The sequence below is a fragment of the Somniosus microcephalus genome, chromosome 1, assembly GCF_052327205.1.
Source record: "Somniosus microcephalus isolate GS21.2 chromosome 1, FLI_Smic_1.0, whole genome shotgun sequence".
NCBI classification, from domain to species: domain Eukaryota; kingdom Metazoa; phylum Chordata; class Chondrichthyes; order Squaliformes; family Somniosidae; genus Somniosus; species Somniosus microcephalus.
The window spans coordinates 396,787,269-396,931,447 of NC_140987.1; positions in this window are offsets into that span (position 1 = coordinate 396,787,269).

Sequence of the window (144,179 nt, forward strand, 5' to 3'; positions counted from 1 at the left end):
GTCGATCAGGCAACTGGTGGCGCGGCCGTTTACCGCGATATCCATCATGGAGCTGGATAGATGGTGAGGGTGGCCTTGATCCAGCGTCACGGAGGCCAGTATGTGGCTTAGTGAGTCACTATAGTCATCCGCCGAGACGGTGGTCGGTTCCGGTGACAAAATGGCGGTTGAGTGCGTTGGATACGATGGCGGCGGATGCCATGCGGCCGGGGGTACACAAAATGGCGGATAAGATGGCTGCTCCCACGGCCCGCACGCTGCGCTGCTGGCTGGCTTCCCCTTGCAGGCGTTAGCGTAATGGCCTTTCTTCCCGCAGCCCGAGCAGGTAGCTGTCTTAGCTGGGCAGTGCGCTCTGGGATGTTTTAACTGGCCACAGAAATAGCATTTTTGGGCCTGGTTACTGGGCATCGAAGCAGTTCTTACCGGAGGCTGCTGTCTCGGTTGGGTCGCTGCAGCGGTTGGTGCCGGGGGCGGCGGTCCCGTGTCCCACGGTTTCGATTGCCATGTCTCGGCGCCGTTACGGGGGTATGCCTCGAGCTTTCGGTGGGCCTCCTCTAACGAGAGCGCAAGGGCAATGGCCGTCTTCAGGTCGGGTTCCTTGCTTTCTAGCAGTCTCTGCCGGGTGTGGTCTGACTGGAGGCCCCTGACGAAGGCATCACAGGCGAGTCCCTGCGCGTGCTCCACAGCCGTTACCGCTTTACAATCGCAGTCTCTGCAGAGTGCCAGTAGCGCCCGTGCAAATGCCCCTACCGATTCTCCCGGTTGCTGCCTGCGGGATCCCAAGAGGTGTCGGGCGTAAATTGTGTTCACTGGGCGCGTATATTGCCCTTTTAGTAGCTCGAGGGCCGCCACGTACGTATTAGAGTCCCGGATTAGCATATATACTTGATGGCTCACCTGGGCGGTCAAAATTTTCAGTTTGTGATCCTCCTCTGTAACCTGTGAGATTGCGAGGAAGGATTCAAAGCAGCTCAGCCAGTGTTCAAACTTGGCTGATGCACCCACATCTTGAGGGTCGAGGTCCAGGCGTGGTGGTCTGAGGGCTCTCAGCAATGTCTGCTGTATCCGTTGCTGTTGTTGCTCCTCAGGTGTCGCCATTTAACTTTTAGCTAATAAAATTGATACGCTTATCAATTACTTCATAAAAGGTGATGAGTCGAAGAAGAGATGATGAGTCGAAAGAAGAGATGAATAAGGCTTTTATTAGCTAAGAAGAGACCATGCTTCTTCGTGAGTGACTGAACAAGTCTGAACGAAACCCACACAGTGGTGGGTGGAGTCAGCTGAGGCATGCCTCCATACACAGCGCCACCCAGAGGTGGCAATATACAATACAGTGGTTTACCACACCTCCATTGCCATCCATTTACCTCTCCCTTCATTGCCATCAATTTCTCCTTCCCGCTACCCATCATTTCCTTCTTCCCTCTCCTGTTCATTGCCATCCACTCCCCCATCTTTCATTGTTATCATTTCCCCTTCATCTCCCCGTCCAATTTTCCTCTCCTCCCCCCATTCATTCCCCCTTTGTCATGCCCGTTCCCATGCAGTCTCCTCCCTCCTCTTGGCATCTATTTCCCTCCACCCGCTCCTGCAATATGGACTTGTGCTTGGCCTTTTTAGTGACAAAGCCATTATGACATTTATAATTCATACATTAATTGAATATAAGCTGTATATTGTGCACTGTTATGATAAGACCCAGGCAAGAAATAAAAGGACAGGATCAACTCTTACTCCCCTGTTAATGCTGGCACTTTCTCCCCAGTCCCTTTCAGTTAAGTCTGGCATTCTCCTTCCTTCTTCACTTCAAAGCTGTGATCCCAGATTCTGTCCCTTCCCTCTCCCCTTCCCTCTCCTTTTCAATGCCTCTTTCTCTCTCCCCTTCTTACCATGTGTTCTTTTCTTCTTCATTGCCATTCATTTGCCCTTCAAATACCATCCCCCTCCCCCTTTCATTGCCATCCATTTTCCTTTTCAATTGCCATCAATTTGAACCCTTTAACTGCTATCCATTCCCTCCCCCCATTCCTGTTGCTACCCAAGTCCGGCTACTAAAGTACCACCCACATTCCTCCCTTCCCTCGGCACCACTACTAGCACGAGGGCAGGGATTGCTGGATATCTGTATACCATATGCAGGAACCGCTGTTCTCATGAGAGTTCTGCCTATGCTGTACAAAGACTCGGCAACTCCTTCGCTAGCACTAGCAGTGGTATGGCGAGGAGAGGGGAGAGTGACTAGGTCCAGTACATTAACAGCCAGGCTAGGGTATGAGCAGCAATGGGGGGAAAGATGTCAGTCTGCACTGATTTATGTCAGCAAATGCTGACGCACTGACTAGGTCCCCAAAATACTGGTGTCAAGTGTGAGATTCTGATGCTTGGCATATATGTCTTAAAGGCCATTTTATTAAAATATAAGTCAACTTGCCCACTCTATCAACATATAGCATGAGGGCAGTTTGGTGGTGCTGCAAGTTTGGATACATACATGTTAAAATTATATGGGGGAAAAAAATCTTACATTGATCTCTTATGACCCTCCGTTCCCTTCCCCTCCCACCCAACCCCCTCCCGAAATGTAACCGTCTGTACAGAGAGATCACCAAGTTTAGAACATCCCTGCTTCTCAGGGTTGACTTCTCAAGGCAGACAGTTCCAGCTTTTCCAAGAACTGTGCCCCACCATCACCGCCTGCATCCATGCACATAAAGTGCCATTTCCTTTTTAATAACAATCCTGCCTCTTACAAGGTAACCGTGGAGCCGCGTGGATGAGTGTCGCCTAGCAACCTCATCTGCCCATGCAGTTCTTTGCAGGACAACAGCTCACAAAGCTCAGAATAGTACTTTCCTCAATTTGACTGATTTATAAAGAACACTATTAAGCCGAATGACGTACAGTCAATACAAGTGAAGTGTGCAGAACTGAATGACCTTTTCTATTCAGGGTTATAGTACTATCTTGAAGTATAATCAAACTCATTGGAATAGTTAGAACACAAGCAGTGTTTGAATTCACTCATTATGTAACAGAACTGAACTACTTTCCTGTTATGCTAAGGAATTAAATCACCATTTATCACAAAAGGAACAATGGAGGACAGTTTATAGATCAATGAAATCAGCATCTCCAGTCATTCGAATCTAACCCACTATCTCTGTGCAGCCCAATTTCTTAACTGCAGAATTTGAAAAAACTTTCATTCCAGTTCAACTGCAAGAAATCTCCTTTGAAACAAAATGCGGTAGAAACTGGACCTATTTGTCCCCAATTTAAATGGCCACAACGAGGGCCAATTTTGGGGACCAATGCACCGTGCCCAAAGTACTCCTGAAAGATGCCTGATCCAACATTGGGTCTGGCCATAAGCAGGGTTTAGGCCCCTTACATATGTAAATGAGGGACCTAATGCTTGTTTTAGGCTCCCTCTGGGAAACTGGATAACGATGAGTGGAGCAAGAGCCAGGCCTGCTCTGGATTTGTCAGTGGACAGAAAGTTTTAAAAATAAATTAAAATTTGTTCCCGTGGAGTCAGGAGGAGCAGGAGTGCTATCCCAACACCATAGTGTTCCTGATAGCCTCCCACCACTCTCAGTTTACCACTCCACCCCTCTCCCGGGAGTTGCCTCCAGGCCACTGCAGGCGCGGCAAGTGGTCTGACATTCATCTTTTTACAATGGGTGAGCATGACAGATGTTGGCAGCTCACCCAAATAATAATAATGAGGCTCAAGGCCCAATTTCAGGCTGGCCCCAGGCTGTGTGCTTGGCACCCATTCCAGGCCCAAGAGTAATTGCCACTCCAATTTTTTTAATTAGAGAATGAAGAGTTGCCAACTCTGGTTGGATGTATTCCTGGAAGATTCATCACAAGGCAGCGGAACAGGTAGATAAGGTGGTTAAAAAGGCATATGGGATACTTGCCTTCATTAGCCGAGGCATAGAATATAAGAGCAGGGAGGTTATGATGGAGCTGTACAAAACGCTGGTGAGGCCACAGCTGGAGTACTGTGTGCAGTTCTGGTCGCCTCACTATAGGAAGGATGTGATTGCTTTGGAGAGGGTGCAGAGAAGATTCACCAGGATGTTACCTGGGATGGAGTGCCTCAGCTATGAAGAGAGGCTGGACAGGCTGGGGTTGTTTTCCTTGGAGCAAAGAAGGCTGAGGGGGGACCTGATTGAGGTGTACAAAATGATGAGGGGCATAGATAGGGTAGACAAAGAGGAACTTTTCCCCTTAGTAGGGGGGTCAATAACAAGGGGGCATAGATTCAGGGTAAGGGGCAGGAGATTTAGAGGGGATTTGAGGAGGAACTTTTTCACCCAGAGGGTGGTTGGAATGTGGAACTCAATGCCTGAAAGGGTGGTAGAGGCAGGAACCCTCACAACATTCAAGAAGCATTTGGATGAGCACTTGAAATGCCATTGCATACAAGGCTATGGACCAAATGCTGGAAAATGGGATTAGACTGGACAGGGATGGATGGGCGGCGCAGACACGATGGGCTGAAGGGCCTCTTTCTGTGCTGTAAAACTCTATGACTCTATGACTCTATGACATGACAGCCCACCTCCAACCGCCCCGCCCAGCCAAATGAGAAATACACAGCATTTTTTCCTCCTGGGTTGCTCGCAGCAGTGTACAGAAGATGAATCTTTAATTCCTGGAGACTCCATGACAACTGTGTAGGAATGGCAACTCTAAAAATATGTAGTCAGTTTCAGGATGGACTTACCGTCCTGGATTTTCCTTCACTCCAAATCGAGTGGTGTAGCAGTGGGAAATGTGGTGGGACGGCCCGATCTTCATACCTCAGTACAACACACATAGAACTATATCAAAAGCATAGCACACATGGAAACATACCCCAGCACAGTACTTAGAACCATACCCCAGTATGACACCGATAGAACCCTATTCCAGCACAGCACCCATAGAACTATATCCCAGCACAGCACCCATAGAACCATGTCCCAGCACAGCACCCATAGAACCATATCCCAGCACAGAACCCATAGAACCATACCCCAGCACGCCACCCATGGAAACATATCCCAGCACAGCACCCATGGAACCATACCCCAGTATGACACCCATAGAACCATATCCCAGCACAGCACCCATAGAACTATACCCCAGCACAGCACCCATGGAACCATACCGCAGCACAGCACCCATAGAACCATATCCCAGCACAGCACCCATAGAACCATACCCCAGCACAGCACCCATGGAACCATACCCCAGTATGACACCCATAGAACCCTATTCCAGCACAGCACCCATAGAACCATATCCCAGCACAGCACCCATAGAACCATATCCCAGCACACCACTCATGGAACCATATCCCAGCACAGCACCCATGGAACCATATCTCAGCACAGCACCCATGGAACCATATCCCAGCACAGCACCCATAGAACCATACCCCAGCACACAACACATAGAACAATACCCCAGCACACCACCCATGGAACCATATCCCACCACACCACCCATGGAACCATATCCCAGCACAGCACCCATAGAACCATAGCCCAGCACACCACCCATAGAACCATACCCCAGCACACCACCCATGGAACCATACCCTAGCACAACACCCATAGAACCATACCCCAGCACACAACACATAGAACCATACCCTAGCACACCACCCATAGAACCATACCCCAGCACACCACCCATAGAACCATACCCCAGCACACCACCCATAGAAACATACCCCAGCACACCACCCATAGAAACATACCCCAGTACACCATCCATAGAACCATAGCCCAGCACACCACCCATAGAACCATACTCCAGCACACCGCCCATAGAACCAAACCCCAGTACACCACCATGGAACCATACCCCAGTACACCACCCATGGAATCATATCCCAGCACAGCACCCATAGAATCATAGCCCAGCACAACACCCAAAGAACAATACTTCAGCACACCACTCATAGAACAATACCCCAGCTGCAGCTACTGACAGACCGCATTGCGGCAATGGACCTGCGATTGGATGCATACTGGAGCGTTCGCGATGCTCGGGACATCGTGAATAGCACGTTTATGGAGTTGGACACACCGCAGGTAGAGGTTGGACAGGCAGAAAGGGAACGGGTGACCAACAGGCAGAGTACGAGGCGCTGGCAGGTAGTGCAGGGGTCCCCTGTGGACAACCCCCTCTCAAACAGATACACCACTTTGAGTGCTGTTGGGGGGGATGGTTTATCAGAGGAAAGCAGCAGCAGCCAACTTCCTGGCACCAGGGGTGGCTCTGCTGCACAGGATGGGAGGAAAAAGAGGGGTAGAGCTATAGTAATAGGGGATTCTATTGTAAGGGGAATAGATAGGCATTTCTGCGGCCGCATACGAGTCTCTAGGATGGTGTGTTGCCTCCCTGGTGCAAGGGTCAAGGATGTCTCAGAGCAGCTGCAGAACATCTTGGAAGGGGATGGTGAACAGCCAGTTGTCATGGTGCATATAGGCACCAACGATATAGGTAGAAAGCGGGATGAGGTCCTAAAAGCAGAATATAGGGAGTTAGGAGGTAAATTTAAAAATAGGACCTCAAAGGTAGTAATCTCAGGATTGCTACCAGTGCCACGTGCTAGTCAGAGTAGAAATAGAAGGATATTTCAGATGAATACATGGCTAGAGGAATGGTGCAACGGGGAGGGATTCAAGTTCCTGGGAAATTGGAACCGGTTCTGGGGGAGGTGGGACCAGTTCAAACCGGACGGTTTGCACCTGGGCAGGGCTGGAACCGATGTCCTAGGGGGAGTGTTTGGGTAGAATTGAAAAATACTAAGGGGCAGAAAACGTAGGTGGGAGTGGTATACAGACCTCCAAACAGTAAGGCGGAGGTTGGGGATGGCATTAAAAGGGAAATTAAAGAAGCGTGCAATAAGGGCACAGCAGTCATCATGGGTGACTTTAATCTACATATAGATTGGGCTAACCAAATTAGTAACAATACTGTGGAGGAGGAATACCTGGAGTGTTTATGGGATGGTTTCCTGGACCAATATGTCGAGGAACCAACCAGCGATCAGGCCATCTTAGACTGGGTATTATGTAACGAGAAAGGATTAATTAGCAATCTTGTTGTACGAGGCCCCTTGGGTCGGAGCGATCATAATATGATAGAATTCTTCATTAAGATGGAGAATGAACTAGTTGACTCAGAGACTAGGGTCCTAAATTTAAATAAAGGAAACTACGATGGTCTGAGGCGCGAGTTGGGTAGGATTGATTGGGGAATGTCACTCAAAGGGTTGACGGTGGATAGGCAATGGCAAACATTCAAAGACCGAATGGATGAACTACAGAATTTGTTCATCCCAGTTTGGCATAAAAATAAAACAAAAAAGGTGACTCAACTGTGGCGAACAAGGGAAATTAGGGGTAGCATAATGTAGTGTATGTGCCTTTAAGAGCCCCAGGTGTGCTGTAATGCCGGTAATGACCACTCGGGCTATATAAGCCTGTGTATTGTGTATATCCGTTAGAACCCCCCCAGACTTTGCTTAGTAAACACCTATGAACCAACTCCTGTCTTCAGTGTCTTTATCAACACACGGACACTACAGTGGCGACGAAGTGGAAACGGACTTACCTGCAATTCGGCAGCACCTCCAGGACATCGATTCCTCGGGCATCCAGAAGACTCAAGAAAGTGAGAGAAGCTGTGGTTTCACCAGCTGGCCAAGCTGGTGGCAGGTACTGCGCTAATCCTTCCTGGGCGTCAGGCTGGGGCTCCAGTGGCTGGCTCTACAGCTGAGACAGGCAGCGAAATCAGAGGCAAGCAATAACGGACGGAGAGGGAGCACTCGGGAGACGGCCGGCACGGCAAGCAGGTCAGCGTTCAGACCTGCAGAGAAAGTCCGGCGGGAACGAGTCTCCAACTGTAAACAAATAAAAAAAAAAGAACGGAAACCGCGGGAAACAGCGTTGTCATCGGCAGCAGCGGCGGGAAAGCGCGGGAAGTGCCATATCTTTTCTGAAATGCCTAAGTCTGGCAATATTGATGCTTTTGATAGCGAAATAGAGGATTGGACCACATACGTGGAAAGAGTAAAGGTATATTGCACTGCAAATGGAATAGAAGATGAAAAAAAAGCTTCAGTACTGCTGAACCTAATGGGCGCAAAGGCATACGGGCTGTTACAAAATGCAATCACTCCAAGCAAACCAAAGGCCAAGAATTTTAAAGAAATTGTTGATACCCTGCAGGAGCACTTAAACCCAACACCGCTGCTGATAGCGGAACGATTCAAATTCTTCAAGAGAAATCAACACAAGAATGAAAGTAACGCTGATTACCTAACCGAATTAAGAAAGCTATCAAAGTACTGCCAATTCGGGGCAGGACTAGCAGGTTATCTTCGAGACAAATTCGTTTGCGGTCTCTTAAGTGAAGGAACACAAAAAAGGCTGCTTTCTGAAAAAGATTTAACATTGGACAAAGCTTTCAGTATGGCTGTATCATACGAAGCAGCAGCAAGAGGAGCTGCAGAGATACAACAAAAGACACAGGACTTCGGCACACATGAAATGACACAGGGTTTCGAAAGATGTTATCGCTGCGGCAGATCCACCCATAACCAGGAGGACTGCTGGTTCAAGGACAAAGCATGCAGGCAATGCGGAAAGATTGGACACATTGCACGGGTATGCCGATCTGGACAAAATAAATCCAGAGACAGAAAAAAAAAAATTAATAAAGGAAAGTACAGGAAGGTACAAATGATAACGGACAGTAGTTCCGAAGACCAGAAGAGTGATAGCAACTCCGAAAACAAGAGACTAAGCTGTCTCAAATTACATAATGTACTTGCCAAAGATGATTAGCAAACCATTTGGGTTACCCTCACGATAGCAGGGTCCCCTGTTAAAATGGAGCTAGATACAGGATCAGCTATAACCGTAATAAATCGACGGGATTACGAGAGGCTATTTTCGCATATACCTCTAAAAGACACATCCATTATCTTAAAAACATATACGGGGCAGAAAGTATACCCCAAAGGAAAAATAAGGGTGCCTGTTGTATACAACGGCAAAGAAATACAAAAGTTGTATTTATACATTCTACAAGATGGTGGTCCACTGTTGTTGGGACGTGAATGGATCAGAAAGATGCGTTTAGACTGGCACTCCATTTAGGCACTGACGGTGACCAGTAAGAAAATAAACAATGATGACATCATACCTGAACGATTAAAAGACATCTTGGCCAACGCCAAAGAAGTGTTTCAAGAGAAACTAGGAACCTTGAAAGGCATCACTGCCTCAATAAAAGTGGAAGATGCAGCAATTCCCAAATTTTTTAAGGCAAGACCGGTGCCATACGCAATTCGTCCAGCAGTCCAGGCAGAGCTGGAGAATTTGGAAAAGGCAGGCGTATTATCCAAAATAGATTGGAGCGAGTGGGCAACACCCATCGTTCCAGTCATGAAAAAAGCATTGAATAATGATAAATCTGAAGAACAGAGAAAAATTCGCATCTGTGGAGACTTCAAGGTGACTGTAAACCCGGTCCTTCACACAGTGCAGTATCCTCTTCCGAGGATAGAAGATATTTTCGCCTCACTATCCGGAGGGAAACGTTTCACCAAAATTGACTTGGCACAGGCATATCTACAGATGGAGGTTGAGGACGCCTCTAAAAAGTATCTCACGATAAACACACACAAAGGCCTGTACCAGTACAATCGACTGGTTTTTGGCGTAGCATCAGCTCCAGCTATCTGGCAAAGAGCTATGGAGCAAGTCCTGCAAGGGATTCCGGGGACTCAATGCTACCTAGACGACATCCTTGTAACAGGAGAAAACGACAACGAGCACCTTGCCAATTTGGAGCAGGTGCTCACTAGGCTGAAAGAATGGGGCCTACGAGCAAATCGCCCCAAGTGCGAATTTTTCCAAAATCAGTTGTCATATTGTGGCCACATAATTAATAAGGAAGGGTTGCATAAGTCACCTGAAAAAATTGAAGCGGTCATAAAAGCCCCAGCACCTGAAAATGTTTCACAATTAAGGTCGTTCCTGGGATTAATAAATTACGATCATAAATTTTTACCGAACTTATCAACTCTTCTACACCCTCTTAATGAACTTCTACAAACAGGAGTGATTTGGAAATGGAACGAAGACTGTAAACGTGCCTTCCATAAATGCAAAGACTTAATCACATCCGAAGAAGTTTTGGCTCATTACAACCCATCACTGCCAATCAGACTGGCGTGCGATGCATCCCCTTACGGCATAGGAGAAGTATTATCCCATAAATTCCCTGATGGCTCAAAACGGCCGATAGCTTTTGCGTCACGCTCATTAAACTCAGCTGAGCGTAACTATGCCCAAATCGGCAGGGAAGCACTCAGCCTGGTATGGGGAGTGAAGAAATTCAACCATTACCTACACGGACAAAAATTTACCTTGTTGACTGACCATCAACCCCTCATCTCCATATTCAACCCTAAAAAGGGTGTTCCCATTATGACAGCGCAAAGACGACAGAGGTGGTCCCTTTTTCTAGGGGCACACCAATACAACATAGAATACAAAGGATCAAAACAGCATGGGAATGCTGACGGTTTATCGCGCCTACCGTTGCCAACGGTAGAAGAGGCACCTACAGTAGACCCAGTAGAAATGTTCCACTCTACCATAGTGGAATGTCTACCAGTAACAAATTCTGCCATTGAAAGGGAGACGAGAAATGACCCTACTCTCTCACGGGTCTACGATTTAACAGTGAAGGGATGGCCAGCACATGGCGAACCACTGTTGCCAGCATTCTCACAAAGAAGAGAACAGCTGTCAGTGTGCCGAGGAACCTTGATGTGTGGATCCAGAGTGGTGATTCCACCCAAACTCCAGGATAAAGTGCTAAAGGAGTTTCACGAGGGGCATCTGGGTGGAGTGAAAATGAAGAACCTAGCTAGGGCGTTTGTATGGTGGCCAGGTATCGATGGAGACATCGAAGAAATGACCAAGAGCTGCCTAGGATGCCAGAAGGTCCAAAACGCTCCACCACAAGCCCCTCTACATCCATGGGAGTGGCCCTCATCTCCCTGGCAAAGGGTGCACATCGACTTTGCTGGTCCATTTATGGACTCAATGTTCTTAATCGCGGTTGATGCACACTCCAAGTGGCCGGAGGTAATAAAGATGTCCTCCACCACCACGGAAAAAACCATCACAGTATTAAGGACCATATTTGCCAGGAATGGGCTGCCGGAACAGATATGTTCTGATAATGGACCGCAATTTGTGTCCGAAGAATTCAGAGAGTTCTTAAGAAACAATGGGGTTAAGCACTACACGTCCGCCCCATACCATCCCGCCACCAATGGATTGGCTGAAAGGTTTGTCCAGACCTTCAAGAAGGCCATAAAGGCCATGGGTAATGAAGACATAAAACTTCAGTGCAAGGTGGATAACTTCTTATTCGCATACAGGAATGCAACACATATGGTTACCAACCAAACACCCGCCATGATGTTCTTCAATAGAAACCTAAGATGCCGGCTGGATTTGGTCAAGCCCAACATCAGAAGGGACGTGGAGAACCGGCAGTTTCAAGGCATGAATGAAAGGCCAACTAGAACCTTCCAGATAGGTCAACAAGTTTTGGCCCGGGACTACCGTACCGAGAAATGGCAGCCTGGAACTATCTGCACACGACTAGGACCACTGATGTATGCCGTGGACATCGGAGTAAGCATAATAAGGCGCCATGCTGACCAAATCATAAAGTCATCCGAAAAGGGACAACCTACACCACAACTCTATACGTCTAACGATGAAGTAGAGATACCCATATTTACCTCCGATCTGGTGATACTGGAACCCGATGAACCCAACACTGGCATTCAAGCCGAATCAGCCTTGCCAAAAGAACCTACTACACCACCAGAAACTACTACACCCCTGAGGCGTTATCCTGACCGAGTCAGGAAGCCTCCTGAGAGACTGACTTATAATTAATTAACTACAGCAATGTGTATATTATTTTTCTTATAACATGTAATTAATAATTACTTAAAATATGATGTACTGGTTAGCTAAAAGGGGAGGAATTGTAGTGTATGTGCCTTTAAGAGCCCCAGGTGTGCTGTAATGCCGGTAATGACCACTCGGGCTATATAAGCCTGTGTATTGTGTATATCCGTTAGAACCCCCCCAGACTTTCCTTAGTAAACACCTAGGAACCAACTCCTGTCTTCAGTGTCTTTATCAACACACGGACACTACACATAAGATCCAAGGAGACGACATATAAATTGGCCAGAAAAAGCAATAATCCTGAGGATTGGGAGCAGTTTAGGATTCAACAAAGGAGGACAAAGGAATTAATTAAGAAAGGGAAAATAGAATATAAGAGTAAGCTTGCAGAGAACATAAAAACTGACTGTAAAAGCTTTTATAGATATGTGAAGAGAAAAAGATTGGTGAAGTCAAGCGTAGGTCCCTTGCAGTCAGAAACAGGGGAATTTATAATGGGGAACAAAGAAATGGCAGGCCAAATAAATACATATTTTGGTTCTGTCTTCACAAAGGAGGACACAAATAACCTCCCAGAGATGCCGGGGAACATAGGGTCTGATGAAAGGGTGGAACTGAAAGAAATCAGTATTTGCAGGGAAATGGTGTTAGGAAAATTGATGGGACTGAAGGCCGATAAATCCCCAGGGCCTGATAATCTACATCCTAGGGTACTTAAGGAACTGGCCCTAGAAATAGTAGATGCATTGCTGGTCATCTTCCAGAACTCGATAGACTCTGGAACAGTACCCATGGATTGGAGGGTAGCTAATGTTACCCTACTATTCAAAAAAGGTGGTAGAGAAAAAGCGGGGAATTATAGCCTGACATCGGTAGTGGGGAAAATGCTAGCGTCCATTATAAAAGATGTAATAGCAGAGCACTTGGAAAGTAGTGACAGGATCGGACAATGTCAACATGGATTTACAAAAGGTGAATCGTGCTTGACTAATCTACTGGAATTTTTTGAGCATGTAACTGGTAAAATAGATAAGGGAGAACCAGTGGATGTGGTGTATTTGGACTTTCAGAAGGCTTTCAATAAGGTCCCGCATAAGAGATTAGCGTGCAAAATTAAGGCACATGGGATTGGGGGCAATGTATTGACTTGGATAGAGAACTGGTTGGTGGATAGAAAGCAAAGAGTTGGAATAAACGGGTCGGTTTCCGAGTGGCAGGCAGTGACTAGTGGGGTACCGCAAGGATCGGTCCTAGGACCCCAGCTGTTCACAATATATATTAATGATGATCTGGATGAGGGAATTGGATGTAATGTCTCCAAATTTGCAGACGACACAAAGCTGGGTGGGAGGGTATGCTATGAGGAGGATGTCGTGAAACTCCAGTACGATTTGGACAGGTTGGGTGATTGGGCAGAAACATGGCAAATGCACTATAATGTGGATAAATGTGAGGTTATCCACTTTGGTGGCAAAAACAGGAAGGCAGATTATTATTTGAATGGCAATAGATTGGGAGAAGGGGAAGTGCAAAGAGACCTGGGTGTTCTTGTGCACCAGTCGCTGAAGGTAAGCATGCAGGTGCAGCAGGCGGTTAAGAAGGCAAATGGTATGTTGGCCTTCGTAGCAATTGGGTTCGTGTACAAGAACAAGGATGTCTTGCTGCAATTGTACAGGGCCTTGGTGAGACTGCACCTTGAGTATTGTGTGCAGTTTTGGTCACCTTATCTGAGGAAGGACGTTCTTGCCATGGAGGGAGTGCAGCAAAGATTCACCAGACTGATACCTGGGATGGCAGGAATGACGTATGAGGAGAGATTGTGTCGATTGGGCTTATACTCAATGGAGTTTAGAAGATTGAGAGGGGATCTCATCGAAACCTATAAAATTCTGTCAGGCCTGGACAGACTAGATGCAGGAAGGATGTTTCCGATGGCCGGGGAGTCCAGAACCAGGGGTCATAGTCTAAGGATAAGGGGTAAGCCATTTAGGACTGAGATGAGGAGGAATTTCTTCACCCAGAGAGTGGTGAACCTGTGGAATTGTCTGCCACAAAGGGCGGTGGAGGCCAGTTCATTAAATATATTCAAGAAGGAGTTGGATATATTTCTTAAGGCTAAAGGGATCAAGGGATATGGGGAGAAGGCAGGGACAGGGTACTGAATTTGGATGATCAGCCATGATCTCATTGAATGGCGGAGCAGGCTCGAGGGGCCGAATGGCCTACTCCCGCTCCTATCTTCTATGTTTCTATGTTTCTACAACACCCATGGAACCATACTCCAGCACAGCACACAATGAACAATACCCCAGCACAGCACCCATAGAACCATATCCCAGGACAGCACACAATGAACAATACCCCAGCACAGCACCCATGGAATTATATCCCAGCACAGCACCCAAAGAACAACACCTCAGCACACCACCCATAGATGCATACCCCAGCACAACAGCCAAAGAACAATACCCCAGCACAGCGCCCATTGAACCATACCCCAGCACACCACCCATGGAACCATACCCCAGCACACCACCCATAGAACCGTACCCCAGCACAACACCCATGGAACCATACCCCAGCACACCACCCATAGAACCATACCCCAGCACAGCACCCATAGAACCGTACCCCAGCACAACACCCAATGAACCATACCCCAGCACAGCACCCATAGAACCGTACCCCAGCACAACACCCAATGAACCATACCCCAGCACACCACCCATGGAACCATACCCCAGCACAACACCCATAGAACCGTACCCCAGCACAACACCCAATGAACCATACCCCAGCACACCACCCATGGAACCATACCCCAGCACACCACCCATAGAACCGTACCCCAGCACAACACCCAATGAACAATACCCCAGCACAGCACCCATGGAACAATACCCCAGCACAGCATTCATGGAACCATACCCCAGCACAGCACCCATTGAACAATACCCCCCACAGCACCCATGGAACCATACACCAGCACAGCACCCATGGAACCATACCCCAGCACAGCACCCAATGAACAATACCCCAGCACAGCACCCATGGAACCATACCCCAGCACAGCACCCATGGAACCATACTCCAGCACAGCACCCATGGAACTGTACCCCAGCACAACACCCATAGAACCATACCCCAGCACAGCACCCATAGAACCATACCCCAGCACAACACCCATGGAACCATACACCAGTACGACACCCATGGAACCATACCCCAGCAAAGCACCCATAGAACCATACCCCAGCACACCACCCATGGAACCATACACCAGTACGACACCCATAGAAGCATAACCCAGCACAACATCCATGGAACCATACCCCAGCACAGCACCCATGTAACCATACCCCACCACAGCACCCATAGAACCATACCCCAGCACACCACCCGTGGAACCATACCCCAGCACACCACCCATGGAACCATAACCCAGCACAGCACCCACAGAACCATACCCCAGCACAGCACCCACAGAACCATATCCCAGCACAGCACCCATAGAACCATAGCCCAGCACAGCACCCATAGAACCATATCCCAGCACAGCACCCATGGAACCAAAGCCCAGCACAGCACCCATGGAACCATAGCCCAGCACAGCACCCATTGGACCATAGCCCAGCACAGCACCCATGGAACCATACCCCAGCACATCACCCATGGAACCATACCCCAGCACACCACCCATAGAACCGTACCCCAGCACAACACCCATGGAACCAAAGCCCAGCACAGCACCCATGGAACAATACCCCAGCACAGCACCCATAGAACCATACCCCAGCACAGCACCCAATGAACAATACCCCAGCACAGCACCCATGGAACCATACCCCAGCACAGCACCCATGGAACCAAAGCCCAGCACAGCACCCATGGAACCATAGCCCAGCACAGCACCCATTGGACCATAGCCCAGCACAGCACCCATGGAACCATACCCCAGCACATCACCCATGGAACCATACCCCAGCATCCCCCAAAATGTACAATCCCAGTCATTCTGTCTTACATTTAGCAACTTACGAAGGATGTTCTGAATGACATAACAACTGTGATATACATACAGCAGCATAGCAGTACGGTGCACAAACACCACTGAACATGAAATAAACTCAGAACAAAATGTAAAAGTTATTGTGAAATATTCATTTTACCAGCATTGGCCAAATCATCTGACTCAAGGGATTACTAGAAGTCATGTCTGATTGACTCGTCGTAATTCCAGTTGACGTGTTTTTTAAACTTGCCTACTTCTTCCATCTGTTTCATTACAATTAATTTATATCAAATATAAATTCAAAGATTGTTCAGTCATTTATATTCCTCAGAATCTAACTGTATCCAGCTGAGTGCAGTGTGCAAACCTTCCAGCATTTTAACACACAGAGGATGCAGAGTGTGTTTTGCCTTGCTTTCTCTGTACCCTGCTCTAGGCTGTACCTTGCACTGGAATAGGGTCTACGGCCTCAATTTTAACCACCCTTGCCCAGCGAGAATAGTGCACGGGAGGGGTTAAGTTTACATCGAGTCGACATACCGCCCTACGCAATTTCACCTTTGCCAACTTTCAAGTCAGTCGAGGACCCTGCTACAGGCAGGCAGGCGCCTACTTCCAATTCAAACCTCACAGCCTGATGACAACATCGGGCCATGACGTGAAATAGAGAAGTCTGCGGGAGTCCCGCAGTGTCTGGAGGCCGACAGCAGAACCACAGCGAGAGGCACCAACTGGCCAGAAGAGGCCATGGTAAGTTTTCAAAAATTACTTTTCTCAGAACTCCTTGTGGTCCAGGAGGAGCAGGAATGCACCCCCTCCCGATCGTCTCCAGACCCCTCCTCTCACTGACTGCCGTTCCCAAATTCCCGCTCACACCTGCTGGCCAGGTACCAGCTCTGGCCAGGATCAGGCGGGACTCTGGGAGTAATTCTGTAAATGAGGCTCTGCCATTAGGATGGGCCAGGTCTCCATGTCCCCAGATGCTCCTGGTGAGCCACCGGTTTTGGGGCTTGGGCGCACAGATCCCGCCCCTCCACCCCCTTTAAAAACGGGCCTATGATTCAAATGTATAGGAGTGATTGTAATGTATTATCACATGGTTTGTCACATGGTTTAGTATGAGCATGCTCAGCTCATGACACATAAACTGAATTGTTGTGATGTTTTACTGTTAGTGCTGATGCAGAATCATCCGTGTTTCGCCTTCGCGTGTATGTATACACAACAGCGCCGTTGATTCTCACAGGTACACAGATAGCGTGCTGAGTCACTGTTCGACGGGATTGGGACAATCATGGCTGCGCCTATGGGCTTCATCGGAAGCCTCAGCATGTATGACCGAGGTTGTGAACCATTCAGTTCTTACATTAAGTGGATTGAGATGTTTTTTAAGACCAATAACATTATTGAGACCGAAGGTTCAGATGAAAATGTTCAAGCTCAAAATAAAGTAATTCGTGAACGTAAAAAAGCAATTTTTCTAACGGTGATCGGGCCAGATGTCTACGGAACATTGGCAAACCTACTCGCGCCAGGGAAAGTGAAGAATATGTCGTTTGAAGACACTGTTGAGAAACTCGAGGACCATTTTGACCCAAAGCCATTAGAAATAGCAGAGAGCTATAAGTTTGGTACCAGAAACCAAAAACAAAGTGAACCCATCAGTGACTACATTGTAGTTCTTAAGAACCTGTCTTTGCATTGTAACTTCGGCACATTTTTGCATCATGCGCTACGAGATAAGTTTGTGTGGACTGGTGGATGAGTGCACACAGTCCAAGTTACTGAACACTCCGAACCGAACATAGGTACAGCGTGCAAAATTGCCCTATCTATGGAGATGCCATCTAAGAATGCTAGGGAGCTCCGTCCAACTCATGTGACTAGTGCAGCTGAGGTCTGCAGTCACAAAGCCACCGCTGAACCTAAAGGTGTGAAACCAAGTCAAAAGCATGTCGGTGAGAGCAGTTCAGTGAATTGTTATTGCTGCAATGGAAATCACTCACAACAGTCCTGCCAATATAGAAATGCGAAGTGTTTTCACTGCCAGAAGCATAGCCCTATTTCAACAGCTTGCAGGGCTAGATCTAAAGCAGGAAGTAAGAACCATTCTAATGGCAATGCAAAGCAGCGACTACAAAAGGGAGGAATTCACAATATTGAAGTGAACACACCTGATGTTGAACATCTAGGCATCTATGGTATCTATGCCACCAGCGGCAATGCTAGTATTCGTGAGGATGACTTCCGTACAAAACATTTGATCAATGACCAATATATTGATATGTGTATCAACACGGCGGCGGACTGCTCTATCATGAGTAAGGACACATATGAGAGTAAGTTTAATCAAATACCACTTACAAAGAGTACCATAGAGTTAAAAACCTACTCCAAATCCTAGAGACATGTGGACAAATGGAATGTATATTTCAACACAATGGCCAGTCAGTAAAGCTGCCAATCATTATAGCGAGCTACAACAACAGGCCAACCCTCATAGAAACATAGAAGATAGGAGCAGGAGTAGGCCATTCGGCCCCTCGAGCCTGTTCCGCCATTTAATGAGATCATGGCTGATCATCCAAATTCAGTACCTTGTCCCTGCTTTCTCCCCATATCCCTTTAGCCTTAAGAAATATATCCAACTCCTTCTTGAATATATTTAATGAATTGGCCTCAACTGCCTTCTGTGGTAGAGAATTCCACAGGTTCACCACTCTCTGGGTGAAGAAATTCCTCCTCATCTCAGTGCTAAATGGCTTACCCCTTATCCTTAGACTGTGACCCCTGGTCCTGGACTCCCCGGCCATCGGGAACATCCTTCCTGCATCTAGTCTGTCTAGTCCTGTTAAAATGTTATAAGTTTCAATGAGATCCCCTCTCATTCTTCTAAACTCTAGCGAATATAAGCCTAATTGACCCAATCTCTCTTCATACATCATTCCTGCCATCCCAGGTATCAGTCTGGTGAATCTTCGCTGCACTCCCTCCATGGCAAGAACATCCTTCCTCAGATAAGGCGACCAAAACTGCACACAATACTCAAGGTGCGGTCTCACCAAGGCCCTGTACAATTGCAGCAAGACATCCTTGCTCTTGTACTCGAATCCTCTCGCTATGAAGGCCAACGTACCATTTGCCTTCTTAACCGCCTGCTGCACCTGCATGCTTACCTTCAGCGACTGGTGCACAAGGACACCCAGGTCTCGTTGCACTTCCCCTTTTCCCAATCTATTGCCGTGGGCAAAGACTGGTTGAGAAAGTTAAAACTAGACTGGAAAAACGTCTTTGGTGTAGATGCTTCAAAGAAGCGACTCAACATAATGATCAACAAGTAAGAAAGCATGTTCTCAGAAAGTTATGAGGGCATCACTGGGTATGATGTGCATATCTACATCAAGTCCAACATGAAGCCTGTCTATTGTAAGGTAAGGCCGGTCCCCTATGCGTTGAAAAGTCAGGTGGAAGAAGAGCTAGTGAAGCTCAGAGAGAATGGACTGCTAGTAAAAACTGACAAAAGTGAATGGGCTACCCCGATTGTGGTTGTGCCCAAAGCAGACAAAACTGTACGCTTGTGCGGTGACTACAAAGTTACTATCAACCAAGCAGTTGACAATGTGCAGTACTCGTTACCTACATTGCAAGATTTGTATGCAGCACTCTCTAGGTCAATGGTTTTCTCCAAGCTTGACCTGTCGCATGCTTACACTCAGCTGAATATTGACAAAGAGAGTCAACAGTATCTCACTATCAACACACACAAGGGACTGTACTCATACACCAAGCTGCCGTATGGTGTAAAGTCCTTTCTCAAAATCTTCCAGGCTACGATGGATAAGATTTTGCAAGAAGTTCTAAATTGCTTGTGCAATCAAGATGATGTGCTGATTACAACAGGCAGCAAGGAAGAAAATCTAGAAGTATTAGATATAGTGCTTCAAAGGTTGAATTCCCACAACGTCAAATTGAAAAGGAGCAAATGCGCTTTTGTGCAGCCTGGGGTTGTGTACCTTGGCCTGAAAGTTGATGCAAATGGCTTGCAACCAGTTAAGGAACAGGTTAATGCTGTCATCAATGCTCCAAAGCCACAGAACATATCTGAGTTAAGATCTTTCCTTGGAATGGTCCAGTATTATGCACGTTTCTTACCTGAGTTAGTGACCAAGTTAGCTCCATTGCACAAGCTCCTCAAGAAGGATGTCCAGTGGAAGTGGACAAAAGCGTAACAGGAAGCTTATGATGCTTGTAAGAGAAGTCTCTCTAGCGATGCTCTACTTGTGCACTATGGCACAGAGCGTGAGCTTAAGTTGGCGTGTGATGCTTCCAGCTACAGTATGGGAGCTGTCATAAGCCACGTAATGGATGACAGCCAAGGGAAACCAATCACGTTTGCATCACAAACCCTCACAAAGAGCGAAAGAAACTATGCGCAAATTGAAAAGGAAGCAATCGCCATAGTGTTTCGAATCAAGAAATTAAAACAGTTCCTGATCGGCAGAAAGTTTACCCTAATAACCGATCACAAACCGCTCCTAGCAATATTGGGGCCCAAATCTGCCATCCCTGCAATGGCCGCATCAAGAATGCAACATTGGGCAGTGTTGTTGTCACAATATGACTATACGATTGAATATCGCACTTCAAAGCAAAACGCAATCGCAGATGCTTTGTCCAGGTTGCCACATGAGGACTCGTGTTGGGAGTGAAGGTGAGATTTTCAAGCTAGGTGCAGTTGACAAAGAATTTCCCATGAATGCAACTGAGATTGCAGATGAGACTCAAAAGGACTCAGTACTGAAAAGAGTGTATGAAAACCCCTTGAATGGATGGACTGATCAGTGTATGGACACAGAATTGAAACCATTCCATAACTTTCGTAACGAATTGTCTTGTGAGCAAGGTTGTATCAAGTAGGGAAACAGAAATGTGGAACCATAGTTTTGTTGTATTTGAGAGTGGAATACATACATTTTTTTAAGGGGAAAACAGGGTAATGTATTATCACATGGTTTAGTATGAGCATGCTCAGTTTGCTCTGGCCTAGTAAACAAGCACCTTGACGAGCAACTCATCGTGTCTCTGTCCTTCATTTGTTGTACCCACATATATTACAGTGATGAAACTTCAGAGTACAACACACAACACTCTATGCAAGATAAGGGCTCATGGGGTTGGGGTAATATATTATGGATAGAGGATTGGTTAATGGACAGAAAACAGAGAGTAGGGATAATCGGGTCATTTTCCGGTTGGCAGGCTATAACTAATGGGGTGCCGCAAGGATCAGTGTTGGGGCCTTAGCTATTCACAATCTATATCAATGACTTAGATGAAGGTGCCGAGTGCAATGTATCCAAGTTTGCTGACGATACAAAGCTAGGTGGGACAGTAAGCTGTGAGGAGGACACAAAGACCCTGCAAAGGAATATAGACAAGTTAAGTGAGTGGGCAATAAGGCAGCAGGTGGAATATAACGTGAGGTTATTCACTTTGGTAGGAAGAATAGAAAAACAGAATATTTTTTTAAATGGTGAAAAACTATTAAATATTGGTATTCAGAGAGATTTAGGTGTCCTCGTAAAAGAAACACAGAAAGTTAGCATACCGGCAAGCAATTAGGAAGGCAAATGGCATGTTGGCCTTTATTGCAAGGGGGTTGTAGTACAAGAGTCTTACTGCAATTGTACAAGGTTTCGGTGAGATCACATCTGGAGTACTGCACACAGTTTTGGTCTCCTTATCTGAGAAAGGACATACATGCCTTAGAGGCGGTGCAACGAAGGGTCACTAGATTGATTCCTGGGATGAGAGGGTTGTCCTATGAGGAGAGATTGAGTAGATTGGGCCTATACTGGCTGGAGTTTAGAAGAGTGAGAGGTGATCTCACTGAAACATATAAGATTCTGAGAGAGACTGACAGGGTAGATGCTGAGAGGTTGTTTCCCCTGGCTGGAGAGTCTAGAACTAGGGGGCATAGTCTCAGGATAAGGGGTCAGCCATTTAAGACAGAGATGAGAAGACATTTCTTCACTCAGAGGGTTGTGAATCTTTGGAATTTTCTACCCGAAAAGGCTGTGCCTCCTGAATTGTTGAGTTTATTTAAGGCTGAGATAGATAGTTTTTGGACTATAGGGGATAATGGGGATCGGGTGGGAAAGTGGAGTTGAGGTCAAAGATCAGCCATGATCTTATTGAATGGTGGAGCACGCTTGAAGGGCCAAATGGCTTACTCTTGCTCCTATTTCTTATGTTCTTATGTATTTATGTTCTTAACACACAAACCAATACTCCGACTACAAGAGACCCAAGCACCATCCCTGCAACAGGCCTCACCCCAACAAACCATCCCCTGCAATATACCTGATCGCTGCAGTGTAAGATAGTCTACAAGTATTAACCCCTTTGATTAATTTTCTTTAAGGCCGGTACATGAGATGTTTGAGTGCAGCTATACTATGTGCGGCTGTCAGCTTTATACTGGATATGGGCCATGAGCGGGGTAGGGCGGGGACTGAGATCATGGCTTAAAAAGTTAGCTTTATTATGCTATTGTTGAGAATTCATCAACAATCTTTAATAAATAATGCCTGCACAGTTCAAACACAGAAATGTCAAAAATTAGAATTAAATATCTGACTTTTGGTGGCTGAGAATAGCAATTTGGGCAGTGGAGCCCTGTGTTATTGGGCACAGAGGTTTGAGGGTCATTTTGCGCTCAATGCAGTAAGCACAGGGATAAGCAGGCGGAAGTATCTAGGGCACTAGGAACCTGCGCACCAATTCTGTACGAGGCTCATCAAGGTCCCAAACATATTGCAAATTAGGGATCCTCCCAATAATTCTATTGGAGTGACTGAGCAGTCCTCCCAATGCTAAGGACTCATTTGGAATGGACATTTCATGGGTGACCTGCATCGAAAGTATAAATTTTTCTCATGGGTGACTGCTTCTTTCATAGGTCCACCTCTTCTTGTCTCTGGGTTTTTTTTGACCTCCAATGGCCACTTCATGAAAGGGGACTCAGGTCCCCACTGCCTGAAAAAGAAAATGGCAGCATTTTATGGACAGTCAGAACCTCTCACTGATTGCTGGCAGACAACATTTCAGTTCCTATCACCTGTGGTGCTCCCAGTGCGTCATGCAATCTGCACTGGAACAACTCCAGAAATATTCAACTGAGTTAACCTTGCGTTATCGTGCAAGGTCAGCTCACTGATGCGCAGGTTTGGCCAACACAGCATCTGACCTTTGGTGTCCATTTTACCTGTCAGAACATTCCAGACTACTTGCTCAAAAAACAGACAAGCGGCAGTCCTAGCGGAAAGCATTCCCATACACAGTGTACGTATATTTACAGCACAGAATTGGTTTAAAATGTTTTTACATATGTTGTATCTCTGAGCTGTGGTGTAAAGCTTCCTGTTCTGGGTGAAAGTACAGTATGATATTTGTACAGGCTAGATTCTTGCACATGCAGCAACAGTTAATAGATGAGTTTTTTTCATCGTTGAAGTGTTAGTGATTTTAAATCACACAAAGCATGAACAGAGTTTACAGAAGAGTATGACCAGAGGCGCTCTGAAATAAAACGAGAAAATGCTGGAAATGCACAGGTCGATCAGCATCTGTCTGGGTTCACATTTGGCCACTTGAACGAGGTACCAGAAGGCAGCCAGCACATATGGAACCATATTCCATATGAGTAAATCCCTTCAGGATAGGAGGTGAGGAGGAAACAACACATTGGCCTGGAAATTCTGGGGGTCCTGCTCCAATGTAAGTGAGGTGGAGTGGAACCCCAACCTGCTCTTGCCTAAAGCTGAAGATTCCCTTCCAAATCCCAGCGATGGGGGTCATTTACATAGGTGGGGTGGACTGCTGGTGCTTGAAGAAGGAAAACTTGCATTTTTATAGTGACCATGACATTCCAAAGCGCATTATAGCCAATTAAGGAATTTTGAAGTGTAGTTACTGTGGTTAATGTGGGAAATGCAGCAGCTAATATGTGCACAGCAAGATCCCACAAACAGCAGCGAGATAAATGACCAGATAATCTGTTTCAGTGATGTTGGTTGAGGGATAATATTGACCAGGACGCCAGGAGAACTCCCCAGCTATTCTTTGAATAGTGCCACAGGGTCTTTTATTATTACCTGAGAGGGCAGACAGGGTTTTGGTTCAACATTTCATCTGAAAGGCACTTGCAAGGGCGCATCAGCGACAGCCACCTGCCTTGACTCAATTTGCCCTTCTAAGGCAGATTAATACCTTGCCATTTTATCTGAAGTCTGCCCAAGCCTCAAGTGGGCTGAATCAGATTTTTTTTTAAGTCATTAGCCCAGAAATTCGGGTCGGGAGCTTCCCGCTGGTGAAAGCCCCCGACCTGCACTTACCTAGTGCGCCGGCCGTTGAGCTGCGGGCCTGCGTGGGATTCCAATCCTGGGCCTCCTCCAACTGCTGGCGCGCAGTGCTTGTGTATCCCAGGGGCGCAGTTAGTTCGATGCGTCCCCTGGGATCACGTGGGCCATGGAGAGCCAATGGTAGCAGGGAATGCTTCATTCATAAGTTTGACAGGAAGGGCTGTCAAACCTATAAATACTATAAACCCCAAAACATCACTAAAACTTCAAATACATTTTTAAAAAACCATCACATTTTTAAAATAACTATAAATTACATGAAATAACTATTTTAAACAATAATTTAAATTTTTGAAAAAATTAATTGCATTTTCTAACGGGGCTAAAAATAAACTTACCTTTCTTTAAAGTATTTAAAAATAATGGGGCAGTAATTCCTCCCCAAACGCGTGAGTACGGAAGGGGTACTCACGCGTCTGGCCGGAGGAAATGCCGGTTTTCAGCATGCACAGCGCATGCGCTGAAAACCGGCATTTCCTCTCCTCCAACCCAAGAGTTGAAGAGGCTAGCGCGTGCGTCTTGGATTTCCTCTGTTTTGGGGGATTTGCGCATGTCTAAAGGCCTCCGGTCTTTACACTTGTAAAAAGCACACGTAAGTATTTACTTTTACAGGTAAGTGGTGTTTTAGTGTAATTTAGAATTTTTTTTCCCACAGGTTTATTATTTTAAAGAATCTACAATAAGGTAAGTTTAGTTTTAGACCCTTTTTATTAAAAATTTATTTTTTTCAAAAAAGAAAATTGTTTAAATTATTTTTTTTTACTTATTTATACTTAATTTAATGATTGGGATGTTTTTTAAATTATTATTTAAAGTTTAAATAGTGTTTTGGGCCCCCGTAGTTTTCATGAGTTTGACAGTTCTTACTCTCAAACTCATGAATGAACCTTCCCCTCCCCTGATTGGTTGTACAGTGCTCACCTGATCCCAGCCGGCACATCGCACTAACTACGCCGCTGGATCAGGTAAGCACTGCGCGCTGACATCTGAACCGGGCCTGTGACAGGAAATGCAAGCAGGCCCGGGCTTCAGATGTCAGCGCGCAGGGTGAGTGCAGATCGGGGGCTTGCACGCGCGGCAAGCCCCCGACACCAAGTTCTGGGCCATTAAACCTGTGGAAAAAATGTTTTAATTTTAATTAATTCACCACTTACCTTGTTAAAAGCAGGCCTTGCGCCTGCTTTTTAAAAGTGTAACTGCTGGAGACTTACCCTCCCGGAAAAACTTGGAAAAAAACTGTTACCCTGATTTTCGGCCTGTGTGGGCAATGGTCGGATTTCCCCGAATGTGGGGTTTCTGACACACATAAAAAAGTGTCAGCCAGCTCCATGCAATTTTCCCTCAAGTGGCCAATTAATTCCCAGCATATGGGAAGCCTTGCTAATTGTCCAATTCGAGTCAGAAATCCCCACAGTATGATGTCATCATTTGTGGTGCTTTCAAGGTCCATAGCAAGCACTGCATCCTCTGAAGGCTTCCAAATGAACCATACAGGATGGCAGAGGAACCTGCAGCAGCTGTGGCCAGTGCCAGACCCCGAGCTGCCTCCAAATTCGACGAGGCTTCACTGCAGGCATTATTGGATGGGGTTAGGGCCCACAGGGAGGTCCTCTTCCCTAGGTCAGGGAGGAAGAGGCCTTCCACTGAGACCAATGCTGTATGGATGCAGGTGTCAGCAGATGCCAACTCGCTGGAAGTCACCAGAAGAACCTTGGCATTACATCTCTATCTCCTTCCTTTACTCCCCCACAGTACCATCCAGAGCCCCCGTCCTCACAGTGGAGGAGGAAGAGGCTGTGCAGCCAGACTCCTCAGAGGAAGCGCCAACCTCTGAGGGCGCAGCGTCAGCAGAAGTAAGCGTACCCAGCACCAGCGCAGACACTCACACCTCGGGGGGACCTTCGGGACATAGAGTAGTGTTGTTACCTGGTGTTTCACAGCTCACAAGTGAGCCTCAGCAGATTCTGGAGACAGGGACAGCAGTGGAGAGTCCTCGTCGGAGGGCGCAGGACTCTGCCAGCTCAGCTCAGCTGTGCTGCATGTCGACCCTCTGCCTCTGGGTCCATCCGCAAGAGAAGAGGTGATGGATCTCCATGCACAGATGCAGGAGTCTCTGGCAGGTTTTGTCTCCAGGGTCGCTGCGAGTGTGGAGCGAATGGAGGAGTCCATAGCGACCATGAGCAGAGCCTTTGTGGAGTCATTGGTGCATGAACGCATCACCATGGAAAGGTTGGCAACCTCCATGCAGGAGATAACTCGCCAGGGTACGGAAAACATGGTGAGTGCTCATAAGAGAATGACATCTCTTGAGGAGCGTTGGCCATCTGTTGAACAGAGAAACCAGATCTTCATGGAAGTCCTTCTGAGTAGGACTGCCAGTGCAGAAACGGGTCCCACTGGCCCCCTAAAGCGCAGCAAGGTGCTCTCAAGCCACTTCCAAGTGCTGGCCCCTTCTGGCCTGTGCAGCTTCAGGTGAGTGAGCAGCAGCCGCCTGGTGCTCCTGGTAATCATCCTGCTGTTCCTGGTTCTGCTGCTGCCGCCTCTGCTGTTGGAGATCCTCTAATGCCAGGAAGGGAAGGTACCAAAGGCCTCCCATGCTTCTGGCAGATGCCTCCGTTGAGGAGGTGCTGAGTTAGAGCGGTGAAAGGGGCTTCCCAGGAGCTCACACTGGAGAAATATGTGAGGCTCCAACTTTCTACAGCTGCTCCTAAGGCTTCAAAAAGTTCCCCCAAGCCTTGATCAACAAGATCCTGCAGCCTGCAAATGCTGCCTATTTAAATCTCTTCAGCCTTCAGCGACCTGCTGCTGCAAGCAAGCAAGCCAGCCAGCTATTTTCATGCCAGCTCTCATCGGCGGGGTTCCCCGCAGGCGTGTTTCATGTGGGGAAAGCCCCAAAGTCGCAACGGCCCCAGAAAATCTTCCTTAACAAGGTGATCATTGGTGATTAGTGCTCCGACGAGCAGTCCCGCCAGCGGCGGCTGGGACTGAGCGGGTGACGGAGAAACGGCGGTCCGAAAGTCGGACGGGGCGGGGAATCAGGCGGGGGGGGGTCCCGACCCGGGGGGGGTCCCGACCCGCTTTTTCCGTGATTTTCGGACCCCGGCCGCATGAAAAGCCGCCCAATGGCTGCCAGAAAATCGGGGCCTGTATGTTCGATGCGCACGCGCTGCTTCTCCAGCGCACGCGTTCCACCTGTCAACCACTTCTTTCAGGGGAACGGAAGTGCCGGTTTCCCGCGCATGCGCAGTGCATGCACAAAACCGGCACTTTCGTTGAGCCTACGCGTGAGTACCCAGTGTGTACTCACGCGTTGGGACCTGAATTTCTGGGCCTTTGTTTCTCACGGGTGCCATTCCCAGAGGGCATTGACTATTGTATTCTAGTTTGGAATCGTAAAGGGACTCATGGCAGATCTCAACTAGTGTGAGTTCTGCTGATGCCTTTCAAAGGCATAAACAGTGGTATTTCCCAGGAAAACCCGTGAACTCCCCGACATGCCAGCTTGATGTGGTCGGTGGTGGGCGGAAGTAAAATGTCAGAACTAAACAAGGTGGAATCTTGGCAGAGCCAGACTCTGGCCCATTTTCTGCTCCCTCTCTCACAGGCGAAAATGGAATTTCTGCCCTCTCCTAACCCAGGAACATAGGAACAGGAGTAGGCCATTCAGCCCCTCGAGCCTGTTCCACCATTCAATGAGATCATTGCTGATCTTTTTTTAATTAATTCCTGGGATGTGGGCGTCGCTGGCAAGGCCAGCATTTATTGCCCATCACTAATTGCCCTTGAGAAGGTGGTGGTGAGCCGCTGCCTTCTTAAACCGCTGCAGGCCGTGTGCTGATGGTACTCCCACAGTGCTGTTAAGGAGGGAGGTCCAGGATTTTGACCCAGCGACGATGAAGGAACGGTGATATATTTCCAAGTCAGGATGGTGTGTAACTTGGAGGGGAACTTGCAGATGATGGTGTTCCCAAGCACCTGCTGCCTTTGTCCTTCTAGGTGGTAGAGGTCGCGGGTTTGGAAGGTGCTGCCGAAGAAGCCTTGGCGAGTTGCTGCTGTGCATCTTGTAGATGGTACACACTGCAGCCACAGTACGCCGGTGGTGCAGGGAGTGAATGTTTAAGGTGGTGGATGGGGTGTCAATCAAACGGGCTGCTTTGTCCTGGATGGTGTCGAGCTTCTTGAGTGTTGTCGGAGTTGCACTCATCCAGGCAAGTGGCGAGTATTCCATCACACTCCTGACTTGTGCTTTGTAGATGGTGGAAAGGCTTTGGGGAGTCAGGAGGTGAGACACTTGCCACAGAATACCCAGCCTCTGACCTGCTCTTGTAGCCACAGTATTTATGTGGCTGGTCCAGTTAAGTTTCTGGTCACTGGTGACCCCCCAGGATGTTGATGGTGGGGGATTCGGCGATGGTAATGTTGTTGAATGTCAAGGGGTGGTGGTTAGACTCTCGCTTGTTGGAGATAGTCATTGCCTGGCACTTATGTGCCGCAAATGTTACTTGCCACTTATCAGCCCAAGCCTGAACGTCATCCAGGTCTTGCTGCATTCAGGCATGGACTGCTTCATTATCTGAGGAGTTGCGAATGGCACTGAACACTGTGCAGTTGTCAGCAAACATCCCCACTTCGGACCTTATGATGGAGGGAAGGTTATTGATGAAGCAGCTGAAGATGATTGGGCCTAGGACACTATCCTGAGGAACTCCTGCAGCGATGTCCTGGGGCTGAGATGATTGACCTCCAACAACTGCAACCATCTTCCTTTGTGCTAGGTATGACTTCAGCCAGTAGAGTTTCCCCCGATTCCCATTGACTTCAATTTTTCTAGGGCTCCTTGATGCCACACTTGGTCAAATGCTGCCGGGATGTCAAGGGCAGTCACTCTCACCTCACCTCTGGAATTCAGCTCCTTTGTCCATGTTTGGACCACGGCTGTAATGAGGTCTAGAGCTGAGTGGTCCTGGCGGGACCCAAACTGAGCATCGGTCAGCAGGTTATTGGTGAGTAAGTGTCGCTTGATAGCACTGTCGACGACACCTTCCATCACTTTGCTGATGATTGAGAGTATCCTAACGCCAGCTCCGCCTTGGTTCTGTACCCCTTAATACCCTCGGCTAGCAAAAATCTATCGGTTTCAGATTCAAAATCATTAAGTGAGCTAGCATCTACTGCTTCTTGTGGGAGAGAGTTCCCCACTTCTACCACCCTTTGCGGGAAGAAGTGTTACCTAACTTCTCTCCTGAATGGCCTGGCTCTGATTTTAAGGTTATGTCCCATTGTCCTAGACTCTGCCGCCGGCAGAAAAAGTTTCTCTCTTTCTACCCTAACAGTTCCATTCAAAATCCGAACATTTTCAGGGCTATGCATTATGGGGATAATTTTAACTGAACTGGCCTGGCGGGAAACTGACAGGATCGGGTCGAACACCGGTTTTACACCCCGCTGGATTTTACTTTACATTGGAGAATAAAATCAGGTGACACAAAAAGGAGAATAGGCTGAGAGGAGATCGAGAGGAATCAGAAAGGGCCATTCAGCCCATCATATACAGGATCCTTCCACTCCCTGTTGCAACCTGTTTCCATATTGAAAGCTGTGATTAAATATCTGTTGTCAGTCTGAAGTCCTTGGGCGCGAAATTGTAACCGAGTTAAGGCCGGACATTTAGCGCCCGGCGCAGAAGTGCCGCCCAGGAAGTGGAGCGCAATGCCGGGCTGCGCGATGGCGTCCAGAACCACGCCACACCACGGAGCACCTCCCCTTTAAATACCGGCCTGCGGGCGGAGGTGGACTCGGTTTGTGACCCGCGAGGCTGGCGCTGACATCGCCAGCGGCAGTCTCGCCGGGTGCAGCCGAATTTCTGTCGCGGGGCAGTAATGGGCCATGGCGGGGCGCGAAGGGGTCGTGGCGCACAGCGCTGATGTCATCACCGGAGGCGCAGCGGCCCATGGCGTTACCAGCAGGGTGCGGCTCTATCAGATAGCGCCTCAGCAACGCACAGCCGAATTTCTCAGGAGGCGCATTTTTCACCCCCCCCCCCCCGACGATAAGCCCTTTGCGGCCCGTTAGCGCCCCCTACAGGCGCTAACGGCAGGCGCAAAGGAGCCAAATTTCTAGCCCCTTATCTTTCCACCATTACCCTGCATATCCCCTAGCTTTAGTTTTCAACAGATTTTTAAATTTTAAAGAACTAAAAGTGGAGCGAATAATAAGATTATAGCAAAAACAAATCCCACACCATGTACTGCGTAAACAGAACTCATGCTGGGCAGGGATACACAAAATAGACCACCACTTGCCTTGTGGCAATCATGGCTCCTTGACTACCAGGATAGTCATACCCATGGTTTCACCTCAAGTGACAAAGTGGTCACTAACTACCATATTACTGCCAAATCTCTCTTATTGGGCCAACCAGATCTACAGCTGACCAGCCTGTCTCTGAGCCGAGTTACAATATTTAGGCAGAACCCCCAAAAAAAGGTTGTAATAATCCAGTAAAGATATTGGCACATGTAAACAGGAAATAAAACCCATAATCAAGAAACACTGGATTTTAAAAATACCAAAGAGTCCCACCTGGCTAATAGCGCAAATGATTCTCCAGGTTACTGCAGCTTTAGATCAACTCACCGATTTATACTGGAGATGATTCACCAGTAACAGAAACCTCCAGGCTCCAAATGATCTCTCATCACATCCACTTCTTTCCTGATGCATTTAGCCCCAATAGCGAGTCTCCGTGATTCTTAGCACTGAGTATTCTAAAGCAAACAAGGGTAATTAAAGGACCTCAAACTTTACTGAACCTGTAACGTTCTTGGAATAAGCAAGATTAAAGCCTCCCACCCTTCCATCCTGTAGGATTTCTGACTCTGCTGCAGAAATGCAACCTGCAGACCGCTATCAGCTAAAGAATACAATTACCATGACAACCGAATAGTCTGCATCAAGTATGTAAAGTAAAAAACCATGGCAATACTGTGGTTGGAGAGAGAAATATGAGAGACAATGTATGGAGAGAAACGTACGTACAAGATGCTTTCGTACTTCCCTATTTTGAGCTGGTCTAGGGTGAACGCTCTCACTGCTCCACATGCCCATCCCCTCCCATTTATCCTGTCACATTTTTCTGGGCTACATATAGCACCATCTGATAATGGCTCAGAGGCCCACAGTGGCAACATCGCGAATTTGAAGCTGAACTGGTCCCATGTCATGATGCCGGTGAGGCAGCTGTTCTTTGGCAACATAAAAAGTCCTGAGAGAGAAAGTCTTAAACTTTTACAATGCATACATGGCATAATCTTAGGAATCCAGGTGAGCATACAGACTGGGGAAGGGTGGGGATACAATGTAAAGAGTGGATGAAGGAGGAGCCCTGCTGCACAGACATTCTTCTATTGTGAACACAGATCTGAAATACTTCTCCAGGCAGCACCACCTCTTGCGCACTATGTGCCCAACACCAGGTTCTTAGTGCAGAATCTGACATTTACAGAAGTGAAGAAAAGACAGCAATAAAAAGCAGTGATAAATTGTCAAGTTTCCACCCTGTTCCAAAAGCGAGCTTTAATCTAATGATACCGTGCACCATGCAGCACAACACGACAGTCAGTAATTCACATTTATTTTCCATCTATTTTTAAATCACAAATTCTTTCCTGGTTTGTTCAAAAGATTAAATAGCTCACCCCCAACCCCATGGGGTGTTCTATAATCAAAAAAATATCTTTGATCCATGTTAATTGTACCACAAAGGCTACCACACAGCATGTATTCAAACTGCTTTTCCATGTAGTACAGTAATGTGCTGTCATTTTAGCATCTTCAGGCTGTAATCAGTGCCGATACAGTTCCCCTGTCCCTTACATACTGACTAGATTAATTTGACTATAATTATTCATTGTTCATTTATCATGTGAAAGTAGGATAGTTAATCAGATACATCAGAAGAAGAAAAATAGAAAATTTAAACTACTGTTTTACACTCCAAATTAGTTTCTCACCTTGGATTTATTAACAATCTGAGTACCAAAAGATTTAAAATATTTATTTTCCCTGCTCTGTGTCCTAGTTGAGAAGGCAGGAAGGCAGGCAATCTGCTCTGAGGGCTGAATTTCTGATGTTCAATGTTGAATTGAAAAGTAGGGTCAACATGATCTGCCCAGTCCAAAACTGGACGAGGGTGGGGGGTGTGGGGGCGGGGGGTGGAGGGGAGCGGGGGGGGAGGGGGCGGTGAAGAGATTATGACCATGGCTTGAGTTCTGATGTTTGTTTCATTAAAGAAGAAAATTAATTGAAAACCTTCCAACATTAATGCCTCCATATCCTAAGACACAGAAGCATCGGGAAACAGAACTCTATTTAAAAAGTACTCAACTTTTGGTTGTCCAATTTACACTTTAGAAATTTCTAGACAGCTCATGCAGAACTGGATCGCTCAGCCCAAAGGCGGCCAAGTGACCATCCTAATTAAAAACCCAGCGGTATATAAAAGCCCAGGACATCTACTGCAGATTCACAAAAGATTGTTGGTTCTAGTTACGGTTGCCAACCCTCCAGGACTGCCCTGGAGTCTCCAGGAATTGAAGGTTAATCTCCTGGACACTGCGTCGAGCAACCCCGGAGAAACATCACAGGGGCATTAAAAAAAAGTGTGTTTTTCATTTTCTTTGAACACTTTCATTTATTAGTTGTAAAAATATTGGAAATGGAGGGAAAAAAAGGCTGTTTGACTGGGCGGGGCGGTTGGAAGCGGGAACTCAAATAATGAAGCCTCCAAGAATTCTGCCAACCAGAGCTGGCAACCCTAGTTATAGTCGGTGATTTCCAAAGTGATACTGCAGCCCTCAAAGGGTTAGCCCATAAAACCAGCGCAGATGTTGTTGTGTAGTGTTACTCAGTAGAAATTTCCAGCCAGGGACATCATTGTTTCCATAAGGGCGGATGTGAGATTTTGAAATTGAAAACCAATTTTGGATTCCAACGTGTAGATTATTGAAGAGCAGCTTTCTCTTATAGCACAGGATACTGCAGTGACACACTGTGGTGAGAAATAGATTCCCCACATCTCACGATTTCCTCCATAGGTTAGATTTTCAATCTGAGAAAGTACCAAGCAGAGCCCAAAGGCTTTTTCATAGAGAGAAAGGGAGAGTCAAAACAAATCAGACTGCGAGTTGCCCCTACTTGTGATTTGCTGGTAGTAGATGCAAATCACACTGCTGCCTTGTTGAGTCCTATGGAAAGGAACACTGTCCTCATGAAAACTATATGGCAAACCTGTTTTTATATGAGCAGGGAGTATTGCGGAACTCCCGATTGCGTTTTAACCCAGGCCCGAGTGGGGAAGCTGCCGCAGTTTTCCTGCCAAGTGAAAGCAACAAGCGGCAGCTACTCTGCTGTGCCCTCTGCCCACCTATTCAAGGCGGGAAGCAGACCTGTGGCATTTAAATGAAGCATGACAGTTAAAATCGCCAAAGGCCTCCTGCGACCGCTGACGGGTGGGAAATTAACTCACTGGAGCAGGTTCCTTTTAGAGACCCATTTTGAGTTAAACACTTGCGCCCCCTCACCGCGCCCCCCCCACCCCACCATGTGTGTGGGTGCGTGTGTGTAAGATAGAGACAGAAAAATGACAGCGTTCTGCTAACCATTAACTGAATATGCTGTGACCCAAAGAAAGAATCCAATTAATATTCCAGCATGGGCAAAATTGCTTAATTTTTGTCACAATATCCCATGGGCTTTCTCCCTTTCTTTCCATCATACCCAGTAAAACATGTTAGTATTCTTTCTGGGTTCTTTTTCAAAGGTTACTAAATGCTTTTTCTTTTCAGCAAACCACCTGGAAGCAAACCATTCAGTGACAATTCCAATACGCTGCTTCTCCAGCCTGATACAAATGCCTGGGATATACTGGGAATCGCCCACATCTATCACAAGGTTCCCTGTCTCTCCACTCCCTTTTTATAATCCTGATTGGGGGTATATTTTGGCCACTGTGTTTATTCAGTCTCAATCAAGTGGTTGATATTTCCTCCCCTTCTGCCTGTTGTCTGATTATTAATTGCTGTCCCTTGTCAGCTTCACGATACCTCACTGAGTTATTACTTTATTAACTGAGATCTAACTGACGGCCTTTTGTCTCGTAGTCCCGCTAAAATACATCAGGAATCATTTTGTTACGCAGAGCACCATGGGCACGATTTTCGGCCAGACACTATAAGGCTGTTCTGAAACTGTTCTCCGATTCAGTTTTGTCTTCTTTCTGTTGACTGAATTTAGCTCTTTCTGAAAAATAGGTTTCTGTGGACTACGAAATGTTTTTCTAATCAATCTCATACTGTTTCATAAATGCCCCATCATTCCTGGACAGTCATAAAGAGTATAAAATATCTTCTGCTTTCTCACCCATAATCAACCATGTTAGCCTGATTTAAATTTTTGGTTAATCAAATCAAAGTTTGTATCAATTCTCAATCTTTCAAATCATTTTGTTCACTTTGACCATTCTGCTGACTTAGTAAAATTAAATTTACCTGGTGAGTTTATGTAGAAATCAGCCATTTTTCTGCGCTGTTAAATCCTTTCTTCTACCTACTCCTAGGCATCAGGCACAATGCCAACCAGACATAGGGCAGAGTATGGGGCCAATTTTCATCCCCTTGCCAGGCAGGAAAGGATGATAATGCGCTTAAAATAGCAACGCAATACTTACTGTCCCACCGCCCCAAAAACAGGCACAGATGAATTTTTACCCCTATGTCTGCTACTTACAACTACCTCCACACTGTGTTAAAATGGTTGACTAGCTTACCATCAATGGCCTGGCAGTGCTTTCCACACCCCTGGCCTTCACCTGGAAGTGTTCCTTCACTGACATCCTTACATGCATTCATCTCACAAAAGCGTCACAGGGAACATAACTGCTTGTTGTATGCACCTGCCCTCACACCCATTATGAAGTGCATGCTTGCACCCGTCTTTTATTTCATGTCATAGAAACAAAAGCTGTTGGAACATGTGGCAACTCCAGGAACATCTGCAGTAGAGGCCCCGAGGACAGTCTGTCTTTCTTCCATGAAAGCTCAGACTGCTGCCACGGAGCCTTGGGGTACCATAGCAGATAAGGTCTATTCCTCCGGTTGCTAAACTATTGGGGGTGGTCGCTGACAATCATCACCAAGGGCTTTGCTGATCTCACTAAGCCCAATAAGTCTGTTTTCCCACAGAGCAGTGGCCATGCTGAGTTCATGCCCGGTACTAGTGGGATGACAGGGATGTCACAGATGATGGTGCAGTCTCTCAGGATGGCAGAATATGCAGGCTTGCCCATTAACCCCCCTTCAATACCTGTACATGTAGCAGAAAAGACGTAGGGTTAAGCTCCCCATATAGCAGCATAACAGGTGCAGTTTGCAGCAGGTCCATATTAGGTCTTAGCTGTTGTAAAACAAGAGCCACTTTGATTCCAGTAGACTCTTGTTGCAACAAAGTAGCCAGTCCCCCCCCCCATACAGCCCTGCCAGTGAGGTAGCACCTAGAAGGTGCATAAGGATGGAATGCAAAGCTCATATTTCACACACTGGCACCAAGGGGAGAACAACTACATTTTCCATTAAAATTATGCAGACAATGCTTTGTCAATGGTTTGGAATTAGCTTTTTTTTTTAGATGTGATGAATGGGAGCTCAGTGAGTTACTGAACACAGAGAAGTGTTTGTAGATGATGGTGTCTTAATAGTGGGAAGGAGGACTATTACTGCAGTGGGCAGATCTGAAGGTTAAGGGAAGGCTTCCTGTGCTAAGAATGGGGCAGAAATTCCTCCCCAAATGCGTGAGTACGGAAGGGGTACTCACGCGTCTGGCCGGAGGAAATGCCGGTTTTCAGCATGCACAGCGCATGCGCTGAAAACCGGCATTTCCTCTCCTCTCACCCAAGAGGTGAAGAGGCTAGCGCGTGCGCTGTAGGGGGCAGCGCGTGCGTCTTGGATTTCCTCTGTTTTGGGGGATTTGCGCATGTGTAAAGGCCTCCGGTCTTTACGCTTGTAAAAAGCACACGTAAGTATTTATTTTTACAGGTAAGTGGTGTTTTAGTGCAATTTAGAAAAGAAAATTCCACAGGTTTATTATTTTAAAGAATCTACAATAAGGTAAGTTTAGTTTTTGACCCTTTTCATTAAAAATTTATTTTTTTCAAAAAAAAAAAATTATTGTTTAAATTATTTTTTTTAACTTATTTATACTTAATTTAATGATTGGGATGTTTTTTAAAATTTTATTTAAAGTTTAAGTAGTGTTTTGGGGTGCAGTACTTTTCATGAGTTTGACAGTTCTTACTCTCAAACTTATGAATGAAGTTTCCCCTCCCCTGATTGGCTGAACAGTGCTCACCTGATCCCAGCCGGCACATCGCACTAACTACGCCGCTGGGTCAGGTTAGCACAGCGCGCCGACATCAGAACCGGGCCACTGACAGGAAATCCACTGCAGGCCAGTGTACATCGGGGGCTTGCACGCGCGGCAAGCCCCCGACACCAAGTTCTGGGCCATTGTCTCTTTAAGCTCACATTCTCTTCATCTCGCTGCTGCTGCTCCTCTTCCTGCTCTCCCTACTGCCCTTGGAGGCTCTGCTGTTCCAGGGCCTTCATGATGAGGAAAAGTTGTGCCGCATGCAGCACGCGACCATGACCCTTGAAACCCAAGCTACACTATACTGAAGGATGTCCCTCAATTGATCCAGTAATCTGAAATGCACGGGAACAGTAGCATAGTGGTAATGACACTGGGCTAGTAATCCCGAAGCCTGGACTAATGATCCAAGAGACGTGAGTTCAAGTCCCACCACGGCAGCTGGGGAATTTAAATTCAGTTAATTAAATAAGTCTGGAATAAAAAGCTAGTATCAGTAATGGTGACCATGAAACTACCAGATTGTTGTAAAAAACCCATCTGGTACACTAATGCCCTTTAGGGAAGGAAATCTGCCTTCCTTACCTGGTCTGGCCTATAATGTGACTCCAGTCCTACAGCAATGCAATTGACTCTTAACTGCCCTCTGAAATGGCTTAGCAACCTGAACAAACTGCTACGAAACACAATAATAAGCATAGCTACAGACACAGCAACGGCATACCCAGCCCAGTCGACCCTGTGCCAAAATTGGCCTACAGTCAAGCAGCAGCCTGACATAGTCATACTCACAGAATCATACCTTTCAGCCAATGTCCCATACTCCTCCACCACCGGCAGGACAGACCCACCAGGGGTGGCGGCACAGTGGTATACAGTTGGGAAGGAGTGGCCCTGGGAGTCCTCAACAGACCCCATGAAGTCTCATGGCTTCAGGTCAAGCATGGGCAAGGAAACCTCCTGCTGATTACCACCTACCACCCTCCCTCAGCTGATGAATCAGTACTCCTCCATGAAGAAGCACGGAGAGTAGCAAGGGCACAAAATGTACTCTGATTAGGGGACTTCAATGTTGTTGGCCAGCTCGGTAGCACCACTACTGACTGAGCTGGCTGAGTCCTGAAGGGCATAGTGGTGAGAACCAACACGTGGGAAAAACCTACTTGACCTCGTCCTCACCAATCTACCTGTCGGAGATGCATCTGTCTATGACAGTATTGGTAGCAGTGACCACCACACAGTCATTGTGGAGATGAAGTCTCGTCTTCACACTGAGGACACCCTCCACCGTGTTGTTTGGCATTATCACCATGTTAAATGGGATAGATTCAGAACAGATCTAGCAGCTCAAAACTGGGCATCCATGAGGCCATCAGCAGCAGCAGAATTGTATTCCACCACAATCTGTAGCCTCACGGCATATCCCTCACTCTACCATTACCATCAAGCCAGGGGACCAACCCTGGTTCAATAAGGAGTGTAGAAGAGCATGCCAGGAGCAGCACCAGGCGTACCTAAAAATGAGGTAACCACCTGGGGAAGCTGCAACACAGGACTACATGAATGCTAAAAAGCAGAAGCAGCATGCTATAGACAAGGCTAAGCGATCCCACAATCAACGGATCAGATCAAAGTTCTGCAGTCCTGCCACATGTGAATGTTGGTGGACCATTAAACAACTAACGGGAGGAGGAGGCTCCATGAATATCCCCATCCTCAATGATGGTGGAGCCCAGCACGTGAGTGCAAAAGACAAGGCTGAAGCTTTTGCAACAATCTTCCGCCACAAGTGCCGAGTGGATGATCTATATTGGCCTACTCCTGAGGTCCCCACCATCACAGAAGCCAGTCTTCAGCCAATTTCATTCACTCCACGTAATATCAAGAAGCGGCTGAGTGCACTGGATATAGCAAAGGCTATGGACCCCGACAAGATTCCGGCTATCCTGCTGAAGACTTGTGCTCCAGAACTAGCCGCGCCTCTAGCCAAGCTGTTCCAGTACAGCTACAACACTGGCATTTATCCGACAATGTGGAAAGCTGCCCAGGTATGTCCTGTCCACAAAAAGCAGGACAAATCCAATCCGGCCAATTACCGCTCCATCAGTCTACTCTCAATCATCAGCAAAGTGATGGAAGGTGTCATCGACAGTGCTATTAAGCGGCACTTACTCACCAATAACCTGCTCACTGATGCCCAGTTTAAGTTCCACCAAGACCACTCGGCTCCCGACCTCATTACAGCCTTGGTCCAAACATGGACAAAGGAGCTGAATTCCAGAGGTGAGGTGAGAGTGACTGCCCTAGACATCAAGGCAGCATTTGACCGAGTGTGGTATCAAGGAGCCCTAGTAAAACTGAAGTCAATGGGAATTGGGGGGGAAACTCTCCATTGGGTGGAGTCATACCTAGCGCAAAGGAAGATGGTTGAGGTGATTGAAGGTCAATCATCACAGCCCCAGGACATCGCTGCAGGAGTTCCTCAGGGCAGTGTCCTAGGCCCAACCATCTTCAGCTGCTTCATCAATGACCTTCCTTCCAACATAAGGTCAGAAATGTGGATGTTCGCTGACGACTGCACAGTGTTCAGTGCCATTCGCAACTCCTCAGATAATGTAGCACACAACAAGTCCTGGACAACATTCACGCTTGGGCTGATAAGTGGCAGGTAACATTCACGCATTCAACGGCATTACCATCGCCAAATCCCCCACCATCAACATCCTGGGGCTCACCATTGACCAGAAACTTAACTGGACCAGCCACATAAATACTGTGGCAACAAGAGCAGGTCAGAGGCTAGGTAATCTGCAGTGAGTGTCTCACCTCCTGACTCCCCAAAGCCTTTCCACCATCTACAAGGCACAAGTAAGGAGTGTGATGGAATACTCTCCACTTGCCTGGATGAGTGCAGCTCCAACAACACTCAAGAAGCTCGACACCATACAGGACAAAACAGCCCGCTTGATCGGCACTCCATCCACCACCTTAAACATTCACTCCCTCCACCACCGGCGTACCGTAGCTGCAGTGTGCACCATCTACACAATGCACTGCAGCAACTCACCAAGGCTTCTTCGGTAGCACCTCCCAAACCCGCGACCTCTTCCACCTAGAAGGACAAGGGCAGCAGGCGCATGGGAACACCACCACCTCCAAGTCACACACCATCCTGACTTGGAAATATATCGCCGTTCCTTCATCGTCACTGGGTGAAAATCCTGGAACTCCCTCCCTAACAGCGCTGTGGGAGTACCATCACCACATGGACTGCAGCGGTTCAAGAAGGCGGCTCACCACCACCTTCTCAAGTGCAATTAGGGATGGGCAATAAATGCTGGCCTTGCGAGCGACGCCCACATCCCATAAATGAATTTAAAAAAACCTTGGATATGCCAATAGTGTGCTCAATTATGGCTTCGTTGTAATGGTGCTCAACACGTGTCTGGGATGCGAAGAAATACACACAAAATAGGTAAGGAGGAACTGGGGGAGCAGCGGGTTAGATAGTATTTCATGGCCTCTGTGTCAGGGTTGAACTTCATCCTAGACTGATGCGATGAAAGGTTTCCCTCCCTGTTGGCTAGGCAGGTCCTACATGAGCTTGAGGCTGTCCCAATCAATCCCTCGTTAGTTTAGGACCAAAAGAAAAAACTGCTGCTAATTTAACATTTGCCGGGAATTCCCTCAGGGCTTCTCCCACTCTGCCGCCCTGAAGAGGGTTTCTGCCAAACTTCCGCAAAGTTATGACGGGAAGCTGGAGAAGACCCGAGGAAATCTTTCGGAAATATCACAAAGATGGCTGGTGTGAAAAATGAAGTGCTACATTGATAGAATAGTGACTGGAATTGAGGAACATTGTTGGGGCAGAGAAGAGAGCTGTGTACTCTACAGCTGGCTGTGCTGATCTCAAAGGATCTGGTGGTCCAGTTCCCAGTGCACAACATCCTTTGTCTAAATGAGCTCAAATTTCCATCCCAAAAAAGGTGACAATTATAATTCCAGAGTAACTTTTTTCTAGGTTCTACATCACCCCTAAGCTGCTGATTTATCCCAAAACTCAGCTCCTTATCCTGTCTTCATCATGTCCACAGGTATTTATATCACACTCAGTCAAGGGGTGATATCACCATTGAGAGAGAGGCATTGTCTCAGCGGAGATCATTTCATAATCCTTTGCTAAGCTTGATGCTTCAGTAAACCTGCCACTGGCATCATAGGCAGTGAGCTACTGCAAGATGAAATCACAGCATAGCTCCCCCCTCACCACTCCCACTCCCCATCAGCAGGATAATCCAGATGTCTAGGAAACAGACTGGGGAGCGATAAGTGGTTCTTGATAGCTCTTTGATCTATCAACTCTCAGCAGGCACACCTCTTAAAATAAATTAAATGATGTGAAATAAAAACAGAGAAGCAAATTCTTACAAAGGGTTCCATTCAAAACATTGCCCTTTTTTAATCCCAGATGCTGATTGATCTATTGCGCATTTCCAGGATTTTCTGTTTTTATTTCAGATTTCCAGCATTTATCTCTTAATCATTGATCTGATTTGCTTTTCTTGAGTTTTTAAAATTGTGTGCATTGCTCTAATTCCATTAAACACGATCAAGGCCCTCAGCCACTGATCTGCTTGTGCAAACAAATTTGCTGTCCTCACTTATTAAAGTGCGTTATGTAATCGGCCATGGCTTTGGTAAAGCCACGTAGGTATCCGTGCTTGGGTTTAAAGCACCTGTCAAATTGATCCTGAAGCCTGATTCCTTTCCCCTCTGGCCTTTACTGTGCTCTTGTTCTTGTACAGCCCCATGTAGGCCATTAACAGATTGACAGACGGTGCTCCAGGATTAAGGTACGGAGCAAATGAGTTACAAGATCAAAACTAATCCAATCTATAAACAGCAGATCCAGTTTCCATGTGAACGGTAAAGAGGAAGCACCTGGAGATCATGCTATAGCAAAGATGAATAGCTATCTAAAATGGCAATCAGGGTTAGGGGGCACTCATGGTGACTCAATACTGAGGCCCACATGGTCTTCCTTCAATATCTACATACAGTCACTTTCCAGCCGGAGTCACTGGATAGTGATCAGGAGTAGGGGCCTTGGCTGATATTTCCCTTCCTGCTCTGTGAAATAGAGGCCAATTGTAGTTCTTCACGGCGAAACTGGTTAAGATCTGTTAACTCCACACTGACCAGAGTTTGAATCTGCAGCCTCTAGTCTGAATGCCTCAGTCCCGCTCCATGTGGTCCATTACTGCCTCTACAATAGAGGTTGGTGTAGTGAGATTTCATTAAAAAATATCAAGAGAGCGGGGGAGGGGAATCGGCCTCTTTAAAAGGAGTGCAGAGCAGCGATGATGGGGTGCTGAAAACAAGATGGCCACTAACATAATTTATAAATGTCTGCACCGTTTCTAAGTTCTGATAAAGGGTCTCTACCGCAAATGTTAACGTGATTACCTTTTTCAGATGTTGATGAGCCTGTTAATTCCCTGCATTCGCATTTGTTTTCTCTTTTTATCTCTATTTTATATGGGCAGCCATTAGAAGAAATTGCAGGCTGTTGTTCTTCATGACCTACTGCTCCTTCATTTCTATCCATAATATTTCTAAACTGCAACATAGCTTGGGAACCACTTGTAAACATGGGCTAGAGTGACATAATTCCTGAAGCCAGTACCATGAGTGATGTCACTGTGTCAAAGCACACTGAAGCAAGAGCAGGGAAAGAAACTCAGCCACACGCTACCTGTCAACTGAGTGACTGCTTTGTCACAAAATGAAATCAGTCAATTCCCAGCATGTGCCAGCTTATAGAATCATGGAATCTTACAGCACAGAAGGAGACTGTTCGGCCCATCGTGCCTTTACTGGCTCTTTGAAAGAGCTATCCAATTAGTCCCACTCTTTCTCTATAGCCCTGCAAATATGTCCTGTAATATACGTATTCTTTCACCACTGATATTAGGCTAGTAAATCTGTACTGTACATTTGCCATGGCACCAAAATTCTTCCTATAATAGGGCATCCAAATCTGTACATAGTATCTGTGGCCCAATCAATTATTTATACAGATTTGCAATCACCTCCTTGATTTTGTATTCAACGCGCAGTTAGTAGCACTAACACTCAGTCAAAAGGTTCTGGGGGAAAAATTTGTGTTCGCCAGCAAAGCTGCCGGTGCCACCAGTAACTGCAGTTAATGGCCACTGGAAATGGCCGCAACGCTAACCGAGTGAAATTGGTCTGGCGGGGGGGGGGATGGAGATTGAAGGTGCAGCGCTCACCTTCCATGCAACGCCATCTTGGTGGCGTTGCTGGAGGAATCCGGGATGAAGTTTCTGTCCAGGTCTGGCGTTGCAGCTTCCCACAGCCTCTGTGGGTGAAGCTGTGGAGCTCGCAGGGAATTGTGGGCAATGAAGAGGTCTGAGAATTAAAGGGGCCATGCTCACTGAAGCAATACAAAATAAAATGCAGAGAATCAATAAATTTTTCAGCCCTTTCTGCCTTTTAAGAAATATTCAATATTTAAAAGTTCCAAATGTGAATATTCAGTTGTTAAAGCTGAATTACCTTCTTAACCTCAACAAATGGAAAAACTGCTTCAGCACTAACACAAATGGCTCAGCAAGCCAGGGAAGGGGCACCGAGGGACTTGCGAGCAGCACTCCAGCTTTGTGCAGGAGCTCATCACTACAAGAGTGGCCCTCTACCCACAGGGCCCAGGAGGCCTTCCAGAAAGAATGATGTGTGAGTACATCACTAAGGCCGTCATTGCCAGCAGTGTCGCCCCCACCACCTGGCTCCAGTGCCCAAAGAAGCTTCATGACCTAAGGTCAAGGTCAGTGAATGCATCTTCAAAAGCCGTCTCCTACCAACTGCACCACTAGCCTCACACACTGCTCAATGCACAACCACCAATCACTCACCTACCAACAATCTGCACCAATCACGAAGCACATCTCCCATTCCTAGCCTCACCTCACCCCTGTGGAGAAGATGGTGCAGGCCATTCTTGGCAATGGCATGGTTGAGCCCTTGGCCAGCGGTGGGGCTGAAAGGATACAAAATGTGGGTATCCTCTTATGTTATCCTCCTTCTGGCATGCACCTCTTGCTTTCCCGCCCTCCCATAAGCACAACTCCACCCTTGTGATTTCCTCATTTCAAACACCCAAGAAATGCAGCCTGCCCAGCCAGTGGGTCAACAAGAAGAGGCAGCCTGCCCAGCCAATGGGACTGCAGGCAGATGATTCCATCCCGGATATCCCGGCCACAAAGGGGATGTCTGGGATGCATCCTTCAGTCTGATTCCTCCTCTTCGGCTTCCTCCTCTTCTGCGTCTTCCTCTTTTGTGTCTTCCTCTTCCCTCTGCAAGCGGATGCTGTAAATGTGAAATGTGACAGCATAAAATGCTGGAAATACTCAGTCGACCTGAGACGTGAACTCTGTTTTTCTCTCCATGGATGTTGCGTGACCTGCTGAGTATTCGCAGCATGTTCTGTCTTCTCAAAGGCCTTCATTTACTATCTGAGCCCTTGCAAGCATCCAGCAGCACTCCCTACACACTTAAAAAAACTTTTCACATCTATTGCAGCAAGCCACACTTCAATCAAAAAATACCAGTCCAAACGCTTAAATTCAAACTAACCTGAATGATGTGTGTGTCCCTTTAAGAGCTGCAGACATCACCACTATCAGCCTGCTTGCACAACCTGGCATGCTTAGGACCCAGCGCAGGAGTTAAAGTTTGCATTGGCAACGTTAAGTCGGCTTTGCATGCCGATTGACGTCACCACGCCACCTTTTTTTTGCAGGGCACTGCCAGTTACTGACAGCACAAAGGGGAAGTGGAATATGACAGCCGCCACAGGAACTGCCACTAGCTGGTGAAAGAGCGGCAGCCGCCATTTTATCGCCATTTCATGGCACTATGGAGTGGCGGTGAGTACATGAATTTCTAGCCCTCTGTGTTCAAGCCCCACTCTCAGACATAAGCACAAAATCTATGCTTACACTTTAGTGCAGTAATGAAAGAGCGCTGCTCTTTCGGAGATGCCATCTTTGCGATGAAATGTTACACTAAGGCCTGCTTGGGCAAAACATAATAAAATCCAATGACCCTATTTGAAGTAGAACAGTGAACTCTCCTGGTGTTTTGCCTCAACATTTATCTCTTAACCAACACCACCAAAAACACATTAACTGGTCATTCATCTCATTTGTTGCAGTGCGCAAGTTATCTACTTCGTTTGCCTACATAATAACTGCAACTGCACTTCAAAAATTGCATTCACTTGTTATAAAGCACTTTGGGACATCCTGAGGACGTTATAAGGTGAAGTATAAATGCTAATTATTTCTTTATACATTAAAACAGAGTTAAGCCTTGTTGGCTGCATAGTGTATGAAACACTGCTGACGAGAAGATTAAACAAGGAAAAAGGGACTTATCTGGCCGAGCAAGGTGATTCATTTTTCAGAAAGTTGGCATTTCGTAACTTTTAAATAATTAAAAATATTACTGTGCAAATGCATGATGGGATAGCATAGCTGACCCGATTACAAAATGGTACGACATGTCAAGGGATGCATTTCAGCCACTTTCACTGGAACTATCCATTATCCTACTGGGCCGTTAATATGCACAATATCATTGGTGTCAGCAATGGGTGCGCCTAGACACAACTGAGCTGACCTTGTTGTCTATGCAAGATCAGCTTATTTGCATAATTATCTGAGGCTCTGGGCACATTGCTCACATTGCTCATGGCGTGCAAGGCTGCAATATTGGCTGCCAACAACCAATGAGGAGCTCCTATCTACCTGTTGTTCACTGGGCAATTATTTGGCATGATGGAGGAGCACCAGCCAAGGAACAGCGAAGCATAGGTGGCAGATCAATTTTTCTTCTTTACAATGCAGCCTCCTCTTCAGCACCCATTCCAAAGCAGCGATGTGTGGTTGGAACACTCCTTGGCTGTTCCATTTTCATTATAGGACTACTGCCTAATTTATAGGACAGTCAAGAGCGTAAAACTCCGCATTCTCCAATATACTGTATGCAAACTCTCTTCAATCTCCATTATTTTAAATGCAACTTTCCTGAATTTCCATTTCTCTATAGGGTAAATTCATTAGGAAGCCTTGTTGCAACACTCTACTGCTGATTCTGCAACCTACTCTTGTTTTGAGTGAAACTGACTGCCGGGAGCGTGGGATCACTGAATTTACCGTTATATGCAACTCTTCCCCATCTCCATTATTCTATAGTACCACTCCAAAGTCACCATTAGGCCCACATGTGGTCCCCCTGCAGTATCCATTGCATTGTGTTCAATTACTATCTGTAAAGCAGACAGACATGCCAGTACTTCAAAATGTTCCACAAGAACATGTAAATTGTACTTTAAGATACGCTGGCCAGGAGCTGCAACACATCTGCTCCCCACATGGGGCACCAGCAGATTTTCCCAACATTATTGGCCTGCCGAGATGAAGCATCCTGAGAGCATTTGTAAACAATGAAAAATGACATGTGATCAAATGTCATGTGATTAAGCATCACATGTGCGGTGTCACATGATTGAATGCCTAATGATCAAACGTCACATGAACAAAACTCCAGGAATATGTCAAAGCAGAGTTGGCAACCCTAAGCCAATGAAGAAGTAGTCTGTTTTAAAAAACAGTATTAAAAAAAGGCGAATAAAGCCAGTCATTTCCTTTTGGTTTCTTCTCACCATGACAACCTAGTCTCTCTTCAATGGGAGGAGGAGGTGGCATTTTACCATCAGCTGCCAATCTAGAGGCAAAACATAAACATTTTGAGAAAGGCAAGGCAAGGTAGGGCTTCCGTCTGCTGTCTTGCGGTGCCGGTACCAGACCCTGTCCCAAATCCCATTCGAATATTCTGGAATTAGCACCGAGCCTGTGGTGGTGCAACAAAGGTGTCTCCCCTGCTGAGGTGGAAACTGGAGCCACACCCTTTCACCATGAAAGGAGTCACCTGAAGCCCAAACGTAGGGCCAACTTACTAAAGGCAATCGATCCCTCCTATTGGGACCTTCTTAGGACCTTCAAAGGGCCACCACAATGGGACCTGTGCCTGCTGAGCAGAGGGGGAACGCGGGGGGATGGCCGGGGAGCAGAAGCAGTGTCACAACCTCGGTGGGGGTGGGGGGTGCTGGCAGACTGCCTCAGTGGTGGGAGGTGGAGTGCCCTTCCCTCCACCGGCTTTGGATTTTCATCTTGGGGAGGAGTGGGCTGGTCTCCCTCCCACATGGCTGGGGTCTCTGCTTCAGAGGCAGTAGGGGGTCCCATTCGTTCACCCAGACCTGGGTTTATCTCCCACCTCAGAGGGAGGGGAGGGGAGAGGGGAAAAGAAATGGGCCGATTCCGATGTGCTGCTCAGTGCAGGGGGTGAGGGGAAGGTCTGCAGCACCATGGCTGGATTTGCTGTTCAGAAGGGAAGGCGGTGTACACGGAATTAGCACACACGCTAGCGGGGCTGGGGTTATTTGTCTCTGGCCAGTCAGAAGCCTCTGAGCTGCTCCAGGGACCCCCTTGCGGTTTCGAAGCGCTCCCCTATTCCTGAGATCTGACCCCCGGACTTATTCGGTGGCGATGTAGACAGAAAACAACGTGACTCGTGGTTTGGGTGCAAAACAGACCAGTATTTATTGAAAACAAAAGAAAGAAAAATCAATATGGCTCTTATGCCTGGTACAGCACTTTTGCTTAAACGCAGTACACTTAGTGTCCACTAGAGGGCTCCCTGCTCAGTGCAACTCTCCTTTATTTAATACACGCAGTACACTCAGTGTCCACTAGAGCGCTCCTTGCTCAGTGCAACACTACTTTATTTTAAATACAGTACTTTAATATAGACTTTAAAAAAATAGCTACACAGCGTCCACCACAGCGCTTCAGCTTGATGCAACACCCCTTTTAATACAGTTTTACATACAGTACTTTAAAACAGCTACTCCTTTTTAATACAGTTTTAAATACCGAATTCAATGTTCACTATAGCACTTCTCTGCTAGGTGCAACACTGTCTTGCTTAAATAGGGGGGGAGAAATGGACACAATGAAGGAAATCGACTAAAATCACAATTCTAACAAAATTCCCACTTTACTCCCACCCCTATACCTATTCTAAGTTGCCTTGTGGAAGGCCAGAAAACATATGCTCACCACTGGAAATGCCTGCTCCGTGTCCTGCGAACTTAGATCTTCACTGCCCCGAAGTGAAAAACACCCCAGTGTTTTAAAAGTAAACTGCTGGTGTTTTGCTTCTACAGGCAGACTCCCACGCTGTAGAGGGACACAGAGGCAAGGCCAGAGAGAGAGAGAGATGCTTCTGGGAAGCTATCTTTTATACCCCCATTTGGGGCCCGCCCAGATCCTGATGTTTCTGGGCTAAAACAAAAGGGATCCAACTGCCCCATTGTCCAGTAATGGGTTTGAATGTGTTCTCCCATTCATTTAAACGGTTTCTCCTCAGTTTGGATGTGTCCACTTGATATACAAACAAATGCTAATAGCATTCAATTTCTTTGTAAACAAAGCATTGTCCTGTGGTCATCTGGAACCGCAATTGATTGACAGTCTTGAGTGCTTAGCAAACAAAGTTCCTTTGTTCATGCTGGCAGTTTCAAGCACCTGATCTTAGAGTCAACATTGTAGAACGTTCTGTAAACAGGCATCGATTGTCCTGCTGCAGGGCGGGGGGGAAACTTCCCTTTGATTGACAGATTTGACTGCCATTGAACCTTTCTTCACAGACACAGACACATACACACAAGCTGTTTCCAAGTCCTTTGCTTTCGGCCATGTGGTCTGACGGCCATCTTTGATCCCTGGAATCTTTTAAAGGCACATCACCCAGGGATTCTTTAATCAAAGAAATTAATCTTCGGAGCTGTAAATTATTGCGAATTCTTACAGGTGCCAGGGTCACTTTACTACTCTCTGGGGGGAGGGGGGAAAGGTGTGAATGGTATACCGGTCTAGGCTTGCTGTTTACTTGGAAGGGGGTGCTAGATGTTCCAGGTGCGGTTCGGCCACTCAATGGGTACGACAGGGTGGAATAGTCAGCAACCGGATGTTGGCGTTTAAAGGTCACATAATCAGTTGCTAAGACAAATGTGCTTGGAGGTTTTACAGAGGCAAGGTTTGCTTCTTAGAGAGCTCTGCTGTGTGACACATGCTCAGTGCACATGTTATGGCCAGACATCCTTATAAAGTGGAAGTAAGAATTGAGCCACTTCTTAATTTAAGTACCTCTCACCTCATGTTCTTAATTCCTTTTGATTACTCCTCAGTGGGGAGGAGGGGGAATCAAAAGGAATTAGGAACAGGAGGTGAGAGGTACTCACGGGATAGGCGACAATAGTTTTACAAAACCTAGCGCTCTTTCAAATGACTTCAGAATCTCCGGACTGCCTTTTCTTCTCAGCAGGTGACAATAAGCTATTATGGGGATTTGAATGAGGCATCTGGAAGTTGAACATAATGGGATCCGCAACTTGTAAAGGATATTTAACCAGTAACAGCTTCATTTCTAATCTCCAGGTTTCTATTTCCTTCTCACTAGCCTCAACGGGAGACATCAAGTTGGAGTCTGGGATGCCTGAGCATTGGGCCAGGGCTGTTGCTCAGCTTTGTTTTGTACGCTGTGGTCTACATTTTGAAGTATTGGAGCAATACTTTGCTCAAAAAAACACTGAGCAATTGTGAGAGTACATTAATGCCATCTGCATGAAAGGAACAAATATCATCAAAGGCCCGAGGTTGGAAGAATTAAAGTTTGGAAAATAATTATTTAAAAAAAAACATGTATGGGCCACGGTGACAGGGAGCAGGAAAGCTGAAGGGTTGGCTGAAACAAATACTTAAAAATAATATTTAGCTGCTGTGGATTCCGGATGGCCAGAGTCAGGAAGGCAGGCTAGTGACAAAAAAAGGACCAAGAGGCCTAGGGGGGGGGGAAAGTACAAAAAATATTGTAGAAGGATTTAATAAATTATATAAAAGACGTTATTAAGAAATTCAATAAAATTAAGTTTTTTGTAATCATATACTTTCCATTACTGCATAACACCCAACATATGACAGGAGGCAAGATTAATCTGTGACAGGCAAAGTGTGAAACTCTTAACATAGAAAACTCCCATCACAACGCCACCTACAGGCATAACTGTGTAATGGGTTTGCCTAGAGGGGCAGTTCCCATGAAAGTCTTCGATGAAACGTGCACCTCATGTACCTAATTTAGTATATAATATAATATATATGTCGAGGCCTGGAAAACAAATCTCACCACGGCAGCTGGGGAATTTAAATTCAGTTAATTAAAGCTAGTATCAGTAATGGTGACCATGAAACTATCGGATTGTCGTAAAAACCCAACTGGTTCACTAATGTCCTTTAGGAAAGGAAATCTGATGTCCTTACCTGGTCTGGCCTATACGTGACTCCAGACCCACAGCAATGTGGTTGAATCTTAACTGCCCTCTGAAATGGCCTAGCAAGCCACTCAGTTGTAACAAACCACGACGAAAAGCAATAATAAGAATAAAACCAGACGGACCACCCAGCATCGACCTCGGCACCGGCTTCGGACACGACAACGGCACACCCAGCCCAGTTGACCCTGCAAAGTCCTCCTCACCAACATCTGGGGACTTGTGCCAAAATTGGGCGAGCTGTCCTACAGACTAATCAAGCAACAGCCTGACATAGTCATACTCACAGAATCATACCTTTCAGCCAAAGTTCCAGACTCCTCTATCACCATCCCTGGGTATGTCCTGTCCATCACCAAGTGTGACTCGGTAGCACCATTACTGACCGAGCTGGCCGAGTCCTGAAGGATATAATTGCCAGTCTGGGCCTGTGGCAGGTGGAGAGAACCAACACGAGGGAAAAAACGACTTGACCTCGTCCTCACCAATCTACATGTCGCAGATGCATCTGTCCATGACAGTATTGGCAGCAGTGACCACCACACACTCATTGTGGAGACGAAGTCCCGTCTTCACACTGAGGACACCCTCCATCATGTTGTGTGGCACTACCACTGTGCTAAATGGGATAGATTCAGAACAGATCTAGCAGCTCAAAACTGGGCATCCATGAGGCACTGTGGGCTATCAGCAGCAGCAGAATTGTATTCCACACAGTCTGTAACCTCATGGCCCAGCATATTCCTCATTCTACCATTACTACCAAGCCAGGGGACCAACCCTGGTTCAATAATGAGCGCAGAAGAGCAGGCCAGGAGCAGCACCAGGCATATCTAAAAATGAGGCGCCAACCTGGGGAAGCTGCAACACAGGACTACATGCATGCTAAAAAGCAGAAGCAGCATGCTATAGACAGAGCTAAGCGATCCCACAATCAACAGATCAGATCCAAGCTCTGCAGTCCTGCAACATCCAGTCATCAATGGTGGTGGACCATTAAACAACTAATGGAAGGAGGAGGCGCCATGAATATCCCCATCATCAAAGATGGCGGAGTACAGCACGTGAGTGCAAAAGACAAGGCTGAAGCATTTGCAACCATCTTCAGCCAGAAGTGCCGAATGGATGATTCATATCGGCCTCCTCCTGAGGTCCCCACCATCACAGAAGCCAGTCTTCAGCCAATTCGATTCACTCCACGTGATATCAAGAAACGGCTGAGCGCACTGAATACAGCAAAGGCAATGGGCCCCGACAACATCCCGGCTGTCGTGCTGAAGACTTGTGCTCCAGAACTAACTGTGCATCTAGCCAAGCTGTTCCAGTACAGCTACAACACTGGCATCTACCCGACAATGTGGAAAACTGCCCAGGTATGTCCTGTCCACAAAAAGCAGGACAAATCCAATTGCTGCCCCATCAGTCTACTCTCAACATCAGCAAAGTGATGGAAGGTGTCACTGACAGTGCTATCAAGCAGCCCTTACTCACCAAAAACCTGCTCACTGATGCCCAGTTTGGGTTCCGCCAGGAGCACTCGATTCCAGACCTCAGTACAGCCTTGGTCCAAACATGGACTATGGAGCTGAATTCCAGAGGTGAGGTGAGAGTGACTGCCCTTGACATCAAGGCAGCATTTGATCAAGTGTGGCATCAAGGAGTCCTAGTAAAACTGAAGTCTGTGGGAATCAGGGAGAAAAGTCTCCACTGGCTGGAGTCATACCTAGCACAAAGGAAGATGGTTGTGATTGTTGGGGGTCAATCATCTCAGCCCCAGGACAATGCTGCAGGAGTTCCTTAGGGCACTGCCCCAGGCCCAACCATCTTCAGCTGCTTCATCAATGACCTTTCCTCCATCATAAGGTCAGAAGTGGGGATGTTTGCTGATGCTTGCACAGTGTTCAGTTCCATTCGCAACTCCTCAGATAATGAAGCAGTCCGTACCCACATGCAGCAAGACCTGGATGACATTCAGACTTGGGCTGATAAGTGGCAAGTAACATTTGCGCCACACAAGTGCCAGGCGATGAATATCTCCAACAAGCGAGAGTCTAACCACCGTCCCTTGACATTCAATGGCATCAAGGGCAGCACGGTGGCATAGTGGTTAGCACTGTTGCCTCACAGCGCCAGGGACCCGGGTTCGAATCCGGCCTCGGGTGACTGTCTGTGTGGAGTTTGCACATTCTCCCCGTGTTTGCGTGGGTTTCCTCCGGGTGCTCCGGTTTCCTCCCACAGTCCAAAAATGTGCGGGTTAGGTTGATTGGCTATGATAAATTGACCCTTAGTGTTAGGGGGATTAAATACGTGGGGTTACGGGGATAGGGTGGGATATGTGTTGGTGTAGGGGTTACAGGGATCGGGTGGGATATGTGTCGGTGCAGGCTCGATGGGCCGAAATGGCCTCTATCTGCACTGTGGGGTTTCTGTGATTCTGTGATTACCATTGCCGAATCCCCCACCATCAACATCCTGGGGGGTCACCAGTGACCAGGAACTTAACTGGACCAGTCATGTAAATACTGTGGCTACCAGAGCAGGTCAGAGGCTGGGTATTCTGCGGTGTGTGTCTTGGGTATTCTGCGGTGTGTGTCTCACCTCCTGACTCCCCATCTGCATGGCACAAGTCAGGAGTGTGATGGAATACTCTCCATTTGCCTGGATGAGTGCAGCTCCAACAACACTCAAGAAGCTCGACTCCATCCGGGACAAAGCAGCCCGCTTGATTGGCACCCTATCCACCACCTTAAACATTCACTCCCTCCACCAGCGGCGTACCGTGGCTGCAGTGTGTACCATCTACAAGATGCACTGCAGCAACTTGCCAAGACTTCTTTGGCAGCACCTCCCAAACCTGCAACCTCTACCACCTAGAAGGACAAGGACAGCAGACGCTTGGGAACACCATCACCTCCAAGTCACACACCATCCTGACTTGGAAATATATCGCCATTTCTTCATTGTCGCTGGGTCAAAATCCTGGAACTCCCTCCCTAACAGCACTGTGGGAGTACCTTCACCACACGGACTGCAGCAGTTCAAGAAGGCGGCTCACCACCACTTTCTCAAGGGCAATTAGGGATGGGCAATAAATGCTGGCCTTGCCAGCGACGCTCACATCCCAGGAACGAATAAAAATATAGGTTTCAGTTTGTAGCTCCTCAATTTTACCCTTACCTGTCACCCACTCCCAGGTATCTGTTATTCAGTGATCATCTCTCTGCATGTCACTCCCCCACATTCACTGTATTAATGTGGAGGGTTAACAGCAGAGCTTCGTGTGAAGAATCGAACCATGAATGTTTAATTTCTTTTCTTAATGCTGTAATTAGCTCCATTTCAGAAGTGCATGTGGGTACAGATCTGTTATATTCTGACAACATGGAGCCCACATGCCTGCTGATCTCAAAGTGAGACAATACGCAGTCACTTCTGAAATGCAGTTATCCAGCTGCTCCTGTGCATTGGCATATTGTTCTAGTACACACCACATAAAGGCATTGCTGGCACTTTATGGTTCATGTGCGACTCAGTTTTAGCTCATGTACTTTTACAATCCACTCTATGTAAACAAGAACATTCACTATTCGGTACAGTACGTCTTGTGTTTGTGTGTGGGTGGGTGTATGCACATGTCTTAATGTCAATTCCTATACATGTAAAGTGCACACTGGAAAAAGGTAACATCACCTCCATCTGGTACTGTAAATCTGACATTGACCACGAGCCTGATGTGAGTGGGGATGTTATTAGTTTTTTTATCCAACCAAGCACATAAGGCTGAGTGCAATGAGTGCAATTAAAAGACACGTTATAATAATCAATAAGTCAGCAAACTTATAACACAGCGCCACCTGGTGACTGTTCTTGCACACACCTGATTGCGGAACATCTGAACAAGGTAGATTCTAAACTCAGGCTCTGTGTGGTGGCTCCCTCCAGTGGCAAAACCCATGTTAACATACATGATACACACAGCAAGTGTTTAGAAAATGCTCACATGTTCCTCTTACCTTTCTCTCTCACTTGCTTATGTGGCTCCATTCCACAATGGAATTCTGCCACTAGCACTGCCAGAAACAGTGAGAGGGGTCTGAAGAATGCTCAGCTTAATGGGGGAAATAACACGAAAGTTACTTTTAAAAGTGGAAGACAAACGCAGTTAACTAAAAAAATGATTTTTACAAAGTCACACTGAGCTCTGCACCGTTCGTCACAGAGATGTCATGGAGTCAATCAGTCACATTGCAGCAGAGCTGCATAATCCAGGACTTGGGGAGTCCAGAACCAGGGGTCACAGTCTAAGGATAAGGGGTAAGCCATTTAGGACTGAGATGAGGAGGAATTTTTTCACCCAGAGAGTGGTGAACCTGTGGAATTCTCTACCACAGAAGGCAGTTGAGGCCAACTTATTAAATATATTTAAGAAGGAGTTAGATATATTTGTTAAGGCTAAAGGGATCAAGGGATATGGGGAGAAAGCAGGGACAGGGTACTGAATTTGGATGATCAGCCATGATCTCATTAAATGGCGGAACAGGCTCGAGGGGCCAAATGGCCTACTCCTGCTCCTATCTTCTATGTAATCGGGAGGTCAACAACTTTCATTTATTTCACTGTTCCACCACACTTTACAAAGGGAAAAGTAGATACCAGGCACAATGGGGGGCGGGGGGTGGTGACGGAGAGACTGGAGGCACGGTTAAAGAGAGGCAGGAACACAAAGTGGTATAGGGAGACAAGTCCAGACAGCAGCTTCTTAGTCTCCGAAAACTGGCCTTTGATGGGAGAGTGGGAAAAGAAGCAGTTCCTAGGGTCACAGGAGTGGAGGATGCAGGCAGGGACATATGGATGGAGAGGAACTGATATAGGGTGGAGTGAGACTGTGGAGTGATTTGAAAAGCAGGGTGATGATCTTGATTCTCCGATGATCAAGATGATCTGGATTCTCCGCTCCACTCCCACTCTGACCACTCCGTCCTCGGCCTCTTGCACTGTTCCAATGAAGCTCAATGTAAGCTCGAGGAACAGCACCTCATCTTTCGATTAGGCACTTTACAGCCTCCTGGACTCAACATCGAGATCAACAATTTCAGACCATAACCTCTGCCCCTAATTTATTCAGATGGCAGCTGTTGATGATTCGGCTATTCCCATTTACATAGAAGATAGGAGCAGGAGTAGGCCATTTGGCCCCTCGAGCCTGTTCCGCCATTCAATGAGATCATGTCTGATCATCCAAATTCAGTACCCTGTCTCTGCTTTCTCCCCATATCCCTTGATCCCCTTAGCCTTAAGAAATATATCCAACTCCTTCTTGAATATATTTAATAATGAATTGGCCTCAACTGTCTTCTGTGGTAGAGGATTCCACAGGTTCACCACTCTCTGAGTGAAGAAATTCCTCCTCATCTCTGTCCTAAATGGCTTACCCCTTATCCTTTTACACCTCTTCTAGACCTGTCTTTTGTTTCTTTTCTTGTCCCATTACCATCTCCTTTTGCTTTGTACAATCATACCTTTTGTCATTTAATCTCTCCTGCCTTCCATCCTATCACAGACCTTCCCTTTTGTTCTTTCCTCCCCTCCCCACTTTCCCTGCCCCAGCACTTGCTTAAGATCTGTTACACCTCTAACTTTTTCCAGTTCTGACGAAAGGTCATCGACCTGAAACGTTAACTCTGTTTCTCTCTCCACAGGTGCTGCCTGGCCTGCTGAGTATTTCCAGCATTCTCTGTTTTTATTATTGATGATCTTGAAGCTGGTTTGCTGCATCAGAGGGAGGCCGTAGAGCTTGGCAAGAACAGGAGTCACTAGGAGTGCAGGCCTTTGTGCAGGAGAGGACTCACGCTGCAGAATCCTCAATTAGTTCTAGTTTGCGGGTACAAGAGATCGCGGCGGTAGAGTTTAGCGCCGCCACAAAAACTCTGGTCAATTTTGCGAGCGGTGCAAACATTGCCGTGTCCCGGCACTAGTTGCTTTGTGCCCCATTAGCGCACTCATAGGGCACTAACGGGAGGCGCAAAGCAACCGAATTTTATTATAATATAAAACCCTCCTGAGTTTCAATGGATTAGTCAATTGACTATGACCAACAGAAGATAAGGAATATCTGTGAAGTTGATTGTTCAAGCTGCATCATAACATTTAAATAAAAGAGAGAAATATATCAGCTGATAGAATCAGGCTCATTAAACAAAATGTATTAAATTTAAACTTTTTCCATTCCAGAACTGTCACTGCCCGTGCCCTCCATCGGTGATAATCCATCACTTGATGTTACTGGGTTGGCCAACCCTTTCCCAGGGACAAGAGATGTCTAACAAGGAGCAAGAGACTAATGCAGGTGAAACAGTTACACACATTGAGTCATAGAGTCATAGAGTTTTACAGCACAGAAAGAGGCCCTTCGGCCCATCGTGTCTGCGCCGCCCATCCATCCCTGTCCAGTCCAATCCCATTTTCCAGCATTTGGTCCATAGCCTTGTATGCAATGGCATTTCAAGTGCTCATCCAAATGCTTCTTGAATGTTGTGAGGGTTCCTGCCTCTACCACCCTTTTAGGCATTGAATTCCACATTCCAACCACCCTCTGGGTGAAAAAGTTCCTCCTCAAATCCCCTCTAAATCTCCTGCCCCTTACCCTGAATCTATGCCCCCTTGTTATTGACCCCCCTACTAAGGGGAAAAGTTCCTCTTTGTCTACCCTATCTATGCCCCTCATCATTTTGTACACCTCAATCAGGTCCCCCCTCAGCCTTCTTTGCTCCAAGGAAAACAACCCCAGCCTGTCCAGCCTCTCTTCATAGCTGAGGCGCTCCATCCCAGGTAACATCCTGGTGAATCTTCTCTGCACCCTCTCCAAAGCAATCACATCCTTCCTATAGTGAGGCGACCAGAACTGCACACAGTACTCCAGCTGTGGCCTCACCAGCGTTTTGTACAGCTCCATCATAACCTCCCTGCTCTTATATTCTATGCCTCGGCTAATGAAGGCAAGTATCCCATATGCCTTTTTAACCACCTTATCTACCTGTTCCGCTGCCTTCAGGGATCTATGTACATGTACACCAAGGTGCCTCTGACCCTCTGTACTTCCTAGGGTCCTACCACTCATTGTGTATTCCCTTGCCTTATTTGTCCGTCCAAAATGCATCACCTCGCACTTTTCAGGGTTAAATTCCATTTGCCACTTTTCCGCCCATCTGACCAACCCGTTTATATCGTCCTGTAGCCTGAGGCTTTCCTCCTCGCAATTTACCACCCCACCAATTTTCGTGTCATCTGCGAACTTACTGATCATACCTTTTACATTCTCATCCAAATCATTTATGTAGATCACAAACAAGGGACCCAGCACCGATCCCTGAGGTACCCCACTGGACACTGGACACATTGAAACTTATTCTACATTACATCCGGTTCAAGGCAGTAGGGTGAAACAAAAGGCCATTGAAACCAAGGGACCTGCAACTGCCCATAAGAGCGATCAAACAGCACCAACTCGATTTCATCTTTGCGATCTCCTTCTGTGAGGACCACAGCTGAGGGGATACTGTCCCAATTCCCACTGCCGTGATCTCCAATTACTCAGGCCCACTAGGCCCATAGATGCCAACCTAGAAAACTAGCAAAAGCTGACTAACAGCTTCAAAAAAGCTGGCAGATCTGAATGCAGACCTTATGACTACAAGAGGTTAGATTGAAAGTAGAGCAAGACACAGACATGTCATAACTTATTAGCTGGCACATCCAATATTCCAACATATTTACTTCAGGAGAAAAAAACCTGGTGCACAAAAGCAGAGTTTGTAGCAATGACGACAACTAGTTAAGCCCAAGCTAAGCTTTGGGAATGGATAAGAAATTGGGTAGAAAAAAAGGGCAGAAAAGGGCGGACAATACTTAGAGGAGTCAGCGCGGAGGAAAGTTCTGAGTGGAATGCCCCAGGGGACACTACTGTTTCTAATTTACAACAATGACTTAGATTCATAAATTCAGTACAAATTTTCAGATGCCAGAAAACTAGAAGGTACAGTTGATTCTGAGGAAGTAACTCTAGAAATATAAAATGAGTTGCGCACAGCATGATAGTGGGTGTGACTATAGCAGAAGAAGTTTTGCGGTGGGTAAGTGTAAAGTACTGCACATAGGAAGGAAAAGTAGTGCAACACGTATTCCATGAGTGGTACTGAAAGAAATCTAGGGATCCCAGTAGATTTGCTGCTCAACATGTCCAGCCACCACAGTGCAATAATCAACAAAGAAAAAAGAATACTGAACCATAATAGCCAAAACAATAGAATACAAACCAGAGGAAGTCATGCTCAGACTGTTTAATGCTCCAGTCAGCCCACACCTTGAATACTGTGTCACCAAGACACAAGGGAGACATTCAGGCCCTGGAGGCAGTTCAGGGAAGAACCACAAGGCAAATCCTTAGTGCCAAAAGTCTGAGGTATGAGGGAAAACTGGAGAAACTTAAGACTTTTCAGCTTCAAAAGAAGACTGAGAGGTGATTTTAAAGAGGTGTATAGATAGTAAAGAGTATAGAAAAGGTAAATCTGGAATATTATATCAAATTAAATTGTGAGACTAGAACAAACGGACTCAATTCTAACTAGTAAAAGTCAAATTTAGTGTTGATGTCAGAAAGTTACTCTTTACATGAACGTGAGCAATACTTGGAATGGACTTCTGAGTAGAATAATGGAGGCACAAAGCCTATAATTATTCAAGAAACAATTAGATGCCACGATGGGAAGGGGGGATTGTAAGATCTTTCTGAAAGGATGAACCAAGATGGGATAATGCCCTTCCTAATCTGTATTTATTTTGGATCATGTGGTACTGAGTGTTGATGGCATCAGGTTCACTTTCTAATGGGATCCACCCTCATGTAAATTTGGGTTTTTGACATTTTATTTGGTACATTTCCCAGCATTTTGGAAGTTATTGTAACTTTGCCATTCAAGCCAAAAAAAATCTCCTGTAAGAATTATGTTATTTTAAATATGAAAATAAAAGTAATTATATGAATCTCAGCACAACTTTACAGGGCCCAGTTCCTTTCACTGGGAATCTAAGGCTGGGACCATCACGTTAAATTGTGAACTGAAATTATTTACAACATACAGCTGCAATAATCGCAACCACAGTGCGTTCTACATGTACAAGGCTAAACTGACTCACTATCACATCTTGCTCTATTCCGGACTCCACAGCAGCCAGAAGCAGGCGTAGGATTAACTGAATTCAGGGAATGCTAATTTAATAATTGATAACAATTTAAGTAGCTTCAGGACAGATGAAGCTGAGCTGGCATAGTTAAAACAGAACCTTCGAGCCGAGTTCTGATAGTCACATTCACACACTAACTTGTCTTTTCATATTCTAATTGCTGATTAACCTGATATGGATTTCAAACATTTTCTAACACAAGGCTAAAAATTACTATTGGAGATATTAGCAGACGAAAGCTTTACGCGTTTGGATGACCTTCCTCGACCCGCTATTTTAACAGAGACGTTAATAAATGTCTTAATGCCTCTATTAAAATAGTGTACAGAAGAAGGTCATTTGAATGTGTTAAGTGCTTATCTGCTATTATCACCAACCGTCATTTCTGGCCTATATTTCTCTTTTGTCAAAAGGTTTATTTTCTTGTACTGGAAATAAAAATTAGTGCATACTGAAATCATTAAAAAAACATAAGGAGGAATGTTAACTCTCTCCGCCCAGTGGAAACCATGTAGAATGAGAGTTAAAATGGAATGGCTCTATATGCCCATCTATTCCTGCCTACAAAAAGAAAATACTGCAGATGCTGGAAATCTGAAATAAAAACAGAAAATGCTGGAGATACTCAGCAGGTCAGGCAGCATCTGTGAAGAGAGAAACGGAGTTAACATTTCAGGTTGATTACCAGTTCTGACGAAAGGTCATCGACCTGAAACGTTAACTCTATTTCTCTCTTCACAGATGCTGCCTGACCCGCTGACTATCTCTAGCATTTTCTATTCCTGCCTACAGTCGGTTTAACCCAGCTGTTTTTGCCAGCATCTGAGACTCCCACTTGACTCAGGCAGGAGTATCATTGATAAATGCGAATCGGGGTGCTGTGACGTACAGAGCACCCTGGTGGCATTGCAACGGACTACTGCGCTCAGTAAAACCAGGGCGGGGAAGATGCAAAGACCCTAAAAGGTAAGTTTTAACTTTATCTTTGTGGGGGCTGAAGAAGCAGGGGTGCAAGGAAAGTCTGGGTCTCTGCTGCCCCGGGCTCCCCCCTTCTCACCTGCAAGACCCTGTCAAACCCACCCCAGCCCCCATGACCTAACTGAGTGCTAGCCCGAAGCTTGCCCGATCTTTGCCTGCCTCTTTACGCCTGTTTGAAGCAGGCAGCGGGCGTGCAGGATGTAAATGAGGCCTGGCGATTAATCTCGGCCAGACCTTCTGGCCCAGCAGTTAAATTTCCCCCTTAAAACACCATTCCAACTTCAGAGTCCAATATTTAGGAGTCCAATATTGGATTGAAGGTGTCAAATGAAATCCTACAGTAATGATATTCAGTCCCTAGCTGTCTCCAGCATGCTTTATAAATAGCATAATTAAGGCTATGAAATGTTTCCAGAAATTTTGGCCAAGTTTCAGTCTGTACAAACAAAAGTGGGCGAATTTCGTAAGTTATGCTTGGATGCGGTGAAAGAGGGGCTAGGGAGGGGGCAAAACCTTTAACCAGGTTTCCTACTCCAGTTCATTAAAGTACATGTCTAGGTTCACATATGAAGAAAGGCCACTTAGGTGAGGTAGAATCCATGGAATTGTACCCCAGCAAATCAGTAGCTTCAGGACGGCAGTGGAGAAATAATTGTTACCAGTACTTGGAATGCTAGAGTGCACCTGTTAATGGTTGGGAGGAGAATGTCTGGCAGAGATCAAAAGACAGACTTTGGCAATGACGGCAGCCAGACATCATGGTCTCAAAGACATCTAAAAAATGTATTCTTAAAAATTATTCATGCTGTTGATTAATTTCCCTTTACATTTGGCGCTGAACGAGAGCAAAACACAACTGGGCAAAGTCGTTTTTATTTCCAGTTGGAATGGGTTTTTGTCGAGGGTTGGAAACGGAACATAAAAACATCAGGTTTGAGCTGCTTTTAGTTGAACTGGCACCTTTACTCTAAGGGAAATCACTCTTGAACAAGGTATAGTGTGAGGTTTAGAAATAACACTTTGCCTGACAAACACACAATGGCGCCCCCTGCCTTACCGCCACACAGAAGCGAAGCCAAGAGGGCTTAAGTGCTCCCATGGTGGGTAAGTGTCGGCATAGACTGAGTGGGCTGAAAGGCCTGTTTCCATGTTATAACTGTTATATATTGCTATGTCTTTTAAGAGTCTTGTTGCAGAACACATGGCGGGGGGGGGGGGTTGGTGGAGGGAGGGACAGCAGATACCGTGGGAAATAGATAAGAGACACATGAGCCTGGATTAAAGAAAAAAACAAGGGGGACCCAGAAAAGAGGCACTGGAGGAAGAAGAGGGTGCCAGATAAGAGGCACTGAGAGCATCTGGAAACTCCAGATAGGAGTGACGGAGAGGGGGAAATGGAAAGGAGAGTCTAGATAAGAGACACTGAGGAAAATGGATAAAAGAATCCATTTATTCAGGTTTTTTATAGATACAGAAGATATAACTTAAAAAAAAACCTCAAGGTAACTCTGATGCCACACCAACAGCATAAAAGATTAGCCCAGCTCCTTCAACTGCAGATTCCATAATGGCAGCCCTGCTACTGGACATCAAGCTCTTAGGGGGAAAAATTCAGTATCGCCCCGTTTGGGGCGCGATTATCGGCCATGCGCAAAATTTAGCGCCTGGCGCTAATTATTGCCTCCAATTGCAAACCGGAGGTGATTGGAGTGCTAAATCAGGCGCTACACACCTCTCTTAAAGCGCAAAGGCCGAGGAGTGAGATGCTACCTCAGAGCGCTGGCGAAGCTCATGTGATGTCAGTCAGCAATGGAACACAGACACACTGGCACCGGCCAGTTCTTAAAGGGGTGGGTCAATCTTGCTCTCCATCCACATCCTGCTCATTGCAGCCTTGAATCTCGACCTGGAGAGACCTGTACATCAAATCTGTTGGAAAGAACAATAGAGAGGCCCAGGGAAAGAGCTCAGAGTGCAGCCCCCACAGTCTCTTCTAAATCGATACAAGGAAGGGCAAATCAAAATGAACCTGCAAAGTGCTGCTCAGTACCCAAAACTCCTTCACACAGCGTTGAATCTCTCCAGAAGTCTCTGTCTCTCTCTCTCTCTCTGAATGCGTGGTGTAAAAATGTCACCAACAAAAAAAGGCAGGAAGTGGTCGCCTTTAAATAGCGCTCCCCCAGTCCCTTCCTGACTGCAAAATGCTCCCCTCAACCCGTCATTGCTAGTGGCAGGCGGTAAGGCAGGGGGCGCCACTCAATATCTGATCCGGGGCGCTGCCGGGGCGTTGCACACTCGACTGACATCACGATATGCCGGCGCAGGAGATCGTGGCAGTAGTGTTGAGCGCTGCTGCAAAATGTCTAGTTAATTTCGTGAGCGGCACAAACATCGCCGCGCCCGGGCGCTAGTTGCTTTGCGCCCCATTAGCGCCCTCTTAAGGCACTAATGGGAGGCGCAAACCAAATGAATTTTTCCCCTTAAAGTTTTACTGATTTTAATTCTGGTGTTGGTCACCTTTAATAAGATATAAGAACATTCTTTTAGATATTTCTGTTATATCTGTGAGGTGTTATTATGTTTGGCTATCCACTGGCAATATTATATAATTAACCAGGGTAGGGGACACGTTAACAAAGCAGTAAGTGATCACAAAAGCAAGGTGAGTCTGTGTGATTTATTTCAGCCTTTCTGTACTGATTAGGTTGCCAATTTACAGCAAACATAATTTCTGCCATAAATCCAGACAAGGTCATTGTGACTATTGTACTAACCCTATTGTAAAACCCGTCTGAGATCAGGTTGACTCAACACATTTCAGGGAATTAATTTGAGACCTTTTCAATCCATATGGTTCAGTACTGCGCCAGGGAAGTAAAATGTCCAACAGTTAATGCGTGCCAACTTTGTACTCGTTTTCCTGCTACTCGGAAACACAGAGAGCAACAGTGTGAGGCCAACACATTATTCAACGGCCATTTTAACGACGACAGTTTGCAGGAGAAGTGAGAAAGAATAATGACCAGTGTGAACATGGTCTACACACAGAGTACCACAGGAAGTTAATTCATACAGGCAACAAGCTAAGTAATAATGACAGGGGCTTAACCAGACTCTGTCATTAGTAGTAAGACAAGGTTAGTTAAATTTCACTCAGGTCCCAATTCTTCCAATGGGCCAGTGGCTAAAGACTAAGCCATGCAGACAGATGGTCCCAGATTCAATTCTGATTGCAGCCAGTGGCAGATTTGTGGCAGGCGTACGTAGGGTGAGTAGAGGAATTCCTGGGCTCACACATGAAGAATGGCTCCTTAGGTGATGAAAGCTGTGCATGGAGCTGTAGCCCAGTAAGAACCAGGAGAGGAGGGGAAAAAAATGAAAACAAAAGCAGCTGTAACTATATCTGAGTAGGAAGCACGTGCAACAGATGTAAGTAATATACCTAACAAATTCTAGACATGGCAGGAGTGCTCCCTGCTGACATCAATCTCAGATAGATCAATGCTTTGAGATGGCTGGAGTGCGTTAGAGCTTCCAATGCGGTTGGGTCGTGGTGTTGTGAGGCTTAGTGCTAATGTAAAACCGACATCTAGAAAACTGACTGAAAAAATGAATCCATATTGCCTGTGTACGAAGAAAGAAGCTTGGAGCCACTTAAGGTAAAAGATCGAAGGTCTCCAACATCAGAAACAATGTTGCATCGAAAACTAGCACCAACTCTTTTATTTATTGCTGTTTATATCAGAACAGGAAACCCTTGTCCAGATTATACAGAGAGTAAAAGAGGGCTGGCCGTGAGTTAGAGGGTTACAGAGACAAGCATTATGTTATACAGAGGGTAACACAGGGCTAGCAATAAATGGGCTACAGTAAGTTAGACAGAGTGAAAGAGGGGCTGACAATAAGTTAGGGTGAAAGGGAGTGCTGGCAATCACTTAGACAGAGGCTAGAGAGAGCTATCAAAGAGTCGACAAAGGGTAACAAAGAACTGGAGATGAGTTAGAGGGTAAAAGAGGGTTGCCAAAGAGTTAAACAAAGGGTAAGAGATGGCTAGCTGTAACTTTCACAGAGAGTAAGAGAGGACTGGAATTGAGTAATAGAGGGCTGGCAGTGAATTAGCTGGAGGATAACAGAGTGCTGCCAGTGAGTTACAGACTGGACAGTTCAAGGGCTGGCAGCGAGTTATGCAGTGATAGTAAGGGGCTGGCAGTGAGTTATGCAGTGATAGTAAGGGGCTGGCAGTGAGTTATGCAATGATAGTAAGGGGCTGGCAGTGAGTTATGCAGTGATAGTAAGAGGCTGGCAGTGAGTTATGCAGTGATAGTAAGGGGCTGGCAGTGAGTTATGCAGTGATAGTAAGGGGCTGGCAGTGAGTTATGCAGTGATAGTAGGGGGCTGGCAGTGAGTTATGCAGTGATAGTAAGGGGCTGGCAGTGAGTTATGAAGTGATAGTAGAAGGCAGGCAGTGAGTTATGCAGTGATAGTAACGGGCTGGCAGTGAGTTATGCAGTGATAGTAGGGGGCTGGCAGTGAGTTATGCAGTGATAGTAGGGGGCTGGCAGTGAGTTATGCAGTGATAGTAAGGGGCTGGCAGTGAGTTATGTAGTGATAGTAAGGGGCTGGCAGTGAATTATGCAGTGATAATAGGGAGTTGGCAGTGAGTTATACAGTGATAGTTAGGGGCTGGCAGTGAGTTATGTAGTGATAGTAGGGGGCTGGCAGTGAGTTATACAGTGATAGTTAGGGGCTGGCAGTGAGTTATGTAGTGATAGTAGAAGCCTGGCAGTGAGTTATGAAGTGATAGTAGAAGGCGGGCAGTGAGTTATGCAGTGATTGTAAGGGGCTGGCAGTGAGTTATGAAGTGATAGTAGAAGGCGGGCAGTGAGTTATGTAGTGATAGTAGGGGGCTGGCAGTGAGTTATGCAGTGATAGCAGGGGGCTGGCAGTGAGTTATGCAGTGATAGTAGGGGCTGGCAGTGAGTTATGCAGAGATAGTAGAAGGCTGACAGTGAGTTACAGAGTGGACAGTACAAGGGCTGGCAGTGAATTATGAAGTGATAGTAAGGGGCTGGCAGTGAGTTATGAAGTGATAGTAGAAGGCGGGCAGTGAGTAATGCAGTGATAGTAGGGGGCTGGCAGTGAGTTATGCAGTGATAGTAAGGGGCTGGCAGTGAGTTATGAAGTGATAGTAGAAGGCGGGCAGTGAGTTATGTAGTGATAGTAAAGGGCTGGCAGTGAATTATGCAGTGATAGTAGGGAGTTGGCAGTGAGTTATACAGTGATAGTTAGGGGCTGGCAGTGAGTTATGTAGTGATAGTAGAAGCCTGGCAGTGAGTTATGAAGTGATAGTAGAAGGCGGGCAGTGAGTTATGCAGTGATAGTAGGGGGCTGGCAGTGAGTTATGCAGTGATAGTAAGGGGCTGGCAGTGAGTTATGAAGTGATAGTAGAAGGCGGGCAGTGAGTTATGTAGTGATAGTAAAGGGCGGGCAGTGAGTTATGCAGTGATTGTAAGGGGCTGGCAGTGAGTTATGCAGTGATAGTAGGGGGCTCGCAGTGAGTTATGAAGTGATAGTAGAAGCCTGGCAGTGAGTTATGAAGTGATAGTAGAAGGCGGGCAGTGAGTTATGCAGTGATAGTAAGGGGCTGGCAGTGCATTATGAAGTGATAGTAGGGGGCTGGCAGTGAGTTATGTAGTGATAGTAGGGGGCTGGCAGTGAGTTATGCAGCGATAGCAGGGGGCTGGCAGTGAGTTATGCAGTGATAGTAGGGGGCTGGCAGTGAGTTATGCAGTGATAGCAGGGGGCTGGCAGTGAGCTATGCAGTGATAGTAGGGGGCTGGCAGTGAGTTATGCAGGGATAGTAGAAGGCTGACAGTGAGTTACAGAGTGGACAGTACAAGGGCTGGCAGTGAATTATGAAGTGATAGTAAGGGGCTGGCAGTGAGATATGTAGTGATAGTAGGGGCTGGCAGTGAGTTATGAAGTGAAAGTAGGGGCTGGCTGTGGGCAATGCAGTGGTAGTAAGGGTCTGGCAGTGAGTTATGTAGTGATAGTAGGGGCTGGCAGTGAGTTATGCAGTGGCAGTCGGGGGCTGGCAGTGAGTTATGCAGTCATAGTAGGGGCTGGCAGTGAGTTATGTAGTGATAGTAGGGGCTGGCAGTGAGTTATGTAGTGATAGTAGGGGCTGGCAGTGAGTTATGCAGTGGCAGTCGGGGGCTGGCAGTGAGTTATGCAGTGATAGTAGGGGGCTGGCAGTGAGTTATAAGAATATAAGAACATAAGAAATAGGAGCAGGAGTAGGCCCCTCGAGCCTGCTCCACCATTCAATAAGATCATGGCTGATCTGAACCTAACCTCAAATCTACTATCACTCTACAACCCACCCGAACCCATGTGATCTTCTGGGAAAGGCCAAAAACCAGATAAAAAACCCAATGGCCAATTTGGGAGAAAAAATCTGGGAAATTCCTCTCCGACCCATCTAGGCGATCGAAACTCGTCCAGGAGATCACTCTGTCCCTATATTTTCTACAGTACTTACCTTCTGTGAAAGGTGATCTCCACCCAGCCAGAAACAGGAATAGAACCAACTCCTGAAATCTAACACAGAATTAGAACACAAGAAATATGAGCAGAACCAGGCTACACGGCCCCTGGGCCCGCTCCACTACCCACCGGGCCATGACCGTTCCGAACCTAGACTCATGTCCAATTTCCTGCCCGCTCCCCGTAACCCCTAATTCCCTTTACTTCTAGGAAACTGTCTCTTTCTGTTTTAAATTTATTTAATGATGTAGCTTCCACAGCTTTCTGGGGCAGCAAATTCCACAGACCTACCACCCTCTGAGTGAAGAAGTTTCTCATCTCAGTTTTGAAAGAGCAGCCCCTTATTCTAAGATTATGGCCCCTAGTTCTAGTTTCACCCATCATTGGGAACATCCTCACCGCATCCACCCGATCAAGCCCCTTCACAATCTTATATGTTTCAATAAGATCGCCTCTTATTCTTCTGAACTCCAATGAGTAGAGTCCCAATCCACTCAACCTCTCCTCATATGTCCACCCCCTCATCCCCGGGATTAACTGAGTGAACCTTCTTTGTACTGACTCGAGAGCAAGTATGTCTTTTCTTAAGTATGGACACCAAAACTGTATGCAGTATTCCAGGTGCGGTCTCACCAATACCTTGTACAACTGCAACAATACCTCCCTATTTTTAGATTCTATTCCCCTAGCAATAAAAGTCAACATTCCATTGGCCTTCTTGATCACTTGCTGCACCTGCATACTAACTTTTTGAGTTTCGTGCACCAGGACCCCCAGATCCCTTTGTACTTCAGTACTTTCCAGTTTCTTGCCATTAAGATAATAACTTGCTCTATGATTTTTCCTGCCAAAGTGCATAACCTCACACTTTCCAGTATTGTATTCCATCTGCCAAATCTCTGCCCACTTACTTAGCCTGTCTATGTCCCCTTGCAGGTTTTTTATGTCCTCCTCACGCACTACTTTCCCTCCCACCTTTGTATCATCTGCAAACTTGGATATGTTACACTCGGTCCCCTCCTCCAAATCGTTAATATAGATTGTAAAGAGTTGGGGACCCAGCACTGACCCCTGCGGAACACCACTAGTTACTGATTGCCAGTCTGAGAATGAACCATTTATCCCAACTCTCTGCTTTCTGTTAGATAGCCAATCCTCCACCCATACCAGAATATTACCCCCAATCCCGTGATTTTTTATCTTAAGCAATAATCATTTGTGTGGCACCTTGTCAAATGCCTTTTGGAAGTCTAAATACACTACGTCCACTGGTTCCCCTTCATCCACCCTGTATGTTACTTCCTCAAAGAACTCAAGCAAATTTGTCAAACATGACTTCCCCTTCATAAAACCATGCTGACTTTGTCCTATTAAATTATGTTTATCCAAATGTCCCGTTACTGTCTCCTTAATAATGGACTCTAAAATTTTACCAACCACAGATGTTAGACTAACAGGTCTATAGTTTCCAGCCTTCTGCCCACTACCCTTTTTAAATAAAAGTGTTACATTAGCAGTTTTCCAATCTGCCGGGACCTTTGCTGAGTCCAGGGAGTTTTGGAAAATTATTACCAATGCATCCACAATCCCTACCGCCACTTCGCTCAAGACCCTAAGATGTAAGCCATCAGGTCCAGGGGATTTATCCACCTTGAGTCCCATTATTTTACCAAGTACCACATCCTTAGTGATTTTAATCGTATTTCGCTCCTCACCTCCTAGAGCCCCCTGTTTGTCCAGTGTTGGGATATTCTTAGTGTCCTCTACCGTAAAGACTGATACAAAATATTTGTTCAGCGTTTTTGCCATCTCCATGTTTCCCACCATTAATTTCCCGGTCTTATCCTCTAAGGGACCAACATTTACTTTAGCCACCCTTTTTCTTTTTATATAGCTATAGAAACCTTTGCTATCTGTTTTTATATTTTTTGCTAATTTGCTTTCATAATCTATCTTCCCTTTCTTAATCCATCTTTTAGTTATTTTTTGCTGTCTTTTCAAGGCTTCCCAATCTTCTATCCTCCCACTAGATTTGGCTACCTTATATGCCCTTGTTTTTAGTCGGATACTATCCTTAATTACTTTAATTAGCCACGGATGGCTATCTTTTCTTTTACACCCTTTTTTCCTCAGTGGAATATATTTTTTTTGGAAGTCGTAAAATAACTCCTTAAATGTACACCACTGATCATGTACCGTCTTACCCTTTAATATATTTTCCCAGTCCACTCTAATCAATTCCGCTCTCATACCTTCATAGTCTCCTTTATTCAAGCTCAGCACGCTTGTTTGAGATCCAACCTTCTCACCCTCTAATTGAATATGGAATTCAACCATGTTATGGTCACTCATTCCAAGGGGATCCTTTACTAGGACATTTTTTATTAATCCTGTCTCATTACACAGGACCAAATCTAAGGTTGCTTGCCCCCTGGTCGGTTCAGTTACATACTGCTCAAGAAACCCATCCCTAATACACTTAATGAACTCATCCTCAAGGCTGCCCTGCCCAATTTGATTTGTCCAGTTAATATGATAGTTAAAATCCCCCATAATTATAGCTGTTCCCTTATTACAAGCCTCAACTATTTCCTGATTTATACTCCGTCCAACAGAGTTACAACTGTTCGGAGGCCTATAGACTAGGCCCACTAGTGTTTTTTTCCCCTTATTATTCCTTATCTCCACCCAAACTGATTCACTATCCTGATCCTTTGACCCAATATCATTTCTCTGTATTACAGTGATTCCTTCCTTTATTAACATAGCCACCCCACCTCCCCTTCCTTCCTGCCTGTCCTTCCTGATTGTTAAATAACCTGGTATGTTTAATTCCCAGTCATGGTCACCCTGCAGCCATGTTACTGTAATGGCCACAAGATCATACCCATATGTAGTTATTTGTGCTGTTAACTCGTCCATTTCGTTACGAATGCTACGTGCATTCAGATAAAGAACTTTCAAATATGTTTTATGACACTTAATTCCTGCTTTTTCCCCTTTTACTTTACCTTTTACTCCATACCATCTGTCCCTTCCTGACACGCTCTGTTTTTTAACTCGCCCACTGCTACCTAAGTCTATGACCTTCTCCATTGTCATTTTTAATATTTGCTCTCTAGAAATCTCCCCCCCACTAGTTAGTTTAAAGCCCTCTCGAAAGCCCTAGTTATATGATTCGCCAGGATTCTAGTCCCAGCACTGGCCAAGTGAAGCCCGTCCCAACGGAACAGCTCCCTCCTGTCCCAGTACTGGTGCCAGTGTCCCAAGAAGCAAAACCCATTTCTCCCACACCAGTCTTTCAGCCATGCATTTAACTCTCTAATTTTATTAATCCTAGCCAAATTTGTGATAGTAAGGGGCTGGCAGTGAGTTATGAAGTGATAGTTAGGGGCTGGCAGTGAGTTATTAAGTGATAGTAAGGGGCTGGCAGTGAGTTATGCAGTGATAGTGGGGGGCTGGCAGTGAGTTATGTACTGATAGTAAGGGGCTGGCAGTGAGTTGTGTACTGATAGTAAGGGGCTGGCAGTGAGTTATGTACTGATAGTAAGAGGCTGGCACTGAGTTATGCAGTGATAGTAAGGGGCTGGCAGTGAGTTATGTACTGATAGTAAGGGGCTGGCAGTGAGTTATGCAGTGATAGTAAGGGGCTGGCAGTGAGTTATGTAGTGATAGTAGGGGGCTGGCAGTAAGTTATGCAGTGATAGTAAGGGCTGGCAGTGAGTTATGCACTGATAGTAAGGTGCAGGCTGTGAGTTATGCAGTGATAGTAAGGGGCTGGCAGTGAGTTATGCAGTGATAGTAGGGGGCTGGCAGTGGGTTATGTACTGATAGTAAGGGGCTGGCAGGGTGTTATGCAGTGATAGTAGGGGCTGGCAGTGAGTTATGCAGTGATAGTAAGAGGCTGGCAGTGAGTTATGAAGTGATAGTAAGGGCTGGCAGTGAGTTATGTAGTGATAGATGGGGGCTGGCAGTGGGCTATGCAATGAAAGTAGGGGGCTGGCAGTGGCTTATGTAGTGATAGTAGGGGGCCGGCAGTGAATTATGCAGTGATAGTAGTGGGCTGGCAGTGGGCTATGCAGTGATACTAGGGGGCTGGCAGTGAATTATGCAGTGATAGCAGGGGGCTGACAGTGGGATATGTTCTGATAGTAGGGGGCTGGCAGTGAGTTTTGAAACGATAGTAGGGGGCTGGCAGTGAGTTATGCAGTGATAGTAGGGGGCTGGCAGTGGGTTATGCAGTGATAATGAAGGCTGGCAGTGAGTTATGTAATGATAGTAGGGGGCTGGCAGCGGGTTATGCAGTGATAGTGAAGGCTGGCACTGAGTTATGCAGTGATAGTAGGGGCTGCTAGTGAGTAATGAAGTGATAGTAGGGGGCTGGCAGTGGGCTATGCAGTGATAGTAAGGGGCTGGCAGTGAGTCATGCAGTGATAGTAAGGGGCTGGCAGTGAGTTATGCAGTGATAGTAGGGGGCTGGCAGTGAGTTATGAAGTGATAGTAAGGGGCTGGCAGTGAGTTATACAGTGATAGTAGGGGCTGGCAGTGAGTTATGCAGTGATAGTAGGGGCTGGCAATGAGTTATGCAGTGAAAGTAGGGGGCTGGCAGTGTGTTATGCAGTGATAATGAAGGCTGGCAGTGAGTTATGTAGTGATAGTATGGGGCTGGCAGTGGGCTATGCAGTGATAGTAGGGGGCTGGCAGTGGGTTATGTACAGATAGTAGGGGGCTGGCAGTGAATTATGCAGTGATAGCAGGGGTCTGACAGTGGGATATGTTCTGATAGTAGGGGGCTGCCAGTGAGTTATGCAGTGATAGTAGGGGCTGGCAGTGAGTTATGCAGTGATAGTAAGGGGCTGGCATTGGGTTATGCAGTGATAGTAGGGGCTGGCAGTGAGTTCTGCAATGGCAGTAGGGGGCTGGCAGTGAGTTCTGCAGTGATAGTAGGGGGCTGGCAGTGAGTTATTTAGTGATAGTAGGGGCTGCCAGTGAGTAATGAAGTGATAGTAGGGGGCTGGCAGTGAGTTGTGCAGTGATAGTAAGGGGCTGGCAGTGAGTCATGTAGTGACAGTAGGGGGCTGGCAGTGAGTTATGTAGTGATAGTAGGGGCTGGCAGTGAGTTATGTAGTGATAGGAGGGGGCTGGCAGTGAGTTATGTAGTGAAAGTAGGGGGCTGGCTGTGAGTTATGCAGTGATAGTCGGGCTGGCAGTGAGTTATGTAGTGATAGTAGGGGGCTGGCAGTGAGTTATGTAGTGATAGTAGGGGCTGCCAGTGAGTAATAAAGTGATAGTAGGGGGCTGGCAGTGGGCTATGCATTTATAGTAAGGGGCTGGCAGTGAGTTATGCAGTGATAGTAGGGGGCTGGCAGTGAGTTATGCAGTGACAGTGGGGGGCTGGCAGTGAGTTATGCAGTGATAGTAGGGGGCTGGCAGTGAGTTATTAAGTGATAGTAGGGGGCTGGCAGTGAGTTATGCAGTGATAGTAGGGGCTGACAGTGAGTTATGCAGTGACAGTAAGAGGCTGGCATTGGGTTATGTAGTGATAGTAGGGGGCTGGCAGTGGGCTATGCATTGATAGTTAGGGGCTGGCAGTGAGTTATGCAGTGGCAGTAGGGGGCTGACAGTGAGTTATGCAGTGATAGTAGGGGACTGGCAGTGAGTTATGAAGTGATAGTAGGAGGCTGGCAGTGAGTTATGCAGTGATAGTAAGGGGCTGGCTTTGGGTTATGTAGTGATAGTAGGGGGCTGGCAGTTGGCTATGCATTGATAGTAATGGGCTGGCAGTGAGTTATGCAGTAATAGTAGGGGGCTGGCAGTGAGTTATGCAGTGACAGTAGGGGGCTGGCATTGGCTTATGTAGTGATAGTAAGGGGCTGGCAGTGAGTTATGCAGTGATAGTAGGGGGCTGGCATTGGGTTATGTAGTGATAGTAAGGGGCTGGCAGTGAGTTATCCAGTGACAAGGGGGGGCTGGCAGTGAGTTATGCAGTGATAGTGGGGGCTGGTAGTGAGTTATGCAGTGATAGTGGGGGCTGGCAGTGAGTTATGCAGTGATAGTGGGGGCTGGCAGTGAGTTATGCAGTGATAGTAGGGGGCTGGCAGTGGGCTATGCAGTGATAGTAGGGGGCTGGCAGTGAGTTATGTAGTGATAGTAGCGGGCTGGCAGTGGATTATGCAGTGATAGTAAGGGCTGGCAGTGAGTTATGTACTGATAGTAAGGGGCAGGCAGTGAGTTATGCAATGATAGGGAGGGGCTGGCAGTGAGTTATGCAGTGATAGTAAGGGGCTGGAAGTGAGTTATGCAGTGATAGTAAGGGCTGGCAGTGAGTTATGCAGTGATAGTAGGGGGCTGGCAGTGAGTTATGCAGTGAGAGTAGGGGGCCGGCAGTGGGCTATGCAGTGATAGTGTGGGGCTGGCAGTGGATTATGTAGTGATAGTCGGGGGCTGGCAGTGAATTATGCAGTGATAGCACGGGGCTGACAGTGGGATATGTTCTGATAGTAGGGGGCTGGCAGTGAGTTATGTACTGATAGTAGGGGGCTGACAGTGGGATATGTTCTGTAAGTAGGGGGCTGGCAGTGAGTTATGTACTGATAGTAGGGGGCTGGCAGTGGGATATGTTCTGATAGTAGGGGGCTGGCAGTGAGTGATGCAGTGGCAGTAGGGGGCTGGCAGTGAGTTATGCAGTCATAGCAGGGGGCTGGCACTGAGTTTGTAGTGAAAGTTGGGGCTGCCAGTGTGTAATGAAGTGATAGTAAGGGGCTGGCTGCGAGTTATGTATTGATAGTAGGGGGCTGGCAGTGAGTTATGCAGTGATAGTAGGGGGCTGGCAGTGAGTTATGCAGTGATAGTAGGGGGCTGGCAGTGGGCTATGCAGTGATAGTAAGGGGCTGGCTGTGGGCTATGCAGTGATAGTAAGGGGCTGGCTGTGAATTATGCAGTGATAGTAGGGGACTGGCAGTGAGTTCTGAAGTGATAGTAGGGGCTGGCAGTGAGTTATGCAGTGATAGTAGGGGCTGGCAGTGGGCTATGTTCTGTTAGTAGGGGGCTGGCAGTGAATTATGCAGTGATAGTAAGGGGCTGGCAGTGAGTTATGTAGTGATAGTAGGGGGCTGGCAGTGGGCTATGCAGTGATAGAAGGGGCTGGCAGTGAGTTATACAGTGATAGTAAGGGGCTGGCAGTGAGTAATGCAGTGATAGTAAGGGGCTGGCAGTGAGTTATGCAGTGATAGTAGGGGGCTGGCAGTGAGTTATTATGTGATAGTAAGGGGCTGGCAGTGAGTTATGTACTGATAGTAGGGGGCTGGCAGTGGGCTATGCAGTGATAGTATGGGGCTGGCAGTGAGTTATGCAGTGATAGTTGGGGGCTGGCAGTAAGTTATGCAGTGATAGTAGGGGGCTGGCAGTGAGTTATGCAGTGATAGTAAGGGGCAGGCAGTGAGTTATGCTGTGATAGTAGGGGGCTGGCAGTGAGTTATGCAGTGATAGTAAGGGGCTGGAAGTGAGTTATGCTGTGATAGTAGGGGGCTGGCAGTGAGTTATGCAGTGATAGTAAGGGGCTGGCTTTGGGTTATGTAGTGATAGTAGGGGGCTGGCAGTGGGCTATGCATTGATAGTAAGGGGCTGGCAGTGAGTTATGCAGTAATAGTAGGGGGCTGGCAGTGAGTTATGCAGTGACAGTGGGGGCTGGCAGTGAGTTATGCAGTGATAGTAGGGGGCTGGCAGTGAGTTATGCAGTGATAGTGGGGGCTGGCAGTGAGTTATGTACTGATAGTAGGAGGCTGGCAGTGAGTTATGCAGTGATAGTAGGGGGCTGGCAGTGGGCTATGCAGTGATAGTAGGGGGCTGGCAGTGAGTTATGTAGTGACAGTAGCAGGCTGGCAGTGGATTATGCAGTGATAGTAAGGGCTGGCAGTGAGTTATGTACTGATAGTATGGGGCTGGCAGTGAGTTATGCAGTGATAGTAGGGGGCAGGCAGTGAGTTATGCAATGATAGGGAGGGGCTGGCAGTGAGTTATGCAGTGATAGTAAGGGCTGGCAGTGAGTTATGCAGTGATAGTAGGGGGCTGGCAGTGAGTTATGCAGTGAGAGTAGGGGGCTGACAGTGGGATATGTTCTGATAGTAGGGGGCTGGCAGTGAGTTATGTACTGATAGTAGGGGGCTGGCAGTGGGATATGTTCTGATAGTAGGGGGCTGGCAGTGAGTGATGCAGTGGCAGTAGGGGGCTGGCAGTGAGTTATGCACTGATAGTAGGGGGCTGGCAGTGAGTTATGCAGTGATAGTAGGGGGCTGGCAGTAAGTTATGCAGTGATAGTGGGGCGCTGGCAGTGAGTTATGTACTGATAGTAAGGGGCAGGCAGTGAGTTATGCAGTGATAGGGAGGGGCTGGCAGTGAGTTATGCAGTGATAGTAAGGGGCTGGAAGTGAGTTATGCAGTGATAGTAAGGGCTGGCAGTGAGTTATGTAGTGATAGTAGGGGGCTGGCAGTGAGTTATGCAGTGCTAGTAAGGGGCTGGCTTTGGGTTATGTAGTGATAGTAGGGGGCTGGCAGTGGGCTATGCATTGATAGTAAGGGGCTGGCAGTGAGTTATGCAGTAATAGTAGGGGGCTGGCAGTGAGTTATGCAGTGACAGTGGGGGCTGGCAGTGAGTTATGCAGTGATAGTCGGGGGCTGGCAGTGAGTTATTATGTGATAGTAAGGGGCTGGCAGTGAGTTATGCAGTGATAGTGGGGGCTGGCAGTGAGTTATGTACTGATAGTAAGGGGCTGGCAGTGAGTTATGCAGTGATAGTAAGGGCTGGCAGTGAGTTATGTACTGATAGTAAGGGGCAGGCAGTGAGTTATGCAGTGATAGGGAGGGGCTGGCAGTGAGTTATGCAGTGATAGTAGGGGGCTGGCAGTGAGTTATGCAGTGATAGTAAGGGGCTGGAAGTGAGTTATGCAGTGATAGTAAGGGCTGGCAGTGAGTTATGTAGTGATAGTAGGGGGCTGGCAGTGGGCTATGCAGTGAAAGAAGGGGGCTGGCAGTGGCTTATGTAGTGATAGTAGGGGGCTGGCAGTGGGCTATGCAGTGATAGTAGGGGGCTGGCAGTGGATTATGTAGTGATAGTAGGGGGCTGGCAGTGAATTATGCAGTGATAGCAGGGGGCTGACAGTGGGATATGTTCTGATAGTTGGGGGCTGGCAGTGAGTGATGCAGTGGCAGTAGGGGGCTGGCAGTGAGTTATGTAGTGAAAGTAGGGGCTGCCAGTGTGTAATGAAGTGATAGTAAGGGGCTGGCTGCGAGTTATGTATTGATAGTAGGGGGCTGGCAGTGAGTTATGCAGTGATAGTAAGGGGCTGGCAGTGAGTTATGCAGTGATAGTAGGGGGCTGGCAGTGAGTTATGAAGTGATAGTAGGGGCTGGCAGTGAATTATGCAGTGATAGCAGGGGGCTGGCAGTGGGCTATGTTCTGTTAGTAGGTGGCTGGCAGTGAGTTATGCAGTGATAGTAAGGGGCTGGCAGTGAGTTATGTAGTGATGGTAGGGGGCTGGCAGTGGGCTATGCAGTGATAGAAGGGGCTGGCAGTGAGTTATACAGTGATAGTAAGGGGCTGGCATTGTGTTATGCAGTGATAGTAGGGGGCTGGCAGTGTGTTATACAGTGATAGTAAGGGGCTGGCAGTGAGTAATGCAGTGATAGTAAGGGGCTGGCAGTGAGTTATGCAGTGATAGTAGGGGGCTGGCAGTGAGTTATTATGTGATAGTAAGGGGATGGCAGTGAGTTATGTACTGATAGTAGGGGGCTGGCAGTGGGCTATGCAGTGATAGTATGGGGCTGGCAGTGAGTTATGCAGTGATAGTGAGGGGCTGGCAGTGAGTTATGCAGTGATAGTAGGGGGCTGGCAGTAAGTTATGCAGTGATAGTAAGGGGCAGGCAGTGAGTTATGCAGTGATAGTAGGGGGCTGGCAGTGAGTTTTGCAGTGATAGTAAGGGGCTGGCAGTGAGTTATGCAGTAATAGTAGGGGGCTGGCAGTGAGTTATGCAGTGACAGTGGGGGCTGGCAGTGAGTTATGCAGTGATAGTGGGGGCTGGCAGTGAGTTATGTACTGATAGTAGGAGGCTGGCAGTGAGTTATGCAGCGATAGTAGGGGGCTGGCAGTGGGCTATGCAGTGATAGTAGGGGGCTGGCAGTGAGTTATGTAGTGATAGTAGCAGGCTGGCAGTGGATTATGCAGTGATAGTAAGGGCTGGCAGTGAGTTATGTACTGATAGTATGGGGCTGGCAGTGAGTTATGCAGTGATAGTAGGGGGCTGGCAGTAAGTTATGCAGTGATAGTAGGGGGCTGGCAGTGAGTTATGTACTGATAGTAAGGGGCAGGCAGTGAGTTATGCAGTGATAGGGAGGGGCTGGCAGTGGGCCATGCAGTGATAGTAAGGGGCTGGAAGTGAGTTATGCAGTGATAGTAAGGGCTGGCAGTGAGTTATGTAGTGATAGTAGGGGGCTGGCAGTGAGTTATGCTGTGATAGTAGGGGGCTGGCAGTGAGTTATGCAGTGATAGTAAGGGGCTGGCTTTGGGTTATGTAGTGATAGTAGGGGGCTGGCAGTGGGCTATGCATTGATAGTAAGGGGCTGGCAGTGAGTTATGCAGTAATAGTCGGGGGCTGGCAGTGAGTTATGCAGTGACAGTGGGGGCTGGCAGTGAGTTATGCAGTGATAGTAGGGGGCTGGCAGTGAGTTATTATGTGATAGTAAGGGGCTGGCAGTGAGTTATGCAGTGATAGTGGGGGCTGGCAGTGAGTTATGTACTGATAGTAAGGGGCTGGCAGTGAGTTATGCAGTGATAGTAAGGGCTGGCAGTGAGTTATGTACTGATAGTAAGGGGCAGGCAGTGAGTTATGCAGTGATAGGGAGGGGCTGGCAGTGAGTTATGCAGTGATAGTAGGGGGCTGGCAGTGAGTTATGCAGTGATAGTAAGGGGCTGGAAGTGAGTTATGCAGTGATAGTAAGGGCTGGCAGTGAGTTATGTAGTGATAGTAGGGGGCTGGCAGTGGGCTATGCAGTGAAAGAAGGGGGCTGGCAGTGGCTTATGTAGTGATAGTAGGGGGCTGGCAGTGGGCTATGCAGTGATAGTAGGGGGCTGGCAGTGGATTATGTAGTGATAGTAGGGGGCTGGCAGTGAATTATGCAGCGATAGCAGGGGGCTGACAGTGGGATATGTTCTGATAGTTGGGGGCTGGCAGTGAGTGATGCAGTGGCAGTAGGGGGCTGGCAGTGAGTTATGTAGTGAAAGTAGGGGCTGCCAGTGTGTAATGAAGTGATAGTAAGGGGCTGGCTGCGAGTTATGTATTGATAGTAGGGGGCTGGCAGTGAGTTATGCAGTGATAGTAAGGGGCTGGCAGTGAGTTATGCAGTGATAGTAGGGGGCTGGCAGTGAGTTATGAAGTGATAGTAGGGGCTGGCAGTGAATTATGCAATGATAGCAGGGGGCTGGCAGTGGGCTATGTTCTGTTAGTAGGGGGCTGGCAGTGAGTTATGCAGTGATAGTAGGGGCTGGCAGTGAATTATGCAGTGATAGCAGGGGGCTGGCAGTGGGCTATGTTCTGTTAGTAGGGGGCTGGCAGTGAATTATGCAGTGATAGTAAGGGGCTGGCAGTGAGTTATGTAGTGATAGTAGGGGGCTGGCAGTGGGCTATGCAGTGGTAGAAGGGGCTGGCAGTGAGTTATGCAGTGGCAGTAGGGGGCTGGCAGTGAGTTATGAAGTGATAGTCGGGGGCTGGCAGTGAGTTATGCAGTCATAGTAGGGGGCTTGCAGTGAGTTATACAGTGATAGTAGGGGGCTGGCATTGTGTTATGCAGTGATAGTAAGGGGCTGGCAGTGAGTTATGCAGTGATAGTAGGGGCTGCCAGTGAGTTATGCAGTGATAGTGGGGGGCTGGCAGTGATTTATTAAGTGATAGTAAGGAGCTGGCAGTGAGTTATGCAGTGATAGTGGGGGGCTGGCAGTGAGTTATGCAGTGATAGTAGGGGCTGGCTGTGAGTTATGCATTGATAGTAGGGGGCTGGCAGTGGGCTATGCAGTGATAGTAGGGGGCTGGCAGTGGCTTATGTAGTGATAGTAGGTGGCTGGCAGTGAATTATGCAGTGATAGTAAGGGTCTGGCAGTGGGCTATGCAGTGATAGTAGGGTGCTGGCAGTGGGCTATGCAGTGATAGTAGGGGGCTCGCAGTGAGTTATGCAGCGATAGTTGGGGCTGGCAGTGGGTTATGTAGTGATAGCAAGAAGCTGGCAGTGAATTATGCAGTGATAGCAGGGGGCTGGCAGTGGGCTATGTTCTGATAGTAGGGGGATGGCAGTGGGCTATGCAGTGGTAGTAAGGGGCTGGCAGTGAGTTATGCAGTGGCAGTAGGGGGCTGGCAGTCGGCTATGCAGTGGTAGAAGGGGCTGGCAGTGAGTTATGAAGTGATAGTCGGGGGCTGGCAGTGAGTTATGCCGTCATAGTAGGGCGCTGGCTGTGAGTTATACAGTGATAGTAGGGGCCTGGCAGTGTGTTATGCAGTGATAGTAGGGGGCTGGAAGTGTGTTATACAGTGATAGTAAGGGGCTGGCAGTGAGTTATGCAGTGATAGTAGGGGGCTGGCAGTGTGTTATACAGTGATAGTAGGGGGCTGGCAGTGTGTTATACAGTGATAGTAAGGGGCTGGCAGTGAGTTATGCAGTAATAGTAGGGGCTGCCAGTGAGTAATGAAGTGATAGTAGGGGGCTGGAAGTGGGCTATACAGCGATAGTAATCTGCTGGCAGTGAGTTATGCAGCGATAGTAAGGGGCTGGCAGTGAGTTATGCAGTGACAGTAGGGGTTGGCAGTGAGTTATGCTGTGATAGTAGGGGGCTGGCAGTGAGTTATGCTGTGATAGTAGGGGGCTGGCAGTGAGTTATGCAGTGATAGTACGTGGCTGGCATTGAGTTATGTAGTGATAGTAGGGGCTGGCAGTGGTATATGCAGTGATAGTAAGGGGCTGGCTGTGAATTATGCAGTGATAGTAAGGGGCTGGCAGTGAGTTATTAAGTGATAATAAGGAGCTGGCTGTGAGTTATGCAGTGATAGTGGGGGGGCTGGCAGTGAGTTATGTACTGATAGTAAGGGGCTGGCAGTGAGTTATGCAGTGACAGTAGGGGTTGGCAGTGAGTTATGCAGTGATTGCAGGGGACTGGCAGTGGGCTATGCAGTGGTAGTAAGGGGCTGGCAGTGAGTTATGAAGTGATAGCAGGGGCCTGGCAGTGAATTATGTCGTGAAAGTAGGGGCTGGCAGTGAGTAATAAAGTGATAGCCGGGGGCTGGCAGTGAGTTATGTCGTGAAAGTTGGGGCTGGCAGTGAGTTATGTAGTGATAGTAGGGGGCTGGCAGTGGGCTATGCAGTGATAGTAGGGGGCTGGCAGTGGATTATGTAGTGATAGTAGGGGGCTGGCAGTGGGCTATGCAGTGATAGTAGGGGGCTGGCAGTGGATTATGTAGTGATAGTAGGGGGCTGGCAGTGAATTATGCAGCGATAGCAGGGGGCTGACATTGGGATATGTTCTGATAGTTGGGGGCTGGCAGTGAGTGATGCAGTGGCAGTAGGGGGCTGGCAGTGAGTTATGTAGTGAAAGTAGGGGCTGCCAGTGTGTAATGAAGTGATAGTAAGGGGCTGGCTGCGAGTTATGTATTGATAGTAGGGGGCTGGCAGTGAGTTATGCAGTGATAGTAAGGGGCTGGCAGTGAGTTATGCAGTGATAGTAGGGGGCTGGCAGTGAGTTATGAAGTGATAGTCGGGGCTGGCAGTGAATTATGCAGTGATAGCAGGGGGCTGGCAGTGGGCTATGTTCTGTTAGTAGGGGGCTGGCAGTGAGTTATGCAGTGATAGTAGGGGCTGGCAGTGAATTATGCAGTGATAGCAGGGGGCTGGCAGTGGGCTATGTTCTGTTAGTCGGGGGCTGGCAGTGAATTATGCAGTGATAGTAAGGGGCTGGCAGTGAGTTATGTAGTGATAGTAGGGGGCTGGCAGTGGGCTATGCAGTGGTAGAAGGGGCTGGCAGTGAGTTATGCAGTGGCAGTAGGGGGCTGGCAGTGAGTTATGAAGTGATAGTCGGGGGCTGGCAGTGAGTTATGCAGTCATAGTAGGGGGCTTGCAGTGAGTTATACAGTGATAGTAGGGGGCTGGCATTGTGTTATGCAGTGATAGTAAGGGGCTGGCAGTGAGTTATGCAGTGATAGTAGGGGCTGCCAGTGAGTTATGCAGTGATAGTGGGGGGCTGGCAGTGATTTATTAAGTGATAGTAAGGAGCTGGCAGTGAGTTATGCAGTGATAGTGGGGGGCTGGCAGTGAGTTATGCATTGATAGTAGGGGGCTGGCAGTGGGCTATGCAGTGATAGTAGGGGGCTGGCAGTGACTTATGTAGTGATAGTAGGTGGCTGGCAGTGAATTATGCAGTGATAGTAAGGGTCTGGCAGTGGGCTATGCAGTGATAGTAGGGTGCTGGCAGTGGGCTATGCAGTGATAGTAGGGGGCTCGCAGTGAGTTATGCAGCGATAGTTGGGGCTGGCAGTGGGTTATGTAGTGATAGCGAGAAGCTGGCAGTGAATTATGCAGTGATAGCAGGGGGCTGGCAGTGGGCTATGTTCTGATAGTAGGGGGATGGCAGTGGGCTATGCAGTGGTAGTAAGGGGCTGGCAGTGAGTTATGCAGCGGCAGTAGGGGGCTGGCAGTGGGCTATGCAGTGGTAGAAGGGGCTGGCAGTGAGTTATGAAGTGATAGTCGGGGGCTGGCAGTGAGTTATGCCGTCATAGTAGGGCGCTGGCTGTGAGTTATGTATTGATAGTAGGGGGCTGGCAGTGAGTTATGCAGTGATAGTAAGGGGCTGGCAGTGAGTTATGCAGTGATAGTAGGGGGCTGGCAGTGAGTTATGAAGTGATAGTCGGGGCTGGCAGTGAATTATGCAGTGATAGCAGGGGGCTGGCAGTGGGCTATGTTCTGTTAGTAGGGGGCTGGCAGTGAGTTATGCAGTGATAGTAGGGGCTGGCAGTGAATTATGCAGTGATAGCAGGGGGCTGGCAGTGGGCTATGTTCTGTTAGTCGGGGGCTGGCAGTGAATTATGCAGTGATAGTAAGGGGCTGGCAGTGAGTTATGTAGTGATAGTAGGGGGCTGGCAGTGGGCTATGCAGTGGTAGAAGTGGCTGGCAGTGAGTTATGCAGTGGCAGTAGGGGGCTGGCAGTGAGTTATGAAGTGATAGTCGGGGGCTGGCAGTGAGTTATGCAGTCATAGTAGGGGGCTTGCAGTGAGTTATACAGTGATAGTAGGGGGCTGGCATTGTGTTATGCAGTGATAGTAAGGGGCTGGCAGTGAGTTATGCAGTGATAGTAGGGGCTGCCAGTGAGTTATGCAGTGATAGTGGGGGGCTGGCAGTGATTTATTAAGTGATAGTAAGGAGCTGGCAGTGAGTTATGCAGTGATAGTGGGGGGCTGGCAGTGAGTTATGCATTGATAGTAGGGGGCTGGCAGTGGGCTATGCAGTGATAGTAGGGGGCTGGCAGTGGCTTATGTAGTGATAGTAGGTGGCTGGCAGTGAATTATGCAGTGATAGTAAGGGTCTGGCAGTGGGCTATGCAGTGATAGTAGGGGGCTCGCAGTGAGTTATGCAGCGATAGTTGGGGCTGGCAGTGGGTTATGTAGTGATAGCGAGAAGCTGGCAGTGAATTATGCAGTGATAGCAGGGGGCTGGCAGTGAGTTATGCAGTGATAGTAGGGGGCTGGCAGTGGGCTATGCAGTGATAGTAGGGGGCTGGCAGTGAGTTATGCAGTGATAGTAGGGGGCTGGCAGTGGGCTATGCAGTGATAGTAAGGGGCTGGCTGTGGGCTATGCAGTGATAGTAAGGGGCTGGCTGTGAATTATGCAGTGATAGTAGGGGACTGGCAGTGAGTTCTGAAGTGATAGTAGGGGCTGGCAGTGAGTTATGCAGTGATAGTAGGGGCTGGCAGTGGGCTATGTTCTGTTAGTAGGGGGCTGGCAGTGAATTATGCAGTGATAGTAAGGGGCTGGCAGTGAGTTATGTAGTGATAGTAGGGGGCTGGCAGTGGGCTATGCAGTGATAGAAGGGGCTGGCAGTGAGTTATACAGTGATAGTAAGGGGCTGGCAGTGAGTAATGCAGTGATAGTAAGGGGCTGGCAGTGAGTTATGCAGTGATAGTAGGGGGCTGGCAGTGAGTTATTATGTGATAGTAAGGGGCTGGCAGTGAGTTATGTACTGATAGTAGGGGGCTGGCAGTGGGCTATGCAGTGATAGTATGGGGCTGGCAGTGAGTTATGCAGTGATAGTTGGGGGCTGGCAGTAAGTTATGCAGTGATAGTAGGGGGCTGGCAGTGAGTTATGCAGTGATAGTAAGGGGCAGGCAGTGAGTTATGCTGTGATAGTAGGGGGCTGGCAGTGAGTTATGCAGTGATAGTAAGGGGCTGGAAGTGAGTTATGCTGTGATAGTAGGGGGCTGGCAGTGAGTTATGCAGTGATAGTAAGGGGCTGGCTTTGGGTTATGTAGTGATAGTAGGGGGCTGGCAGTGGGCTATGCATTGATAGTAAGGGGCTGGCAGTGAGTTATGCAGTAATAGTAGGGGGCTGGCAGTGAGTTATGCAGTGACAGTGGGGGCTGGCAGTGAGTTATGCAGTGATAGTAGGGGGCTGGCAGTGAGTTATGCAGTGATAGTGGGGGCTGGCAGTGAGTTATGTACTGATAGTAGGAGGCTGGCAGTGAGTTATGCAGTGATAGTAGGGGGCTGGCAGTGGGCTATGCAGTGATAGTAGGGGGCTGGCAGTGAGTTATGTAGTGATAGTAGCAGGCTGGCAGTGGATTATGCAGTGATAGTAAGGGCTGGCAGTGAGTTATGTACTGATAGTATGGGGCTGGCAGTGAGTTATGCAGTGATAGTAGGGGGCAGGCAGTGAGTTATGCAATGATAGGGAGGGGCTGGCAGTGAGTTATGCAGTGATAGTAAGGGCTGGCAGTGAGTTATGCAGTGATAGTAGGGGGCTGGCAGTGAGTTATGCAGTGAGAGTAGGGGGCTGACAGTGGGATATGTTCTGATAGTAGGGGGCTGGCAGTGAGTTATGTACTGATAGTAGGGGGCTGGCAGTGGGATATGTTCTGATAGTAGGGGGCTGGCAGTGAGTGATGCAGTGGCAGTAGGGGGCTGGCAGTGAGTTATGCACTGATAGTAGGGGGCTGGCAGTGAGTTATGCAGTGATAGTAGGGGGCTGGCAGTAAGTTATGCAGTGATAGTGGGGCGCTGGCAGTGAGTTATGTACTGATAGTAAGGGGCAGGCAGTGAGTTATGCAGTGATAGGGAGGGGCTGGCAGTGAGTTATGCAGTGATAGTAAGGGGCTGGAAGTGAGTTATGCAGTGATAGTAAGGGCTGGCAGTGAGTTATGTAGTGATAGTAGGGGGCTGGCAGTGAGTTATGCAGTGCTAGTAAGGGGCTGGCTTTGGGTTATGTAGTGATAGTAGGGGGCTGGCAGTGGGCTATGCATTGATAGTAAGGGGCTGGCAGTGAGTTATGCAGTAATAGTAGGGGGCTGGCAGTGAGTTATGCAGTGACAGTGGGGGCTGGCAGTGAGTTATGCAGTGATAGTCGGGGGCTGGCAGTGAGTTATTATGTGATAGTAAGGGGCTGGCAGTGAGTTATGCAGTGATAGTGGGGGCTGGCAGTGAGTTATGTACTGATAGTAAGGGGCTGGCAGTGAGTTATGCAGTGATAGTAAGGGCTGGCAGTGAGTTATGTACTGATAGTAAGGGGCAGGCAGTGAGTTATGCAGTGATAGGGAGGGGCTGGCAGTGAGTTATGCAGTGATAGTAGGGGGCTGGCAGTGAGTTATGCAGTGATAGTAAGGGGCTGGAAGTGAGTTATGCAGTGATAGTAAGGGCTGGCAGTGAGTTATGTAGTGATAGTAGGGGGCTGGCAGTGGGCTATGCAGTGAAAGAAGGGGGCTGGCAGTGGCTTATGTAGTGATAGTAGGGGGCTGGCAGTGGGCTATGCAGTGATAGTAGGGGGCTGGCAGTGGATTATGTAGTGATAGTAGGGGGCTGGCAGTGAATTATGCAGTGATAGCAGGGGGCTGACAGTGGGATATGTTCTGATAGTTGGGGGCTGGCAGTGAGTGATGCAGTGGCAGTAGGGGGCTGGCAGTGAGTTATGTAGTGAAAGTAGGGGCTGCCAGTGTGTAATGAAGTGATAGTAAGGGGCTGGCTGCGAGTTATGTATTGATAGTAGGGGGCTGGCAGTGAGTTATGCAGTGATAGTAAGGGGCTGGCAGTGAGTTATGCAGTGATAGTAGGGGGCTGGCAGTGAGTTATGAAGTGATAGTCGGGGCTGGCAGTGAATTATGCAGTGATAGCAGGGGGCTGGCAGTGGGCTATGTTCTGTTAGTAGGGGGCTGGCAGTGAGTTATGCAGTGATAGTAGGGGCTGGCAGTGAATTATGCAGTGATAGCAGGGGGCTGGCAGTGGGCTATGTTCTGTTAGTCGGGGGCTGGCAGTGAATTATGCAGTGATAGTAAGGGGCTGGCAGTGAGTTATGTAGTGATAGTAGGGGGCTGGCAGTGGGCTATGCAGTGGTAGAAGGGGCTGGCAGTGAGTTATGCAGTGGCAGTAGGGGGCTGGCAGTGAGTTATGAAGTGATAGTCGGGGGCTGGCAGTGAGTTATGCAGTCATAGTAGGGGGCTTGCAGTGAGTTATACAGTGATAGTAGGGGGCTGGCATTGTGTTATGCAGTGATAGTAAGGGGCTGGCAGTGAGTTATGCAGTGATAGTAGGGGCTGCCAGTGAGTTATGCAGTGATAGTGGGGGGCTGGCAGTGATTTATTAAGTGATAGTAAGGAGCTGGCAGTGAGTTATGCAGTGATAGTGGGGGGCTGGCAGTGAGTTATGCATTGATAGTAGGGGGCTGGCAGTGGGCTATGCAGTGATAGTAGGGGGCTGGCAGTGACTTATGTAGTGATAGTAGGTGGCTGGCAGTGAATTATGCAGTGATAGTAAGGGTCTGGCAGTGGGCTATGCAGTGATAGTAGGGTGCTGGCAGTGGGCTATGCAGTGATAGTAGGGGGCTCGCAGTGAGTTATGCAGCGATAGTTGGGGCTGGCAGTGGGTTATGTAGTGATAGCGAGAAGCTGGCAGTGAATTATGCAGTGATAGCAGGGGGCTGGCAGTGGGCTATGTTCTGATAGTAGGGGGATGGCAGTGGGCTATGCAGTGGTAGTAAGGGGCTGGCAGTGAGTTATGCAGCGGCAGTAGGGGGCTGGCAGTGGGCTATGCAGTGGTAGAAGGGGCTGGCAGTGAGTTATGAAGTGATAGTCGGGGGCTGGCAGTGAGTTATGCCGTCATAGTAGGGCGCTGGCTGTGAGTTATGTATTGATAGTAGGGGGCTGGCAGTGAGTTATGCAGTGATAGTAAGGGGCTGGCAGTGAGTTATGCAGTGATAGTAGGGGGCTGGCAGTGAGTTATGAAGTGATAGTCGGGGCTGGCAGTGAATTATGCAGTGATAGCAGGGGGCTGGCAGTGGGCTATGTTCTGTTAGTAGGGGGCTGGCAGTGAGTTATGCAGTGATAGTAGGGGCTGGCAGTGAATTATGCAGTGATAGCAGGGGGCTGGCAGTGGGCTATGTTCTGTTAGTCGGGGGCTGGCAGTGAATTATGCAGTGATAGTAAGGGGCTGGCAGTGAGTTATGTAGTGATAGTAGGGGGCTGGCAGTGGGCTATGCAGTGGTAGAAGTGGCTGGCAGTGAGTTATGCAGTGGCAGTAGGGGGCTGGCAGTGAGTTATGAAGTGATAGTCGGGGGCTGGCAGTGAGTTATGCAGTCATAGTAGGGGGCTTGCAGTGAGTTATACAGTGATAGTAGGGGGCTGGCATTGTGTTATGCAGTGATAGTAAGGGGCTGGCAGTGAGTTATGCAGTGATAGTAGGGGCTGCCAGTGAGTTATGCAGTGATAGTGGGGGGCTGGCAGTGATTTATTAAGTGATAGTAAGGAGCTGGCAGTGAGTTATGCAGTGATAGTGGGGGGCTGGCAGTGAGTTATGCATTGATAGTAGGGGGCTGGCAGTGGGCTATGCAGTGATAGTAGGGGGCTGGCAGTGGCTTATGTAGTGATAGTAGGTGGCTGGCAGTGAATTATGCAGTGATAGTAAGGGTCTGGCAGTGGGCTATGCAGTGATAGTAGGGTGCTGGCAGTGGGCTATGCAGTGATAGTAGGGGGCTCGCAGTGAGTTATGCAGCGATAGTTGGGGCTGGCAGTGGGTTATGTAGTGATAGCGAGAAGCTGGCAGTGAATTATGCAGTGATAGCAGGGGGCTGGCAGTGAGTTATGCAGTGATAGTAGGGGGCTGGCAGTGGGCTATGCAGTGATAGTAGGGGGCTGGCAGTGAGTTATGCAGTGATAGTAGGGGGCTGGCAGTGGGCTATGCAGTGATAGTAAGGGGCTGGCTGTGGGCTATGCAGTGATAGTAAGGGGCTGGCTGTGAATTATGCAGTGATAGTAGGGGACTGGCAGTGAGTTCTGAAGTGATAGTAGGGGCTGGCAGTGAGTTATGCAGTGATAGTAGGGGCTGGCAGTGGGCTATGTTCTGTTAGTAGGGGGCTGGCAGTGAATTATGCAGTGATAGTAAGGGGCTGGCAGTGAGTTATGTAGTGATAGTAGGGGGCTGGCAGTGGGCTATGCAGTGATAGAAGGGGCTGGCAGTGAGTTATACAGTGATAGTAAGGGGCTGGCAGTGAGTAATGCAGTGATAGTAAGGGGCTGGCAGTGAGTTATGCAGTGATAGTAGGGGGCTGGCAGTGAGTTATTATGTGATAGTAAGGGGCTGGCAGTGAGTTATGTACTGATAGTAGGGGGCTGGCAGTGGGCTATGCAGTGATAGTATGGGGCTGGCAGTGAGTTATGCAGTGATAGTTGGGGGCTGGCAGTAAGTTATGCAGTGATAGTAGGGGGCTGGCAGTGAGTTATGCAGTGATAGTAAGGGGCAGGCAGTGAGTTATGCTGTGATAGTAGGGGGCTGGCAGTGAGTTATGCAGTGATAGTAAGGGGCTGGAAGTGAGTTATGCTGTGATAGTAGGGGGCTGGCAGTGAGTTATGCAGTGATAGTAAGGGGCTGGCTTTGGGTTATGTAGTGATAGTAGGGGGCTGGCAGTGGGCTATGCATTGATAGTAAGGGGCTGGCAGTGAGTTATGCAGTAATAGTAGGGGGCTGGCAGTGAGTTATGCAGTGACAGTGGGGGCTGGCAGTGAGTTATGCAGTGATAGTAGGGGGCTGGCAGTGAGTTATGCAGTGATAGTGGGGGCTGGCAGTGAGTTATGTACTGATAGTAGGAGGCTGGCAGTGAGTTATGCAGTGATAGTAGGGGGCTGGCAGTGGGCTATGCAGTGATAGTAGGGGGCTGGCAGTGAGTTATGTAGTGATAGTAGCAGGCTGGCAGTGGATTATGCAGTGATAGTAAGGGCTGGCAGTGAGTTATGTACTGATAGTATGGGGCTGGCAGTGAGTTATGCAGTGATAGTAGGGGGCAGGCAGTGAGTTATGCAATGATAGGGAGGGGCTGGCAGTGAGTTATGCAGTGATAGTAAGGGCTGGCAGTGAGTTATGCAGTGATAGTAGGGGGCTGGCAGTGAGTTATGCAGTGAGAGTAGGGGGCTGACAGTGGGATATGTTCTGATAGTAGGGGGCTGGCAGTGAGTTATGTACTGATAGTAGGGGGCTGGCAGTGGGATATGTTCTGATAGTAGGGGGCTGGCAGTGAGTGATGCAGTGGCAGTAGGGGGCTGGCAGTGAGTTATGCACTGATAGTAGGGGGCTGGCAGTGAGTTATGCAGTGATAGTAGGGGGCTGGCAGTAAGTTATGCAGTGATAGTGGGGCGCTGGCAGTGAGTTATGTACTGATAGTAAGGGGCAGGCAGTGAGTTATGCAGTGATAGGGAGGGGCTGGCAGTGAGTTATGCAGTGATAGTAAGGGGCTGGAAGTGAGTTATGCAGTGATAGTAAGGGCTGGCAGTGAGTTATGTAGTGATAGTAGGGGGCTGGCAGTGAGTTATGCAGTGCTAGTAAGGGGCTGGCTTTGGGTTATGTAGTGATAGTAGGGGGCTGGCAGTGGGCTATGCATTGATAGTAAGGGGCTGGCAGTGAGTTATGCAGTAATAGTAGGGGGCTGGCAGTGAGTTATGCAGTGACAGTGGGGGCTGGCAGTGAGTTATGCAGTGATAGTCGGGGGCTGGCAGTGAGTTATTATGTGATAGTAAGGGGCTGGCAGTGAGTTATGCAGTGATAGTGGGGGCTGGCAGTGAGTTATGTACTGATAGTAAGGGGCTGGCAGTGAGTTATGCAGTGATAGTAAGGGCTGGCAGTGAGTTATGTACTGATAGTAAGGGGCAGGCAGTGAGTTATGCAGTGATAGGGAGGGGCTGGCAGTGAGTTATGCAGTGATAGTAGGGGGCTGGCAGTGAGTTATGCAGTGATAGTAAGGGGCTGGAAGTGAGTTATGCAGTGATAGTAAGGGCTGGCAGTGAGTTATGTAGTGATAGTAGGGGGCTGGCAGTGGGCTATGCAGTGAAAGAAGGGGGCTGGCAGTGGCTTATGTAGTGATAGTAGGGGGCTGGCAGTGGGCTATGCAGTGATAGTAGGGGGCTGGCAGTGGATTATGTAGTGATAGTAGGGGGCTGGCAGTGAATTATGCAGTGATAGCAGGGGGCTGACAGTGGGATATGTTCTGATAGTTGGGGGCTGGCAGTGAGTGATGCAGTGGCAGTAGGGGGCTGGCAGTGAGTTATGTAGTGAAAGTAGGGGCTGCCAGTGTGTAATGAAGTGATAGTAAGGGGCTGGCTGCGAGTTATGTATTGATAGTAGGGGGCTGGCAGTGAGTTATGCAGTGATAGTAAGGGGCTGGCAGTGAGTTATGCAGTGATAGTAGGGGGCTGGCAGTGAGTTATGAAGTGATAGTAGGGGCTGGCAGTGAATTATGCAGTGATAGCAGGGGGCTGGCAGTGGGCTATGTTCTGTTAGTAGGGGGCTGGCAGTGAGTTATGCAGTGATAGTAAGGGGCTGGCAGTGAGTTATGTAGTGATGGTAGGGGGCTGGCAGTGGGCTATGCAGTGATAGAAGGGGCTGGCAGTGAGTTATACAGTGATAGTAAGGGGCTGGCATTGTGTTATGCAGTGATAGTAGGGGGCTGGCAGTGTGTTATACAGTGATAGTAAGGGGCTGGCAGTGAGTAATGCAGTGATAGTAAGGGGCTGGCAGTGAGTTATGCAGTGATAGTAGGGGGCTGGCAGTGAGTTATTATGTGATAGTAAGGGGATGGCAGTGAGTTATGTACTGATAGTAGGGGGCTGGCAGTGGGCTATGCAGTGATAGTATGGGGCTGGCAGTGAGTTATGCAGTGATAGTGAGGGGCTGGCAGTGAGTTATGCAGTGATAGTAGGGGGCTGGCAGTAAGTTATGCAGTGATAGTAAGGGGCAGGCAGTGAGTTATGCAGTGATAGTAGGGGGCTGGCAGTGAGTTTTGCAGTGATAGTAAGGGGCTGGCAGTGAGTTATGCAGTAATAGTAGGGGGCTGGCAGTGAGTTATGCAGTGACAGTGGGGGCTGGCAGTGAGTTATGCAGTAATAGTAGGGGGCTGGCAGTGAGTTATGCAGTGACAGTGGGGGCTGGCAGTGAGTTATGCAGTGATAGTGGGGGCTGGCAGTGAGTTATGTACTGATAGTAGGAGGCTGGCAGTGAGTTATGCAGCGATAGTAGGGGGCTGGCAGTGGGCTATGCAGTGATAGTAGGGGGCTGGCAGTGAGTTATGTAGTGATAGTAGCAGGCTGGCAGTGGATTATGCAGTGATAGTAAGGGCTGGCAGTGAGTTATGTACTGATAGTATGGGGCTGGCAGTGAGTTATGCAGTGATAGTAGGGGGCTGGCAGTAAGTTATGCAGTGATAGTAGGGGGCTGGCAGTGAGTTATGTACTGATAGTAAGGGGCAGGCAGTGAGTTATGCAGTGATAGGGAGGGGCTGGCAGTGGGCCATGCAGTGATAGTAAGGGGCTGGAAGTGAGTTATGCAGTGATAGTAAGGGCTGGCAGTGAGTTATGTAGTGATAGTAGGGGGCTGGCAGTGAGTTATGCTGTGATAGTAGGGGGCTGGCAGTGAGTTATGCAGTGATAGTAAGGGGCTGGCTTTGGGTTATGTAGTGATAGTAGGGGGCTGGCAGTGGGCTATGCATTGATAGTAAGGGGCTGGCAGTGAGTTATGCAGTAATAGTCGGGGGCTGGCAGTGAGTTATGCAGTGACAGTGGGGGCTGGCAGTGAGTTATGCAGTGATAGTAGGGGGCTGGCAGTGAGTTATTATGTGATAGTAAGGGGCTGGCAGTGAGTTATGCAGTGATAGTGGGGGCTGGCAGTGAGTTATGTACTGATAGTAAGGGGCTGGCAGTGAGTTATGCAGTGATAGTAAGGGCTGGCAGTGAGTTATGTACTGATAGTAAGGGGCAGGCAGTGAGTTATGCAGTGATAGGGAGGGGCTGGCAGTGAGTTATGCAGTGATAGTAGGGGGCTGGCAGTGAGTTATGCAGTGATAGTAAGGGGCTGGAAGTGAGTTATGCAGTGATAGTAAGGGCTGGCAGTGAGTTATGTAGTGATAGTAGGGGGCTGGCAGTGGGCTATGCAGTGAAAGAAGGGGGCTGGCAGTGGCTTATGTAGTGATAGTAGGGGGCTGGCAGTGGGCTATGCAGTGATAGTAGGGGGCTGGCAGTGGATTATGTAGTGATAGTAGGGGGCTGGCAGTGAATTATGCAGCGATAGCAGGGGGCTGACAGTGGGATATGTTCTGATAGTTGGGGGCTGGCAGTGAGTGATGCAGTGGCAGTAGGGGGCTGGCAGTGAGTTATGTAGTGAAAGTAGGGGCTGCCAGTGTGTAATGAAGTGATAGTAAGGGGCTGGCTGCGAGTTATGTATTGATAGTAGGGGGCTGGCAGTGAGTTATGCAGTGATAGTAAGGGGCTGGCAGTGAGTTATGCAGTGATAGTAGGGGGCTGGCAGTGAGTTATGAAGTGATAGTAGGGGCTGGCAGTGAATTATGCAATGATAGCAGGGGGCTGGCAGTGGGCTATGTTCTGTTAGTAGGGGGCTGGCAGTGAGTTATGCAGTGATAGTAGGGGCTGGCAGTGAATTATGCAGTGATAGCAGGGGGCTGGCAGTGGGCTATGTTCTGTTAGTAGGGGGCTGGCAGTGAATTATGCAGTGATAGTAAGGGGCTGGCAGTGAGTTATGTAGTGATAGTAGGGGGCTGGCAGTGGGCTATGCAGTGGTAGAAGGGGCTGGCAGTGAGTTATGCAGTGGCAGTAGGGGGCTGGCAGTGAGTTATGAAGTGATAGTCGGGGGCTGGCAGTGAGTTATGCAGTCATAGTAGGGGGCTTGCAGTGAGTTATACAGTGATAGTAGGGGGCTGGCATTGTGTTATGCAGTGATAGTAAGGGGCTGGCAGTGAGTTATGCAGTGATAGTAGGGGCTGCCAGTGAGTTATGCAGTGATAGTGGGGGGCTGGCAGTGATTTATTAAGTGATAGTAAGGAGCTGGCAGTGAGTTATGCAGTGATAGTGGGGGGCTGGCAGTGAGTTATGCAGTGATAGTAGGGGCTGGCTGTGAGTTATGCATTGATAGTAGGGGGCTGGCAGTGGGCTATGCAGTGATAGTAGGGGGCTGGCAGTGGCTTATGTAGTGATAGTAGGTGGCTGGCAGTGAATTATGCAGTGATAGTAAGGGTCTGGCTGTGGGCTATGCAGTGATAGTAGGGTGCTGGCAGTGGGCTATGCAGTGATAGTAGGGGGCTCGCAGTGAGTTATGCAGCGATAGTTGGGGCTGGCAGTGGGTTATGTAGTGATAGCAAGAAGCTGGCAGTGAATTATGCAGTGATAGCAGGGGGCTGGCAGTGGGCTATGTTCTGATAGTAGGGGGATGGCAGTGGGCTATGCAGTGGTAGTAAGGGGCTGGCAGTGAGTTATGCAGTGGCAGTAGGGGGCTGGCAGTCGGCTATGCAGTGGTAGAAGGGGCTGGCAGTGAGTTATGAAGTGATAGTCGGGGGCTGGCAGTGAGTTATGCCGTCATAGTAGGGCGCTGGCTGTGAGTTATACAGTGATAGTAGGGGCCTGGCAGTGTGTTATGCAGTGATAGTAGGGGGCTGGAAGTGTGTTATACAGTGATAGTAAGGGGCTGGCAGTGAGTTATGCAGTGATAGTAGGGGGCTGGCAGTGTGTTATACAGTGATAGTAGGGGGCTGGCAGTGTGTTATACAGTGATAGTAAGGGGCTGGCAGTGAGTTATGCAGTAATAGTAGGGGCTGCCAGTGAGTAATGAAGTGATAGTAGGGGGCTGGAAGTGGGCTATACAGCGATAGTAATCTGCTGGCAGTGAGTTATGCAGCGATAGTAAGGGGCTGGCAGTGAGTTATGCAGTGACAGTAGGGGTTGGCAGTGAGTTATGCTGTGATAGTAGGGGGCTGGCAGTGAGTTATGCTGTGATAGTAGGGGGCTGGCAGTGAGTTATGCAGTGATAGTACGTGGCTGGCATTGAGTTATGTAGTGATAGTAGGGGCTGGCAGTGGTATATGCAGTGATAGTAAGGGGCTGGCTGTGAATTATGCAGTGATAGTAAGGGGCTGGCAGTGAGTTATTAAGTGATAATAAGGAGCTGGCTGTGAGTTATGCAGTGATAGTGGGGGGGCTGGCAGTGAGTTATGTACTGATAGTAAGGGGCTGGCAGTGAGTTATGCAGTGACAGTAGGGGTTGGCAGTGAGTTATGCAGTGATTGCAGGGGACTGGCAGTGGGCTATGCAGTGGTAGTAAGGGGCTGGCAGTGAGTTATGAAGTGATAGCAGGGGCCTGGCAGTGAATTATGTCGTGAAAGTAGGGGCTGGCAGTGAGTAATAAAGTGATAGCCGGGGGCTGGCAGTGAGTTATGTCGTGAAAGTTGGGGCTGGCAGTGAGTTATGTAGTGATAGTAGGGGGCTGGCAGTGGGCTATGCAGTGATAGTAAGGGGCTGGCAGTGGGTTATGTATTGCTAGTAGGGGGCTGGCAGTGGGCTATGCAGTGGTAGTAAGGGGCTGGCAGTGAGTTATGAAGTGATAGCAGGGGGCTGGCAGTGAGTTATGTAGTGAAAGTAGGGGCTGCCAGTGAGTAATAAAGTGATAGCCGGGGGCTGGCAGTGAGTTATGTCGTGAAAGTAGGGGGCTGGCAGTGAATTATGCAGTGATAGTAAGGGGCTGGCAGTGAGTTATGCAGTGATAGTACGGGCTGGCAGTGGGCTATGTAGTGATAGTAGGGGGTTGGCAGTGGGCTATGGAGTGATAGTAGGGGGCTGGCAGTGGGCTATGCAGTGATAGTAAGGGGCTGGCAGTGGGTTATGTATTGCTAGTAGGGGGCTGGCAGTGAATTATGCAGTGATAGTAAGGGGCTGGCAGTGAGTTATGCAGTGATAGTACGGGCTGGCAGTGGGCTATGTAGTGATAGTAGGGGGTTGGCAGTGGGCTATGCAGTGGTAGTAAGGGGCTGGCAGTGAGTTATGTAGTGAAAGTAGGGGCTGGCAGTGAGTTATGTAGTGATAGTAGGGGGTTGGCAGTGGGCTATGCAGTGGTAGTAAGGGGCTGGAAGTGAGTTATGCAGTGATAGTAAGGGCTGGCAGTGAGTTATGTAGTGATAGTAGGGGGCTGGCAGTGAGTTATGCTGTGATAGTAGGGGGCTGGCAGTGAGTTATGCAGTGATAGTAAGGGGCTGGCTTTGGGTTATGTAGTGATAGTAGGGGGCTGGCAGTGGGCTATGCATTGATAGTAAGGGGCTGGCAGTGAGTTATGCAGTAATAGTAGGGGGCTGGCAGTGAGTTATGCAGTGACAGTGGGGGCTGGCAGTGAGTTATGCAGTGTAAGTAGGGGGCTGGCAGTGAGTTATTATGTGATAGTAAGGGGCTGGCAGTGAGTTATGCAGTGATAGTGGGGGCTGGCAGTGAGTTATGTACTGATAGTAAGGGGCTGGCAGTGAGTTATGCAGTGATAGTAAGGGCTGGCAGTGAGTTATGTACTGATAGTAAGGGGCAGGCAGTGAGTTATGCAGTGATAGGGAGGGGCTGGCAGTGAGTTATGCAGTGATAGTAGGGGGCTGGCAGTGAGTTATGCAGTGATAGTAAGGGGCTGGAAGTGAGTTATGCAGTGATAGTAAGGGCTGGCAGTGAGTTATGTAGTGATAGTAGGGGGCTGGCAGTGGGCTATGCAGTGAAAGAAGGGGGCTGGCAGTGGCTTATGTAGTGATAGTAGGGGGCTGGCAGTGGGCTATGCAGTGATAGTAGGGGGCTGGCAGTGGATTATGTAGTGATAGTAGGGGGCTGGCAGTGAATTATGCAGCGATAGCAGGGGGCTGACATTGGGATATGTTCTGATAGTTGGGGGCTGGCAGTGAGTGATGCAGTGGCAGTAGGGGGCTGGCAGTGAGTTATGTAGTGAAAGTAGGGGCTGCCAGTGTGTAATGAAGTGATAGTAAGGGGCTGGCTGCGAGTTATGTATTGATAGTAGGGGGCTGGCAGTGAGTTATGCAGTGATAGTAAGGGGCTGGCAGTGAGTTATGCAGTGATAGTAGGGGGCTGGCAGTGAGTTATGAAGTGATAGTCGGGGCTGGCAGTGAATTATGCAGTGATAGCAGGGGGCTGGCAGTGGGCTATGTTCTGTTAGTAGGGGGCTGGCAGTGAGTTATGCAGTGATAGTAGGGGCTGGCAGTGAATTATGCAGTGATAGCAGGGGGCTGGCAGTGGGCTATGTTCTGTTAGTCGGGGGCTGGCAGTGAATTATGCAGTGATAGTAAGGGGCTGGCAGTGAGTTATGTAGTGATAGTAGGGGGCTGGCAGTGGGCTATGCAGTGGTAGAAGGGGCTGGCAGTGAGTTATGCAGTGGCAGTAGGGGGCTGGCAGTGAGTTATGAAGTGATAGTCGGGGGCTGGCAGTGAGTTATGCAGTCATAGTAGGGGGCTTGCAGTGAGTTATACAGTGATAGTAGGGGGCTGGCATTGTGTTATGCAGTGATAGTAAGGGGCTGGCAGTGAGTTATGCAGTGATAGTAGGGGCTGCCAGTGAGTTATGCAGTGATAGTGGGGGGCTGGCAGTGATTTATTAAGTGATAGTAAGGAGCTGGCAGTGAGTTATGCAGTGATAGTGGGGGGCTGGCAGTGAGTTATGCATTGATAGTAGGGGGCTGGCAGTGGGCTATGCAGTGATAGTAGGGGGCTGGCAGTGGCTTATGTAGTGATAGTAGGTGGCTGGCAGTGAATTATGCAGTGATAGTAAGGGTCTGGCAGTGGGCTATGCAGTGATAGTAGGGTGCTGGCAGTGGGCTATGCAGTGATAGTAGGGGGCTCGCAGTGAGTTATGCAGCGATAGTTGGGGCTGGCAGTGGGTTATGTAGTGATAGCGAGAAGCTGGCAGTGAATTATGCAGTGATAGCAGGGGGCTGGCAGTGGGCTATGTTCTGATAGTAGGGGGATGGCAGTGGGCTATGCAGTGGTAGTAAGGGGCTGGCAGTGAGTTATGCAGCGGCAGTAGGGGGCTGGCAGTGGGCTATGCAGTGGTAGAAGGGGCTGGCAGTGAGTTATGAAGTGATAGTCGGGGGCTGGCAGTGAGTTATGCCGTCATAGTAGGGCGCTGGCTGTGAGTTATGTATTGATAGTAGGGGGCTGGCAGTGAGTTATGCAGTGATAGTAAGGGGCTGGCAGTGAGTTATGCAGTGATAGTAGGGGGCTGGCAGTGAGTTATGAAGTGATAGTCGGGGCTGGCAGTGAATTATGCAGTGATAGCAGGGGGCTGGCAGTGGGCTATGTTCTGTTAGTAGGGGGCTGGCAGTGAGTTATGCAGTGATAGTAGGGGCTGGCAGTGAATTATGCAGTGATAGCAGGGGGCTGGCAGTGGGCTATGTTCTGTTAGTCGGGGGCTGGCAGTGAATTATGCAGTGATAGTAAGGGGCTGGCAGTGAGTTATGTAGTGATAGTAGGGGGCTGGCAGTGGGCTATGCAGTGGTAGAAGTGGCTGGCAGTGAGTTATGCAGTGGCAGTAGGGGGCTGGCAGTGAGTTATGAAGTGATAGTCGGGGGCTGGCAGTGAGTTATGCAGTCATAGTAGGGGGCTTGCAGTGAGTTATACAGTGATAGTAGGGGGCTGGCATTGTGTTATGCAGTGATAGTAAGGGGCTGGCAGTGAGTTATGCAGTGATAGTAGGGGCTGCCAGTGAGTTATGCAGTGATAGTGGGGGGCTGGCAGTGATTTATTAAGTGATAGTAAGGAGCTGGCAGTGAGTTATGCAGTGATAGTGGGGGGCTGGCAGTGAGTTATGCATTGATAGTAGGGGGCTGGCAGTGGGCTATGCAGTGATAGTAGGGGGCTGGCAGTGGCTTATGTAGTGATAGTAGGTGGCTGGCAGTGAATTATGCAGTGATAGTAAGGGTCTGGCAGTGGGCTATGCAGTGATAGTAGGGTGCTGGCAGTGGGCTATGCAGTGATAGTAGGGGGCTCGCAGTGAGTTATGCAGCGATAGTTGGGGCTGGCAGTGGGTTATGTAGTGATAGCGAGAAGCTGGCAGTGAATTATGCAGTGATAGCAGGGGGCTGGCAGTGGGCTATGTTCTGATAGTAGGGGGATGGCAGTGGGCTATGCAGTGGTAGTAAGGGGCTGGCAGTGAGTTATGCAGCGGCAGTAGGGGGCTGGCAGTGGGCTATGCAGTGGTAGAAGGGGCTGGCAGTGAGTTATGAAGTGATAGTCGGGGGCTGGCAGTGAGTTATGCCGTCATAGTAGGGCGTTGGCTGTGAGTTATACAGTGATAGTAGGGGCCTGGCAGTGTGTTATTCAGTGATAGTAGGGGGCTGGAAGTGTGTTATACAGTGATAGTAAGGGGCTGGCAGTGAGTTATGCAGTGATAGTAGGGGGCTGGCAGTGTGTTATACAGTGATAGTAAGGGGCTGGCAGTGAGTTATGCAGTAATAGTAGGGGCTGCCAGTGAGTAATGAAGTGATAGTAGGGGGCTGGAAGTGGGCTATACAGCGATAGTAATCTGCTGGCAGTGAGTTATGCAGCGATAGTAAGGGGCTGGCAGTGAGTTATGCAGTGACAGTAGGGGTTGGCAGTGAGTTATGCTGTGATAGTAGGGGGCTGGCAGTGAGTTATGCAGTGATAGTACGTGGCTGGCATTGAGTTATGTAGTGATAGTAGGGGCTGGCAGTGGGATATGCAGTGATAGTAAGGGGCTGGCTGTGAATTATGCAGTGATAGTAAGGGGCTGGCAGTGAGTTATTAAGTGATAATAAGGAGCTGGCTGTGAGTTATGCAGTGATAGTGGGGGGCTGGCAGTGAGTTATGTACTGATAGTAAGGGGCTGGCAGTGAGTTATGCAGTGATAGTAGGGGGCTGGCACTGAGTTATGCAGTGATTGCAGGGGGCTGGCAGTGGGCTATGCAGTGGTAGTAAGGGGCTGGCAGTGAGTTATGAAGTGATAGCAGGGGGCTGGCAGTGAGTTATGTAGTGAAAGTAGGGGCTGCCAGTGAGTAATAAAGTGATAGCCGGGGGCTGGCAGTGAGTTATGTCGTGAAAGTAGGGGGCTGGCAGTGAATTATGCAGTGATAGTAAGGGGCTGGCAGTGAGTTATGCAGTGATAGTACGGGCTGGCAGTGGGCTATGTAGTGATAGTAGGGGGTTGGCAGTGGGCTATGGAGTGATAGTAAGGGGCTGGCAGTGGGTTATGTATTGCTAGTAGGGGGCTGGCAGTGAATTATGCAGTGATAGTAAGGGGCTGGCAGTGAGTTATGCAGTGATAGTACGGGCTGGCAGTGGGCTATGTAGTGATAGTAGGGGGTTGGCAGTGGGCTATGCAGTGGTAGTAAGGGGCTGGCAGTGAGTTATGTAGTGAAAGTAGGGGCTGGCAGTGAGTTATGTAGTGATAGTAGGGGGCTGGCAGTGGGCTATGCAGTGATAGTAAGGGGCTGGCAGTGGGTTATGTATTGCTAGTAGGGGCTGGCAGTGAATTATGCAGTGATAGTAAGGGGCTGGCAGTGAGTTATGCAGTGATAGTACGGGCTGGCAGTGGGCTATGTAGTGATAGTAGGGGGTTGGCAGTGGGCTATGGAGTGATAGTAGGGGGCTGGCAGTGGGCTATGCAGTGATAGTAAGGGGCTGGCAGTGGGTTCTGTATTGCTAGTAGGGGGCTGGCAGTGAATTATGCAGTGATAGTAAGGGGCTGGCAGTGAGTTATGCAGTGATAGTACGGGCTGGCAGTGGGCTATGTAGTGATAGTAGGGGGTTGGCAGTGGGCTATGGAGTGATAGTAAGGGGCTGGCAGTGAGTTATGCAGTGATAGTAGGGGCTGCCAGTGACTGATGAAGTGATAGTAGGGGGCTGGAAGTGGGCTATACAGCGATAGTAATCTGCTGGCAGTGAGTTATGCAGTGATAGTAGGGGCTGGCAGTGAGATATGCAGTGATAGTGGGGGGCTGGCAGTGAGTGATGCAATGATAGTAATGGGCTGGCAGTGAGTTATGCAGCGATAGTAAGGGGCTGGCAGTGAGTTATGCAGTGACAGTAGGGGTTGGCAGTGAGTTATGCTGTGATAGTAGGGGGCTGGCAGTGAGTTATGCAGTGATAGTCAGAGGTGAGTGCAGAGGAGCAGGTTGTGTTGCCAGCTGCTCCTGCTGCTGTGGGGAGAGAGAGAGAGAATTGCAGACGGAGTGAATACACATGCTGAAGATGGGCTGCTGAGATTTTAGTGTTTTTAGTGTCTAAAGTGGGGAAAAAAAAGTTTCATTTCATTTCAATTTTTAAAAAGGTTTTAAAATTAAATTTAGTTCTAGTTAAGTTAGTTTAGTTTAGGTTAGTTTAAGTTTAGATTAGTCTAGACAAAGTAGAGAAGGAAAAGACCGCCAGAAAGACTACCAAAGAAAAAAAAAAACCCAGAGGAAAATAGAGGGAAAAAAAAGCCAAAGCAAAAAAAAAAAGAAACAAGAGAAGAACTACACAAACCAGTGAACGGCAGCCACACGGGGCTTCAGCAGCGGTGGTTGAGTCGGCGGCATCGGGACCGAGTTCGAGGAGGCGAGGTGACTCGGGCCGCAGCCCAGCGGTCCAGCAACCGGCACAGCCGAGGGGACTCGGGCCGCATCCCAGAAATCGGAACGCAGCCCGGCAACGGGCACAGCGGAGAGGACTCGGGCCGCATCCCAGAAATCGGCACAGCCGAGGAGATCCGGAACGCAGCCCGGCAATCGGCACAGCGGAGAGGACTCGGGCCGCATCGCAGAAATCGGCACAGCCGAGGAGATTCGGAACGCAGCCCGGAAATCCAGCAATCAGCACAGCCGAGGGGACTCGGGCCACAGCCCAACAATCCAGCACGGGAAAGGCCCGAGGAGCCAGGCCAGCAGGCACAGAGACCTCTGAGGAGAAGGAGAGCAACCAGAAGGCTCGCAACCAAGACCGTGAGTACAGGGCCCAGGGAGGGAGGCCCAGGGAAAGGCCCGAGGAGCCAGGCCGAAACAGAGGCCCAGAGACCTCTGAGGGGGAGGGGAACAGCCCGAAGGCACCGGGAAACAGTGGCTCACAGACTCAGACCTGAGAAGGGTGAACCCAGGAGCCGAGGCCCAGGGACCACGGGGTCGGAGAGGGGGACCGGGAAAGTTCGCGAACAGGGAGAGGGTAACACCAAACCCGGGGCCCCAGAAAAGCTTATTCTAAGATCAACAATACTTTACCAAAAATGAGCGAATCAGAAGATCCACAACAGCCCCGCTTCCAGATTCCCCCCAACACCACAAAAAAAGCTATAAAAACGATCAAGCATGCTCAGATGAGAGAAAAACCAGAAACTCTCTTTACTGACTGTTACAACAATGGGACAAAAAGTAACCTCATATTCTACTCAGATCAGCCAGCGGCTTGGATCAGAGCAATAAAATCACACTATACCAGTGTTAAGCTAAAAAATACCGCAAATGGGTCCATAATGAAAATTAACACACCAGGAGACAGTTCAATCACGACTGTCAACGCGTACAATACCGGAACAATATTAGTGCAAGGCAACCTCGACAAATTTGCAACGGCCTTCAGGACACTGAAAAGATCAACTACGAGGGGAATGAACAGCCCCAGAGTGGCCCGCACTCCCCCCAACATTGACAACTTACCAGGAGAAAATCTGCATGGTCAAGGGATGAACGAGCCACACAGTTCAAACCAGACACTAACCCCGGGGAACCACAGCCACACGATACAACTGACAAACCCCAGCATAACTACCACGGAGGAAGCCACACATAGTTCCCCTACCATTCCCAGCCCACCAAGAGAAGAGCAGCATAGCCAGGAAGTGAGTGAGCCTTCCAGGGCCGACCAGCTTAGCCAGGAAGTGAGTGAGCCTTCCAGGGCCGACCAGACACATACCCCGGGATCACACAGCCAGATACAACCAAAAGATAAATTTTATCAATTAGAGATAGAGATGGTTAAACTTAGAGAGGAGGTCCTCAAATTGAATGACAAACAAAAGCAGGAGAGGGAGAGACACAAGAGAGAGCTGAATAGACTTGATAACCAGGTGAATCTACTTAAGAATCAGGTGAAAGAGCTGCAGGAAAAAGAAGAGAGCCATAGAGGAGAGAAAACACCATTAGACCAGCAACCAGAGACTAGAGATAAGACAAGGCAGAGCCGGACGGAACGGCTGCACTCCCACACGGAACAAAAGCAACAGACACACAATACAAGGGGTGCCACACAGACCGACCAGCATGCTGACTCGCAATCTTCCCCCACCACCATGGAACCACAAGCGAGCCGCTCACAAGAGGTACGCACACACCAGACACCCCAGCCCAGCACACACACTATGAGTCCAGGCGAAAGCCACCAGACAGTAAACACAAACAAGGCTGACGTCGTAATACTCATAGACTCAAATGGGAAATTTCTATGGGAGAAAAAGCTCTTCCCTAGAAGTAAAGTAGAAAAGATTTGGTGCCCAACAACAGACAGAGCCATGGGATGGCTGACCAAAGCCAGATTAGGCTCCCCCCAACACATAATAATACACACGGGCACAAATGACCTAAAGGCCAAACAGAAAGAGGTAGCAACATCGCTCAGAGCAATGATTAGGAAGGCAAGCAGTACATTTCCAAACACTAGAATCACTGTTTCCACAATATTGCCGAGAACAGACTTCAACAACAACACAATTCATGAGATAAATGCCAGCATAGCAACAGAATGCGAATCAAACCACAACGTACACCTGGCCCAACACCCCACCCTCGATGAAGAATGTCTTTACGACCACGTCCACATCCAAAGGCAAAAAATATCGATCTTTGCTAAAGCCCTGAAGGACGTCGCTTTTAACCGGGTCCATACCCAGACTCCAAGAGGACCCCCCCCCGACCACCAGAGATCAGCGGGGTACATATCAGGAACACTACAAAGACCACCACCACACCAACCGAGACCGGAGAGGATCCCCATGCAAAACAACATTATCAGACCTGCACCACTCCTGTCCCACAGGGGAATAGGACCGCTACCAGCCAGACAGAGGGAGAGATGCACAGGACGTACGCAATACCTCAGACAGAAACAATCCATTAAGAGACAATAAGCAGATGTGCAGCAGCATCTACTTCCGCCTTATGGATCAAGGACTAATTAATAGAAAGAACTGTAACCAAATTGTATTAACTTTTGTAGACAACTGGGGTGATCTTTTTTTTCCCCACACTTAGACACGACAAACACGTACCACTCTTTAACCTATCATAGAAAAAGATAAAACTTAACATGAAATCCTTATATATTTCGACCTGGAATATCCAAGGTCTACGCTCTTCACTGCGAGAAGTGAAGAGTAGGACCCCAGAGTTCATAGAGGAAACTAAAGATCTAGATATTATCATTTTACAGGAAACTTGGTATAAAGGAAAAGGACACACCGGCTGTCCCCAAGGGTACACTGAGCTAGTGGTCCCCTCCAATAAATTACCAAGTGTAACCCAAGGCAGAGACTCCGGAGGCATACTGATCTGGTTTAAAACAGAACTTAAGAATTACATCAAATTTATAAAAAAGGGCGAAAACCATATGTGGCTCAAACTTGAGAGGGAGATTATCTCAAACACCCAAGATGTTTACATTTGCGCACTTTATATCCCTCCAATCGATTCCCCGTACTACAAAGAGGACACCTTCTCCAACATGGAGGGGGAAATTATCCAATACCAGGCCCAGGGGAACGTGTTGATCTGTGGGGACCTCAATTCAAGAACGGGCGAAGAACCAGACTTCACCAATAATCAGGGAAACAATTACGTATTCGGGAATAACCACTTTGACATCCCTTCCCTTCCATACAGGCATAACTGCGACAAGCAGTCAAATACCAACGGTAAACAGCTCTGTTGAAACCTGGGTCTGTACATTGTCAATGGTAGGTTCATAGGAGACCTCCTAGGAAGATCGACCTACTGCTCACCTCTTGGCTGCAGCACAGTAGACTATATGATTACAGACTTGGACCCATCCTCTTTCAGAGCATTCACAGTCAAACCACAAACAACACTGTCAGATCACAGTCAAATTACTATGTTTCTCAAAAAGACAGAAACAAACAACATAGAAACACAACCCAGTAAACTGTACAACACCAAAAAATCGTACAGATGGGCCAAAAACGACACGGAAAAATACCAGAAAACAATTAGCAATGCATCAACTCAAGCTCTCTTAGACACCTTTCTGGATAACATATACACTCACAATAAAGAAGGCGTAAACCGGGCAGTTAGTAAACTAAACAATATTTTTGATAATTTGGCAACAAATGCAAACTTGAAAGCTCGCAAGAACAAACCCAAAACAAAAAACTATGAAAAATGGTTTGACCATGATTGCCATAACATGAGGAAAAAACTTAGAAAACTATCAAACCAAAAACACAGACATCCAGAAAACGAGGAATTACGCCTTACTTATTGTCAGACGCTAACACAATACAGAAACACACTCAGGACCAAAAAAGAGCAATTTATTAAGAATACACTCAGCTCCATGGAGGAATCCATTGAGTCGAATTGTTTCTGGGACAACTTGAAAACACTACACAAAAAACAACACGACGATTTGTCCATTCAAAATGGGGACACATGGGTAAACCACTTTGAAAAATTATACCAGAAAAACACACTAGGACCAGAGCAACACCAAATACGCAAAAAACTTGAAAAGCTTGAAATGGCCATAAAAGATAACCAAAACCCGCTAGACGCCATAATAACAGAAAAAGAACTTCTTGAAAAACTCAAGGACCTGCGACCAGGAAAAGCTTGCGGGACAGACGGCATACTAAACGAGATGATTAAACACGCAGACGACAAACTGAAACTGGCTATCCTAAAACTCTTCAACTTGGTTCTGAGTGTCGGTTATTTCCCTGACATCTGGAACAAAGGACTCATAACACCCATATACAAAAGTGGGGACAAAATCGACCCAAACAACTATCGAGGCATCTGTGTAAACAGTAACCTGGGGAAGGTATTCTGTAGCATCATAAACAAAAGACTTATAAACTTCCTTGAAGAGCACAATGTCTTGAGTAAAAGCCAAATTGGATTCCTGCCAAACTATAGAACATCCGATCATATCTTCACCCTACAGACCCTAATTGACAAACACGTTCACCATAACAAAAGCAAAATCTACGCATGCTTTGTAGATTTCCAGAAGGCTTTCGACTCCATCTGGCATGACGGTTTATTCCTGAAACTTATCGAAAGCGGGGTAGGAGGTAAAACATATGATGTAATTAAATCAATGTATACAAACAATAAATGTGCAGTTAAAATTGGAGACAAACAAACAAAATACTTCCCACAGGGGCGGGGGGTGACGCAGGGCTCGCCAATCTCACCGACACTCTTTAATATTTACATTAATGGATTGGCAAAACTACTTGAACAATCTACAGCACCCGGCCTCACCCTATATGAATCCAAGGTTAAATTCCTCCTCTATGCCGACGACCTGGTTCTGCTGTCACCAACTAAGGAGGGTCTACAGCAGAACCTGGACCTGCTGGAGTCGTACTGCCAGACTTGGGCCCTGACAATAAATCCCCAAAAAACCAAAGTCCTTGTGTTCCAGCAAAGATCCAAACAACATGGACCCACAATAAATTTCACAGCAGGAACAACCAAAATTGAACAAACCACTCACTACACATACTTGGGCTTAAAAATCAGTTCTACGGGAAACTTCAAACTGGCTGTGAATGAACTGAAAGAGAAAGCAAGAAGGGCTTTCTATGCCATCAAAAAATCAATCCAAATAGAAATCCCAATTAGCATTTGGCTCAAAATTTTCAAATCAGTAATTGAACCAATTGCACTCTATGGCAGTGAGGTCTGGGGACCACTAACACAACAAGATTTTGCAAAATGGGACAAACACCCAATTGAGATCCTACATGCGGAATTCTGTAAAAGTATCCTCCGGACTCAAAGGAAAACAGTAAACAACGCATGCAGGGCGGAACTAGGCCAATACCCATTAATAATCACTATCCAAAAAAGAGCCACCAAATTTTGGAATCACCTACAAATGAGCAACCCCCAATGCTATCACTACGACGCCCTGAAATGCCAAGAGCTGACCATAAAGAAGAATACCCTCAGTCAACTAGTCCTGGGACTCAATAAAGTAACTAATAACAATACTAACAATAACCAGCCCCAGGACAGTGACAGGGTAACACAAAGAATTCGACCCAACACAATCGTCGCTAAGCAAAAGGAAAAATATCTGTCATATTGGGCAGAAACAACAAAAACCCAAAGCAAACTCAATTGCTACTTGGCCCTAAACAGACAATACAACATAGCTGATTACCTGACCATGGTAAAGGATAACAAACTGAGAAGAACCTTGACAAGGTACAGACTTAGCGAACATAGCCTAGCGATCGAAAAAGGCAGACACAGGCAGACCAGGCTGCCAAGAGAAGACAGGATATGCTCTCACTGCAGTCAGGGAGTAGTTGAGACAGAGATGCACTTCCTCACAGCCTGTGGAAAATATCAGGGCATCAGAGAGAATTTCTATCAAAAATTCTCACAAATATGCCCTGAATTCAGAAATCTGACTGACAACCAAAAACTCCCATTCCTACTGGGGGAGGAGAGAAGCTGTGTAACACTGGCGGCACACTATGTTACAGCTTGCCATGAACAGAGGGACAACCAGTAAACTAAGACAAGAGTATATATAAACAAGGCGAAAATATATTTATAAACTCAGGGATATACCTGTTTATACACTGTATGAATGGAACCGCGTTTATGTGTTCAACCATAAATGTATTTTGATGCTTTGGCAACATAAGATGTATCTTATCATGCCAATAAAGCGATTTGTATTTGTATTATTTGTATTTGATAGTAGATGGCTGGCATTGAGTTATGTAGTGATAGTAGGGGCTGGCAGTGGGATATGCAGTGATAGTAAGGGGCTGGCTGTGAATTATGCAGTGATAGTAAGGGGCTGGCAGTGAGTTATTAAGTGATAATAAGGAGCTGGCTGTGAGTTATGCAGTGATAGTGGGGGGCTGGCAGTGAGTTATGTACTGATAGTAAGGGGCTGGCAGTGAGTTATGCAGTGACAGTAGGGGTTGGCAGTGAGTTATGCTGTGATAGTAGCGGGCTGGCACTGAGTTATGCAGTGATAGTAGGGGGCTCGCAGTGGGCTATGCAGTGATAGTAGGGGGCTGACAGTAGCTTATGTCGTGATAGTAGGGGGCTGGCAGTGAATTATGCAGTGATAGTAAGGGTCTGGCAGTGAGTTATGCAGTGATAGTAGGGGCTGGCAGTGGGCTATGCAGTGATAGTAGCTGCTGGCAGTGGGTTATGTAGTGATAGTAGGGGGCTGGCAGTGAATTATGCAGTGATTGCAGGGGGCTGGCAGTGGGCTATGCAGTGGTAGTAAGGGGCTGGCAGTGAGTTATGTAGTGATAGTAGGGGGCTGGCAGTGAGTTATGAAGTGATAGCAGGGGGCTGGCAGTGAGTTATGTGGTGAAAGTAGGGGCTGGCAGTGAGTTATGTAGTGATAGTAGGGGGCTGGCAGTGGGCTATGCAGTGATAGTAAGGGGCTGGCAGTGAGTTATGCAGTGATAGTACGGGCTGGCAGTGGGCTATGTAGTGATAGTAGGGGGTTGGCAGTGGGCTATGGAGTGATAGTAAGGAGCTGGCAGTGAGTTATGCAGTGATAGTAGGGGCTGGCAGTGAGTTATGCAGTGATAGTAGGGGGCTGGCAGTGGATTATGCAGTGATAGTAGGGGGCTGGCAGTGGGTTATGCAGTGATAGTGAAGGCTGGCAGTGGGTTATGTAGTGATAGTAGGGGGCTGGCAGTGGGCTATGCAGTGATAGTAAGGGGCTGGCAGTGAGTTATGCAGTGATAGTAGGGGCTGGCAGTGAGTTATGCAGCGATAGTAGGGGGCTGGCAGTGGGTTATGCAGTGATAGTAGGGGGCTGGCAGTGGGTTATGCAGTGATAGTGAAGGCTGGCAGTGAGTTATGCAGTGATAGTAGGGGGCAGGCAGTGGGCTATGCAGTGATAGTAGGGGGCTGGCAGTGGGCTATGTAGTGATAGTAAGAAGCTGGCAGTGAATTATGCAGTGATAGCAGGGGGCTGGCAGTGGGCTATGTTCTGATAGTAGGGGGCTGGCAGTGAGTTATGTAGTGATAGTAGGGGGCTGGCAGTGGGCTATTTTTTGATAGTAGGGGGCTGGCTGTGAGTTATGCAGTGACAGTAGGGGGCTGGCAGTGAGTTATAAAGTGATAGTAAGGGGCTGGCAGTGAGTTATGCAGTGATAGTAGGGGACTGGCAGTGGGTTATTAAGTGATAGTAAGGGGCTGGCAGTGAGTTATGCAGTGATAGTAGGGGGCTGGCAGTGGGCTATGCAGTGATAGTAGGGGGCTGGCAGTGGGTTATGTATTGCTAGTAGGGGGCTGGCAGTGAATTATGCAGTGATAGTAGGGGGCTGGCAGTGAATTATGCAGTGATAGTAGGGGCTGGCAGTGGGCTATGTAGTGATAGTAGGGGGTTGGCAGTGGGCTATGCAGTGGCAGTAGGCGGCTGGCAGTGAGTTATGAAGTGATGGTAGGGGGCTGGCAGTGAGTTATGCAGTGACAGTAAGGGGCTGGCAGTGAGTTATGCAGTGATAGTAAGGGGCTGGCAGTGGGTTATGTAGTGATAGTAGGGGGCCGGCAGTGAGTTATGCAGTGATAGTAGGGGGCTGGCAGTGGGCTATGCAGTGATAGTAGGGGCTGGCAGTGGCTTATGTAGTGATAGTAGGGGGCTGGCAGTGAATTATGCAGTCATAGTAAGGGTCTGGCAGAGTTATGCAGTGATAGTAGGGGGCTGGCAGTGGCTTATGTAGTGATAGTAGGGGGCTGGCAGTGAATTATGCAGTCATAGTAAGGGTCTGGCAGAGTTATGTAGTGATAGTAGGGGCTGGCAGTGAGTTATACCGTGATAGTAGGGGGCTGGCAGTGGGCTATGCAGTGATAGAAGGGGGCAGGCAGTGGGTTATGTAGTGATAGTAGGGGGCTGGCAGTGAATTATGCAGTGATATCAGGGGGCTGGCAGTGGGCTATGTTCTGATATTAGCGGGCTTGCAGTGAATTATGCAGTGATAGTAAGGGGCTGGCAGTGGGCTATGCAGTGGTAATAAGGGGCTGGCAGTGAGTTATGCAGTGGCAGTAGGGGGCTGGCAGTGAGTTATGCAGTGATAGTAGGGGCTGGCAGTGGGCTATGCAGTGATATTAGGGGGCTAGCAGTGGGTTATGTAGTGATAGTAGGGGACTGGCAGTGGGATATGCAGTGATAGTAAGGGGCTGGCAGTGAGTTATGCAGTGATAGTAGGGGCTGCCAGTGACTGATGAAGTGATAGTAGGGGGCTGGAAGTGGGCTATACAGCGATAGTAATCTGCTGGCAGTGAGTTATGCAGTGATAGTAGGGGCTGGCAGTGAGATATGCAGTGATAGTGGGGGGCTGGCAGTGAGTGATGCAATGATAGTAATGGGCTGGCAGTGAGTTATGCAGCGATAGTAAGGGGCTGGCAGTGAGTTATGCAGTGACAGTAGGGGTTGGCAGTGAGTTATGCTGTGATAGTAGGGGGCTGGCAGTGAGTTATGCAGTGATAGTAGATGGCTGGCATTGAGTTATGTAGTGATAGTAGGGGCTGGCAGTGGGATATGCAGTGATAGTAAGGGGCTGGCTGTGAATTATGCAGTGATAGTAAGGGGCTGGCAGTGAGTTATTAAGTGATAATAAGGAGCTGGCTGTGAGTTATGCAGTGATAGTGGGGGGCTGGCAGTGAGTTATGTACTGATAGTAAGGGGCTGGCAGTGAGTTATGCAGTGACAGTAGGGGTTGGCAGTGAGTTATGCTGTGATAGTAGGGGGCTGGCACTGAGTTATGCAGTGATAGTAGGGGGCTCGCAGTGGGCTATGCAGTGATAGTAGGGGGCTGGCAGTAGCTTATGTCGTGATAGTAGGGGGCTGGCAGTGAATTATGCAGTGATAGTAAGGGTCTGGCAGTGAGTTATGCAGTGATAGTAGGGGCTGGCAGTGGGCTATGCAGTGATAGTAGCTGCTGGCAGTGGGTTATGTAGTGATAGTAGGGGGCTGGCAGTGAATTATGCAGTGATTGCAGGGGGCTGGCAGTGGGCTATGCAGTGGTAGTAAGGGGCTGGCAGTGAGTTATGTAGTGATAGTAGGGGGCTGGCAGTGAGTTATGAAGTGATAGCAGGGGGCTGGCAGTGAGTTATGTGGTGAAAGTAGGGGCTGGCAGTGAGTTATGTAGTGATAGTAGGGGGCTGGCAGTGGGCTATGCAGTGATAGTAAGGGGCTGGCAGTGAGTTATGCAGTGATAGTACGGGCTGGCAGTGGGCTATGTAGTGATAGTAGGGGGTTGGCAGTGGGCTATGGAGTGATAGTGAAGGCTGGCAGTGGGTTATGTAGTGATAGTAGGGGGCTGGCAGTGGGTTATGCAGTGATAGTGAAGGCTGGCAGTGGGTTATGTAGTGATAGTAGGGGGCTGGCAGTGGGCTATGCAGTGATAGTAAGGGGCTGGCAGTGAGTTATGCAGTGATAGTAGGGGCTGGCAGTGAGTTATGCAGCGATAGTAGGGGGCTGGCAGTGGGTTATGCAGTGATAGTAGGGGGCTGGCAGTGGGTTATGCAGTGATAGTGGGGGGCTGGCAGTGAGTTATGCAGTGATAGTAGGGGGCAGGCAGTGGGCTATGCAGTGATAGTAGGGGGCTGGCAGTGGGCTATGTAGTGATAGTAAGAAGCTGGCAGTGAATTATGCAGTGATAGCAGGGGGCTGGCAGTGGGCTATGTTCTGATAGTAGGGGGCTGGCTGTGAGTTAGGCAGTGACAGTAGGGGGCTGGCAGTGAGTTATAAAGTGATAGTAGGGGGCTGGCAGTGAGTTATGCAGTGATAGTAGGGGACTGGCAGTGGGTTATTAAGTGATAGTAAGGGGCTGGCAGTGAGTTATGCAGTGATAGTAGGGGGCTGGCAGTGGGCTATGCAGTGATAGTAGGGGGCTGGCAGTGAATTATGCAGTGATAGTAGGGGGCTGGCAGTGAATTATGCAGTGATAGTAGGGGCTGGCAGTGGGCTATGTAGTGATAGTAGGGGGTTGGCAGTGGGCTATGCAGTGGCAGTAGGCGGCTGGCAGTGAGTTATGAAGTGATGGTAGGGGGCTGGCAGTGAGTTATGCAGTGACAGTAAGGGGCTGGCAGTGAGTTATGCAGTGATAGTAAGGGGCTGGCAGTGGGTTATGTAGTGATAGTAGGGGGCCGGCAGTGAGTTATGCAGTGATAGTAGGGGGCTGGCAGTGGGCTATGCAGTGATAGTAGGGGCTGGCAGTGGTTTATGTAGTGATAGTAGGGGGCTGGCAGTGAATTATGCAGTCATAGTAAGGGTCTGGCAGAGTTATGCAGTGATAGTAGGGGGCTGGCAGTGGCTTATGTAGTGATAGTAGGGGGCTGGCAGTGAATTATGCAGTCATAGTAAGGGTCTGGCAGAGTTATGTAGTGATAGTAGGGGCTGGCAGTGAGTTATACCGTGATAGTAGGGGGCTGGCAGTGGGCTATGCAGTGATAGAATAGGGCAGGCAGTGGGTTATGTAGTGATAGTAGGGGGCTGGCAGTGAATTATGCAGTGATATCAGGGGGCTGGCAGTGGGCTATGTTCTGATATTAGCGGGCTTGCAGTGAATTATGCAGTGATAGTAAGGGGCTGGCAGTGGGCTATGCAGTGGTAATAAGGGGCTGGCAGTGAGTTATGCAGTGGCAGTAGGGGGCTGGCAGTGAGTTATGCAGTGATAGTAGGGGCTGGCAGTGGGATATGCAGTGATAGTAAGGGGCTGGCAGTGAGTTATGCAGTGATAGTAGGGGCTGCCAGTGACTGATGAAGTGATAGTAGGGGGCTGGAAGTGGGCTATACAGCGATAGTAATCTGCTGGCAGTGAGTTATGCAGTGATAGTAGGGGCTGGCAGTGAGATATGCAGTGATAGTGGGGGGCTGGCAGTGAGTGATGCAATGATAGTAATGGGCTGGCAGTGAGTTATGCAGCGATAGTAAGGGGCTGGCAGTGAGTTATGCAGTGACAGTAGGGGTTGGCAGTGAGTTATGCTGTGATAGTAGGGGGCTGGCAGTGAGTTATGCAGTGATAGTAGATGGCTGGCATTGAGTTATGTAGTGATAGTAGGGGCTGGCAGTGGGATATGCAGTGATAGTAAGGGGCTGGCTGTGAATTATGCAGTGATAGTAAGGGGCTGGCAGTGAGTTATTAAGTGATAATAAGGAGCTGGCTGTGAGTTATGCAGTGATAGTGGGGGGCTGGCAGTGAGTTATGTACTGATAGTAAGGGGCTGGCAGTGAGTTATGCAGTGACAGTAGGGGTTGGCAGTGAGTTATGCTGTGATAGTAGGGGGCTGGCACTGAGTTATGCAGTGATAGTAGGGGGCTCGCAGTGGGCTATGCAGTGATAGTAGGGGGCTGGCAGTAGCTTATGTCGTGATAGTAGGGGGCTGGCAGTGAATTATGCAGTGATAGTAAGGGTCTGGCAGTGAGTTATGCAGTGATAGTAGGGGCTGGCAGTGGGCTATGCAGTGATAGTGAGGGGCTGGCAGTGAGTTATGTAGTGATAGTAGGGGGCTGGCAGTGAGTTATGAAGTGATAGCAGGGGGCTGGCAGTGAGTTATGTGGTGAAAGTAGGGGCTGGCAGTGAGTTATGTAGTGATAGTAGGGGGCTGGCAGTGGGCTATGCAGTGATAGTAAGGGGCTGGCAGTGAGTTATGCAGTGATAGTACGGGCTGGCAGTGGGCTATGTAGTGATAGTAGGGGGTTGGCAGTGGGCTATGGAGTGATAGTAAGGGGCTGGCAGTGAGTTATGCAGTGATAGTAGGGGCTGGCAGTGAGTTATGCAGTGATAGTAGGGGGCTGGCAGTGGATTATGCAGTGATAGTAGGGGGCTGGCAGTGGGTTATGCAGTGATAGTGAAGGCTGGCAGTGGGTTATGTAGTGATAGTAGGGGGCTGGCAGTGGGCTATGCAGTGATAGTAAGGGGCTGGCAGTGAGTTATGCAGTGATAGTAGGGGCTGGCAGTGAGTTATGCAGCGATAGTAGGGGGCTGGCAGTGGGTTATGCAGTGATAGTAGGGGGCTGGCAGTGGGTTATGCAGTGATAGTGAAGGCTGGCAGTGAGTTATGCAGTGATAGTAGGGGGCAGGCAGTGGGCTATGCAGTGATAGTAGGGGGCTGGCAGTGGGCTATGTAGTGATAGTAAGAAGCTGGCAGTGAATTATGCAGTGATAGCAGGGGGCTGGCAGTGGGCTATGTTCTGATAGTAGGGGGCTGGCTGTGAGTTATGCAGTGACAGTAGGGGGCTGGCAGTGAGTTATAAAGTGATAGTAAGGGGCTGGCAGTGAGTTATGCAGTGATAGTAGGGGACTGGCAGTGGGTTATTAAGTGATAGTAAGGGGCTGGCAGTGAGTTATGCAGTGATAGTAGGGGGCTGGCAGTGGGCTATGCAGTGATAGTAGGGGGCTGGCAGTGAATTATGCAGTGATAGTAGGGGGCTGGCAGTGAATTATGCAGTCATAGTAAGGGTCTGGCAGAGTTATGCAGTCATAGTAAGGGTCTGGCAGAGTTATGTAGTGATAGTAGGGGCTGGCAGTGAGTTATACCGTGATAGTAGGGGGCTGGCAGTGGGCTATGCAGTGATAGAAGGGGGCAGGCAGTGGGTTATGTAGTGATAGTAGGGGGCTGGCAGTGAATTATGCAGTGATATCAGGGGGCTGGCAGTGGGCTATGTTCTGATATTAGCGGGCTTGCAGTGAATTATGCAGTGATAGTAAGGGGCTGGCAGTGGGCTATGCAGTGGTAATAAGGGGCTGGCAGTGAGTTATGCAGTGATAGTAGGGGCTGGCAGTGGGCTATGCAGTGATATTAGGGGGCTAGCAGTGGGTTATGTAGTGATAGTGGGGGACTGGCAGTGGGATATGCAGTGGTAGAAGGGGCTGGCAGTGAGTTATGCAGTGGCAGTAGGGGGCTGGCAGTGAGTTATGTCGTGATAGTAGGGGGCTGGCAATGAGTACTGAAGTGATAGTTGGGGGCAGGCAGTGGGCTACGCAGTGGTAGTAAGGGGCTGGCAGTGAGTTATGAAGTGATAGCAGGGGGCTGGGAGTGAGTTATGTAGTGAAAGTAGTGGGCTGGCAGTGGGTTATGTAGTGATAATAGGGGGCTGGCAGTGAGTTATGATGTGATAGTAAGGGGCTGGCAGTGAGTTATGCAGTGATAGTAGGGGACTGGCAGTGAGTTATTAAGTGATAGTTAGGGGCTGGCAGTGAGTTATGTAGTGATAGTAGGGGGCTGGCAGTGGGCTATGCAGTGGTAGTAGGGGGCTGGCAGTGGGTTATGTATTGCTAGTAGGGGGCTGGCAGTGAGTTATGAAGTGATAGTAGGGGGCTGGCAGTGAGTTATGCAGTGACAGTAATGGGCTGGCAGTGAGTTATGCAGTGATAGTAAGGGGCTGGCAGTGGGTTATGTAGTGATAGTAGGGGGCTGGCAGTGGGCTATGCAGTGATAGTAGGGGGCTGGCAGTGTGTTATGCAGTGATAGTGAAAGCTGGCAGTGGGTTATGTAGTGATAGTAAGAAGCCGGCCGTGAATTATGCAGTGATAGCAGGGGGCTGGCAGTGGGCTGTGTTCTGATAGTAGGGGGCTGGCAGTGAGCTATGTAGTGATAGTAGGGGGCTGGCAGTGGGCTATGTTCTGATAGTAGGGGGCTGGCTGTGAGTTATGCAGTGAAAGTAGGGGGCTGGCAATGAGTTATGTAGTGATAGTAGAGGGCTGGCAGTGAGTTATGAAGTGATAGTAGGGGCTGGCAGTATGTTATGCAGTGATAGTAGGGGGCTGGCAGTGAGTCATGCAGTGGTACTCAGGGCCTGGCAGTGAGTTATGCAGTGATAGTAAGGGGCTGCCAGTGAGTTACATCGTGATAGTGGGGGACTTGCAGTGAGTTATGCAGTGATAGTAGGGGGCTGGCAGTGAGTTATGCAGTGATAGTAGGGGGCTGGCAGTGAGTTATGCAGTGATAGTAGGGGGCTGGCAGTGAGTTATGCAGTGATAGTAGGGGGCTGGCAGTGAGTTATGCAGTGATAGTCGGGGGCTGGCAGTGAGTTATGCAGTGATAGTAGGGGACTAGCAGTGAGTTATGCAGTGATAGTCGGGGGCTGGCAGTGAGTTATGCAGTGATAGTAGGGGGCTAGCAGTGAGTTATGCAGTGATAGTAGGGGGCTAGCAGTGAGTTATGCAGTGATAGTAGGGGGCTGGCAGTGAGTTATGCAGTGATAATAGGGGGCTGGCAGTGAATTATGCAGTGATAACAGGGGGCTAGCAGTGAGTTATGCAGTGATAGTAGGGGGCTGGCAGTGAGTTATGCAGTGATAATAGGGGGCTGGCAGTGAATTATGCAGTGATAACAGGGGGCTAGCAGTGAGTTATAAAGTGATAGTCGAAAGCTGGCAGTGAGTTATGCAGTGATAGTAGGGGGCTGGCAGTGAGTTATGCAGTGATAGTAGGGGGCTGGCAGTGAGCTAGACAATGATAGTAGGGGGCTGGCAGTCAGTTACAGAGTGGCTACTCTTGTAAGCAGACATTACATTCCCTCACATATATTTCTCCTATCTTCTTGAATGTGGACTAATGAGCACTCGAGTGAGATAAGGCCAATTGGAAACCAGCAAACTGATTCATTTTATGCTCTATACATGACTGTATAGAATGCAGTTTTCAATTAAATTCGATCTATTTCCTCCTCATAAAATCAAAAATAGTAAATTACAAAACTTAGTCCTTGATACAGGCTTAATTTTAGCTTACAAGTCATTATTCACTGAATTGACTAACTTTTGAAGTGAGTTCTCTACCTTCTTAATTGTTTCAAGACTCCCATTTACTACAAACCTTGTTTTTCAGAGAGACATAGGAACATAGAATTATAGAAGATAGGAGCAGGAGTAGGCCATTCGGCCCCTCGAGCCTGCTCCGCCATTTAATGAGATCATGGCTGATCATCCAAATTCAGTACCCTGTCCCTGCTTTCTCCCCATATCCCTTGATCCCCTTAGCCTTAAGAAATATATCTAACTCCTTCTTGAATATATTTAATGAATTGGTCTCAACTGCCTTCTGTGGTAGAGAATTCCACAGGTTCACCACGCTCTGGGTGAAGAAATGCCTCCTCATCTCTGTCCTAAATGGCTTACCCCTTATCCTTAGACTGTGACCCCTGGTTCTGGACTCCCCTGCCATTGGGAACAACCTTCCTGCATCTAGTCTGTCTAGTCCTGTTAGAGCTTTATAAGTTTCAATGAGATCCCTCTTTTTCTTCTAAACTCCAGCGACTATAAACCCAATCGACCCAATCTCTCCTCATACGTCATTCCTGCCATCCCAGGTATCAGTCTGGTGAATCTTCGATGCACTCCCTTCATAGCAAGAACAGATAAGGTGACCAAAACTGCACACAATACTCAAGATGTGGTCTCACCAAGGCCCTGTACAACTGCAGCAAGACATCCTTGCTCCTGTACTCAAATCCTCTCGCTATGAAGGCCAACATACCATTTGCCTTCTTAACCACCTGCTTACCTTCAGCGACTGGTGCACAAGGACACCCAGGTCTCGTTGCACTTCCCCTTCTCCCAATCTATTGCCGTTCAGATAATAATCTGCCTTCCTGTTTTTGCCACCGAAGTGGATAATCTCGCATTTATCTACATTATACTGCATCTGCCATGCATCTGCCCAATCACCCAACCTGTCCAAATCATACTGGAGTTTCTCTGCATCCTCCTCACAGCACACAACGCCCACCCAGCTTTGTGTCCTCTGCAAACTTGGAGATATTACATCTAGTTCCCTTGTCTAGATCATTTATATATATTGTGAATAGCTGGCGTCCTAGCACCGATCCCTGCGGTACCCCACTGGTCACTGCCTGTCGCTCGGAAAAAGACCCATTTATTCCAACTCTTTGCTTCCTGTCTGCCAACCAGTTCTCTATCCAAGTCAATACCTTACCCCCAATCCCATGTGCTTTAACTTTGCACGCTAATCTCTTATGCGGGACCTTATCGAAAGCCATGCACAAAGTTGACCTCTAACCATCCCTCTGCTTTCTAAGTTGAAGATTTTCTCATAAAGGTGCCAATCAAAACTGCGACCTCAAATCAGAAACTCCCCACCCCCGCCCATGGCACCTACTTTTCAGCCAGGATCCCTGCAGTGCTCAATGAAGAAAAGCCATTCTACCATTACAGGCGCGAATGTCTCTAAAATGTACAAAAAAGGCTGCTTACCCGAAGCTGAAAAGTCACCAATTAAAATGGCGACCACCGTAAACACTTGAGGAATAGTGGGGGAAATTGCCAAACCCGATTCTAACATCCCGCCTGCACCGTTCCCGCTGGCCAGGCATGGTTACAATTGACCCTAAAATGACTGCCGTGGCCCTTTCAACTGCAGCACTGGATTTTCCACCCACTTCCCAGCATAAGAACATAAGAAATAGGAGCAGGAGTAGGCCATACAGCCTATCGAGCCTCCTCCACCATTCACTAAGATCATGGCTGAATTTCTACATCAACTCCACTTTCCCGCCCTATCCCCATATCCCTTGATTCCGAGTGCCCAAAAATCTACCACTCTCAGTCTTGAATATACTCATTGACTGAGCATCCACAGCCCTCTGTGGTAGAGAATTCCAAAGATTCACAACCCTCTGAGTGAAGAAATTTCTCCTCATCTCAGTCCTAAATGGTTGACCCCTTATCCTGAGACTACGGTCCCTAGTTCTAGACTCTCTAGCCAGGGGAAACAGCCTCCCAGCATCTACCCTGTCAAGCACTCTAAGAATTTTATATGTTTCAATAAGATCACCTCTCATTCTTCTAAACTCCAGAAAATAGAGGCCCATTCTACTCGATCTCTCCTCATAGGACAGCCCTCTCATCCCAGGAATCAATCCAGTGAACCTTTGTTGCACCCCCTCTATGGCAAATATATCCTTCCCTTGGTACAGAGACCAAAACTGTACACAGTACTCCAGGTGTGGTCTCACCAAAGCCTTATATAACTGTAGTAAGACTTCCATACTCTTACACGCCAACTCCCCTTGCCATAAAGGCTCGCATACCATTTGCCTTCCTAATTGCTTGCTGTACCTGCAAGTTAACTTTCTGCAATTCGTGTACAAGGACATCCAGGTCCCTCTGAATACCAACATTTACTAGTCTCTCACCTTTTAAAAAATATTCTGCGTTTCCATTCTTCCTGCCAAAGTGAATAATTTCAGAATTCCTTTTTGAAAGTTACGACTGAATCTGCTTCCACCACCCTTTCAGGCAGTGCATACAGATCATAACAACTCGCTGCGTAAAAAAATCTCCTCATATCCCCTCTGGTTCTTTTGCCAATTACCTTAAATGATTTTGATACCGAAAACAATGCAAACTGGTCAAGTTCACTGATTAAGCTAATGTGGTGGTGGAGATGGACAAAGCAGTGTGGGATCTGCAAAAGGAGGAAGGTAAATTCTGCTATAGGTCAAATTAGTGGCAGGTGAAATTCAATACAAAAAAGTACAAAGTACCATACACTGAAAAAAACTGGATATCACAAGTATATTATGCAGCAACAATAAACAGAATGTTTAATTATGTTGCTATTCAGTTGAATACAAGCCAGCAGATGTCACAGTAAAACTGTACAGTGCCTTGCTCAACTGCACCTTTAGTACTGTATTCACTTTGGGTCACTGACATCAAGACCATGGAGGTGGTGTAGAGAGGAGACACAAGGCTGATCCCAAGGCCGCGATTTCGTCGACCGAGGCGGGTCCAGGGCGGCAGGGGCGATGTCGCAGTCCCAGCCTGCTGCTTACTGCAGCCCGCACTCTCCCAGCGATTTTACGTTAATAGGGCTTGTTAAGCCCACCCTGTGAGGTTACCGGACTATTAATAGGAAGCGGGTTTGAAGACATCATTTGATGACACATCATCAGCTGGTTTCCTTAAAGGGGTCATGTCCAAATTGATCTTGACAGTTCTGCTGTCAGTGTTCTACAGCACTGAGGTGCTGCAAACACTGACGAGCATTGCACAAAGGCGCAGGGCTGCACCCAGGCTCTCCCATGACTCCCTCCATATGCTTATGGAGGGAGTCACAGCAAGCAGGGAGGTTCTCTTCCCTTCCTGTAAGTGGACGAGACCTCCCCAGGAGATCAACACAGCCTGGTTGCACATTGCACAGGAGGGCACAAGCAGCGATGTCGTCAGGAGGACCAGGCTGCAGTGGTGCAAACCTTTCAATGATCTGAGCAGATCACGAAACGTTACTGCAAAACCACACTCAGCCTCATCCTGCTGTGCCACTCATCACATACACATCACTCAGTCTTCCCTACCCTACTCCTGCACATCTTTACTCACACCAAACTACCTTGCACTTCCACCCATCTCTATCTACATTATCATTTCCCCATCTCACTAGCCACCCCTCACACTCACCCTCATCCTACTGCAAGCATACCAACTAACAACACACAAGGGTACACCTGGGTGGTTTTGCCAATATTCATGAGAGGTTTCTGTTAATGTGTTGTCAAACATTTAAATCTATATTTTCAACACTTTACCTTATTGGACAGATCTGTGCTCACCTTTGGAAGTGTCTTAGTGAGTTCCAGTGAATGTTGTCCACCACCCACCCACCCCCCCCCGCAATTGTGATGAGTGTGAAAGGAATGATTTGGACATTGTAGGGATGCTTTATGGTGCTGCTGTGGGATGGTGTCAACCTGGCGCATCATGTGGCAGCCAGGGTGTACAGCATCAAATGAAGTAAATCTGGCCATGGTGATGCCATCGCTGGCCTCGCAGGCAGCAATGTTGTCGGGTGCTGATGCCCTGTGTCCAGTGCAGCATCAGGGGATTGCAGAGGAGGTTGGTGTTGTTGTTGGTGATGTTGGTGTGCCTGGTGATGCTGGTGTTGGGGCTGATCGTGGAGGGATTCAGAGGACCAATGTGAGATTTTTTCAAGGGCACCGATATTGCTGGAATGGCAGCTGAGGTTGTGATGACAGAAGCGATCTGTCAATGGTGAGAGAGTTTGCTCAAGGAGGTGACAGTGGATAGAGAGTTTACTCCAAACACTTCCAAACTGCATACAGCTCAAAAGTGTCTTCCAAGTCCTGAAGGCTCAAGCTTCTGACATTGGAAAGTGAACAGCTGTGAAATGGTAGCTTTCATACCACTTTTGCAGCTGTAACCTATTCACAGCAATGAGGGGACATAGAGAACCCGACCTACTTACCTGACGTGATCTCCAAACGACGTGAACCCCATTAAAAAAGTGGGAAAATAGAAATAGGCTGGCAAAATAGTAGTTAACAAGCATTTAACAAGCATTTAACTATCTTAAATGCCTCCCGCGTCGCTTGGTGTCGGGTCTGTTCTGAAATTGCAAACCTGACACTTTGGAAACTTACATGGAGGTGGATTCGGAGCGGGCTCCCAACCCGCTGTCAATCATTTCGATTTTGACAGTGGACCCACCTCCAAACCCGCCCTCTGAGCGCCAGCAAAATCACGGCCCTAGTGTCAGAAGATTAACTTATGAGGAAAGATGAGAGAAACTGTGGCTCTTTAGCCTTGAAAGGAGGCAACTGAGAGTGACCCAATGAAAGCATATAAATGGCACGGATAAAGTTAATCTGGAGCAATACTTCAAGGTATGCCAGAATACTAGAAAAAGGGGGCATAGGTTAAACTGGTGAACGTTTAGGACAGATGCTAGGAAGAACTTCTTCCTGCAACGTGTGATCAACACTTGGATGGTCCCCTGGGTAAAGTACTAGAAATATAAACCTTAGATTCAATTAGATGCCATGATGGGGGAAAGGAACTTTTTTTAATTTTGGGACAGACATTATTATCTTACAGCGTTCTGGAATTCCTCCACATGTGGACTGCTTTTCTCTGCCTATGTACTTTACACTGCATCTAACCCAGCGGGATTCTGATGAGACAGGATAGAGGAAGCTTTACTCTGCATCTAACCCATGTTGTACTCAATGTTAATGATGTCTAGCAAAAGTACAAAAATATTTCATGCCCCAGCACGAAAATAGCACCTTGATGAACACAATGATTCATTCTTTAAAAAAAAATTGTAGCTAACATACAAAATGGAATAAACTCAAAACACAGCTTTCAGTGCATTTCAAATTTTCTCAATAGCAGCCTGATCTGCATCTGGTTGAAATTAATATCTTTTAACGTAGGATTCAGTCATTTTGGACATAAGACATAAGATATAGGAGCAGGAGTAGGTCATTTGGCCCCTCGAGTCTGCTCCGCCATTCAATAAGATCATGATTGATCTGATCTTGGCCTCAACTCCATTTCCCTGCCCGCTCCCCATAACCCTTGACTCCTTTACCATTCAAAAATCTGTCTATCTCCACCTTAAATATATTCAATGACCCAGCCTCCACAACTCTCTGGGGAAGAGAATTCCAAAGGTTCACGACCCTCTGAGAGAAGAAATGAATGGGTGCCCCCTTATTCTGAAATTATGCCCCCCCAGTTCTAGATTCCCCCACGAGGGAAACATCCTCTCTGCATCTACCCTGTCAAGCCCCTTCAGAATCTTATATGTTTCAATAAGATCCCCTCTCATTCTTCTAAACTCCAATGAGTATAGGCCCAACCTGCTCAACCTTTCTTCATAAGACAACCCCTTCATCTCCGCAATCAACCTCGTGAACCTTCTCTGAACTGCCTCCAATGCAAGTATATCCTTCCTTAAATAAGGAGACCAAAACTGTACGCAGTACTCCAGGTGTGGTCTCACCAACGCCCTGTACAGTTGTAACAGGACTTCCCTATTACTTGCTGCACTTGCATGCTAACTTTTTGTGATTCATGTACAAGGACCCCCAGATCCCTCTGTACCTCAGCATTTTGTAATCTCTCCCCATTTAAATAATAATTTGTGTTTTTATTTTTCCTACCAAAGTGGATAACCTCGCATTTTCCCACATCTGCCAGATTTTTGCCCACTCACTTGGCACTTACTCCTAGTAGAAGGATAATTAACTCTTAGTGGAGGAGATGCTTTGTGTAGAGAGCAATGAGTATTAAGGAGAACTTGGGTGAGTGCGTGGGAGTAGCAGACAAGACATGCACTTCATGACACAGTGATGTAATGTACAGGCACTATTCTCTTACAGCATTACATACTTCCTCCACATGTGGGCTGCTTTTATTAATGCCATCTGCTTAAAAATATAAAGTAAAGTTTTGCTGTTTGTTCCAATTGTTCTGACAATAAAAAAAAGCACAATAGGCCGTATATTCCTATCCCTACGGGTGTGTACGCGCTGTGTGCAGTTTTACAGGATTTTTTAAAAATTGTATTTTATTAATTTCTTCCCTCAGCATTTATGGTACCCCCCCAATTCCTGTCAATGTTGCCTTATTATCCCGCCTGCCCATATTATACAATGTTGCCCACAATATAAGGCACTATCCCCTCCATAAAATGCACCTTCACTACAACTGACATGGCCACTATAACAAGACACACTCACACCCTCCAAAATAATATATCCCTCTCTGTAATGCACCCCCAATATAACACACCCCTCTCAAATAACCCCCCCCCCACCCCATAAAACAGCATCCTCACACTCATGAGCCTCTCTCAATAACATGCCTCTCACAGTTAAACTCTTCGACATACTATGTTCTCTCTGTAAGACACCTTACATTATAAAAGCTAGTTTATACGACATCTGAGTATATTGTCCTCTGGTAACTAATGTGAGCAAAAATAATTAGTATGAATATAAAACAGGGAAACCAATCTTATACTTGCACCGAAGCTTTCACTCACATTAGCAAGCCAAGGAAAATATAGCCAATGCTCTCACTGACATGCATCTCATTAAAACACTCCTTTATAAAACTCCCATCATCTTAATGCTCTGATACGGCACAATTTTTAGATGACACCTCTCACTTTGAAGGGGCATTAGCCTTGTGGGTTTGGCACTAGTCGAGCAACCGTAAGTTGAGTTCAAGTTCCACCGTGACCTGTTATAAAATTGAATTTAATAAATCTGGTCATTTGTGGGCTAGCACCAGAAAAATAACCATGTCATTAAAATCCAAATGGTTCACTAATGTCCTTCAGGGAAGGAAGCCTGCCACTCTACCCGGTCTGACGTACATGTGACTCCAGTCCCACATTATCTGATTGATGCCCAACTGTAAACAATCCATACAAATTTCAATAATATAAGAAAATTGGACAGACCTATCGGCTATAACCCCAGCATTATATCAGGATAAAACTAAGACAATCTCAGCCCAGTCGAACCTGCAAAGTCCTTCTCACTTCAGTAAGGGTAAGATGTTGCTACCCGTGAGCTAAGTTTCAGTCGCGGGAATGGTAACATAGTGTTTATGTTACTGGACTACTAGTCCAGAGGCCTAGGCCAGAATCTTTACCTTGGAGTCAGGTTGCGTGCGTGCGGGCCACATAGCGAGTCAGGAACCCAAAGGTGTGAACAGTACATTTTGCACTGCGCGTTTAACTTAATGGCACGAATTAAAACAGTCATGCGTCCCGGGCAGAAATGTACGCTGTTGCTGGTGCCATCTCCACCTCAGGTTCCTCCTCCTCCTTCTCCTCATCTTCTACTTGTTCCTCCTCCTCCTCTTCCTCCTCCTCCTCTGAAGAGGCTATGCGCTCTGCACCTTGCTCCTCCTGCAGCTCCAATCCTCGCTGCTGCACTATGTTGTGCAGCGCACAGCAAATGACGATGATTCTGGAGAGCCTGGCTGGTACGTAATGAGGGGCTCCTCCAGATCTGTCAAGGCATCTGAAGCGCATCTTCAGCTTGCTGATTGCTTGTTCTATGACACATCTGATGGACATGTGGCTCTCATTATAATGCTCCTTGGCCTCAGTACTTGGCCTCCTCAAGGGTGTCATCAGCCATGTCTTCAGTGGATAGCCCTTGTCTCCAAGCAGTCAGCCAGTAAGTTTGTTTGGAGTTGCAAAGAGCTGAGGGAGGGTGGACTGGCGCAGCACAAAAGAGTCATGACAGCTCCCTGGGAATCTGGCGCTCACCTGCATGATGATCTTTTTATGGTTGCAGATGAGCTGCATATTGAGGGAGTGGAAGCCCTTGTGGTTCACAAACACTCCTGGTTGATGTGGGGGTGCCTTGATGGCCACATGTGTGCAGTCGATGACACCCTACACCTGTGGGAAGTTAGCCAGAGCCAAAAAGCTGAGCACCTGCTCAGTAACACTGGCTTCATCAGTGGCAAAGTTGATATAATTGGCTGACTTGTGAAACATGGCATCGGTCACCTGGGTGATGCATCTGTGGGCGGCCAACTGAGAGATCCTGCAAATGTCTGCTGCAGATCCCTGGAAGGAGCCTGAGGTGAAGAAGTTGAGGGCAGTGGTGACTTTGACAGCTGCTGGTAAGGTGTGTCCACCCACTCCTCTGGGCAGCAGGTCTTGTTCCAGCAAGCTACAAATGTCTGCCATGACCTGGCGCGATAGCCTGAGCCTCCTGAAGCACTGCTGCTCAGTCAGGTCCAGGAAGTTCATCCTCTACCGGTATACCCTGTGTTGGGGGTATTGCCTCCGGTGCGGTGCAGCCCTGTGCTGAGTCCCTCTCACCTGTGGAGCATCAGGTCGTTAAGAAGATGTGTGCTGTTGTAGCTGCTGCTACTGGTGTGGCTGGTGTTGTTGGTGCTGGGGCTCATCTTGGTCCGATTCTGAGGTCCAAGGTGAGACAGCATAAGCGGCACCCATGTTGATCTAAAGATGGCAGGTCAAGTGGAGATCAGAGGCCCAATCCCTCAATGCTCTGATAGTGACTCGTAATGTAGGGAGTGTGGCTTCCGAGGTTGCAGAAATGACCTGCAAACTGCTGACAGCTAAATCTCTGCACAAAATGGTATCAGCAAGAGCCTTGCCATTAGCCAAGTAATCAGGTGCAATGTGGGAGTATTTATGTGTTTTTTCCAGCTCTCAATTAATGGACTCGCACAATGGCCCCTGAGCTTCCTCCTCCCCTTCACAGGCGAGGTTCCCGAGATGCATGAATCCCGTGCTCAACAAGTTAAAGCCAAAACCTGCTCTTAAAAAGCCTCTTAAGTATCTCTCAGCAAGTATTTAAGTACTTCAATGAGATCACCCATCTCTCCCGAGCGGGTCCGTGGCGTGCTATAAACACGCCCGAGTTAAATGTGGAAGATGGCGGGATGACAGCGGGTTCCCAATACGCTGCCAATTTTGCCGACTTTTACTGGGAACATTCCGGCCTTAGACTAATGATCCAGAGACATGAGTTCAAATCCCACCACGGCAGCTGTGGAATTTAAATTCAGTTAATTAAATAAACCTGGAATTAAAAAGCTAGTATCAGTAATGGTTACTATGAAACTACCGGATTATCGTAAAAACCCATCTGGTTCACTAATGTCTTTTAGGGAAGGGAATCTGCTGCACTTACCCAGTCTGGCCTATATGTGACTCCAGACCCACAGCAATGTGGTTGATGCTTAACTGCTCTCTGAAATGGCCTAGCAAGCCACTCAGTTGTACCAAACTGCTAGGAAAATTAGTAAGAATAAAACCGGACGGACCACCTGGCATCGACCTAGGCACCGGATTCGGACACGGCAAAGGCACACCCAGCCCAGTCACCCTGCAGAGTCCTCCGCATTAACATCTGGGGACTTGTGCCAAAATTGGGAGAGCTATCCCACAGACTAGTCAAGCAACAGCCTGACATAGTCATACTGACAGAATCATACCCTTCAGCCAATGTCCCAGACTCCTCCATCACCATCCCTGGGTATGTCCTGTCCCACTGGCACCAGGGGTGGCGGCACCGTGGTATACAGTCAGGAAGGAGTGGCCCTAGGAGTCCTCAACATTGACTCCGGACCCCATGAAGTCTCATGGCTTCAGGTCAAGCATGGGCAAGGAAACCTCCTGCTAATTACCACCTACTGCCCTCCCTCAGCTGATGAATCAGTACTCATCCATGTTGAACACTACTTGGAAGCAGCACTGAGGGTAGCAAGGGCACATAATGTACTCTGGGTGGGGGACTTCAATGTCCATCACCAGGAGTGGCTCGGTAGCACCACGACTGACTGAGCTGGCTGAGTTCTGAAGGACATTGCTGCCAAACTGGGCCTGTGGTAGATGGTGAGAGAACCAACACAAGGGAAAAACCTACTTGACCTTGTCTTCACAAATCTACCTGTTGTAGATGCATCTGTCCATGACAGCATTGGTAGGAGTGACCACTGCACAGTCCTTGTGGAGACGAAGTCCCATCTTCATTCTGAAGACACCCTCCAGCGTGTTGTGTGACACTACCACAGTGCTAAATGGGATAGATGCAGGACAGATCTAGCAGCTCAAAACTGAGCATCCATGAGGCGCTGTGGGCCATCAGCAGCACCAGAATTGTATACCACCACAATCTGTAATGTCATGGCCGGGAGTATCCGTTGGCGAGGTGTACCGCAGCAGGCGCGCTGGGCAGGAAGGTTGGTGAGGAAGACAGCGCAATTAGGGTTGCTGCTTATAAGGTGCCTTGATGGGTCCTTCAGAAAATGCCAGGAGAGACACAAAGTGGCTTGTTCAAGGGGTATTCGAAAAGTTAAATTTTGTCAAACACTTTAACACTGGTAGGAGAGTAAAAAGGCAGAGGCGTAGTAATGCGTTGGGGTATGGAGCGGGGCATAAATTATCCGAAAGATGAAAGATGACATAGCAGGGTGAGAGGAAAAGAAAGAACGAACTTGTGTTTATTTAGTACAGGTTGAGAGCCCAAAATCCGGAGTTCCGGAATCTGTAAAATATTTTGGAATCCGGACACCCTGTTTCCACCGCCAGCCGGGCCCAGGCATTTCTGGACTCAGAACATGTTTCTGATGTCTGAAGTCCGGAAACGCCCGAGCCCAGGTTGCAATATTTCCAGATTTCAGACATCAGAAACACGTTCCGAAGTCCGGAAAAAAACGAAAACCAGCTCGGCCTCGGTCCCGAGGTAGTCAGATTCGGGACGTTCAACCTTTACCTTGTAAATAAGGAAAGCCAAATGGCCCATTCTAGCTCATTAATCCAGAAAGTCCCCTTAATGCAGGGTCTAACTTAAATGATTCTAAAAAAGAAAGAACTTGCATTTATATAGCGCCTTTCACAACCTCAGGATGTTCCAAAGCGCTTTACAGCCAATTAAGTACTTTTGAAGGTGATCAGAGCTGTAATGTAGGGAAACACAGCAGCCAATCTGCACACACAAAAATCCTACAAATAGTAATGAGATAAATGACCAGATAATGGGCCGGATTTTCCGACCTCCACGGGTGTGTACACACCCATAGAGGCCGCGCAAGTGCAGGTTTAGGCATGCGAAGCGCATGCTCTAAAATCAGAATTCTCTTGACAGATCCTCCGCCTGTCCAGGAGATGGGTCTCCGCGGGCAGAGTTTCGCTTACAGCAGAAGCTCCGCCCGCTGAAAACCTTTAAAAACCTTACGCCTGGTAAAAGCAGCATAAGGCCTGCTTTTACCAGCATAAGAGTTTTAAAAAATTAAAAAATTAAATTTTTTCACTGATTTATAATTTAAAAATACTTTTAAAAAGGTAAGTTTATTTTTAGCCGTGTAAAGAACTTTAATTATTTTTTCAAAAAATTCAATTTTTGTTTAAAATATTTTATTTAATGTCATTTTAATTAATTTTAAAATATGTGATTAAAAAAAATTATTTAATGTTTAACTTTTTTAAATGATCCCCATTCATACTTCTGATAAATCTGTGCATACAGACCTGTCAAAAGTGTGAAGGGGGGATTTCCTTCTTTGATTAGTTCCCCATGGCCCATGTGATCCCAGGGAACATAAAAACTGACTGTAAAAGCTTTTATAGATATGTGAAGAGAAAAAGATTGGTGAAGTCAAGCCTTACAGTCAGAATCAGGGGAATTTATAATGGGAAACAAGGAAATGGCAGACCAACTAAATACATACTTTGGTTCTGTCTTCACAAAGGAGGACACAAATAACCTCCCAGAGATGCCGGGGAACATAGGGTCTGATGAAAGAGAGGAACTGAAAGAAATCAGTATTTGTAGGAAAATGGTGTTAGGAAAATTGATGGGACTGAAGGCCGATAAATCCCCAGGGCCTGATGGTCTACGTCCCAGGGTACTTAAGGAAGTGGCCCTAGAGATAGTAGATGCATTACTGGTCATCTTCCAGAACTCGATAGACTCTGGAACGGTACCCATGGATTGGAGGGTAGCTAATGTTACCCCACTATTCAAAAAAGGTGGTAGAGAAAAAGCGGGGAATTATAGACCGGTAAGCCTGACATTGGTAGTGGGGAAAATGCTAGAGTCTATTATAAAAGATGTAATGGCAGAGCACTTGGAAAGCAGTGACAGGATCGGAAAAAGTCAACATGTTTACAAAAGGTAAATCATGCTTGACTAATCTACTGGAATTTTTTGAGGATGTAACTGGTAAAATAGATAAGGGAGAACCAGTGGATGTGGTGTATTTGGACTTTCAGAAGGCTTTCGATAAGGTCCCACATAAGAGATTAGCGTGCAAAATTAAGGCACATGGGATTGGGGGCAAGGTATTGACTTGGATAGAGAACTGGTTGGCGGAGAGAAAGCAAAGAGTTGGAATAAACGGGTCGTTTTCCGAGTGGCAGGCAGTGACTAGTGGGGTACCGCAAGGATCGGTCCTAGGACCCCAGCTGTTCACAATATATATTAATGATCTGGACGAGGGAATTGGATGTAATATCTCCAAATTTGCAGACGACACAAAGCTGGGCGGGAGGGTAAGCTGCGAGGAGGATGTCGGGAAACTCCAGTATGATTTCGACAGGTTGGGTGATTGGGCAGAAACATGGCAAATGCACTATAATGTGGATAAATGTGAGGTTATCCACTTTGGTGGCAAAAACAGGAAGGCAGATTATTATTTGAATGGCAATAGATTGGGAGAAGGGGAAGTGCAAAGAGACCTGGGTGTCCTTGTGCACCAGTCGCTGAAGGTAAGCATGCAGGTGCAGCAGGCGGTTAAGAAGGCAAATGGTATGTTGGCCTTCGTAGCAAGAGGGTTCGAGTACAGGAACAAGGATGGCTTGCTACAGTTGTACAGGGCCTTGGTGAGACCGCACCTTGAGTATTGTGTGCAGTTTTGGTCACCTTACCTGAGGAAGGACGTTCTTGCCATGGAAGGAGTGCAGCGAAGATTCACCAGGCTGATACCTGGGATGGCAGGAATGACGTATGAGGAGAGATTGTGTCGATTGGGCTTATACTCACTGGAGTTTAGAAGATTGAGAGGGGATCTCATCGAAACCTATAAAAATTCTGTCAGGTCTGGACAGACTAGATGCAGGAAGGATGTTTCTGATGGCCGGGGAGTCCAGAACCAGGGGTCATAGTCTAAGGATAAGGGGTAAGCCATTTAGGACTGAAATGAGGAGGAATTTCTTCACCCAGAGAGTGGTGAACCTGTGGAATTCTCTGCCACAGAGGGCAGTGGAGGCTAGTTCATTAAATATATTCAAGAAAGAGTTGGATATATTTCTTGAGGCTAAAGGGATCAAGGGATATGGGGAATAGGCAGGGACAGGGTACTGAATTTGGATGATCAGCCATGATCACATTGAATGGCGGTGTAGGCTCGAAGGGCCGAATGGCCTACTCCTGCTCCTAACTTCTATGTTTCTATGTTTCTATGATGCTTGCGAACCGCATGCGCCCCTGGGATACCTGGGCTTCTGCACATTTCGTAAAGCAGAGGTCCAGGATCGCATCCTCCCGCATGAAGCCTCCGATCGGAAATTCAGGCCCATTCTGTTTTTTGTGGTGCGATCGCAGCCCTGCCTTCGATCTATTTTATTTCCTTTCCAGTTTTGAAAAAGGGTTTTTTACCCGAAACGTCAACTCAAATTTCTCTCCACGGATGTTGCCTGACCTGCTGAGTTTTTCCAGCATTTTCTGTTGTTATTTCTGTTTTTTGTGGTGTTGGTTGAGGAATAAATGTTGGCTAGGATACTGAGAGAGCTCCCCTGCTCTTTTAGAATAGTTCCATGGGGCCTTTTGTATCCACCTGAGAGGACAGACAGGGCCTCAGTTTAATGTCTCATCCGAAAGATGGAACCTCTAACAGTGCAGTCAGTACTCCCTCAGCACTGCACAGAAGTGCCATCTTACATTATGTGCTCAAGTCTCTGGAGTGGGGCTTGAACATCCCATTCAAAAGACAACATCTTTGACAGTACAGTACTACACTCAAGTGTCAACCTAGATTATGTGCTCAAGCACCTGGAGTGGGGCTTGAACCCACAACCTTCTGGCGCAGTTATAAGAGTGCTACCATTGAGCCATGGCTGACACCTACATTTAAAAAAAAAATGAATTCCTTTATCGCTTGAAAGAACTGGAAGGCAGTTAAAGCCTAGTAAATGCCAGTACAAGCAAACAGTGCACATCATTCTTGCTGACACCTTTTATCTATAACATATTACAGCACTCACTGGTAAAATAATTAAATTAAATTAAAAAGAAAAATCTCAGATGGATGGAAAAACAACTTGAAGAAAAATATTAATTCCACGCACCGAGTTACAATGATTGCGCATTACACATGAAAGCAACTGTTGTAGGAACGGAGGTTCCTAACGAAAAGACTGATTTCAACTCAGGCAATCAAAATAACGAACTTTAATGGAACAAAACAGGTTTAAACTGGAAACTGCTGGAATACATCAAATACAGGTCTGCTCTCATTGAAGGCTCCACGTGGACTGATCCTCTGGTCTGCAAGCTGACGTCATGATGTTATCACGTTCTTCCCGCCATTGGGGAATCACGTGACGAACGGCATGACGTCATCACGTTGAAACCGCACTGTAAAGGTAACTAGACATAGTACAGTTAAACAGTGTAATTAAAGGTACAGACACAGGCAGTAACTACATTGCTGTTAAAGGAATCATGTACAACCGCTCTTCGTCCTTTGGTGGCTCCGCCACATGCGCCTCCCCAGAATTGTCTTTAACAGAAAAAGTGAGACGAGGGAGAGGTCTGACAAGTCTGTCTGACCGACTTCGATAACCTGGCAGAGGAAGTTGATGACCGGTGGTCGAGCTGGCAGGCGATTGTGGTTGAGCAGGCGCGGCGAGCGTGGTCGAGTTGGCGGGCGGCTTTGGTTGATCTGGCACGGCGGCTGCGGGCGGTCGGCCACGTTTCGGCAGTTGAGCGACGACGACTGGGCAGTCCAGGTCCAGGTGAGCCGGCTTCAATCGGTCCACCGAAGTGTGGTCTGGCTTTCCTCCGATGTCGACCGAAAAGGATTTGACTCCTGGTTCGATGACGCGGGGGCTTGAGCGGATCCCGGTGAGCGCCGTGGCGGATGAATACATACTCAGCATTCTTCAGTTCCGCTGGCACGTGGGAGTTCTGTAAGCCGTGATTTGATGTAGGCACCGGAGCGAAGCATCTGGCCGCTTCCTGGTGGCTAACAAGTTGCTGGGAGGCGGACCATGGCTCTGTGGGAGAAGGGAGGAAATCCCCTGGTACTCGGAGAGGCTGGCTGTAGACGAGTTCAGCTGAGGACAGTTGCAGGTCTTCTTTGGGCGCCGTACGAAGACCCAAAAGGACCCATGGAAGTCTGTCCACCCATCCTGCACCTTGAGGACTGGCCCGAAGGACGGCTTTAAGCGACCTGTGGAATCACTCGCAAAGGCCGTTTGCCTGTGGATGATAGGCGGTGGTGCGATGAAGTTTGGTACCGAGCCCCTGAGCTACAGCGTTCCAAAGCTCCGAGGAAAATTGTGGCCCACGGTTGGAAGAGATGTCCGCCGGTACCCCGAAACGGGCAACCCAACAGGAGATGAAAGCTCTAGCGACGTCTGCTGAAGTGGTGGAAACCAAAGGAATTGCCTCTGGCCACCTAGTAGTGCGGTCCACCATGGTGAGGAGATGAGTATAAGCCTGTGAAGGCGGAAGCGGCCCCACAAGGTCCACATGCACGTGGTCGAAACGACGCTCCGGAACAGCGAACGTAGCCACTGGAGCTTTAACATGACGCTGGACCTTAGCCTTCTGGCAGACTACGCAGGTATTAGCCCAGTCACGGACATCGAGGTGCATACCTTTCCAGACGAACTTCGCCGACATAAGCTGTTGTGAAGCCTTCATCCCAGGGTGCGACAACCCGTGTATGGCATCAAACACCTTCCGGCGCCATGCGACCGGCACAATAGGTCGGGGAATGCCCATGGAGACGTCGCAAAGGAACGTGGTGCCTGTGGCCTGGAAAGTGACGTCGGTCGCTTGGAAACTAGAGGGGACGGTTCTGTATGATTGGACCTCAGAGTCCGAGGCCTGATCTGCAGCCATGAGGGCGTAGTCGATCCCCAGGTGAACCGCGTGGACCGTCGCACGGGAGAGGCAATCCGCCACCAGGTTGTCCTTACCAGACACATGTTGAAAGTCCGTGGTAAATTCGGAAATAAACGTCAAGTGACGTTGTTGACGAGCGGACCACGGTTCGGCAGTCTTGGCCATGGCGAACGTTAGAGGCTTGTTGGCACACAGAAAATCCGCCCCTAGGATGGCCTGTGAGACTGTGGCTGTGACGAATTCCCAACAGAAGCGCTGACTGCCAAAACAGACTTGGACCCGCCGCTTTCGGAAAGTTCGAATTGCTGCGCCATTAGCCGCTATGAGGGAAAAACCGTGGTTCCCAGCCTGCATATCGAGCTTCGACACAGGTAGAACGCTACACTGTGCCCCGGTGTCACAAAGGAAACGTCGACCCGATAGGGAATCGGTGATATAAAGAAGTTTCCCCGTAGATCCGACGGCCATCGCAACCGCAGAGCGCCCGTTAGACCCGGTCCTCCTTCGCCAGGAACGCTGCAGGAGCTTTGTATTTATTTTGGGCGAGAAACTGCAGGGGGAGCGGCAGCATCGTGCTTTCGCGCCAAAATGGGCGTGGTAGGAGCACCAGCCCACTGCAGGAGGAGCTGGAACCGTGTCTGTGGGGGATGGGCGCCTCGTGGCCGCGCAGCACTGCTGGGTTACAGTGAAAATCTTATCGGCTTCGGCAGCAAGCTCAGCGTAGTCTGTAATGTCGGATCTGGCTAGGGCAGCCTGTACCTGCTCCGGCATTTGGTAGAGGAAAAGCTCCCGGAAGAGGAAGCATTCCGGTTCGGCACCCAAGAGCGTGAGCATTTGGCTCATGAGCTCAGACGGTTTGGAGTCCCCGAGGCCAGGCATCGTGATGAGCCGACGAGCGCGCTCTGACTTCGTGAGCCCGAAGACCTGTAGCAACCGCGCCTTAATCGTATCATACTTGCTGTCAGTAGGAGGACTACCGAGGAGGCTGATGATCCGTGAGGCAGTTGCGCTGTCGAGGGCGGAGACCATGTAATAATAACGGGTCTGATCCGCGACGATGTTCCTGATGGCGAACTGGGCTTCAGCCTGGATAAACCAGGCGTCTGGTTGTTGCTCCCAAAACTGTGGCAGTTTCAGAGTCATGGCGTTCGTGTCCATGATGAATCTTCCACGAAAACTGTTCGTAGAAGTCGGGGTCACCAATGTAGGAACGGAGGTTCCTAACGAAAAGACTGAGTTCGACTCAGGCAATCAAAATAACGAACTTTAATGGAACAAAACAGGTTTAAACTGGAAACTGCTGGAATACATCAAATACAGGTCTGCTCTCATTGAAGGCTCCACCAGGACTGCTCCTCTGATCTGAAAGCTGACGTCATGACGTCATCACGTTCTTCCCGCCATTGGGGAATCACGTGACGAACGGCATGATGTCATCACGTTGAAACCGCGCTGTAAAGGTAACTAGACATAGTACAGTTAAACAGTGTAATTAAAGGTACAGACACAGGCAGTAACTACATTGCTGTTAAAGGAATTATGTACAACCGCTCTTCGTCCTTTGGTGGCTCCGCCACACTGTAAGAATGAGGAAAAAAGTCAAAATCACCAGAAGACAATTTTATTTGTGGGGGTGTTGGGGGAGAAATAAAGTAATATACAACCATAAACAGGAAGGAGAGGGAAGGGAGAGACAAGGGCCCTAGAGGGGCTGACAGGATAACGTGAGATAGAAGTAATGGGCCCAGGCTTGGGTTTGGACTGGGAGCACATGAATGGATACTAAAGGGAATTTGTATTTCGTATGGCAGACATTAAGTGAGATACATGATGAGGTTGTATGCAGACGACAGGGGGCATGTAATCTGCAACAGTCCAAAATTAAAGTTTGAGGCCCTGTGGTGCGGTGAAATCAACTTGCAGACAGTTTGGAACATCCACAATCCAATGTCCAGGTTCAGAGTCAGCTGTAGAGAAAGGTAATACCAGGGGTGGTCTAAGGGGCAAAGCATCAGCTGAGGTGCTGGTGGAGGTTGTCTTATGGAATCAGAGGGCTGAGGAGGAGCAAAAAGTTGACCAGCAGGATCCTGAATCCAGCGGAGGCCTCAGTGGCCTCAGGTGTTACCAGTGCACAGCAACAAGCCCAGTGGGCCAGCAGCTGTGTAAGAGGCAGTGGGAGTGCAACCCAGGGACCAAGAGCAGCAAAGACCAGGGACCCAGAGGAGAGAGAACAGTAAAGCCACGGGATCGGTGCAGATGAGGGACTTGGTCTGAGGAACAACTGTCAGGCAGTAAGAAGCATACAAAATTGAGAGCAGCACCAGGAACTTGAGGATCTGGCCCAACCCGCCAAAACGAAGTTCATGGAAAAACTCTGAAGGATTAGTGGAGCAGAGCCAGCAGCCACAGGAAGCAAGCGGATAGCAGCAAAGCAGAGATCATTAAGTAGCATAGGAGCAGCTTCCAACAGGGAAATGGGATTCAGCTAGGGTTGCCAACTCTCCAGGTTTGACCTGGAGTCTTCAGGAATTAAAGATTCTTCTCCTGGACACTGCTGTGAGCAGCCCAGGAGAAACATCACAGGGACATTAAAAAAAGTGTGTTTTTTTTCATTTTCTTTTTGAACATATTCGTTTACTAATTCTAAAAATATTGGAAATGGGAAAAAGGGCGGGGCAGTTGGAGGCAGGAGGTCATGTGATGAAACTTCCAGGAATACATCCAACCAGAGTTGGCAACCCTAGATTCAGCCTAGAAGAACAGGTATTTTTGCCCAAAACAGCAGCGCAATAAAGCTGAGAAGCCAGCAGTGCACTGAAGTACAGTGCAGAAGCCCAGTAGGTACCAGCAGCAGGTGGGGGATGGAAACCGTAAGCTGCAACAGGTTATCTTAAACTTGAAGGGATTGAGCGGCAGAGCAGAGTCTGGTAGCCAGCAGAACAGTGCCGTTCTGACGACAGAGGAGTCCAAGAAATCAAAAGTGATCAGAATTCCAGCCATCAAAAACCGCACAGGTAAAAACTCAGAAGAAACTGGGTCAGGGTATGGGTAATATGCTCTATACGGGTAGCTTGAACTTGTGATTGAGCTCAAATATACCCACTGTTAGCAGCAGGGTGTCTTAAGCAGTAGTGGAGAGGAGAGGGGAAGTGGAAGAATGACGATGCCTGGCTGTGAATGGAGTTACAAAGGAAAGTTCAGTAGGGAGCTACTAGCCCAGGAGCCACCTTAAACCCACACCTCATTTATTATATTTGATATACTTTAATGTGGTCACCCCTTAACTGGTTTCTTCCCAGATTATAAATCCTGTGCTTTTTTAGTCTTTCCTTATAGCTCATCCTCTTTACTACGGTAATCAATCTTGTTGTTCTTAAAGATAAGTACAGATGAGAAATGTCAGGTGTTTCATCTAGCTCATCCTTCTATCGAAGCCCATCAACTGCCCTCCCAGTACAGTACCTTCCAGGTTCTTGTTTTCATTACACCACGCTGAAGTCAATTCCAGCAACAACTCAACACAGAAGGTCATTCCATTGATTATTCTTTGTATGCAGAAGTTGATCCTGACACTGGTCCTGACCTTGCCTTTTACACCTATGGCCCTTGTGTTGAAAAGAATTACATAGAATGTACTGTACTGGAACAGGCCATTCGGCCCAACTAGCCAATGCCAGCGTTTATGCTCCATACAAGCCCCCTCCCACACCTCTTCATCTAACCCTATCAACATAACCCTTTATTCCTTTCTCCCTCAAGTGTTTATCTAGCTTCCCCTTAAATGCATCTGTGCTATTCGTCTCAACTACTCCCTGTAGTTCCACATTCTCACCATTCTTTCAGTATACAAGTTTCTCCTGAATTCCTTATTGGATTTATTGGTGATGATCTTATATTTATGGCCCCTAGTTTTGGTCGCCCACACAAATGAAAACCGCTTCTCTACATCTACCCTATCAAACCCCTTCATATTTTTAAAGACCTCTATCAGGTCACCACTCAACCTTCTCTTTTCTAGAGAAAAGGACCCCAGCCTGTTCAGCCATTCCTGATAAGTATAACCTCTCAGTTCTGGTATCATCCTTGTAAATCATTTTTGCACCTTTTCCAGTGCCTCCAAATCCTTTTTATAATATGGAGACTAGAGCTGGGCTCAGTACTCCAAGTGTAGTCTTACCAAGGTTCGATACAAGTTTAACATAACATTTACACTTAATTGGCTGAAGTTATGTGCTCATAAAACAGTTTCAATTAATATTCAGATTCACTTTATCTTTTTCATTTAGCATTTTATATATACCTTATCTAAAAACATCAAAGGGCAAGAAAAGGCCATTCTGTCTATCAGAAGCTCATCTCTCTAGTATTCTATCTCTCCCAGCTCAGCATACAACTGCTCTTTGAACACCCTGAATGTATTCATTTTTTATTATATTGCATGGCAGATTACCACCAATATTGAGCACTCTGATAAAGTTATTCCTAATATCTGTTCTAAGTTTACTTTCACTAATTTAAATTTATATTCTCTTGTCCTACTAACCTGACTTACTTCAAAGTAATGTTCCATGTTTACTTTATACCATTTAAAGCTGATTGAGGGCCCCGGTAATCATATTCTGGCTATATTGCCGAGTTTGAGGTTCTCATAGCTCACCTCCTTTATATTTGGGTTCATTGTTGTTGCTCTTCCCTGCACTATTTCCAATGCATGCACATACATTTTGTAGCAAGGTGACCAGAGCTGAGCACAGTATTCCAAGTGTGGTCTGACCAGTGCATTGTAAAGCCTCAGTATAACCTTTGTAGATATGTACTCATCTGTTCCAATTATATAATCCAACATTCTCTTTGCTTTTTTAATTGGCAGATTGTCCACACATTAAAAGTAACAAATCTACTATTACTCACAGGTCCCTTTCTAAATCACACTCTGCTAATTTTATTCCCTTTATTATATATTTATAAAAGTTATATCACATATTTTCCCCCATCATGCAATAATTTACATTCATCAGTACTGTAATACATTTAATTTGTCATTCGCCTGCTCAATTATATAACTGATGATCTCTGTCCTTGTGCCAGTCTTTAACAGCATCCCATTCTCCAATGTGGCGCTGCGGCACATAGTGGCGCTGCGGCACGTAGCGCCGCGATATTCACTTGCAGCGCCCCAAGAGGGAGACAGGGTGCTTCCAGTAGCTCTTGGGGTGCTACCAGTGAATTTCAGGTGTGGGGCGCTAACTTTTTCGGGGTGCTGCCCCCATGCTGTTTAATTCTTATTATTACGATATTGATATTCAGGTATGCGTCCAGTCTGGTCTAATTTCAAATCCAAGCTTCATACGTAAAAGGAATAGGCTAATCCATTTTACTACCCAGTCCCTAGGAACTTAAAACAGAAGCAAATTATATAAAGTGATTCTTAATAACACGGCTGTTACAAGATTAATGTTGCCATGGACTACTTTTTCAACAAATGGCAAAACTTAATGAAATCATGAATAATGTAACATAATGCACAATCAGCAACAAAAATGGCAATTATTTCTACACAAACTGCAACAAGGAAAACATTGCAGTATGCTTGTTTACCAAATATTGAAAATGCTGCTACCTTGCATGGCAGCCGTTGCCAAGACTAGGATATAGAAGTAGCTCCACAGAGAACTCCAAGGAGGTCATACTGACACTCTGTAAACAAGTATTGGCAAGGCTACATTTTGGTCACTTTACTACAATATAATTCAAAGGCATAAGAAAGTTGATAACAATGATACCAGATCAATGAATGGTACCAGGTCTTTGATCAGTAAGCTATGAAGAGAGTTGAAATCCGATCTCATAGAAAAATGGCCAAAAAGGGGCACAATCTATTTTTTCAAATCATGAAGGCAATGGTCATTTTTGGGTGTACTGAAGCAGGAAAAAAGAACCAGAGGATTACAAGCTAAAGCAAAGTGCAGCTAAATGCAACTTCAGGAGTAACTACTTCACAATGAAACTATAGACCAGTCTTCCACCGAATACAGCAAATGTGGACTGAATCTATTCCAAACATCAGCCATCACAGTTGATGGGAATGTGGAGAAACCAGGTGCCTGTTTCAGCAGGGGGAGTTGGATACATACCTGTGGAGAAAGGAAGATAAGATAAAAAATGGTCAGAGCACCTCTTATATATTGGGCTGTCGGGCAATATGAACTGAATGTAAATAATAAAAGTATAAAATATAAACAGATACTGGGAAAGAGCAAGTAAATAGTATTAGACTAGATAGCTCTTGTTAAGGAGCTAGCACTGGAACAGATAAGATGGACCAAATGGCCTTTACCTATCACCTATCACCCATCACCCCTTTGCCCACTGACCTACATTGGTTTCCGGTCTGACAACATCTCGATTTAAAAATTCTCATCCTTGTTTTCAAATCCCTCCATGGTCTCGCCCCAACCTATCTCAGTAGCGTCTTCCAGCCCTACAAACCTCTGAGATCTCTGTGCTCCTCCAATTCTGACCTATTGCGCATCCACTGTTGATGCTTGTGCCTTCAGCTGCCTAGGCCCCAAGCTCTGGAATTCCTTCCCGAAACGTCTCCACCTCTCTCTCTTCCTTTAAAATGCTCCTTAAAACCTACCTCTTTGACCAAGCTTTTGGTCACTTGTCCCAATGTCTCATGTGGCTCGGTGTCAAATTTTGTTTGATAATGTTCTTGCGAGGTGCCTTGGGACGTTTTATTACATTAAAGGTGCTATATAAATGCAAGTTGTTGCAATTTCTATGATTCTATGAATGGCCTCTCTCTTTGCTGTACTTATTTAAGTTTTTTATTTGATTCTTCTAATTCCATAATATGGTTAGCACTGTTGCCTCACAGCGCCAGGGACCCGGGTTCGAATCTGGCCTCGGGTGACTGTGCAAACTCCACACAGACATTCTCCCCGTGTTTGCGTGGGTTTCCTCCGGGTGCTCCGGTTTCCTCCCACAGTCCAAAGATGTGCAGGTTAGGTTGATTGGCTATGATAAATTGACCCTTAGTGTTAGGGGGATTAAATACGGGGATAGGGTGGGATATGTGTTGGTGTAGGGGTTACGGGGATCGGGTGGGATATGTGTCGGTGCAGGCTCGATGGGCCGAAATGGCCTCTATCTGCACTGTAGGGTTTCTGTGATTCTGTGATGCCTCACACTAGCTATTCTCATTGCTCACTACAGAATACACATCCAATATTAATTATATATTTGTTTTGGTCTGAGATTTATTTTATTATGTATGATTTCAGTCTTTTTCTTTGGTTTATTGAAAATTGATAAAATTTATATACTTTGTAAAAAGACTCAAGAGGGTTGGCTGTCATAACTAATCATCACACCACAGTCTGATGGTCATAGAGGTCGATTAAATTTGTAAGGCCCTTCTACCATGTTGAGCTCTTGTCCTACTAACCTGACTTACTTCAAAGTAATATTCCAGGTTTAATGAATAGAACTTGAGTTAAAATCCAACCTAGGCCGATGGAATGAATATCTCCTCCATCTGCTGGATGCAAGAGTTTTACGTGAATTGAATTTGTTCAGTCTCAGTCAAGTTATTGTTGGACTTGAGCACAACTTAAGCACCAATTAACAGCATGATTAAGAAAGGCTGATTCGTGTGGAAAATGGAAAGCGTCACACAGGTATAGTAGAGGATGCTCTTTAGAGTTTAGGCTGGGACACATTGGGCTCAGAGCAGATGGGACCAGAGTAAAGTACAGGAGTGCTTGACACAGAGTGCCCAAAATCAACAGTGTTCATTAACAAGCACAAATTCCAAAAAGAAATTCCAAAACACAGCTCTTTGGCTTTTCCCCTCTCCTCCCTCAACTCCCCCACCAAAAACGTTTTCTAAATACTTTTTCATGAATCTAATGCTCATTTAAAGGTCTTAGGCCTAGAAATCGGATAGCACTAAAAAAACAGGCGCAGCACAGCAATGCAAGATATGCAAGCACCCTTTCAAAAAGCAACTTTGTGCTGCCTGCTAATTATAATGATTGCAGCACATAGCCTAGCGCTGAACACGCAGCTGACAGGCTCAGCAGGGGGCCAAAGTTTGTGTTGTTTCAGCAAAGCTATCTTTACTTGGCTAGTCTGCACCTGTTAAAGGCAGTCTGCAACTATTAAAGGTGAGCTGCCTTCTGCTGACGAAAATTTTAAAAGTGCTTCAGCACTAGGCAGTCTGCACCTTCTAAAGGTCAGCTGCCTTCTGCTGATGAAAAATGGTAAAAATGCTTCAGCACTAACCCAAATGGCTCAACAGGCCAGGGAAAGGGCACCCAGGGTCTTGGGCGCAGCACTCCAGCTTTTTGCGAGGGGTCAACGCAGGAAGAGAGGTCCTCTACCCACAGCGGGCCAGGAGGGCCTCCAGAAAAAAAGATGTGGGATCAGATTGCTGAGGCCATCACTGCCAGCAGTGTCGCATCCAGGACCTGGCTCCAGTGCCCAAAGAAGCTTCATGATCTCAGACCAGTGGTCAAGGTCAGTGAATGCATCTTCAAAACCCATCACCTACCAACTGCACCACTAGCCTCACACACTGCTCAATGCACGAACCCACCCCCATCACTCACCTACCAACAATCTCTACCAAACATGAGGCACACCTCACATTACTAGCTTCACCTCACCCACTTGTAGGAGATGATGCTGGCCATTCTTGGCAGGGGCATGGCTGAGCCCTTGGCCAGTGGCAGGTTGAAAGAATACAAGATGCAGGTATCCTCATATATTATCCTCCTTCTCACATCCCACTTCCCCCTCATCCCACAATCGCTCCTGATTTGCAAGCTGCACATGGTGTAAGCATGCACCTCTTGTTTTACCCTTCTCCCATCACCACAGCCCTACCCTTGTGCCTTCCTCATTTCAGACACCCACAAAATCCAGCCTGCCCAGCCAGAGGTTGACCAAGAAGAGGGATAGGACAATGAAGAAGAAACACCGTCACTCAATTTAACACTCCCAGCCACCAGCTCCTCAAGGTTGTCCTCAAAGGCCATGTGCAGTGTTCCCCACTGAAAGTCAGCAGCCTTCCACCAGCCATGTTGCAGCTACTGGGGTAGCACTGCATATGAGCTCTAGAACAGGCAAAAGCACACATAAGACATTCAACAAGGGTGATTAATTAATTTTTTTGATGGATGCATATATGGATAAAGTTGGATTGGAAAGTTTGCTTTTTTGGTGGCTTTTATTTCAGCATTGTGGCCAAGAGGACGCTGTGATGGTCAGTAACAGAGGGAAGGTAAGGTGTGGGACAAATGTTGAAAGGGGAATTGGGGTTGTGTTCACTGGTACCACAGGCGGATGATTCCATCCCGGATATTCCGGCCAGAAAGGGGCTGCCTGGATTGCCTCCTTCCTTCTGCTGCCTCCTCTTCTGTTCCTCCTCTTCTGCTTTTTCCTCCCTCTGCGAGCAGCTTGTCCCCTTTGCTGCCATTACGCCATCTCCATGTGATGCTGCAGCCCAAGGGGGACTGCAACTAGAGCCCCCAGGACAGGGAGCAAGTGGTGTTCTCAGAGGCCTTCCTTTAAGAGCCAAAGCCTTGAAAACATCCAGCAGCTCTCCCTGCACTTCCTTCACACTTTAACAACTTTTTAAATGTATTACACCAAGCCACTACTCCAATAAAATGTAAAGAAAGCAGTACAAAAGCAAAAATCTAAACTTACCTGAAAGTTGCATGGGTTCCTTTAAGAAGCGTTAGTAGGGGGGTCCGTCATACTGCGGCACGCACATTCTGCCATGTGTGCTTTGGAGAGATTGTTAAAAGGAGCAGAGACATCCAAAATACCAGATTGTGCGTCAATTCAGTGTTGTACGCCAATTGACGCCACGATCTGGTTCATCTAAATATCTGTAGCAAGTGCAGGCTACGGCATCACTGCCGACCAGCCCAAACTGGCCTTAACGTCCTGCGCAAACGGGTCCAATTTCCCGGCCTTAGTTTCTCCAGTGGAATTGACCAAGGCAGCTAGGGTTATGGAAGTTTTCCCAGGCTGTGCTCCACACCGCTCATTAATTTTCAATTTGCCATGTCAGACTTTTCCTGTACTGTACATGTTGTGTCCTGTCTCCCACTATATTTCCTACATACAGACAAGTCAAACACGCCAAGAAAAAGTAGGAAAACAATCAAACATTTAAAAATAATATGTTCCCATTCTAAGAATGATCTTGCTTTGTTCCTCAATTGTCTGCAGACAGGAAAAAGGCTGATCCAAGATCATAATATAATCACTGCTTAAAGTGAGCTGGAACAGCCTGGATCTCCAGAGCCCAACATTCCGACAGTGCCATTGCTCTGCTAGGATTGAGATGGGAAAACTTCCGCCTACCTTCAGGCAGCAGCACTGATCCCGCAGTGACGACGGGGACAGCCAAATTACACAGGCAGAGGCAGACAGGCTCTGTAAATACAGCCTGCAACACCTCAGGTACACTGCCGGGAGAGGGGGGAGATAGTGCATGAGGTAGAGTAAGGCTCCAAAAAGGCAATGAAAAGAGGGGCGAATAGAGAGTAGGAAAGGGGGAATTTTGTTGGGGGCAACAGGGGGTGGGAGTGGCTAAGGGGTAGTGGGGTGGGAGGGGGCCAGAAAATACCAGGAGGGGCTGAAGAAAATACCAGGTGCATGATATAAAATCTGCTGGGGCTCAACTGAGCAATGGCAACACTAGAGGAACCAGGCAACCTGAATGAGAAGGATACAGCCAGATTGACAAAACAAGTGGCAAACTTCAGGGAGCCAGATCTGCATGTCCCCTAAACAGAGATACAGGGCAGGAAGGATGGTCCATTTGGAGCAGGGGGCCGCAGACTCACCAATAATGTGGTACACTCTTTGTAGAAGGAAGTGGCTGTAGCAGTGAGTGCCACTCCTTGACCCCATGACTCCTTTGCAGTTTAGGAAGTTTAATTACATCTCCAGAGCTAATTGGTGGACACCAAGATCCAGGACACTTCACGAGTGGCATGGCTTGAATCTGTATTCATGATGCCGTCCTCTCTCTGGATGACAGCTCGTGTGACTTTTCTCATCAGCCCCCTCAAATGCCTGCTTATGTAGGTGTCAGGATATAGGACCAGGCTGCCCATATACCTTCAATGGGAAAGCAGCCTGCTGAAGAGTTCCTCTGAGACTCAGGAATCCTGAGACACGAGCCACTCAGTCCCAAGAGGGTCATGATTCCACAGCACGGCCAAGCACCATTGGTGTTAAGGCCTTCAGTTATCGCCTCAGAGAAGCACCAGGACAGGTTTAAGAATAGCACAGAAAGGCACCTGTGGTAATAAGAAGCATTTTCTGTAAATCTATATATGCATAATAAAACTACTTTGTGATACGAATTCCAATGTTCTGAAGTAAGTCTTTTCTTTCATTTTGGTGTTTAGAGGTCAGTTTGCAACAGGAAGCAGAATTTCTTCTCTGTCTCCTTAATGAACCGTTGCCAGCTGAAGCAGATTGGCTGAGACATCTTTTAAGGACGTTACTAAGTCGACGACTCCTACAAGGTGCTCCCCCAATAGCTTCATCAAAGCTGGTGGAAGGTTGCTGTTGTTGCTCATGTGGGGACCCTTAAGATGCTCATGACTGGAGACTTCTGGGTACTCAAGCCTGCGATGGCCCGACTAAAGACTGCTGAACTTCGGCTACTGCCGGGGCAGTCTGGCAGCTAACCTCATGGCACTATGGCTAGCATTGGTTGAGAGGGTGGCGAAGGAGCAGACTTCCTGACATCCTGAGGGAGGGCAACACGTACTGCTCCCATCGCACCACTGTCACTCCCATAGGGCTGGGATCAGTACTT